General features: G+C 41.3%; 10 protein-coding genes and 1 long non-coding RNA gene across 12 annotated transcripts; 9 read left to right on the top strand and 2 right to left on the bottom strand.

The window, feature by feature from the left end:
• Window positions 1–3658: 3658 nt before the first annotated feature.
• On the top strand, window positions 3659–24658 carry LOC134190804 (kinesin-like protein KIF14). 2 transcript variants are annotated; one of them, XM_062659321.1, is made up of 20 exons: window positions 3659–3679; window positions 13675–13727; window positions 13794–13824; window positions 13887–13994; window positions 14108–14212; window positions 14268–14395; window positions 14450–14552; window positions 15802–15871; window positions 18126–18249; window positions 18311–18365; window positions 18435–18537; window positions 18596–18677; window positions 18732–18775; window positions 18830–18888; window positions 18954–18991; window positions 23727–23846; window positions 23904–24051; window positions 24114–24266; window positions 24321–24422; window positions 24482–24658. In XM_062659321.1, the coding sequence occupies exons 1-20, from the start codon at window positions 3674–3676 to the stop codon at window positions 24593–24595; spliced, it is 1746 nt and encodes a 581-aa protein (XP_062515305.1). In that variant the 5' UTR covers window positions 3659–3673; the 3' UTR covers window positions 24596–24658. The 2 variants fall into 2 exon arrangements, with proteins under 2 accessions (XP_062515305.1, XP_062515304.1); XM_062659320.1 differs by having other exon boundaries at window positions 18732–18888.
• Window positions 24659–32978: 8320 nt separating this feature from the next.
• Window positions 32979–34094, top strand: LOC134191580 (zinc finger MYM-type protein 1-like). Its single transcript, XM_062660202.1, has 2 exons — window positions 32979–33624; window positions 33700–34094. The coding sequence occupies exons 1-2, from the start codon at window positions 32979–32981 to the stop codon at window positions 34092–34094; spliced, it is 1041 nt and encodes a 346-aa protein (XP_062516186.1).
• Window positions 34095–36398: 2304 nt separating this feature from the next.
• On the top strand, window positions 36399–39119 carry LOC134190598 (uncharacterized). Its single transcript, XR_009971658.1, has 3 exons — window positions 36399–36495; window positions 36570–36605; window positions 39092–39119. It is a non-coding gene; the product is annotated as an uncharacterized LOC134190598 (long non-coding RNA).
• A 5157-nt stretch (window positions 39120–44276) lies between these two features.
• Window positions 44277–51689, top strand: LOC134191579 (uncharacterized). The gene is made up of 15 exons (XM_062660201.1): window positions 44277–44507; window positions 45545–45684; window positions 45958–46039; window positions 46961–47031; window positions 49522–49539; window positions 49600–49603; window positions 49667–49771; window positions 49826–49920; window positions 50042–50105; window positions 50168–50252; window positions 50315–50389; window positions 50468–50548; window positions 50620–50736; window positions 50804–51003; window positions 51645–51689. The coding sequence occupies exons 1-15, from the start codon at window positions 44277–44279 to the stop codon at window positions 51687–51689; spliced, it is 1413 nt and encodes a 470-aa protein (XP_062516185.1).
• Window positions 51690–64439: 12750 nt separating this feature from the next.
• LOC134191578 (uncharacterized) lies at window positions 64440–66724 on the top strand. Its single transcript, XM_062660200.1, has 7 exons — window positions 64440–64461; window positions 64516–65105; window positions 65164–65459; window positions 65669–65798; window positions 65912–66030; window positions 66223–66548; window positions 66690–66724. Exons 1-7 carry the CDS (start codon window positions 64440–64442, stop codon window positions 66722–66724), a joined length of 1518 nt encoding a protein of 505 aa, XP_062516184.1.
• A 6525-nt stretch (window positions 66725–73249) lies between these two features.
• LOC134191092 (uncharacterized) lies at window positions 73250–75590 on the top strand. Its single transcript, XM_062659657.1, has 2 exons — window positions 73250–74870; window positions 74927–75590. Exons 1-2 carry the CDS (start codon window positions 74790–74792, stop codon window positions 75416–75418), a joined length of 573 nt encoding a protein of 190 aa, XP_062515641.1. The 5' UTR covers window positions 73250–74789; the 3' UTR covers window positions 75419–75590.
• Window positions 75591–78795: 3205 nt separating this feature from the next.
• Window positions 78796–79554, top strand: LOC134191140 (large ribosomal subunit protein eL28-like). The gene is made up of 4 exons (XM_062659721.1): window positions 78796–78936; window positions 79040–79163; window positions 79225–79343; window positions 79398–79554. The coding sequence occupies exons 1-4, from the start codon at window positions 78856–78858 to the stop codon at window positions 79488–79490; spliced, it is 417 nt and encodes a 138-aa protein (XP_062515705.1). The 5' UTR covers window positions 78796–78855; the 3' UTR covers window positions 79491–79554.
• Window positions 79555–80877: 1323 nt separating this feature from the next.
• On the top strand, window positions 80878–93646 carry LOC134191124 (uncharacterized). The gene is made up of 5 exons (XM_062659698.1): window positions 80878–81113; window positions 87334–87455; window positions 87533–87625; window positions 89711–89812; window positions 91590–93646. The coding sequence occupies exons 1-5, from the start codon at window positions 80916–80918 to the stop codon at window positions 91912–91914; spliced, it is 840 nt and encodes a 279-aa protein (XP_062515682.1). The 5' UTR covers window positions 80878–80915; the 3' UTR covers window positions 91915–93646.
• A 1471-nt stretch (window positions 93647–95117) lies between these two features.
• Window positions 95118–111088, bottom strand: LOC134191163 (coiled-coil domain-containing protein 62-like). Its single transcript, XM_062659745.1, has 20 exons — window positions 110986–111088; window positions 110827–110909; window positions 110654–110752; window positions 103732–103827; window positions 103600–103682; window positions 102121–102187; window positions 100925–100961; window positions 100813–100858; window positions 100688–100745; window positions 99528–99590; window positions 99388–99468; window positions 99241–99318; window positions 97104–97197; window positions 96978–97033; window positions 96872–96917; window positions 96076–96164; window positions 95917–96017; window positions 95600–95853; window positions 95473–95534; window positions 95118–95402 (listed from the first exon to the last, which is right to left on the bottom strand). The coding sequence occupies exons 1-20, from the start codon at window positions 111011–111013 to the stop codon at window positions 95262–95264; spliced, it is 1662 nt and encodes a 553-aa protein (XP_062515729.1). The 5' UTR covers window positions 111014–111088; the 3' UTR covers window positions 95118–95261.
• Window positions 111089–111099: 11 nt separating this feature from the next.
• On the top strand, window positions 111100–112228 carry LOC134191165 (uncharacterized). Its single transcript, XM_062659746.1, has 2 exons — window positions 111100–111309; window positions 111381–112228. Exons 1-2 carry the CDS (start codon window positions 111133–111135, stop codon window positions 112152–112154), a joined length of 951 nt encoding a protein of 316 aa, XP_062515730.1. The 5' UTR covers window positions 111100–111132; the 3' UTR covers window positions 112155–112228.
• A 195-nt stretch (window positions 112229–112423) lies between these two features.
• On the bottom strand, window positions 112424–124288 carry LOC134191577 (aminoacylase-1-like). The gene is made up of 19 exons (XM_062660198.1): window positions 124116–124288; window positions 123849–124004; window positions 123332–123472; window positions 123237–123287; window positions 119929–120019; window positions 119064–119132; window positions 116203–116225; window positions 116055–116131; window positions 114025–114114; window positions 113905–113961; window positions 113572–113645; window positions 113458–113507; window positions 113335–113398; window positions 113230–113272; window positions 113120–113157; window positions 112995–113063; window positions 112851–112930; window positions 112733–112793; window positions 112424–112654 (listed from the first exon to the last, which is right to left on the bottom strand). Exons 1-19 carry the CDS (start codon window positions 124286–124288, stop codon window positions 112502–112504), a joined length of 1560 nt encoding a protein of 519 aa, XP_062516182.1. The 3' UTR covers window positions 112424–112501.
• Window positions 124289–144179: the final 19891 nt, after the last annotated feature.

Raw genomic sequence — 144179 nt, 5'->3', positions numbered from 1 at the left:
CGGAATATATTGAACTACCTCATGGTGACAGGAGTATGGCGAGCATTAGGCTAGAACTTCCGGAACCTTTCAACTTTCAGAAACCAGACGACTAGTGCAGATGGAAGAGGTGATTCGAGCAACTTCGTGTTGCCTCAGGGTTGGCCACAGAAGCTGAACTTTGCCAGGTCAGTACGTTGTTATATTGCATAGGCGAGAGCACGGAGAGTGTTCTGGCATCAGCAAATTTTATGGAAGATGAGAGGAAGGAATACGAGCAGACCATACGTAAGTTGGATGAATTCTTCACAGTGCGTAAAAATGTTATCTTTGAGAGAGCTCGATTCAGCAGGAGAAATCAGGGGGATGGTGAGACTGCACAGCAGTACATTACACCACTGTACTGTCTCATAGAAACCTGCGAATACAATGCCCTAGCAGACAAAATGCTACGCATCCGCATTGTTGTTGGAATACATGACCAGACATTGTTTGAACGCCTACAGACGGATGCCAGTTTGACACTTGAAAAGGCAAAACAAGCAGTGCGACAAAGGAAGCAGTAATGGAGCAGCATTATGAACTGGAGGGTGCAGGAAGCTGCAGCAACCTCGTTGTCATTGATCAGGTCAGGAGCGGTAAAGCAGGCGCCAAACTACACCCGAAGATGGCAAGCAGAAAAGGCCGCTGCCCCAACACCTCCAGTGGGTGAGAAATCTCACTGCAAGTGATGCCGCAGACCATCCCATGGGAAGGATGCAAAGTGTCCCACGCTAAAGGCCACATGCTACAAGTGCAATCAAAAAGGGCATTATGGGATGCAATGCCTCTTTAAGATCGTTATGGCAGTAAACACGAGAGAGTACAGTGAAGAGACAGCATATTTGTTTCCAGTCATGGCCGACAAGGGGCAAGGTTGGTCAACTGTGGTGAAAATGCAAGGCAAGCCAACATCCTTCAAACTCGACACCAGAGGGGAAGTGACTGCTATCAAGGAAGAGGTCTACAAGACTCTTAAAGCTCCACCACTGCAACAGCCAACAAAAAAATTGTATGGGTTGACGTGTTGAGCGTTAGAAGTCCTGGGCCAATTCACAGTCACTATTTCGTAACTTGCCAGGACAAATCAACACCAGAAGCTATCTATGTGGTCCGAGGTCTCAAGATCAACCTGCTAGGTCTACCGGCAATTCAATCTTTGCAAGTAATTGAAGAGTTGATGCTACTAGCACAGGAGGAGAGGAGATCCACAGGAAGTTTCCAGACTTTCTAAGGGTTTAGGGAATTTGGGAGATCCTTATGAGGTAAAACTCTGTGGGGGCTAGACCACATGTGATATCCCATCCCACTGAGAGGGAAGGTTCAGTGTGAGGTGAACAGAATGGCAGATCTGGGTGTTATTGGAAAGGTGGGAGAACCCACATCCTGGTGTGCTGGCATCATAGTGGTTCCAAAACGTCATGTGATATCAGGATATGTGTTGATCTGAAGCCACTGAATGAGAGTGTAATGAGAGAGACTTCTCCTATACCCAAAGTTGATGAGACATTAGTGCAGTTATCGAGAGCAGATGTCTTCAGCAAGATCGATGCAAACAGTGCTTTCTGTCCCGTTAGCTATCCAGTCACAACTACTCACGACATTTCTGACGGACGCCATTTGGGAGAGTTGTTTCAAGAAGCTTCCGTTCGGGATTTCAGGCGGGCCAGAATTGTTCCAGAGAAGGATATCAAAAATCTTACAAGGGTTACAAGGAGTTACATGTCACATGGACGATGTACTAATTTTTGGTAACAACAAAGATGAGTACAACCAGTGCTTGCTTGCTGTTCTGGATCGAGTACAGACTGTCCGGGTGACACTGAATCGCGACAAATGTGAGTTGGGAAAACCAGTGTAAAAACTCTTGGGTCATATCATTGACGCCAACGGGATACGCGCTGACCCAGAGAAAGTCAAGGCCATACAGGACTTGGAACAACCCCAAAACATGATGGAATTACGACGTTTCATGGGGATGGTCAACCAATTGGGGAAAGTTTCCCATAAGTTAGCAGACGTCGGTCAACCACTCTGAGAGTTGTTGAGCACAAAGAGATCATGGTTGTGGGGCCAACCACAAGAACAAGGATTCGGACGAATCAAGGAGGAGTTAACGCAACCAACTGTACTAGCACTATACGACTCTCTAAAGACGACAAAAGATTTAGCAGACATGTCCTCATTCGGCTTGGGGTGGTTCTTCTCCAGGAATCAGGACAAGACTGGCAACCTGTAGCTTATGCATCTCATGCTAAGTCAGAGACTGAGAGACGCTACACACAGGTGGAGAAGGAAGCCCTAGCTGTCACTTGGGTGTGTGGAAAATTTTTCCAATACTTGCTGGGGAAGAAATTCCATATCGAGTCTGACCACAAATCACTCATACCATTACTAAGCTCCAAAAACCTTTACTGCTTGCCTCTTAGAATTATTCACTTTCGATTATGAATGGCGAGATTTGACTATGGCATTGAGCACGTTTCGAGCAAATTTCTCTATACAGCTGATGCCTTGTCCAGAGCTCCAGTGACATCAGAGGATGGATCTGAAGAACTGTAGAGGGAAGTAGAAGCATTCATAAGCACAGTTATGAACACACTACTGTCCATAGAACAACGCCTAAAGAGGTATCGCAAAGCACAGGCAGAAGATGGACAAATCATGAAGTATTGTAGAGCCAGTTGGCCTAGGCAGGCACCCACAAACCCTCAGATAGCACCATTTTGGCAGGCCAGAAGCTTTCTTTCAATAAATAATGATATATTATTGTTTGGGAGCCACATTGTCATCCCTAGCAAACTTTGCTGGGAAGTTCTGCAAAAGATTCATGACAGACATCAAGGTGTTGCAAGGTGTAGGTTGCGGGCTGAATCCTCTGTGTAGTGGCTGGGTGTCTGTCTCTAAAGACGCACATTGTCACACGTGTGCAAAGGTGAACTTTGCAAGGCATGCCATACCAGAGATTTAAGAACTAATAGTGGTCCTCAACATGATAATGAAACGATCAAGCTGCTGGCAGAGAGATATGGATTTTGGCTTATCACGAGCAGTCCTCGCTATCTCCAAGGGAATGGACTTGCAGCAAGAACAGTACAGACAGTGAAAAGATTGATTAAGAGCTCAGAAGACCCACAGCTTGCACTCTTGGCATATAGAACCACACCTTTTCCTTGGAGCAAATCACACTCCATTGGAACTCCTAATGGGGCGGCAACTCAGAACAACAGTCCCTATCATTATTCAGCAGCTGCAGCCTCAGTAGGAATACATATACCTCCACCAATTTGAACTAGATGACAAAGTGTTCAAGGAGAGCCAGAAAAGCAGCTTCAACCTCATGAGGTAAAAGAGCTACCAATTCTTTGTGAGGGGACCAATACATGGATTATTTTGACAGGAATGCAGAAGGGAACTATAGTTTCACAAGCGAGTTCTCCACGGTCTTACATTGTTTCATCCCTGAAAGGGTAGGTGAGGAGGAACAGGAATCATTTGAAACCAGTACCGAAAACAGAAGGGAGTCAGAATAATGAAGAAGGGGTTTCAGGACCACCATCTTGGCGGTTAACGAGACTGCAAACAGGAACACCCATTAGACCCCCGATAGATGAGACTTACGAGAGGAGATGTAGAGTGATGTGTCAGATTATAAATGAAGGTAGGTTGAGCATGCGCGGTGGGTTGCATTGTATTTCACTAGTTGAGTTGTTTTATGTTACACGGGAATGCTAGACGTAGTGTTCAGAATATATTGAACTACCACAGCAAAGTCCAGTCCAATTCCTGTGCGATTCTCAGGGTGTCCTTGATTCTCTCCCTATGTTTGAAAACTTATTGGTTGGTAGTTTTGATTTTCTCTTGTGTGCCACTCTCATTCCACAAGTGTCGTAACGTTTGCATAGTTTCTCGTACTGTCCTTCCATAGAGAAGTTGAAAGGGTGCAAACCTTGTGGATTCCTGAGGTAATTCCCTGTATGCAAATAATAACAGATTCAGAAACCTGTCCCGCTGCCTTGGTTGCTTGACACAAGATCGCCTCAGCATGTTCTTTAACTTTCTGTTAAACTTCTCGACTAAGCCATTGCATGCTGGATGATGAGTGGTTGTTGTCAATTGTTTAATGCTTAGCAGACGAGATACGTCGCCCATACACTGATGTAAACTGCTTTTCCATATCAGTTAAAAACTCCTCAGGTTTCCCCAACTTGCTGCAAATGTCAACCAATGCTTTGGCTAACGCTTCAGTGCCGACACAAGGGTACTGCCTTTGAGTGTCTGGTCGCATAATCCATGAGAGTCAGAACAATCTGTAGCTGCGCTCACTTGGGGGGTGAATTTGACCGATGAGGTCTACAGCGATCCTTTTGAACGGTTGGTCAATCAATTGCATGGCATCTTTTCAAATGTTGCTCTGGCTATGGTCCCTTTCGCTATTGTCTTCTGACAAATCGCATGTGAGCAACAAAAACCTGAAACTTCACTTTGAACACCTAGCCAGTAACATTTGCTTAAAATATGTCCGGTAGTTTTCTTGGGTCCAAGGTGATACCCCATAATTGATTCGGGGCCAGTTGCATGCCTTGATGTCTTAATTGTTTCGGTGAGAGGTTCTCCGTTGGCATGATCAAATTTCAGCACAGTTCTTTGATTCCAATGTATATTTAAACAGCAAGGTGCTGCCGACGTTTCAGCTGTTATACTACAGCCATCTTCAGGGCAAATATTCAAATACTAGTAAATATGATGGAGTAGTTGTGATGTCATAAATACAAGTAACCAATAGTTGACCAGAACTATCTACACTAAGATGTAGATAGTTTTACATTGTACATAATTTTACCAGCTGACAAAGAAAACGCTACCGTGCTATTATCGAAGACAGATTATGAGTCCAAATTAGAAAATCTTATTGCCACACCAACATACAAACAACTACAGAAAGATCCAACGGCAACTCAAGAAGACAAACTTAGTCGACTACTTAAACCGTATGAGAAGTGAGGAGTGTTTTCTAAACAACTTTACTACAGACTACGACCTTCTGGATGTCAACCTCCACGTATCTACGGACTTCCCAAGATCCACAAACCCTCCACACCACTTAGACCCATCGTACCCTGTATCAACTCACCTTCCTATGTACTCTCCAAGTATATCTCTTCCATCATCTCTCCATTGGCTGGCCAGACTACTCATCATATAAAGAACTCAAGGGATTTTGTACTATCAATGAAGGATTTCATTATTGATTGTGATGAAGTCATGGTTAGTTTTGATATTTCTTCTCTTTTCACTAATGTACCTATTGATAAAGCTTCAGATGGTATTAAATCTATCTTACAACAGGACGACAGTCTTCAGGAGAGAACATCTCTATGCCCAGACGACGTCATATTATTACTCAATACATGCCTCACATCTACCTATTTTAGCTACAAGAATCTATTCTACCAACAGGAAGAAGGGACAGCTATGGGATCACCAGTATCACCTATCGTCGCTAACTTATTTATGAAATATTTTGAGCACTTAGCCCTCACCTCAGCCCCTTATGTACCTCGTCTATGGAAACAATATGTGGATAACATTTTTTGTATTATGAAGAAATCACAAGTCAATACTTTTCTACAGCATCTCAATAGTATTCGTCCTTCAATTAAATTCAGTATGGAGTTAGAAACAAATGGTTCCCTCCCTTTCCTTGACACATTATTATCAAGAAAGGATGATGGTTACCTCAACATCACTGTATATAGAAAATCTACTCATACTGACCGGTACCTCAACTTTAACTCCCACCATCCACATCATGTAAAGAAAGGACTTATACGTTGTCTATATGATAGAGCCAAGAATGTCACCATATCCCCCATAGACTTGAAACAAGAACAGCATCATCTTCTACAAGTATTACAGCACAATGCATACCCCGCCAACTTTATTCATTTAACTCTACATCCTTCACTTCAATCTTCATCTCTTTCAACTTCTACTCCAGATACCTTCTGTGCATCTATAGTTCTACCCTACATCTCAGGATTGAGCGAGGATATTCGACGAATATGTGAAGGATATAATATTCGGGTATCATTTTAGTCAGGGTGGAATCTTCGGAATATGTTATGCAAAGTTAAACATCCCATACCTAAAGAACATCAATCACATCTCATTTATCAAATACCATGTGCCTGTGGAAAGACATATTGGTGAGACAAAAAGGAGATTAGCAACAAGACTAAAGGAACATAAGGAACTTTGCAGAAAAATGGAAAATGAGAAATCAGCAGTCGCCGAAACACATGGTCGAATCAAACATGTAATATGGATTGGGATGGTACACGTATTCTAGCGCATGCATCTACTACATTACAACTTAGGATGAAAGAGGCATTACACATTCAACTTAACCAACAACATCTACTTATCAATAGGGACGAGGGAATGGAACTATCAAAATGTTGGGCAAGCCTCATGAAGACTACAACAACATATCACTGGTCCAAGTTTCATCATAATTGTACATCTTAGTGTAGATAGTTCTGGTCAACTATTGGTTACTTGTATTTATGACATCACAACTACACTGTACTCCATTGTATTTACTAGTATTTGAATATTTGCCCTGAAGATGGCTGTAGTATAACAGCCGAAATGTCGGCAGCACCTTGCTGTTTAATATATGTTGGAATCAAAGAACTGTGCTGAAATTTGATGTCTTAATGCTTTGGGAACAATGACCTGCGGTATGCGCTTCTCTCCGTCCACTTTGGGATGCTTGTACATACGGTACATAACATTGTCTTTCTCCTCCAATATCATTTCTTTTATTAGCATGGGACGATCCTTTGATTTGTACTTCTGGATTGAAGTGTCCTCTTGTTGCAGTCTTGCAAGTTTGTCTCGATCGATATCCTTCCAGAGATTTGCTTTAGGGACAGCTAACGGTAGAATCCCATTTCCCCAGCTTGCATGTCCTCTGGTGACCACTCCAACTTTGCTCCACTTAGGCTCAGGGCTTTCTGTCGCTTGTGCACAGTGAATATGTCCAATAATTGCATCGTAAATGGCATCAGGTGGGAATAAAGCTTCTATGGTATCAACATAGTAGGGAGTATCCAAGTTGACCGTCACCATGGGAACTCTTCTGAGTGAATTATCTGCCATCTGCATATAGCCATTAGTTGCTGTTTTACTGTTACACCTCTGCATCCAGTGTCCCTCACTACGCTGCCATATGAATCCTCGATTTCCCACGAACAGCATCGCATTTTGCAATGCTTGTGATATCTGAACACTCACACTGCTAACAAATGGGACTCATCTGCCATCGGACAATTCTAGACAGTCCTTAGTCAACTCAGCTTTCAAGTCAAGTGGTGTTACCAATGGGTGAATGCTGTTAGGCTTCACGACACATATTGCACGGTTTCATTGTGTGTAGGTGAGCTTGCCGCAGCCTCTTTATACTAGTATGTAAAGCGTTGCTGGCTTTGTGGTCAACCTCTTTGAATCTGAAATAGGCAGTGAACCTCAGCACTCTCTCGCCTTGTGTCCCAGCTCTTTGCATCAGAAACAGCGCTTTTTCTTTTTTGGCTGACACTCAAATGCTCTATCTCATATCTTTTGCATATGAAGCACTGTATTTCTGGCTTCTCTTGTGTGGGTTCTCTTGTGGTTCAAACAGACATGTTAGACTGTTAGGTGAGCAGCTACGTTGCTGGCAATGACTGAGATGTCATATGGAAATGTCGGTTGTGTGCGGTTAGAAACCTTTTGCAGTTGCCGCCATCTGCCAAATTTGCTGATTTCTTTACCTGCAAATGAGCCACCAGGTCTTTCTGACAGGAGTTCAAAAGCTGCTCCTTCACGAATAATTCTTGGACATCTTTTTCACTTCTGCTTGTGTGAGCCAAAGTCATCTACTTGTTTAAGTAATTCTGCAATCGATGAATAAAATGTGCTGGGCTCTCTCCTGACTCTGGCTTGCACTGGTAGAATCTCAAGCGGTACCCACCTTTTGTCAAGTCATATCTTCTTAACAGGGCTTCCTTCAAGCTTTTGTAGTAACCGGCATCTACATCTGACAGCCATGAGTAAACTTCTGTTTGCTGGTAAGTAGAGCACTCAAAGCTGGTGCCCATTATGGCTTCTCTCATTCATTTGTCGCAGCTAATCGCTCAAATCTTTGCAGATAGCTGTCGACATTGTCCTTCCATCTTGAAGGGCCTCAACTTCGGCAGCTTTGCTGTTGGCTCCTGGCTTTTCTCTCCGACCAACAACGGAACCACTTTTTCAACTCCATTTCTTCATCTCCAACTCATGCTTCGGTTCCTCTAGTTTAAATTGTATTTTCATTTTGCGGTCTCTTTCATGCGCCCGTTTGTTCCTCTACTTGTAATTGCATTTTAATCAACTCACGTTTTTTCCTTGCTTGTCACACTCAAATTCTTGTTGCTCTTGAACAAATCCTTGCAGCCCTTTCCTTCTAGACCCATCTTCTGACCGCTCAATCATTTAATCCATTGCTTCTTGACTTGATCTCAGACCGCTGGCTTTGCCGATTGACTATATTCTCTCCTGAGCCCTCAGTTGTCGCGTGCAGATGTGGAATATAGGTCAAAGTGGGGTAACAGCAGACACGCCTTTGCTTGAGTGATGGCCGTCACGTGGTTGTCTGATGGTCTGCTGACTCAACTCAAGTCAAATTATCGTAGGATCAAGTACAACCAAACACCAGTCACTCCTAAATGCGAATGACTCAATCTAACAGAACCGTCAATATATAGTTGGTCTTATGGCTTCAACACAAGCCCCACCTTACATCACATTATAGCATAATATTTATGATATAGTTTGTCTGTAGACAGTTGGTCATGACACTCTGACTAACTAGATTCAAGATGAACTCACATTAGAAGAGTTGGTTTGGTTGCATGTGTACAAATACCAGATTGGATGTGACCTGTGTTGTTGGGGCAGTTCTCATTTCTGCCATATAGATACTTAAAGGAGAACTCCCACGATTTTCAAGTTGGGGTCAGATACAAGTCTCTTCCATAAACCGACAATTCGAAGGGACATAGGTTTTGTGCGCGACATCTTCACGGCAGGAGAAACGCCGAAAGAAAGGGGCGTGTTGGGTAAGCGAGGTACATGATGTCATTGGCGCAAAGCCACACGCGCATGCCATCGGGTTAGATGCAGTTGCGGACGGATTCGAACGCATACGCGTTGTTCTTTTCTGTCTGGTGTTCGACCTTACAGTTTCGAGCCAGAGTACGGACCTACTTAACGTGACATCAACGCAGTTGAATACATTGACGGCCATGATGACAGGATCACCGGTGAAGATCTGTCTGATGAGAACGAAAATCGAGTTGGGAACACTGCTTGGTGCAGCTGCAACAGGTGTTCTGTAATGCCTAGCGTAGCTGAGTGCTTGTGCTGCCAGGAAGTGGACGAACTAGGGTATAGGGTGGAAGCTTCAGGATCTGATCTGTAATTATTACGCAGCATGAGAACTTCCTTGCTGTGTGTCTCAATGAAGATGTTCTTCGAACAGCTGTAGTCTTAATGACCGATTGGCGACAGGATCCCATCAGAGAGCCACTAACATCCAGGCGAGTAGCACCTAGACGAACTTGGACAGGCTTGCTTATGTAAAATTTTCACGCAGGGTGCTGCGACTAACTGTGTACAGGTAATTTACTTGCTGGGTGCATGAGAGGCTGGGCAAGGGTATCAGACGTGTCATTCCAGCATGCGTTGTAGGACTCAAAGTGATCCGAACAAACGCGGCTGTTTTTTGAGATAGGCGGATCCACCAGACGTAACTTTGCTAGCCATGATTCTAGCAAATCTGGCGTCTTGAGAGGAAGCCTGAAGAAGCTGACACCTCTGGCGATGTCGCTGCTGTTGTGGCTACAGCCAAAAGCAATGCAGTGGACCATTTCACGTCGAATAAGTCAGGTAGATAGCACGCCTTGTGCACAACACGTGGAGGTCATGCACCAACTGCGTCATCAACCATGCCTACGCTAACACTCCCTCTTTTTGTGGTGCTTTTCCTACGTTACAGAAGCAATGGAGGGAACTCAAAGTTTTCGAGTGCAGTCAAGACAAAAAAAATCTTGTATCTGACCCCAACTTGAAAATCGTGGGAGTTCTCCTTTAACTTGTTTGCATGCTTGTAACCTAAGGTAGCAGCCAAAGGTTTAGAACTTTAGTGCTTCTTCGTCAATTTTAGCTTCAATTGTATCTCATGAATCTTTCAAATTGAAAATAGCAGCTTTAAAGGGCCACTGACATGCAAAAATTGAAATATATTTTAAATTTCTATATAATAGTTCTAAAGGTGTTGATAGTGGAAAAAATAATTTTTGATTTAAATCAAGGTTTTATTAAAATATTGTGCTGTAATATGCTTCCGGTTATCGCATCCGGTTTTGAGCATCAGATTCGGGGCATGTACATATGACGTAGAAGTGAGAACAAATGTCACGTTAGTGCAAAGTGAAATAGGTAACGCACAAAACTCGAGCCATGGTATGGTTAGAATGGTTAGACGATGTGTGACAGCTGGGTGCTATAGTACGGCAAGAGAAGGTGTGACCCTCTTTCCATACTGAAGACCCTGAACAAAGACGAAAGTGGGCGGAACAGGTCAGACGAATGCGAGATTGGTGGAAGGCCCAAGTGATTCTTCCGTCTTGTGTAGCGACCACTTTGAAGATGAGCCAGGATTGTACGATCAATTTAGTTTAGGCTGCTGGGTGCCGAAATTGAGACCAAATGCCGTGCATAGTGATTGAGGCAGTGTGAGGACTGAGCAGTTGGAAACACCAAGAAAAATGAGATTGGCATACTAAAAAATGTGAAAGAATGAGGGTAGGTTGTATTTAGACTTTACGGAAGTGTACATATAGTGATGGATTAAATTAAAAACTATGAACCACTGAAAAATTACTATGATGCAGGGCTCGAAAATAGGTTGTCAAGTTGTCATTTGACGAGTTAAATTTTACAACTGACGACTAACGTTCTAGTCTAGGTTGTCAAATAACGACTAGAGCAGACTAACACGAGTTTGTAATGGCTTTCTCGGTATGCAGGCGGATAACTGTACTGTACTGAAACATGCACCGCTTTAACGCTCACATTTGGACATTTGTCATACAATGACATGTACGCGTAGTATGTAGCAGCACGCCTTACGTTGACAAACTGCTCATATCCTGGATAATGAAACTGGGCTTGCAAGAGCCATCTCAGGATTCTGACAAAGTAAAGGCATGAGTTTGTGACCATTGAGCAGTGAAGACAATGGTAAATCCTGTAGGTCGAAATAGGTAGATGTGATTTTAGTCACAAGAAACGGACAGCTTCTGCAATGTGATATGTGGAAGTCTGGTTGAAACCCTGCCTTGTTTTGACAAAAAGAGGTGGTATGCGTTTAATTGCTAATTCAATTAGCTATCACTATTGTCTTCCTTGCCTCCGTGAAGATGTCTACATAGCTCTAAAATCTAGCACGTCGTATCCATTGGCTCAGCGGTAATGTGTGTGTTGGTTGCATGCCATTGTGGGAATACTGCACTGTATGCTTGCACTGCACTGAATTCTAGAAGGTCATACAAAATGGCGGCATACCACTAAACACCATGATTGATATCAACATGACATCATAGACTAAAAATTTTGATGACCTAAAAAATTTGGAAACTCGTCAAATGACGGCAAGTAGTTAGACCGATTTTTCGAGCCCTGACATTAATGATATACAGAATATTCTAACTGCTGACACGAGGCATGACAGCCAGTTTACACTATCTATAATTGATGGTAAGAAGTATATCTGTATATCTTCTGTGCAGCACAGAAATCCATTGTTGAAGTCAGTATTGTTAGTAGAATTGTTTCTATTGAATTGGAGGAGGATCAGTTTCATGCAATGCTATAGTCCTGCTGTATGCAGTCTGCAGAACCCACACATCTAAGCAGGTGCCAGAGAATCCTGGGTGTTCAGTGATGCAATTTTGTCAATTACTTTCAAGTATGTTCTGGGAACACCCACACTGACGACCAGAGATCAGCAACCACAACTACATGTAGTTGTGTACTCCTAAAAATTCCACTACATGACTTTTTGCTCATTTTGGGTGCTACCAATGATGGCATCTCACTGGTGACAGGCTCAACATTAAGAGCTCCAGTTATTCTCCAGCTTCACTTTCCATTGTCTCCCGAGCCATTCTCCACATCACCAGTATCTACTCCATATGATACTGAAGGTTCTTCGCACTTCGACCATTTCAAGCTATTATGCAATGATGATCCCGGAGGCTGACGTAACCATAAATGATGGTGTTTTACCTGCTAACGATTATACCTTGTGAAGAGTATGATTGCACAAAGCTTTCTTGAGATCGGCCGCATTCTTCATCGCTAGAGTCGCTTGCTCTGCCGCGTTCACTGCCTGAGCCATGCATAGTCATCAGTATGTTTTGCGCTAACATGACGTCTGTTCTTACTTTTATGTCATATGCCTCGAATCTGCTGCTCAAAACCAGATACAATAAACTGGAAGGCATGACGGCGCAATTTCCTTGAAACCTTCACTTATGGTGTACACGTTTAGAACTATGGTATAAAAATTTAAAATAATTTTTGATTTTGTGTGTCAGTGGCCCTTTAATTGGAAGTAGGTAAATGAGTAAAGTAAGTAGAAATGAAAATATGAAGTGCCATTTATTAATTAATAGAGTGAATAATCTTTGAAACCCAGTTTTTAATGGTCAAGTGTATGTATGACTGAGAATATTGATGGCTTTGGCAAAATAGCAGAGAATTGTTAACCCAAGGTGGCGCCTCTTGTTACACTAGTGAGTCTTGTCGACCAACAACTGACTGAACCATTAGACAGATGTAGGGGGGGGGGGGGGTCGATAGATGGATGTGGGCAGTATAATTGTAACGAGAGTGGATGTTGGCAATTGCCCTAGAAATTAAGTTGTATCAAAACAAACGCAACTGCTTCATGGTTTTGCAGACTCAACCCAAAGTTAGTGGCATGGGTATGTCGACTTGTGTTGTGCGTGTCGTAGTCCATTTCTTCTTTGATAGGTGTTGTGCTGATTTGCAAATATGTGACTGGATCTAGGAGGCAGAGTCTCCCATACAGGAAACACAGCGACCGCTAATGAATACCACCAAAGGGTGGTTGAATGGTGTCGGACCAGCGTGAAACTTAGCGAAAGTAATTAGTATAGTTCTTGTACATTGTTTCTGGTCATGGGATGTTGACATGTGATCACGCGCATTAGCCTACCACGTAAGGCGAAGATGACCTAGCGTCACGGCTATATAGTGGTACTGTGCATCAGCTGCCTGTTCCATAACCTAAAAGCTAGGTTTCAAGACTTTAGCGCTTTAGTGCTACTTCATTTAGACATTGAATACTACCACCCAAATTTAAAGGAGTGTCTAATTTAATGAATGGAAAGCCCAATTACCCACCCACACTTGATTTTCTACTATGGTGTAGTATGGTTAGTGGGCAGGTTGGCATTTGCTCTGTGCAAGTCTCTTAAAATATGGTAGTTTGAACTTTCAGGCGTGTTATTGTAATGTTGTTTTTATTTTTATTTTCTGCAGTTGCGAGTTCGGGAACACCCAGTTCTTGGTCCATATGTGGAAGGATTGAGCCAGTACAGTCATATTGTTTGCTGGTAATTCAGCGTGCATACATAGTTTGTATTTGTTTTAAATAACAGGTATGTTGCGACTTCTAATGATGATATCCAGGTACCACATTTGCTGATGGTAATTGCTGCAGTTGCAATCTATGATTTATTCCAATGTTGCAGAAATGGATTGAACTTGGCACAAGGGTGAGAGCAACTGCAGCCACCGGAATGAATGATAAGAGCAGCCGTTCGCATTCTGTATTTACCATAGTACTTACACAGACACAGGTAACTATACAGTTGTTGTTTGACTTTCTTGCTTCTAGTTGTGGCTGTATGCTGTTTTCTTTATGTAGCACATTGCTGTCTTGAAGTTTGACATGTTTTAAATCTGTGTTTAGATGATTGAACATCATGAAACAAGCAAAGTTAGTAAAATAAATTTGATAGATTTAGCTGGAAGTGAACGATCTAGCAAGGCTCAAACTTCTGGAGAACGGCTAAGGGTCTTACCTCTTGCATGACAGCATTTTTACACGCTATCAAAGGTTTCTGTATTAGGAAGGTGCTAATATCAATCGATCTCTTCACACTTTAGGCAAAGTTATCTCATTATTGTCTGAAAGTTCAATGACAATTGGAAGAAGAAAGAGAGTATTTGTACCCTATAGAGATTCTGTCCTTACTTGGTATGGGTTTCTTATGGTCGATTGGACAGGCTGTTGAACTGATTTGTTGTCAAGGCTGTTAAAAGAAAGCCTTGGGGGAAACTCAAAAACAGCAATGATTGCAACGATTAGTCCTTCACTGGAACATTATGAAGAATCTCTCAGCACTTTGAGATATCCTATTCATTGCATGTTGTCTTTATTGTACATACTTGTATGTGTTTACTACTTTGGGGTGTCAGATCTTAATTATGACTAAAGAAAGGCAAAACCAGAAACAAAGATGACATTTTGTGCATGCAAAATGAGTGTAATATGAGTAATACCAAAATGACAAAAATTGCATAGATCTGAGGCTAATTTTGTATACTAACAGTGTTCCAGTTCACAATTGGTGTCCTTAATTTTTGCATTTGTTTGCATTATAAGTAAGATTTGTACACCATTATTGTGATTAGTTTTATCCAATTCAGCAAAAAAGTATGCTGCAAGGAGACTGGTTTTGAACGGGAAAGTTAATCAGAAGGATTGATGATAGACTAAAGTGTACTGTTAAGAAACAGTACTTAGTATAATGATTTATAGATTACAGTGCATCCTTGCATATACCAACCCTTTGTTTCACAGGGGTAAAGTAGATGTTTGGATATGTGAAATGTTTAGCTATGTGAAATGTGTAGTTACGTGAAGCCTTTGATTATTGCGCACCTTTTATAGCGTAAGCCATACAGACAGAGAATTTATAAGTTGAGAAATAGTCAGTCATCTTATTTATCAAAATCTCTTGTCAGCTGGTAAAGCTCATAATTCTTGTAGTAGTTAGATATTATACGCAAAGCTTCTAACTGATATTGGAACCATGTCAGACATCTGGCAAACATGCCGGCAGGTTTAGCAGGTAAATGGGACAGTCTCTTCTCCTCTGAACCAGTTGATTTTTGTTTGTCATTTGGGGTTGAGCTGTCTGTAACCACCCAAGCACCTGATTTTAGCTTGTCATTACTATTCCATTTCTATTGTAGCCTTTTGAAGTTCAAGAATTTCCCTTGTTGTTCTCGCTAATAGTACTTTTTCGTATGTTGAAAGCTTGGGCAACTGCAGTCATTGCTGTGTCTAACATCTCAATTGCATGTACTGTGTACCATCTCTTCAGTGGATGTGACAAGATGCTTATGTTTCCTTTTGGCACACTTCTGTAGCAAGGCAATATCTACGCATGTCAGAGAATGTCATGTTTTTCTGTGGGCTATTTTGTTATGCAAGAGTGAGTTAGTATTATTTGTTTTTGCCTTGCCATGCCTACTTCTACGATTAAAGGTGTTTAACAGTAAAGGATACAAGAATGATCGTGTTAGTCATAATGGCTCTGACATCTCTTTTGATTGTTTTATGATTTACCTGTATTTTTCTTGACTTGGTTTACATATGCCCAACAAGCACGTTCTATTGTCAATGTGGCAAAAATTAATGAAGATGCTAAAGCAAAACTGATTAGAGGTCAGGTAGTCACTGTGTATGAGTGATATGTGCTGCTACTGTAAGCTGACACTTTCGCAAGTCAAGATTCGAAATTTATATGATGTTGTTGCTAGTGTTTCGTTCTAAATTCTATAAATTTGTCATAAGCTGGAGAAGGGGTAGATTTTAATTGCTTTTAATTTAGGACAACTGCACTTGTATGTCAATCATGTTTTCTATTGTTTCTGTATGTCTTGTATGTTAATTAATTCTCATTTGCTTTGTGCGTAAATAATGTTGATATTACTAATTAGCTGACTAAGGTTGGACAAACATACGTATTATAAGTATTCTAGGTACAGTCACGTGTCACTTATTCGACATGGTCGGATATCCGACAGGTCAAGCTTGCCACGTGGGTGATGATATGACAGATGATAGGACAAATGGTGTGACAGATAATATGACAGGTAACGCATCCTGCATATTATATAAATTCACAATCAATCACGAAAAGTAGTTTTATCTCTAGATCTATAAGACATTTGGTTGTTTAAATTCACATTCAGTATACCTAATGTGGAAAAATGCCGTATAATATGAACAATAGTTGAGTGGGTAACAGCTTCAGTTATCCAACATATTCACTTATTCAACAGGATCTGGTCCCAAGGGGTCGGACAAGTGGCACGCGGCTGTTGTCTGTGTACAATTTTTGAATGGTGACCACCTTCCACACAAGCAGCAAGGCTCAGGATGTTAAGGTTTCATTACGTATGCATTTTGAATGAGGTGTTAGCAATTGCTGAACCTCATGTAGTCAATATAACACCAGCTTTGTCTGTGTTTATAGTGTAGGCAAGCAGAGTCCAATGTAGGCGTTAAGGCATATATACTGACTGGGTTTTCTGCTGTTATACTAATTTCCTACACTCAATGTATCATTTTATTAATCCAAGGCATGCATGCTCTAGGATTACAGTAGTGCCTCTGTTGACAGACCAAGAGACAGAAAAAGGAGGACAAAGTAATGTGTTGATGTCTTTGCATGGTTTCAAGAGGTATTGAATAGCTATTGGATGTCGACAATCTCACATGCTTGTCAATGTGTCTAGCCATCTTAATATCTCGTACTTTTAGTTGGCTCTGGCTAATTCGATTTAAGGTGGATGAATGCATATAAGAGTTGCTTCGATCGCACGTGTAGTTTCTTTGTAACCTAAGTTAGAGCCGAGGGTTTAGCACTTTAGTTCTTTTTTCTTTTTGGATTATTTATTTTGAACATGTACTACACTAAACAATTTGCACTTAATGAAAATGTCTACTGCAGGTAGGTTTGGACCATTTGTAGGCAGACTCTAATTGTAGCAATTACCAAAATAGGTTAATCAACTTTGTGGTTGGATAGTGCATGACTTCAAACATTGTTCTAGAGCTAAAGTCTGCGATAAATGGAGAGGACATGGGGAAAAGTCGTATCTCCTGAAGTGGACATCCTAGCGGGTTGATTCCAACATCATTGGAAAGCTCACAAGGAGGAGGTTCCAGATCAGTTAATGAATACTGTGATTGGTTCTTCATTACGACACAATTAGTAACTTCCTGTATGACATGCGCTTGGCCCTGCCCTCCTTGCATTTACACCAGGCGTCAGATAAGTTCAAAGTCACCGCTATAAAAGCCAGTACTGGAAAGCTGACGGGACGTACTTTGATAAGCAAACAGCTGTAGCTAGCAAGCTAGGTAGTTGAAGCATTGGTTGAACCTTTGAACCTAAGTTTATAGCTAAACGTTTCAAACTGGAACCGTTTATTTCACTAGCAACATCCATCTCTGCTCTTCAATTCCAAATCTATTATCTGCAGTTTCCATGTCCTCTTCAATTATCGAACAGACTTTAATACACCTTTAGTTATTTCAGGATTATGATATTTTAACTCGATTTGCAATATTGTATGTTTTCATTTATTAAGGGAAGAGTTTGCTGTTTCTAATACTTGTTTGTAGTTTAATGAAGGATTTAGTCAAAGCTTACTGCTCGGAGTTGATCAAAGTTGTGAGGAATGTTATTTTGTTACAAGTTACATTATTGCCATATCTTGCAGACAGCTTGGTTTCTATGTAATTGTCTTCTGTCGATTGCTTTCAATCATGACAAGAACTTTCCTGTTAGTATGTCATTAATTAAAAGAAGTCTTTCTATAGATTTCACTTCTTATGGCTTATGTTCTTGTTGTCGTCGTGAGACAGTTTTGTGATAAGTTAGTTTAGATCAACAAGTTGCATTCTCTAGAACTGAAAGAAGAAATTGAACGATTGCGCCGTTTGTTGGGTAACAACCCTACCAGCATGGAAGAGGTTTTTGCTCTACGAGAAAAGCTGAGAGACAATGAGAAGCTAATTGATGAACACTCTCGGTAGGCGGTAGTACACTGCAGTATAGGTGATAAAAGCTGTGTAGTTTATTGTTTACTGTAGTACATGGAAGGAAAGACTAGCTGATTCTGAACGGCGTCTCCAAGATGAATTTCAAGTGAAAATATATTTGTTTATATATGTAATGCTATTGATCAAGCTATTTATTTCGTGTATCTACATGTAGAAATCCCATTTATCAGTTAAAATTGACAATCGCTTACCAAACCTTGTGAATCTAAATGAAGATCCTCAGCTGTCAGAGATGCTGCTGTATATACTGAAAGAAGGTTTAGTGTTTGTGTTAATTAATGATCTTTTTGCTTGTAATTTAGTCTTGCTGCTTAGGAGTGACTAGTGTTGGCAGGGCAGAATCTGAATTGGAACATGATATTGAATTAGCAGGAGCACTGATAGAGTACAACCACTGGTAAACTTAGACTACATTAGATGGGAATGTTTTAAGTGTACATTCATTTCGTAGTGTACTTGAGAACAATGGAACCAATGTTGCTGTCACTTCAATTGGTGTGGAATTTGCTAGTGTTTTTATGTTATTGTTGGAACTGTTGTTTAATCCAGGTGAAGCTAAAACATTTGTTAATGGGGAGATGGTGGACGGCTCTGTGACACTACGACATGTACAGCAATTTGTTGATACGCAGCAGCTTTTTGCACTTACTGCATCATCTGTGTGTGCTTGTAGGGTGACCGCATTGTATTTGGAGGTGATCATTATTTTAGGTGTGTTGTTTGTTTTGCTGGGTTGCTTCTTGTCATGGACATGGGGTCGTTATTAAATGTTTGTGCATGCATCTGAATTTAGTGTTAGACAATTTTGTGGATGGTGAGCAATCAACTGTTATGGGAGATGATTTCTAAAAAACCTTTGTCTTGGCAAAGGAAATGTTATAGAGTGGAAGTTGATATGACTGCTTTTTGTATTACTTAACTTCTTTGTAGGTAAAGATGATTGCAGAAGCAGTAAGCAAAATTTAGAGGGTGGACAGTTTTTCCTCCTTTACTTGACCTTTTGTTTACTATGCTGGTGGTATTGGCTGTCTTCTCTTGTGTATCAAACAAAAAAATTGCTTTTTTAAGAATGTATGGTGATTGTATCAAGCTTATGTGTTTAGAAAGAGATATTGCTTAGTATTATGTGTCTCCATACTGTGTTAGGGTACATCGTAGGGCTATCATTATAACTGTAAATCTAAGTTGATTAGTGACATGCCATTGTAAGAATACATTCTTAGTTAGTTGTTAGATATCACTGAGAGAGTTGAGTCAAAGGTTAAATCCAATTACCCGTAGTGATTTCACAAGTTTGAGTAACTGAGGTGTGAATAACAACCATGAATCTAATTATGTCGTGCAATTTTGATGTAGAACACACACACACACACACACACACACACACACACACACACACACACACGCACGCACACACACACACATACACGCACACTTACACACACTCAATTGGTAGATGTAGTGTGATTATAAGCTAGTGTGACTGCTGAATTTGGTCAAGTGCCCAATATTTGGTAGCTACCACTTTCAATACAGAGTGAGTAGACTATTTCAGTTTTCAAAATGGTTTTGCTTTACTTGTGTGTCCTGAAATAGTTTCAGAGGTAAAGTTTTGAAGGATGCTTTCTGATGGCAAGGGTTATAGTAGAAGCTGCGTAATGATCAGTGTTGTGAGGGGATCACTACCATATCAGCTTTTGGGAGAAGCACAGATTGGCGACATTTAGCTTTGTCTTTGTTTGTCACATCAGGTGCTTACCAGCTTATGTATGATCCCGTGTGCCAACCAGTTGTATAGTGGTTTATTTGTCTGTCATGACTCGTAATTGAGGCTGTTTGGTTTATAACGTTTATATCTATACACAAACTTTGTCATTATGTGAGGGTGTTACTGAGTAGACACCTGGTAGAGTTGTAGTAGACACATGATTGTGTAGTGCTTTCGGCTTACATATTAGATGAACTGGTTGAGTAAGCTGGTTGTTTGAACATGTTGCAGTTTAAACAGCAGTGGGTTTGATGATGATGTCTCAAACCTAATATAAAGATACAGTCGTACGGTTGTTGGTCAGACGACTCGACTACTGTACCCTTAGCCAGAATATCTGAGCCTCAGGTAAGTAGTACAGTAGGAGGTTTATAATGTTATACACATGCCATATTGACCAATTGGTATGTGTAAACGTCATGTGACAACTTCAAATAGAAATGGTTGAGAATTGGTGAGTATACCATAGACTGGTGAATTTTGGCAACAATATTTGGTAAAATTGTCCAAAGGCCTTCTTAAATTTTGACAAATTTTCATTTTGGTGATATATTACTGTAGTTTCATCAACGTATGATATCACCAGATTTAAGACATACACATTGTGTTCCTTTCTTCTACTCTGTAGGTCTGGCATGGCTGGTAGGTCTGACAGGTATTCCACGCATGTGGAGACAGATGCAACCCAACTAAGTGGGAGTCCTAGGAAAACCTATGAAGTTTGACACTTCATTTATCCATTGTCATTGTATTTATCGCATCTGGAGTCCAAACTTCCATTGATGAAGAGCTAACCTGTAAGGGAGAGACTGGCATGGCCATCGATATGCTGTGACAGTGATGCATAGATTTGAGTCAAAATTTAATTTGCTGATTCACTTGTCAATTGCCAAATTGCCAAATTAAAGCATTGCCAAAATTTTCCGGTCTACAGAAATTGCTGGGAAGACATTTCTAGATTGGCCATTAATACTGAGTTTAAGTAGGTGTGATGCTCACTATTGCTGTATAATTGCTTTGGGAGCATTCCTTGGTTCTCACTAACCACTGGTTAGTTGTAATTGTGTTTGCAGTATTTGTGACATCGCTTGTTGCATCAAAGGTACAGTAACAACCAAGAAATTTAGGTTTGCATAATTGAGAACCATGCAAACATTTGCATGATTTGCCATATACATGTGTAAGGGTCATGTATATGGCGAATCATGCAAAACAGCAATGATACAAATCGATGAGGCATTTATCTGTCTATTTGTTGATAACGCTACATCACTGGCCCGTATATGACAGTAGTTTATATATTGCAAGTGAGTACTATAAATCGGTGTCAAGGAGCACTCGTAAAGCTGTTTGTGTACCCAAATAGAAGTAGATAAAAACGCAATTACGATAGAATGCCTTGATTTCACAAGACAGAACTGTCTAAAGTAATGCAAATGTTAGGTTGTGATGTGACACTGAATGAGCATCAAGCGGCACAAAGAAAAGTCGATTTACCTAAAAAAGGCAGATGTATGTATAGAAACACGATTGGGATACATACAGGTTGTAAAGAGGCCCTTGGCCCGTATAGCATGTTAGATATTCAGTGAAGCTAACTACATGCTATTGGGATGGTCTCACATGATGGCGTTTACACATACAATCCTTGCCATCATTATCTAGTCACTGCTGGCTTTCAATGTTAGTATTTGAAACACGTAAGTGTAGAGCTTAGGCAAGAATTTGGTGACAAGGTGTCATGTCTATGGCACCAAATAAATGTTATTTTAAATATATATTTTAGAGAGTGAGGTATTGAACAGTTCAATCAGGCTTAAAATATACTACCAATTGCTGTAAATTGAAGCCACATGAATTGGTAGAACTGAGTTAGATTTTGTGTTCTTAATTGAAACATCGAGCTGATGCAGTTTTTCTTCATTAGCTAGGCATTTGCAGAACTGGATCATGGTAGGACATTTCGTAGTGCATTGTTCTTATAAGCAGTGAGTAAATTAAGTCTTAGACATTGGCTCTGAAGTTTACTATGTGATTGCATTGTGGGTATCTATCAGATATTACTATTGGATGACAGTTTGTGTAATGAAGATGCTGGTAGAGGAACTAGTGTTTTGCGGTTAATATGTAGTGCAACCTGCTATTTACTCTACAATACCAGGGTGTGGATAATTTGTTGTCGTGACAGCTGGATGATTATGTTATATCTGCTAGTGCACAGGATGGTGGAAAAAGACTCTCATAACCAGTTTGCTTACTTTGACATGGCCTTAGCTAATATTTGCCTATTTGTTTGCTGATTTTGTGAAATTGTTTTAAGTGGGCATGCTGACATCTTAATGTCATCCATGACATGTGTGAAATTTCTTAATGAAATGTAACAGTGCATTGATGCTTGACATGGACAGGATTTTTAAGCCGTAATGGATTAACCCTTTAGCTTAAACAAATGAGTTTCATTGCAAGATTTTACGCCATGCTGTGTTGTTCATCAAATTAATTACCCTACTTGCAATCCAACTACATTATTCAAGAATCTTAGTCTTATCTATAGCTGAGTGCCATGTCTTGGGAAAGTTAAGAATGCTGTAAATAAGACCATTCTTTTTATATATGTTTAGCTAATTCGGTTGCTCATGTGCTGAGCTTGTGCATGTTTTCAAGTCTTTTACATGTAACTGGCATCATTATAAAGCCTGTGTAGGTATGCTTCCAAAGATTGTTGGTTTTTCGCTAAGCTGACCACAAAGATATAAGTCCAATAATTGGATGCAGAGGAATGAATGCCCATGTTCTTGCGTTTTGCGGATAATGCAATGACCCAGCTGCACTTGCTTGTCAGCAACCTGCACTTTTCTGTACTTTTTGATGTTCACAAACAGCTTTTTTTTATTTACTGTGATACTGGCACGCTTAAAAATGGTGTGCATTTCCTCTGTGTTCTTACAGCATACTGTTTAGATTTTGATGTATGGCGTTTTCTCCTCTCTGGTCGCTCTGGCCATGCATAGCAGAAAAACACATTTCTTTTAAATCAAACCAGCTCACTTTACTTTGCTTAAAAGCCGTAAAGGCTAATAAGTTTGCTTTTGGCGGCAGCAACACAAGAAATTTCTAAATAGAGATTTGAAGAGAATTTGGCATAAACTTTTGACATGAGCCTCGTACTGTATTGTCACAATGATTACGTAGACAAATCAACTTTGAATCATTTTATCTTGGCATTCATGATACATCAGTGAATTCTAAATAGGGCGTAGGTTTCAGACACACAAGACTGAGGTGCGCTGTTAGTTTGTACTTTTACCTCAGCTTGGCAGTTGGTCATTAGGGAGCAGAAAAATGAGTTTTTTAGGTGTGGTCTCATTGGTTAACATTTGTCAATACTCTCAGTCAAATGGCATGATGCTTTATAATGACTTTCTTCTTGTAGTACTGTGATACTGATAGCAAATAGAATGTCTAACAACAGCAATGCTGCCTGATGGCATGCTTATATTTATGCTAGTCAGCTGAAACTTCCTGTATGGGTTTACATGCATGTTCTTTATTGAACATTGGGTGTATGTCAGGCTGAACAGTGTAGCCGGACTATTCTGCTGTATCAGGAATGCATTATGGAGACTCCAAGTCTGGAATAGCAGTTGTAAATGCTAAATCTTGTTCAATTCCATGTAGATTCAATCATCCAATGCCTGTTCGGAATAGCGATCGACAAGAACTTTCCAAGCAGTTATTAGCTGTCAAACAGGGCTTTGAGTTTGCACGAGATGAATTATTTCAAGTGCAGAATGCAAGGTACTAGTTAACATTGATGGCATGTGTAACATGCTTGTCTTACAGATTTATTTCCAGGCTGGAAGCTGAAATTGAAGAGGCACGCATGAAAGCAAATGAAGAGGCGTTGGTAGAGATCCAGGCAGCAAAAGAAGAAGCTCAGAAGCAACTCGATGAACAAAAAACAGACTTTGAGGATCAACTAAAGCATCTTGCTAAGAAAATGGTTGATGATTGAACAGTGAACTGTATATCTTTGTGGTCAAATGGTTGATGCTGTTACAACAGGAAGTCAATACTAGTGCTTTGGAAGAACAGGAGAGAGGTCGACAAGTGGACAGAGACAAGATAGCAGAGTTAGAAGTAACAAAGCAATCATTGGAAGATGAACTGGTTGCTAACAAGCATTTGCTCTATATGCACAAACTGACAACTGAGAAGGTTTTATGAGGTCGAACTTAGAAATTGTTTTAATATTGAACATTTTGGCTATAGGTCGAAGAAGAGAGACGAGCCAAACAGACAAGATTGATTGCAGATTTGGAAGCTGAGAAACGAAAGATTGAAGATGATGTAGCCAAGTTGAAAATGAGCAAGGTGGTGACTTCGATGAGAAACTCTATGATTTTATGTTGCAATTCGTTTACTTTTCTCAGTTGCAGCGAGAGAGGACAAAGACAGTTAGAGGAGGAAAGATATCAAATACAAGTGAGCTAAATAGTTTGCATGCGGCTTATTATCATCTAAGCAATGAGCATTTTTTTCGCTAGTGAGTAGTACCATAATGTCCAAACTAGTTTCTGAAATTGTTAGTGTAAAGTAAGCACTAAATATGTGCAATGTCTGATTGAGCACCTCTTAGCCACTAATTAACAACTTGCATAAGGAGGCTTGGCAATACCATTTCATGTTAGTCTGCTGTTCTGCTAATGACACTTCTTGGCTGCATTGTCAATAGTTTGTTGGTAATCTTGATTTGAAATTAGTAATAAATCCATAGCACACATCAAGCTGAATACCACATTGATGAATTTATTCCCAATGCTGAAACAAGTTAACAGTGCCTGTAAGTCAGGTACACGTTATGGCTTAGATGTGTGTGTGTGTGTGTGTGTGTGTGTGTGTGTGTGTGTGTGTGTGTGTGTGAGTGTGTGTGTGTTTGTGTGTGTGTGTGTGTGTGTGTGTGTGTGTGTGTGTGTGTGTGTGTGTGTGTGTGTGTGTTAATTAATCACAATATATGTGCGGCTAGAGGGACTAGTCACGTAGTGAGGTGTACATGATCATGATTCTTGGAGTCTCCAAACTGTGGTTGTGAGTACAATTGAGAATCACTCGTCAGAAATTGTGACTGCAGTCATTGATTGCAGATGTATAGTGTACATTGTATGTATGAAGTAGGCACCTAGTGTATGTTGTTCTGGGTAACTACACTATTTTGTTGAGAGCCAGTTAATTTGTAACGACTTTAGTGCAATCACCAGATTTGGCGAAGGCGGGTACAAGAGCGGTTGGTGGAAGTATCACTAATACTTGATTTCTCGAAATGTTTTGAGGGATAGCGACAGTTTTGCATCTTAAGGGAACACTGTTAGCATGCACAAGCCAAAGTTGGGATAATTCCATTTGCCTTGTCAAGAAAACCATATGTGACGGTCAACCCCTCAAAAGTGACTCCTGCATGTGCCACTCATCCGATGTTATTCTCTGTCGTTACTTATGTGTATCACAGTATTTTTGATTTGAGGCCTGTCTGTCTGTTGTCTTGCTGTTTACCTCAAACAGACAAGAGCAACAGATTGACAGGCTACTTTTATTTAGTAGAATAGAATAGATGCGTGATAAAACCTCATTTTTATGCCAATTTTAACCATCTAGATCAACTCTTACTATACCTGGCATGGTTCTGAAGTCTCCAGTGTGAATGTGGTATTAGTAGTACATTTGTTGTGGTGGTAAGCATCAGTACAGTTTAGTCCGGTTTGACGTGCATACTCGGGTAAATGAAGGTAGGCATATTTTTCAAGGATTCTGATATACTCAAAACTATCTTCCCTTTTCGATGTTGCTGGTAATAAACGACACCCTTCATGTGTACTGTCCAAGGTCTCGAACGGGCAGTTTCGATTTGGTGGAGATCTGATGCAAGTTTCCAGAGAAATCCCTGCGTAAGTGGAGGCGGGTTCAATTGGCAGGAAATTGCGCTGTCCCGAGAGAACTGTGGAAGATGACAACTGCCTTGCTGTTGAGCTCCATAGATTTGGCATGTGCAGACAAAATTAGGTGGCACTGTGACTCGCTTTTCTTGGAGATACTCTCTTGCACACAGATACACACACAGACACACACACACAGACACACACACACACACACACACAGACACACACACACACACACACACACACACACACACACACTTCTCTCTTATATATAGATTACTGTGAATTTTACTGTTCTGTCGTACTTGATAAGAGGATTTTGAAGTCATTTTTGGATTGCAAAGGTCTATGTTTGATGTGTGATAGCTCCTATGTGGGCTTTTAGAGTTTGCTTACGTCGACAAACAAACTAGACCAGGCAGACCAGCCCTTTCGTTAGAGAAAAAGGTTCTTCTGACAGTGTGGATGCTTTCAAATTAAGAGAACTAACAGATTCAGTGTGAGCAAATCAGCAGCTCACGGGGCTGTTATTTTTTGTTGTTAAAGTAATCAATTGACTTTTAGTTTTAACATTGATTGTTTTTGGCCAACTGGGGAAATTGTTGATGTGGTATTGGATGGCTTCTGAAAAAGGCATGAATTTCAGGGTTTTAGGAGTCGTAGTTGGAAAGCATATTACTGTTGAAGCATCGACTGCACACCAACAAGGTTACATAAACAGAAAAGGATTTCATTCAATGCAGTTGCTGTGATCATGACATGCTATTCACAGATTTGTTTCATGTGTTGGCCTGAGAGCACCCCTGATGCCCATGTACTTTGATTATTGCATGTGTGTCATGATGGGTCATTTCCAAGAGGAAGCTTCCTCATTGGAGCTCTGCTTCCTCCTTGTAGTTTCTTGTCAAGACCCTCAGTTCGATCAAATGCATTGCAACCATTGTGTGACTAATTGCCGTTTGAACAGTGGTTAGACAAGCAGCCAACTACTATAAATCAACTTGGTGCTTTTGCCACTGTCTGATGGATACAGACGATCCCTTATCACATTTTCAGCAAAATGAACACTCTTTTGTAAGTTGCTGCAATGTGCAGGGTTAGACAGCAGATGAAACAGAAGCTGCCTGTCATGATGGCAAGGGTAGTAGCTATTAATATCAATAGTAACATTTTCAGTCGCATGATCATCTTTGCAAAGTCTCGACCGTCGTAGGACTTATGTAAATTATTAAAGTACTCTTTAGGACTGGTAATTTTATTCTCTAGCAATTTAGATCAGTCGTTGATGAAAATGGCAAATCCACCTTTTTGCTGCTTTGGAGAAACTTCAAAGATAAGCAAATGGTTGAATTAATTCTGAACAGTGCAGTCTACGTTGTAGATGGCATGGCACTCTTAGTACAATGCATAAAACAACATCAAGAGAGTTTGCAGATCTCGCCATTAAAGTGCTTAAAATATACTAATTGTAGAAAATCAGAGTCATCTAGTCCGAGTTGACATCGTCAGTGACCAATACAGCAAACGTTCAATCAAAGTTTCGAGCGGTTCTTTGTACGAATCTATGAGCAGTGCGGTGTCTGACTTCCCCAGCAGTGCTTGCCTGCAGCTGTATCTATTTTGACAGCTTGTTTTTTAACTGCCACAAGAAGATTCAGGTCACTGCTGAACACTGGTGGAATCATCAAAGTTTGACCATGGGGTCTGTCGTCTCTCACCAACTGATCAGTTGGAAGCCAACCATCTGGATACTTACCTGAGTGACAAGGAGTGGGATGTGAAGGACTTAGAATATCATTAAGCAGAAGCAAACCAGGAAGAACATCATTCTTCTTTAGAGTGTCTACTGCATATGTGTAGGCACACCTCTCTTCCATTTTTACCAGCACCGGAGCAAATAGAGCTGGAAGCGTCTTCCAGAAGAGGTAGGGCCTAAGTAACTATTTGTGGTCTCCGGGCGGTTGTGTTTTGTGCAGCTTTCTGTAAATTACCAAAGGTCAAACAACAATGGTATTAAGTTAAGCAGTTTGTTTACTGAGAAATGTTTACGGCCGAGGTCAGACTTTTAGAACTTCTTTCCAGGCACGAAGTTGTATAGAGAGTGTTGCATTGAAAACTTGTGAATACTTCATCTTTCTCATGAATATAGTACTTTGACTACACAGGCAGCATTGAAACTTGCCTAGCATGGGACTGCATGTATCACTGATTATCTATTTGGAAATGGAAAGCAGTAAATCTAACATCAGCAAGTGGAATACAGTCAGTGGGTTCCCCCTTTTTTCTAAAGAATGGTGAAAGGGGCACACTCAAGCTAGTGCATTTGCATTTCATCGCTGTGAAAGGGTGCACTTTTTTTAACACTCAGTAACTGCGAAGACTTCAACACTCTAATTTGCACTGAAGGCAAAGCTGACTGAAGTCTCTCTATAGCCTGAATTGGAAGGATCAAGACGTTGCAGTAAGAGATCACATTAACCCGTGTCTAGATGTAGGTAGTCCTTTTTATGTATAGTTCTTGAAATTTTTTCTTGTAAAATCTTAATTGTGTAAACTGAGGTTGCTACACTGCAGGTTTGGTAAAATTCACCAAGCACTTTTGCACTTTGAGTAGATCAAATTCTTTATGCCATGCACGTGACCAGGAAAGCACACGTCTCGTTCCCGTACATAGCGTCTGCCCTAGTCATGTCTTCTTCTGAGTAAGCAAGCGCACTAAGTTTACAGTAAGCACTGAAAAATTGCATTATTTAAAGCTTACACTGCACTAGGAAGGGCTTACTGGCAATTGGAATTGATTTTCTTGCCAGGACATTTGAAGATATGGTATGTGCAATAGCTATGATGCAAAGCTACCTCACTTGAGATCGGCCCAAGTGCTCATGTCTGATCGTGAGTGTGCTTTAAGTTGCAACTATTGCAGGATGAACCTTCTTTGTGTAGTTTAAGCGTTTAAGAACACTTTGCTTTTGGTTTTGCTGAAAATGACACTAGTTTTAAGTGGTCTTGACATTTGCATAGTTACTGAATACAATGCATTTATGTGGTATTGCAATGAATAATTTATTAAATGGCATCTGTGCTATTGTTTTCTGGCAATCCTATATACTTTAGAGGCAGTTACTTAGGCATGTTCTGCTAGTGTCTAAACTTGTTTACAAGTAGTGGTTTTAAGAGCGATTTACATATGAGGTGTTTGCACTTACACTAACTTGATTCAACCCTTCTAATCCTGGTTTGACAGGGGTCAACCCAACTAATTTCTGCTAATCCTGGTTTGAAAGAGGTCAACCCAACTATTATCTTCTGCTAATCTTGGTGTGAAGTATAGGTTATGGACCGCTGGCGAGTGCATAAACGAAATACACCCCGCTCTGCCCACGAGTTGGCACGAGGGCGAAGTCCGAGTACTAACAAGCTGGGCGCAGTGGGGTGTATTCGTTTATACACTTGCCAGAAGGTCTATAACTGGCTTGTAGCACCCAGCTGAGGTGTTGACATCCTTGCACAAACAATTCACATCTTGATAAACCAGTAGCCCCAGGCAGTTATACAGCCCGATTTATTGACCGGTCAATATTTAGCGGAAGTGGGATACGTCACTTATTGTAAGCGAATACTGGACACTGATTGGCGCAGACAAAGCTAGGGTGCTACAAAGAGGTTTAACAGAAGTGCTTTAGGTTGTAGCAGTCTTGTGATAATAAAATGTGCATTTGGCAAAATTGCTCTTTCTATGTTCGGCATTGTTTCTCTGTTATTTGGCATTTGAAGTACTTGTTGGATGTGCATTGAATAAGAAGTGAGACATTTACAACTACAGAGGGTTAGAAGAGGATACCTACTTCAACATAACAAGGGAAGATGACAACTGGCAATACTGCTAGTTTGATCCTGAAACTGGCAATACTGCTAGTTTATACAACTATTTCCTCATCGCTTGAGAGCAAGTCACTTTTCAAGAGTAATTAACCTAATTAACCTAATTAAATTGCCATTAAAGCACCATGTATTCTGAATATTGTGCATTTCTCGTATATAGAGGTCTACGTTTAGTAGTAGGGTAGACTACTGGTTTTGGACTACTTCTGGTCTGGGTGCTGCTTGCTGTGCTTGCAGCCCCTATCCCGTTAAGTGATCCAGAACGCAGTAGTCTACCCTACTACGACTAGATCTCTCCAATAAAAACTACTAATTTTTCCAAAGCTGGACCACTTTGGATCTCTTCAATACAAACAATACGAGGTGATGAGGTCATCCGAAGATGCCAGTCGATGCAAATCCGTTAGAAAAAAGACCTTGGAAAAATATGATACCATATGGATGGAGATCTACGATCGTTTGAGAAAGGGTGATTCTTGGTGTGGATGGTAAAGTTTTATGTTAAACCATAGTATAGAGCTACAGAATTATGTGCTTCCTCTGAGGCAGAGGGAAAGTTGCGCCCTATTAGGCAAATGACATCTTTAGTATAGCCACAGAATTGTGTGCTTTGTCTCTTGGATTGCTAAGAAATTGCGTCCTATTTGACAAACAATCTACTCCATAGTATATCAATGGAAATGGCTGCTGCAGTGCAACAGATGATTCATCTTCTCGAGCAAGGAGTGAGAATCTTAGATTAATTCACTTGTGGGTTAGAAGCTATACAATAAGCACAAACCCCAGCTCAAGCAGTGGTTGTAACCACTTCACGTCTCCACGTGCGAATCCGGTCGAAGAGGCACGTGCGAGACCAGTAGTTCGAACCACTACATAATTCAAATCAGTGGCTCCAGCCACTCCAGAACCCAAACCAGTGGTTTCGACCACTCCGCAACCCAAGAAACCATTGTTTATGACCACTTCATGTGTCCTCCCAATCCCACAGTGGAAACCCATGGAGTATGCAATAGAAAACCACCTCCGAGGATGGGAAATGGAGGCATTCCAAGACCCCCATGACCCCAAGCGTTTCTATTCACTGCCCGCTCCAGATCCACCACAAACTCGTAGAAGAGATCAAGGCACTGAGAGGCGTCAAATTCCATCTATCGATGAACACTCGATTTTGTAAACAATGTCCTCTCCACTAACCAACCGATTTCAAAAAGTGAAGCACCACAGAACCCCTTCTCACGGCCGATGACACCCCAACAGTTCTGGACAAGAGAATCCAATCCATTCTGGGATCGTTAGAGACCCACATCCAAAACTGGTCTGGATGGGTGGTGGACCATCTCAACACACTCCAACTCCACATTGCGCGATACAAACCGTTGAAAGGTGCCTCATACAGCCCCCTACCGAAAGAGGTGCAAGCGAAGAAGGCCATTGTGAACGTCCAGAACGAAGACAACAGTAAGATTTTGCAATGTTCTGTTGCCTTACCATTTAATGCATGCTTATGCGACAACAGCAAGATATATGTACAAATTATTTGTAATGGTCTGTTGATGCCTGCAAGTTGGTCCAGTGGATTTTAATGCCTCGAAGTTAGGTACGTATATCTTTGTTGTTGCATTTATTGTTTATCACCTACTGGAAGCTAAAAGGAAGACTTTAAGAGTCTTCGTTGTTTAGCATCTTAGGAGCCATGTATATGCTCTTCTATCATTAGCAGTGAAGTCTTTGTGAATTTAATTGTGCTTCAAATTATTTTTGGCGTGAAGTGTAATATATTTATGAAGTGATGAATTAGGCAGATTACAAAAGACTTTCAACTTTTGCAAAGGCAGCATTGATATCAATGCAAATTTCAAACTGGTGCTTTTCGTGCTGATATCAGCAGTTCTAAATTACTCACATGTGATTCTAACATTATTATGCAGCACATTTGATCAGGATGGAGGATCACAAGATACCCAACTAAAGGTCATACTCACAGTTTGTGTCTTAAGGAGTAACTGCAAACAAACAGTGATTATCAATCAGAGGTGGAGGAAGCATGGGAGCAATGGGGGCGCTTGGCCTCCATAGATTTTGCCCTGTGGGCGCAAAATCAGAAATGGCTACTATAGGCCTCGAGTCTGATATTGCTGTGCTTGGTCACCTTTACTTACCAATTCGTACGAAGGCATTGCAATACCAAATAACTTATCCGGGATAGTTCCCTTATCCGGGTATGGCACTCAGGTACCGTATTACGTACGTGTTTTTAAAATGAGCATGCGGCAAGTCAAACTTACGGCTACTTGGTCTCGGGTTGCTAGCAAGCGACGGTGTCTAACCAGTCAGGATTTGCCTAACAGCGCAGAGAATGTGCTACAAGCTGCTAGCAGTCGATCTGACCCAGGGACGTGTGCCGGTTTTACTACTAGCCAGCCCACAGCGAGTTCACAAGACAATACACAGGTACTGTCTATTTCACCATTGACTGAAGATCCTTGTGAGGTTGAGTCACCATCACAAACTTCAACTGTACAGCTCGAGTCAAGGTACCTCTAGATCATATACACTAGTGGTGTAGTCTACTATTCAACTTTGTTTGATTGTGCATTGGCATGTCTTCTTCCAGATCTGAAGGTTTCCATGATGCATCTGCTTTATCATGTACCGAGGAATGCTGTCTGAATCCTGTGTCACCCAATCAGCCAGGTGATGCATTCCTGCTAAATCTAAAATTCTAGTATGACTGGGCACCGTGGTATATGTCGACAATGGTACAAGGATTATCCATGGATACATGTATGGGAAAATCGAAAGAGAGTACTGTGCTTCTGCTGTCTGGTGGCTAGTAACATGGGTATTATTACATTACCTGGAAATAGGAAAACGGCCTTTTACAAGGAAGGTTTTAATAATTGGGGGAAAGCTGTGGAGCATTTCAAAGTACATGAGAAATCCGAATTGCACAAGGAGGCTGTGTATAAAATAGCTAGCCTGAAGACGCCAACTGTAAGTAAGCAACTGAGCACTGAGGCTTAGAAGACAAAGGCTGAAAACAGGAGGATCCTTTTGAAAGTCTTATCTAGTCTCCAGTTTTTACTTAGACAAGGCCTAGCAATCAAGAGGGCACATGACGCATGATGGCAATTTGATGAAGTTATTGCAACTTCGTACTGAGGAGGATCCTGGACTTGAAAGGTGGCTAAAGAATCAGCATTACATGTCGCCTGAGATAGTAAACAAATTAATTGCTGTTCTTGGCAAGGAGTTGCTTCAGCGGTTACTGGAGAATATTAGAGACACGTCCTGGTTTGCTATAATAGCAGATAAAACTACGGATATTGCTAAGCTCGAGCAGCTTTCTATTTCTATTCGATGGGTCAGGAAAACTTATGAGGTCAATGAAGACTTCGTTGGTCTTATACATGTTCCTTATATAACTGCTGCTACGTTAACAGATGCTATTAAGGATGTCCTCATACGCTGTCAACTGCGACTTTCACAATGCAGGGGCCAAGCATATGATGGTGCCTCAAATATGATGGGGCGATTGCGTGGTGTTGCAACTCAGATACAAGTCACAGAAGCAGCAGTAATTCCAGTCCACTGCCTTTCACATTGCCTTAATCTGTGCTTGCAAGATGCTGCAAGAAAATGCCAACCTATCAGGAATGCTCTGAATATTGTAATGGACATCTGCCAGCTGATTAAATTTTCTCCAAAGCGATCTTTTGTCTTCCTGACATGCAAAGATGGCTTGCCCATTCCTGGAACAGGTCTTAGACCATTATGCCCTACAAGATGGACAGTCAGGACTGCAGCAATATAAGCTGTATTGAGGAATTATGCAGCACTAGTTGAAATTATGGGAGCGATCAGCAGGGTATCACATGATGACTGTGGTTGCAGAGCTGGAGGAATATTGGCAATTCTTGAACGTTTTGATACATTCTTTGGCTTGAAGTTTGCTCATTTGGTATTTGGTGCAACTGAGCAAACATCTATAGCATTGCAAGGAAAAGACACAACTGTTCAAGAAGCTGTGCTGCTAGCATGGCAAAATCTTTTGTGTGCAGACAAAGAAATGGCCTTGCCTTTGAGCAATTTTTATTCAACAATGGTGGTTCATTCAAATAATTATGCAAGTGAAGCAGTGCTGCCGAGGTACAAGAGGATTCCACATTGTTTAGATGATGGTTCTGAGCCTCATCGGTTCACTAATCCAAAAGAATATTATCGAGTTTAGTACTTTGAGGCTCTTGACCTAATTGGTGAGGAGATTTCCAGAAGGTTTGATTAAACATCATTGGCAGTACCCAAAGCAATTGAAGAACTGCTGATTACTTCAAAGACAGCTACATATGTTACCCGAGTTGGTCTCAGCTTAAAAAGCATAATGCAAAATTGATCGTCTTCATATTACTACCATTAGAACTATCCCCAACATGTTTCTTGCCGTTCCTATGGCCACCACAATGTTTTCAGAGGTTGACGTACTATTGCTACTGTATCTAACAATACCAGCTACAACTGTGACTGCTGAGAGATCTTTTTCTGCACTTTGTCGTGTTAAAACTTATCTTCGATCTACAATGACGGAAAAAAGACTTAATAGCATTTTGTTGCTGCACACACATCACGACTTTTGTGTTGAGCTGGACCTACGCCAAGTAGCTACTGTATTTGTTTTCTCATAGGGGTGAGTATTTTGGAAACTTTTAAGTATGGTGCCTAGAAATGAGTAAGGCGAAGACATGAAATGGTAGTGGGGGTGTCATAGAGGCATTTTTCTGTGCCGCCATAGTCTGCTCACCCTTCGTATGCCTATGTCAATGTGCAACTGTTGCAATGTGATCTTCAATCTTTTGCCTAAGTATTTTCTTGAGTACAATGTTGTAAAGTTTTGCTTGCTGCATTGTTCTTTAGAGAACTGCATAAAGAATTTGAAGACATGCCTGTTTTCTTGAAAAATTTTGTTTTTATATTTTCTTCTTTGGTGTTGACTGTCGGCGCATGTGCTTCACTATAGAGCACATTAGAACAGGAGAATTATGTTGATGTAGAGTTGTGACAGTGATGCTGGAGGTCTTTGTAAATTGCTGGTCTCATACCAGCATCTGAGATTTGTTTTTCGTTCTGTACTCTCTCTTGTTACGTACTGAGAAGGATTCGGTGTAAGTCAATAACAATTTTTCTTACAAATTAACAATCTGAAAACTTAATGGAAGTCACCTTTACGTGATAAACATTTGATGAGTTATGGAGCATGTTCACACCAACATCCGGACTAACTATGATTAGGCAAACTATGATTAGGTCAACAATAGTGCAAGCGCGTTTACACCACTGACTATGATTAGTAAGTCACATGGGCATGAGTGTAATTAGCCTTGACAGTTTTGATCTGTCATATCCGGCAAGAATTTGGTAAATTGTCTTGACGAATCCAGTTTGTACGTTTAAACACACAACACCACATCAGAATCATCAGCGGCATGTTCTTTTTGTAGACTACCTCACGTGTCAAAGTCACGTTCTACCACTAATGCCACCAATACGGTTGTAATGCTACTCTCTACAACATTAGAATGGTGTACACTAACCATGATTAGGACAGTTGTGAACAGTGGCGTTAGTGCACTAACGTTGAACTAATCATGATTAGGCCCGGTGTGAACACACTCATAGGCATGCATTAAGTGCATTAGGTGTTCCCCCATAGTCTACTTTGTGTGTTCATGAACTTGTCAAACATTTTCGGATAGTGATCATTGTGTATCAAATATTGTAGATTTGCAGATGATGTTGGATATGCTGCACTGTAACTATACATCTCAAGCCATAGTAACAGCAACAGCAAACTGCAATAGTTCGCTAAAGTAGACATTGTAGCAGCAGTGGCGTTTCTTTATTGAATGAATGAATGATTTATTTCTGTTATTTTGCTGCTGTGAGTTAATAGCCAGACGCACACCAGGAAAATTTTAATACCGTATTTCCTCGATTAGTAGCCTTTGTTCGATTAATAACCCTGCTTGAATAGTAACCCATGGATCTGATCAGTTTGAAAAAATTGTAACTTGTACTCGATTAGTAACCCATACCTTGGATGTCAGATGGTGCTTGTTCTGAGGGTAGGCAGATTCTTTGCAAAACGTAAAACAAAACTTTGAGGGAACAAGTCTGGAAGAAGAGACACAGTCAAAAGAAGATGAAGACAATGATCATGACGATGATGTTTTATGATGAGGATACCGAGTAAACTACTGATAACTGAATAGTGGTTATTGTAACTTGCCAGTTTGCATGCGTCAAGATTGTGTTCTCTAATACTTGCATAGCCCTGTCCTTCAACTTGAACCATGATAGCAGTCATTGAGAAAATAGAAACCCATGCTCGATTAGTAACCCTGCTTAAATAGTAACTTGTGGTTCTGATCAATTTAAAGATATAATAACCCACGAGTTACTATTTGAGGAAATACGTTACTGTGTGCTATTACGTTACTGTGTGCTATTGCGTTATTGTGTGCTATTACGTTACTTTTGTTGAAGTGGCCAGTGATCCCAAACGGAAAGATTTGATGCATATAGCTCTTCTCCTGCAAGAAGCAAACAGTATTAGCAGCAATCTCAAGAAGTCTACGGTAAGAATAGATGTTTTGCTATAATGTCGTACAGACTGCTGATAGATTTATCTGTTTTATTCATTGCATATTAGACATTTCAACGTGAAGACTTTGTAGCAGATGGACAGGTATGCATTATGATGCTACTAGTAGCATAATTATTTGTTTCTTTGCTTGTTAATGTTGTTTTATATGCTGTCATGTTTATCATTTACTTAACTATGTCCACCATAGCATGTTGTCGTGGTTATGAGGGTATGCTGGTATAAATGAGTTTTACCAAGATTACTTCTCTTTGTATGTCATACATAGTATGTTAATCGACCATGAGCTATTCTGTTTAATGTAAAGGATATTCCACATTGCATTTTGAATCTCAAGCCTACTTTGCATTCTGCATTTTCAATATACTGTGTCTCGTAAGTATGACACTATGAGCAAGATTCTATCGTAGCAACACTATGACAAATGGGTATTGATTATTCAATATGTGTTAAGAGAATCTCATATCTAAAGCAGCTGTGTGGTACTACACATACTGCACTGTATTCTGCTGTTTTCAACAGTGACTTCCTGGGATTCTGAGAATAGAACTAAATATCTGTGATTTTATTTGTACGCTCCATGATTTCTTTGCAGAATTCGCACATATCATGATCACAGAAATAACCGGTTATACAATGTGCTAGTATAGAAGGCATGCCTGTGTGTTCATAGATGAATGTATATTTTAGTAAGTTAACAGCTACTTCACTGTGAGCATTATTATTGAGAGGTAGACAGTACTTTCTGGCCTGAAAGAGTCTAGAGGAAGAGTTTGTTAAGAGGATGGTAGTGAATTCCAGATGTTGTAAGCATAGAAAAAAAGAGTTCTTTAGCAAGTTGTTCTACATATACAGATGAGGTTCCGCGGAAGGTTGTTGGTACAACTTGGGTTCTTCAACGGTCGTGTTTCTTGTTCTTTCTTTGAATGGTGCTCTTTGTTTGTCTTGATATTTCTTGATTGAATATATCAATGCATTCTAGCATGTGATCAGATTGCTTTACAGTCAACATAGTAGTTTAATGTATAAATGTGTGACTATACTGCAAATAATTTAAGGTATGGTGGTTACAGCTGGATGATTTGTGGTATTTTGGCTGTTACTTTGATAATGTGTCTGAGTAGCTTCATGCAGTTAAATAATTTTTAAGCTTTAGGTTTTCTATCACTATTGAGGTGATGCATATTTCCATATGTTTAAGTGATATTAAAGTCAATTTTTGATAAATATGGTATACTGTCTGCGACTTGAATGTCCAAAGCTTTGTTTGTAATTACCATGACATGTACATTCTGGTAAGGAACTGTTTGTCTAATAAAACAGTTTTGCTATAACACATCCAGTGCCTTGAAGCAAAAGACTTTGAGGCTGTTCATGATTGAAGACAATGACACACATTACTTACAACAGTAAGGATTGCAACCTTTTGATCAATAGACTGTGCAACTTTAATTTGTTCCTATTTGTGATTCCATGAAGTTTTGACAGGTAAATGAAACCAGCACCTCTAGTACATACACATTTATGTTCAAAACTGACTTAGCTAAATTAGGAAGAGAATCCTAATGCTCATGCAATATGAGAGATGATAGTGAGACTTCAACTACTGAAACTGGGCAAACAGTTGATGATGATTTTATGTGTGCACATTGTGAATAACAGTTTATGGTCAACATGGCAAAAAGTCAAGCATCAGGATAAGGTTATACAGCATGCACGCGCACACATACACACGTTAAAATGTTAGGAGCTGCCAGATACTAGTTACGCCCCCAGCTAACAGCTGGGCTCCTGTACGCTACTCAGGAAAACTGAGGCCTGTGTTGGCAATCTCCTGGAGCCGGGCCAGGTACTCACAGGAGCACCGGCTTGTGAAGCCAACTGAGGTGTGAGCAGCCAAAGTCTCACCGGACCCCAGTGGCTGATGTCATGTCACAGACGATGGCTGCTTAGTCCCCGGTCAGAGACCAAGTACTCATTTATACTCCCGAGTCGAGAGAGGCAGTTGTGTGTAAGTTTCTTGCCCAAGGAAATTATGCCATAGCTCGCCATCACTGTAACTTGAACTTGCAACCCTGGAAGGTCCTGCACACACACACACACACACACACACACACACACACACACACACACACACACACACACACACACACACCACACACTTTGAAACCTTGAAATTGGCCATCAAAATACATGAGGATACCGTCTCATCATACTAACGAGATTAGAAGCGTGTAGGCTACTGCTAGGGGAAATTCTTCTTCCCCTGGAACTGTCACATTTGTGACGTGTAAAAGTCCCTAGATCTTCTAAAAATTCTTGTACATTTTGAACTATAGCATGTTGTCTAGATATAACATAATAATTTTTCTTTTCTGTTTCCTTTTCTCTTGTTCTGTTAGTAATTTGTTGTTTTATTCTTTGACTCAAATTTGCTTTACAGCTGTCATACCAAGCCTTTCTATCTTGTGCTATCTCATACCAATCTGTTTGTATATTAATTTCTTTTATGTTTTTGTGTATTCTATCTTTTCAGCATAACTTCGCACCTTGAAAGGTCTTTTTTACAGGTAACCAACCAAAGAGAATACGTTTGGGCATCCTAGACTCAGTCGTTCTGGTAACCCTGAGAATTGATCTCAGGTTATGGAAAATCTTTAGTTTCTGAGATAATGGATATACCCATAAATGAATAGGAGCTTTAGGTGGTACTTTCTGTGAAGCCGCAGAAACAATACACTCTCTGGCTACTGTTTCCAACTGCTTGTCCACGCCTGGCCACCATACTATGCTTGTGGCCATCGACTTCATTTTACATGTACCCAAATGTTCTGAGTGCAGCTCTTTGATCACTTTCCCTCGACATCATGGTGGTATTACCACCCTTGACCTCCACACAACAAGCAACCTAGCTCTACTGACAATTTGTGACGTTTGCAGAAGTATGCTTGAAGGTGATAAGGTTGTACCTGTCTTGGCCAGCCATTAAGTGTGAAAGTAATAACTTGACTCAATGTTCTGTCTCGTCTGTTTTCTCTGGCTATGCGCTCAGCGGTCATTGGTAAACTAGAAATCTGGTGCACAGCATACCAGTATTGCACCTGCTCTTGGCCCAAATTAGATGCACCCTGCAATGGCAAAGGGAGTCTAAGACAAATCATCAGTACAAATGTTCTCCTTTGAGCCTCTAAATTGGATGTCATAAATGTAAGCGGTCAAAATGACTGCCCATCGTTGCAGTCTTACAGCAGCCATTTGCGGAACAGCTGAGTGAGGCCAAATATGGTGGTCCGTCACAAGCGTGAATTTGTGCCCATATATATACAAATGAATTTCTGCACACCAAGTATAATGCTGAGCGCCTCTTTTTCCAACTGCGAGTAATTTTGTTGCACTTTTGTCAAATTGTCTTGATGCATATGCAACTGGTCTCTCCTTTCCGTACGGGTATTTGTGCAGTAGTACTTCATATTGAGATGCATCAGTTGCCAGCAACACAGGTATGTGTGCAAGAAAGTGGTCTAAACAAGGTGACATCGCTAGCTTTTGTTTGATAATCTCACATGCTTGCTTCGCCTGTGGTGGCAGTTCAGCCCATTGTGACTTCTGCTGACTAAGCAAGTCATTTAGAGGTTGTCAGATGGTGGCCATGTCGGGAATAAATTGTCGATGATAGGTCACAAGTCCCAAAAATGCGCGAAGTTGTGTCGTGTTTCTTGGCTCTGGAGCTTCTTTCACTCCCTCCACTTTGCTGGCTGTTGGGCGCACTCCTAGTTTTGTCACTTTGAATCCTAAGTATTTGACTTCATCTAAGAGAAACTGGCATTCTGGCATTTCTCTTTCCTCAATTTAAGCCCACTCCTTCCAGTCATTCCAGTACTTCAGCAACTGTTTGTAAATGCTTTTCCTCATTTTGGCCTTTTACCAAGATGTCGTCAAAGTATACTTCCACATGGTCCAAACCCGCTAGTGCTTGTTCCATTGCCCATTGGAGTAATGCTGATGATGATGATATTTCATAAGGCAGCCTAAGGTACTTGAATAACCCTCGATGAGTATGTATTGTGACCATTCTCTCAAACCTTTGTCTAGTGGCGTTTGTTGATACCGTATAAGGTGAAAGATTGGCGGGGAGTTTATTTTGGCGGATTGGCGGATTTTCCAGCGACCGCCAGTATAAAATCCGCCAATAAGTTTGGCCACCAAGATATATGGGTATGACAGTATCTTGACGTCATCACCCACGTTCATCAGGCATTTTGATAATGGCGATAACAATGGCTACAGCATAGGAATCATGCAGGTTCTGTTCTTCACTCTTACACAGCAATTCTTCATCAATAGTTGGAGACCACGAAGCCATGGAAATGTGATGGCCATGAATGTAGCACCCGTGATAGTCACGTGTCAAGTGGGTGGAGACTAGGGTTGATGCCTACATCGAACAGCAACATCCAACCGCCAAAATAAAATCCACCAATAGTTCATCTTATTTGGTATGTGTTTGTTAATCCAGTCTGGTAAATTTCTCTCCAGCACTCATTGCTGAGAATAATTCTTGAGGGTTGGAATGGTTTTGTTCTACTTTCAGCAAGGGTTTGGCAGTTGTTTTATAGTCCCCGCATAATCTCACAGTTCCATTTCATTTGGGAATACACACAATTGGTGTGCCCCAATCAAATGTAGTCAACTTTTGAATGATGCCTTTCTGTTCCATTCTGTTCAGTTCAGTTTCCACTGCTGCCCCAAGGGCATACAGAACTGACCTTTTCTCAAAGATGCAATTTGGTTACAATTCCTTGCAGAGTTCCCAGCCCTTCTTGAAAAAGTTTTGAATGTGTTTCTCCAATAGCTTCTTCATTGTGTCTTGAGATCCACAGCTCAGTCATATGAGGGATACCCAATAAAGTCGAAGGCTTGTTAGCCAATCCCTTCCAAACAGAGTAGGGGCTACGTCATCTTTTACTATAATCAATGGTAATTTTGCTTTTTGTTCTTGATATTCTACTTTGGCCTCTCCAACTGTTTCAATTTCCTGCCCTGTAAATGTTTGTAGTTTTACGTTTGTCTTGTGGATCAGAGTCTCCTTGCAATTTGACTTGAATTCCTTGAGTTATATCAAGGTCGTGGATCCTGTGTCCAATTCCATTTTGGCAGGATTCCCTTGCGTTAGCACTGTGATCCAATAGGGCCCCTTTCCGTGTGTAGTAACCTTTTTTTACGTAAAACAAAGTCTTCATTTGAAGAATTTGTGTCTTCCTTGATGACAGTCTTATCTAACTCTGCAACATCTGGGATTTCCACCACTTGATGCATTCTTTTAGAAATTTGCTGCTTCTTTGGCTGCCGTGATGGGCAGACAGTTGCGATGTGACCCTTTTCTCCACACTCAAAGGAAGCATGCTTGAATTGACACTGCTGTGATCATGTTTTCTTTTACAGTGAAACCTGTACCAGCGACCGCCTTCTCTCAGCGACCACCCGGCTTTAGCGACTGCATCTGCCTGGCACGGAACGGTGTCCCATACAATAGCTACTGTACTAAACGACCACCTGCCCAACGTGACCAACGACCGCTAATCCAAAGGCCCTATAGCAATTAACACCTCTTCTAAGCAACCACAATGTACCTTTTCATCTTGATTACACGGCTGTCACCTCTCGGAGGTGTTGCCGACACACGTGCGATCATGTGAAGAATTCGGTGACGAGTGGTAAAAGACTTCCTACATCAAGCAAAGAGGCGGTGTGAGGATCAAGACAGAGAGGATGTCGTTGACGCTGGACAGCATGGCATTGACACAAGTGACACTGAAGATGATGATGATGATGATCCACCTCAAATTCAAGTTCAAACTTACAAACAAGCCGTAGAGCTTGTGGATGACCTATTCCAGTTTTCTCTCATCAAAAATGATCAGAAAATGCTGGATTTGGTTGCAAAGCTGGAAAGTGTGGTGCAGAAGAAGAGTTTGGAAGCCAGGCAGCAGCAAAGTCTATCCAGTTTCTTTTCCCAGTCACAGTAGCTAGCTTTGATTAGAACAGTCTGTAACCACATGGACGAAATATGTACATTGCACAAAACAAGAAAGGAGACGTTTAGCACTTTGTAAGTTCCGTGTCGTGGGGGTCTGGCATGCAGGGCTATAGGTGTGGGGAAGTGCGAGGCTTCCTCTACTAAGCGACCACCTGTCCTAAGCAACCATTACCCCTGGGTCCCACAGGTGGTTGCTTAGTACAGGTTTCACTGTACCACAAAGTAGGCACCATTTGTTGCTGGTACGCTCCACATTTTGTACCTCAACAGGATGAGGCTTGAAAACTTTGCATACTGCAACCACTTCCTTTGCTGATGATGACGGCACCGAGATTTGTGGTGCTTCCTCTTCTGCTCATTCATAGCTCACGGCTATTTTGAATGCCCTTTTGTATGTCAATGCTTCTTCTGTTAGTAGCTTCTTCTGAATCAATTCCTTGCAAAACCCATAATCAAACCTGTCTCACAACATTTCCGTTAGAGTCTCACCTGTGAAGTTACACATTTTCGACAAGTGCTGTAACGCCGCCGCAAAGGATGTGACGGATTCTTCCACCCCCTGAACAAACTGAAAATGTTCTGTAATAGTGAACAGCTTCGGCTTCAGATGGTGGGCTAATTTTGCCGTCTTTAGGTCCAAATACGACATTTTGGTCGGTTTCTGTGGGCGCTTCTAAATCCTTTAGAAGTGTGTAGGTATCGGGTCCTATCAATGACAAATCTCTGTGGCTTTGCCTTCTGAGTGGCTGTCAGATGGTCACCCGTTATGAGAATGTCGTTGGCTAATAAGAACTGCTCTAGCCATTCCATGTACTCTTCAAAGTCCTTGTCTTGTTGATATGGTTCAATGGCTTCGAAAAGGTCCATCCTTATCGCCACTGTAGTATCCTATACTATAATATGCCAACCCACGCTTCCGTCTGTCTGGATGTCTGGATGGATGGATGTCTGTAACGCACCAATCGACACCACGCCACTCTCGGATTGTCGCAAAACACGGCAGCCTGTCGAGTTCGGTCATCCAAGACAAACAGTCGTGTCGGATTTTGCCTAGACTGCCTCCGACAGCCAGAAACGAGATGAGCAGGAGTTTGTTTGTTCAATTAACCAAGTATGTGGAGTATGCAGATGTGACGTGTGCTCACCAGCCTCTGTACGCCATTCTCACAACTGGTAGAGTGCAAGATGCGATCTCTGCCAGACTTTGTCAGCCTGAAATGAGGTGCGCCGGAGTTTGTTCAATTGGTCGAGTATGCGGATGTGACGGGCTTTGTAGTATAGGTGTAGCGTAAGTAGTGGGATGCTATGAGACAGAACTCTGACTTGAGTGAATACAACGTGTGTGTGTGTGTGTGTGTGTGTGTGTGTGTGTGTGCATGTGTGTGTGTGTCTGTGTCTGTGTGCATGTTTTGTGTGTGTGTGTGTGTGTGTGTGTGTGCATGTGCTTGTGTGTGTATAGATTTTGTTTCTAGAGTAACATGTGGACCCTTGCTACAGTGAGACTCTGAGATGGGGGCTACGTATACTCAAATAATGGACGACTGGCGAAAGTTAATTTTTGCGTTTTCTTTGCCTAGGTAGCTACTATCTAGGTGCTAGCACAATTCTTACCGCCCATAGGGCGGGTGAGGGCTAGTTCTATATATTCTGATACACTCAACTAGGCACTCTACTGTGCATGCTCTACAATATACAACACTGCTGACAACCGATATCGGATGGGGAGACTAGCTATCACTCTTCAATACTTGGTGACTGGTGATTCAATGCAGACAATTTCATTCAATTATCGTGTTGGTCACTGTACCTTATGTGGTATAATTGGCATTTCATGTGATGCTTTATGGGAAGCCTTCTCTCCAGAGTATTTACAAAGTCCTACCATTAAACTAGAATGGAAAATGTTAGTTAAGGATTCGACAAAACCTGGAACCTTCCCAATGTGTTGGGTCAATTGATGGCAAGCACATTATGATCCAAGCTCCAAAATGCTCAGGATCTAGTTTGTATAACTACAAGGGACAATTCAGCATAGTACTGCTTGCTGTTTGTGATTCAAAGGTTTGCTGTAGTCTTGTGGACATTGGTGATACAGGAAGACAGAGTGACTGTGTTGTTCTGTAGAACTCGGCATTTGGCAAAACCATGGAAAGAGGAACATTGTCATTGCCAGATACAGATCCATTTCCTGGGCAGACAGATTTGATTCTATACTTTTTGCTGTTGATGCTGCCTTCCCATTAAGACAGACCTGCTTCTACTGTTTCCTGGAAAGTTTTTGCCTGCAAACAAGCAAGTATTTAATTACTGTTTATCTAGATCACGCTGTGTTATTGAGAATTCTTGGAATCACGACAACAAAGTTTAAATTTTTAGAAGCAAAGAAAGAAAACATAGAAACAAAGAAAGAAAGAATAGCTGAATTCGAGACCTCCTTTCTGTGCTTTATGAAGTCTCTCCAAAACATCATGTGCTCCAGTAGCTCCCACAACTTTACAGTTTTTGTAGCACTGCTAGTAGGATTCTTCCTCTTCTTCATTTCTCTGACATACCTTTCCCGCTTCTTCCACTGCTGCTGAAGAGAGTCAACTGCAAAGAAAAAGTAAACTTTCGATGGTTGACGTCCAGATCAAGAAACTCAGACCTATCCTTTCCAAAGCTGCGGCAATAGCTTTCCAAGCTTTCTTTTTTAGTTAACAAAGTGCTCTTGAAATCCATGCTTTCGACATCATACAACACGGATACTCAGGTTCAAGGTCAATAAGCCGCTCATCAGTATCCATCCTACAGCAGTGAAATGCACATGCTTAGGAGAGACACATACGCAGTGCTCCATGATTGGATAATGCTTACATCAACCTTGAAAAGTTGAATCCATCTTAACATCTTATGTTACGTTACAAAAATCAATGTGGTGCATTACGACAACAACGTTTGCCAGTGTGAATGATCTTGCATAAGGTAACGTCACCCTTTGTTATGTTAGGTTACATTACATGCTCAGTGTGAAATAAGCCTTAATGGTGCTGATATAATGAAGGATGTCACAGATGTCTACTTGTTCTTTGTGGATGTCTCTACCAGTGGCCAAATGATTAATCTGATTTCTATTTTCCAGGTGTCACTGTAATTGTCTCTGGTTGTCTTATAGACTGCTTGTGAATAGTAAAGGGCACCAACCTCTTGTCCTTACTTCCACTTACTTGTACTGATCTGACCATGTTGCGGTCTGTCTAGCAGCTAGTTCCTCTTATTACCTGAACATTGCTACATCATAGCTTTGTGCTGTCCGCATAACCATTACATCAGTCATGTGATATTTAGCAGCTGGGATGCATCCATGTGCCGAAATACACCTGTTATGGAATCTGTTGGAACCTGTTGGATCTTCTTCTTTAGCCCAGCACCTGAGAGTACTGATAGCACAAGTAGTGTGGTCAATGCTGATGCTAACATTGACATTGATCTTGGTGTCGATATTGTAAACCTACTGTTAATTTAAAGCAATGTAGATGCAAACTGCTTTGCTAAACTATTTTTTCACATAGTTGTTTTGGGAGATGCACTGCTTATAAGCTGCCGATGTTCCACTTGACCAATTATCTTGTAGCTGGCAAGTCATTATTACTAACATTTGTACTTTTCAAGGACTCTTTGAGTTACCTTTCATCAATAATGGACTGTTTTGACAAACCTATGTCAAACAAGACTCACTACTGTAACCAGAGGCTTCACCTTGGGTTAATAATGTCCTGGCTTCAATCTAAGCTAGTTTAAATGTAGAACATGTTTAGAACTAAACATGTTTGACAAACCTATATCAAACAAGACTCACTACTGTAACCAGAGGCTTCACCTCGGGTTAATAATGTCCTGGCTTCAATCTAAGCTAGTTTAAATGTAGAACATGTTTAGAACTAAACATGTTTGACAAACCTACATCAAACAAGACTCACTACTGTAACCAGAGGCTTCACCTCGGGTTAATAATGTCCTGGCTTCAATCTAAGCTAGTTTAAATGTAGAACATGTTTAGAACTAAACATGTTAAAAAGAAGCATCTCCACCTATGCTTGGTAGTTCAAGAAGTTTATACTATTGTTCAGGAACTTGTCGACTTTTATGGAGAAATTGTGGATGGCGGTGTCTGAGAGTGTGTTGGAGTTCAGTGCTACAATAGTAGAATAAACAGAGCAAAAAGAAAGTGAAAGGGATCAGGATCGACCTTTACTCTGGCACGTGTTACCATCACATGACAGTTAAACCTGTTTAGTAAAAACTGTTTAGGTTTAGGGTTAAGCAAGTTTAATGCTAGTGAAGACGTGCCCAAATTGTAAACCTGTTTAGGTGTAAGTGACTTCTAAACACATTTAGCTGTTGGTGGAGACACAGTCTAATTTAGGTGGTCATATGTGAAGAAGACATGATAATAGTCAGCAATGTGAACTATTTGCTTGAAGAACGTTTGAAGATGTGAGCCCTATCCTGTCCCAGGGACCTAGCCGCCGGTCCGGTTGAACCGGACCACTTTTAAATATTTGAACTTTCACCAACGGACCGTTCCCGGCAACTTCCGGAATAGGGCATAGCTGATTAAATAAGTTTTTATTTAATCACTCTAGGACGGCATTGTATCAAGTGCCTGTAGACCCGCAGATCAGAACGCATACAGCTAGTAGACCTGTTCATTCTGGTTTTAGAATAGCAGGTAGTAAGTTGAACCAGATGGTGTTGCTTCTAGCTGTCATTTCCCTCTAATGCCTCATCATGCACCCTATGAACTGTTTGTTTCCTATGAGATTCTCCTGGGAGTCTAAGAATTAACTCTGTGCTGCATCGTACTCTGAACAGCCCCAACGCATGTTTTTATACCTGGCCGCCTTTTCACTAGGACGTCGATAATGCTCGAGACGTTGTATTCGGTCACTACATACTATGTAACACGAAAAAATATCTTTTGTGTCGGTCTACGCACTCGTCGACCACTTCCAAACTGCCGGCAACAACTCTGTGTCCTGAATTCAAAGCTTCAGCAACATCACATTTGGAAAATGTCACATTTAGGCTACTTGTTACCTGTCTTCAAAATGTTGACATCTGAGCATCTGTCATGTCCAAAATTATAAAGTTAATGATTATGCTGCTTTAGTTATGACTCTGAAACCAGATAGTATGTACAATGGTGTTCTGACTTGTTAGACGTAATTGTTTGTTAACATGGAAAAGTAATTTCTTGTCTCTACTCGTACATCTATGCATTGAGGGGAAATTTCAAGCATTTTCAAACAATAGCATTGGGATTGTGAGGCCGTGAACCATTGATGCTAATTTGATTTGATTTCATGCAGCAAATAGTGAACTTGTGGGAGAGGGTATTGTCACATATTTAAAATTTGTATACTTTCATTGAAGACTTTGAATAGATTAAGCAAATGTAAAAAAATGTTGTAGGACATGTAGATTCTTTAATCAAAGTCAATTGTACTAGAATTGTAAAAAAATTTTCTCTGATAAAAGAAATAGATGTAGGGATTGTATAAAAAGTAACAGAAACAAGATCTATAGATAATATGAACCAAAGCCAGACATCATTAGTGAATCCTTCCAACCTTCACATTCCCTATAGATCTTGTTCCTGTTACTTTATACAATCCCTACATCTATTTCTTTTTGAGAGAAAATTTTTTAAAATTCTAGTTTGGTAAGTTTTTAGGAGTGCAAAAGCGCAACATATACCTAGGGTGTACATGTCTTCATTAGGGCCTGTAAGCCTTTTATAAGTGTGTCTAAGATTTAGCGCATTTTCATTAGCATTAATTAAACCTGTTTATATGGAACAGCTTTTGTTAGACATGATTCAGAGGTAGTTTTCTCAAGTGCTTTATAGGTCTACGGGGTATACAGTACACCATGGTATCCTAGTGCACGTTGCACAAATATGGATCCTAATTTTTAGTACTTTGCATTGTTCTTTCTTATGTGTGTGTATAATTGAATATGCAATGGCAGTTGGAATAGAACTTGGCTTAGTAGTCAAAGCCAAAGATTATTACATACGGGATATGCGTTGCAAATGTTGGGTTTCCGTATAAATTGCTATGTGTACGTAATTGTTTGTCAATTTTGCTCCTGTGTGCGACACAGATCGCAAACAATTTCAGACTAGACAGGACAATGGCAAACAGGATCGAATTACACAGTTTTGGTGATAAACTCTTTCATAAACGCGTTTGGCCTATCTGATTGGCTCTTCGTCTATTGTCTCTGGTTGCCATGGACAAGCAATCGGAAATACGGCCCCATGATTGGCCCGAACTGTGCAATAGCATTGATGACGGTCGTTGGATCAATCTGCTTGAAAGAAACACATTTTTAAATTAAACATTGATTTCGGTTTCTCCAAAAAATAGAGTTCAGGTAATTCTAATGCGTTTTCTCAAGTTTCACAGCTGTACCTAACGTACAAAAAGAGATCCGTGGAGAAGAAGAAGAACAAAATTGGCGCATGGGCCTCCGAGGCTAGCAACTGTTTTCTAGGTTATTAGATGATTAGTGAACAAAACTAAAATAGGATATAGTACACAACATACAAACATTTCATTTCGTTGATTTTGAGAAATTTAGTTTTCATTTACTATGTTTTCTAAGCGTTCAAAAAGATGACCACGCCCTACAACGCTCCATAACTGGGGCAATCCCTACATACAGGGTACTACCGTACCCTGTAATATTTTGCAAAATGAGTGATTTCAGTAGCTTCTTTTTCTTCTCATTTTAGCTGTGCAGATTTCAGTTGATCCAAGTAGTTATACAGTACTTCATTTTTTGGCTTCTGACCTAGATATACTGTTTTCCTTTTTTCTTGTTTGACAGACACTGTCTGATGGACATTTTTAAATGTGAATGTGATTGTGTTACACAGAAGTCTTTGGTTGACATGGTGAAATGAATCTTTTGTTTTAGGCAGAAGTCTATTGCGGAGTGAGTTGATAAAAATGTCTAGTTGTTTTATTAATTTATTGCAAACTTGTTTTTATGTAGATTAGTTAATTATTGAAGTTGTTAGGGTATTTTAGTTGACAGATAGTTACCATGTTTTGGTCTACAGCGGAAAACAAAGGTACGACTGCATAACACCAAACTGGGTATAACTACAGTGTGGGATATGAATAAGTTTGAGTTACGTCTGGAGCAAATGAGAGAACTCTATGAGGTTAGGCTGTTTTGTCTAGTGTTTATGCTGTATTTCACAGAGTTTGCTTTGCAGGGTGACTGCGAAACAGATTCTGATGATTTGTTTTATGACCCTGAAGATAATTGGGAAAAAGACTTGACTTTTTCTCCAACCCCTCCATCTAGAATGTAAGGCATCATTTTAGCTCATTTTTGGAATTTGTTATGATCTTTTGAGACAGAAATTGCGTGTTCTTACTTACACAAAGAGGCTGGCCGGTGAGGCTACTTATAGGGCTTGTTGTTGTAGTCGCTCTGTAAGCCAACGAACAGTTTCAACACCAAAGTTACAAGAACTTCCGCCAACAGTGCCAGTGAGGATGCCAGTGTGACTCTTATGTTTCTTTTCAGACAAATCATCGTTGTTTATTAATAGAAATCATTACAAGAACTGTTAACATCACAAGTCAGCTCATCACCTCTATCTTCAAGCAGGAGGTGTGTGTCTTCGGAGATTGTCAGTAAGTAACTGGAGGTCTGTCATGACACATGAATGTTATATTATGGTAATATGTAATATCAGGCACTCCTGTAAGTGAAGTGAGTCAGTCTTCAATGTCTTCACGACTAGACAACCTGGATGAAACATTTTTGAAGGGTGTGGTTAATTTAGTTTATATGCCTAAAATAAATTTTGTTAGTTTGTTATATACTTTATCATGTTTTTCCTTGATAGATTTATTGAAAGATATCCCTGCTGTTCCTACCATTTGTAGAACTATTATGTCGGCTGCCCTCTCTCACCTAGATGGAGATGGTGAGGACTTTTTTGGTCTGTATTAATTAAATAGACATATAAAGATGATTAAATTACTAATTTGGTTGTAGTTACGATAACCAGGCAGAGAACATTTGCTGACAGAGTTCTAGAGCAGTGTCAGAGTTTGAAAGTTGCAGCTACAACAGTCTTACAGTCATTTGATAGTCATTTGTGTACTGGAAGGGGTAACTTTGGTGGATGTTACTTTGCTATCAGTGGTCCTAATGTCTTGATTCTTATGTTTGTGCACAGTTCCATTCTGTGAGACAAGTGAAGTTCGGGGTCATTGTATTCAGTCAAGTGTTGCTCTAGAGCTTATGGTTGACCAAGCTGTTCAGTGGACAACAGAACAGGGAGAAAGGGACACAGAGTCTAAATTGACAAGAGAGCTGAAAACTAGGCTAAAAGATACAACAAGAAGAGTTGGTGTAAACATGGCAAGGTTGATGCAGGTATTGTTCTAAGTGTAGATACAAGTAGCAATTGTAACTACAGTCATAGCGTGAGATTTATCCGTATTAAATTCAAGTCATTTAAAATGTATTTTTATATGCTAATTTTCTAATTTCTGTTGATTAAGTTTTAGTTTGAGAAACATCCATAGATTAGCTAGTTCCATAGCTGATAAATTGATGGTGAAATGCTGAGGTATTGTTGAATTAACTTAAGTCATGCATAAGCTTTGGCATTAATAAATAATTTTGGTTCTTGGTTTCAAATTACTTTTTGTGTCAAAAGGAGGCAAAAACAAAGAGATCTATTTAATGGTAGAAGGCTTGCGTACTTGCATGTATTCATGTGGTATCTAGTACCATGAATGATATAGTCTCGTGTAGACAGACCCTTTTCCCGCAGCATACTACCACGAAAATAGGGTCTGGCATGGTTGCTTTGAAGTCGTCGTGTTGCCGCTTGTATGATAAAGGGACAACTAAAGACCAGACGAGCATGGCACTACTCAGTACTTAGTGGTTACTTATCTCTTATCTACACTGGCTGGAATTTCCTTCTCTTATTCTTGCGAATTATATTGTCATGCGAGTGACGCAGTCATGTCGCTGTGAATGTGTAACTTCTATGTGTACTTACACAGCACTCGGGGCATACCTACCTGAATACTGACAACAATCTAAAGTGATGGATGCAGGCGAGTCTTCACGTACGTAACGTTGGCCATGGAACGTCCATAAATTGCTTACACCTCCTACCAAGTGACCACTGTTTATCCGTCAGCAAACTTTGTATGTACATACCTGAATACTGACGTAACAGTGACAGAAAGAATCGAACGTCTTCACACTGGAATGTCCATTGTTTTCATGGTCACCGACTACGTAGTGAGCACACTTTGCATGTCTCTGGGTCGACCTCTAGCTAGTGCGAGACGACAAAACATGAGCATAAGAACACACACAACAGCTTGGGCAGACAGGGCAAACAGGACACGTCTAGGCTGTCATCAATGCCTCAAGTACTGTGTAAGTACACATAGAAGTTACACATTCGCAGAGACTTGACTGCGTCACTCACATGACAACGCAATTCGCAAGAAAACAAAGAGAATGAATTCCAGCCAGTGTAGATAAGAGATAAGTAATTACTAAGTACTGAGTAGTGTCATGCTCATCCGGTCTTTAGTTTTCTGTTTATCGTACAAGTGACAACTTCAAAGCTAATGCGGCAGACCCTATTTTCGTGGAAGTATGACGTGGAAAAAGGGTCTGGCTACGCGAGACTATGAATACATGTAGAAACATATATATATATATATATATATATATATATATATATATATATATATATATATATATATATATATTTCTTCCAGAGATGTAGGAGCTTTGTGGCAACACAAATTCTAATCATATCAGTCGTCATTTGTTTCCAGGCATAACATTTCTTAAGTCTTATAATAAACGTCTTTGTCATCATTGTGGGTTTGCCTATTCAAAGAGATTTGAGTATTGTAGACGGTCTTTGGGCTCAGGAAATTCTCGATGTTGTGGTTTAATGGAGGAACCTCAGTCGTCGTCATGGCTTTGTGGAAGTTCAACAATAAATTGTTCTCCCACTTCTGACAAGAATTTCGACAGTGATGTGCTTAATATCATACATATTTCTTCTTCTAATGGGTCTGATGATTCTTGCTTTTCTTCTTGCAATTCCGACTTGGACTTAACATTAGAAGGTGTTCAAGCTACTTCTACCTTGTCTTGTTCGAAATATGATGAGTCCTCAGTGTTTATTGCAGTGATGAATCAAATTTCTTTACTTTCTGTTCGAACAATTTCTTGTGCCACGGTCAGTTAGACCACTGCTTGCTCAAATTATTTGTGGAGAATCGGTGTACATGCTTGTCAACATGGAGTTTGGGGTTTTGTCCGACTTTTCATGTTTGCAAAAGCTACCTTACCTGTCTTTCCATGAGGAGGTAAGAAGAAAGGTTTTTTTATCAAGAAGCTGTTGCTCTCTCGTCTTCGTCAATGGCAGCAAGGTGACTTGATCACATTGTGAAAGAAGCCAGGCAAGAGGGTCAGTCTCAATTGACACGTCAGTCGGCATCTATCTCAATAGTTAATGCTCGTCGTCCTCTGAATTAGCACATGAGGGCAGGTGTGGCGATGCTATGAAAGCATTAGGCTCTCATGGTCGTGCTTCTCGTGATGATGCAGATGCACTACAGGAGCTTCAGTCACGTCACCCACAGCATGCTCTGCCTTAATGATCAGATGACATACCATCTTTGCTAGTTGTTTATTCCCAAGCAGTCCTATCGGCTTTGGAAGGTTTCCCTAGAGGAACTAGCCCAGGCTACTCTCAGCTTTGTGCCCAACATCAATCTTACTCGTCTGATGTCAAAGTTGTTAGCTGGAAAGATTGATCCCAGGATAGGACCTTGGTTGTCTGGTGCACCACTTACTGCTCTCATAAAAAAGACAGGAGGTGATCACCCAATTGCTGTAGGAGATGGTTTTCGTCGTCTGGCAAGGACGATATGTTGTGCTTTCATCAGAAATCGTCTTCCAGATGTTTTTGTGCCTTACGGCCAAGTAGGTGTTGGCCTTAAAGGGGAAGTCCAACAAAAATGAACTTAACTTGTATGAGTAGATCTTACCAAGACAAATCGATCGGTATAAATTACTCCATTATCTTCACTTTTGAATATGAGAACGATCGATGTTTCTGTGATGTGTAACGCCCACGCACCTGCTCCGTGCTTCCTGGTGGATTAAGCTCCGCCCACTGCAGACGAATCAATGCGTTTACGGATGACTGCTATGGATATAGTGAGAATGACGAATGTGAATGCGAAGATATTATGAAGATCTGCCTTCTTGCCATCAGTGGTTCCTCTCTAAAGTATAATGGTGTCGGTAGAGTTGTTTTCCTGTCAGACTTTGAAGCAAAATTCCTCAATACCACGGCTTACCTAGACAACGCGCTTGTGCTTGAGTATTTGTCTATCCTTGTTCTTTTAATATCCGAAGAGAAACGTTCAACACGTCGTTTGGTGTGTGCTACAGAGGATGATCCTATTTCCACATCCGGGATTGTAACCTTCTACCAATCAGCGGCAAAAGAAAGTGAGCAGACCGGATGTGAAAATAAGAACATCCTCTGTAGCACACGCCAGACGGCACGCTGAACGTTTCTCTTCGGATATTAAAAGAACAAGGATAAACAAATATTCAAGCACAAGCGCGTTCTCTAGGTAAGCCGTGGTATTGAGGAATTCTGCTTCAAAGTCTGACAGGAAAACAACTCTATCGACACCATTATACTTTAGAGAGGAACCACTGACGGCAAGAAGGCAGATCTTCATAATATCTTCGCATTCACATTTGTCATTCTCGATATATCCGTAGCAGTCATCCGTAAACGCATTGATTCGTTTGCAGTGGGCGGAGCTTAATCCACCAGGAAGCACGGAGCAGGTGCGTGGGCACTACACATCACAGAAACATCGCTCGTTCTTGTATACAAAAGCGAAGATAACAGAGTAACTTATACCGATCGATTTGTCTTGGTAAGATCTACTCACACAAGGTAGGTTCATTTTTGTTGGACTTTCCCTTTAAAGGTGGTTTGGAAGCAGCCATCCACTCCACGCGTTCTTTCATTGATGCCACCTCCGCCAGAGAAGACTTCTGCTGTTTGAAAATAGACATTACTAATGCATTTAGTGAGTGCTCCAGATTGGCTTTTCTTGAACGCTTACTTTCCACAGTTGTTTGCTTGGGCTCAGTGGTCATACCACTCACCTGGTGAGTTGCGATTTGGAAACCATCAGATCCTGTCCACAGCTGGTGCTCAACAGGGAGATCCTTTAAGTCCTCTGTTGTTTTCTCTTGTGATTCTGTATTACTAGACTCTTTTGGATTCTTGTTCTGGCTTACACTTTCAACTGTGGTACTTAGATGATGGTTCTTTTGATGGTAATAGAGAATCAATATCGTCTCTATTACAAAATTTACTGGCAAAGGTTCCATTTTTGGCTTGAAAATCAACTTAAACAAATGTAAACTATATTGGCCTTCTGGAAACCAAATTTTCCTGAATTTCCTTTAGAAGTCAGACACTTATCAGAGTGTATCAAGTTACTAGGATCACCAGTCCACGGATCTGTCGAAGTTTTAGAGCCTTTCACAGCTAAACGTGTTGACAAAATCTTGGAGTCCCAGTCAAATCTTGGTAATGTTGATGATCCACGGGTTAAATTGCATTTGCTTTGAAGCTGTCAGAGTGTTTGCAAAATCAATCATGTTTTACAAACTGTTGTTCTGACCATGTTGTTGAAACAATTACATCACTGTGATCAAGGGTTACATTGATCTTTAGAAATTATTTGTCATTCTTCTGGTACAGATATGGCATGGCTGCAAGTGACATTACCTATTAGACTTGGTGGACTTGGTCTGAGAGAATCAGTCCAGTCTTCACCAGCTGCTTACGTAGGGAGTTGCAATTCTACTCGTAAGATGGTACAGGACTTCCTCAACTATCAGGAGACTTCGAAAGTCATCTTCAGATTTGTCACTATCTGAAAAGCAAACACGGTTCTTCGACTTTAGATTTTAACACTGCTACTCAACAACAAATCCAATCAGAATTTGACTCTGATTTAGTCAAGTATTTGTTGAACACTGCTAGGTTACGAGACAGAGCACGTTTAAATTCAATCAGTACATCTCATGCAGGAGCTTGGTTGCGGGCAATACACAACTCTAATCTTGGCCTTTCCATGTCTCCTCATGAGTTTGGTATTGCAGTACGGCTCTGGTTGGAAATCAAGATGTTTCCTTCTTCTCCGGCATCTGTCTTGTGCAATTGTGGTCAGCACATTGACACTTTTGGAGATCACTTTCTTGGTTGTGTTTTTGGTCCAGAGCGCACACGTAGACACATTGCATTGGCAGGAGTTATTTTCCAGGCCTTATTGGTTCAGAACAGAGATGTATTGAGGGAGATGAGGTGCAGTGGTTGTACTGAAAGCCGTCCTGGTGATATTTTTCACCCTGATTTCTTGTAGGGTTGACCTGCCTATTTTGACGTAACAGTTAGAAACTCTTTGCAGCCGTTATATGTGACAAAATCAGCTTTAAGGGCTGGAGCCGCAACAGAGGCAGGTGAAGAACAAAAGGATATTCGCCATGAAGACAGAGTTTGTAGAGCTGGTAGTCTCTTTTACCCCTTAGTGGTTGAGACCTTGGGGCTCTGGTCATTATTCAGCATCAAAACTCTGAAAGCTATTTCTTCCAAACCTCAGCAGTCAGTGGCCTTAGCTTTCACCAGGGTTTTCAAGATAGGATGCAGCAACTTTCTATTCAATTATGGAAACATAACTCGAGAATGATTCATAAGAGAATTCAGTTTGAAGTACAGGACGTTGATAGTTGAGATGTACCTAGTGTAATGTAAGACTTATTGGTTTGGGGATGTTTGGGGAGATTGTTTGAGTTTGGAAAAATACATACATACATATATATATATATATATATATATATATATATATATATATATATATATATATATGTATATATAGTACAGTATATTTCAATACAACAAATCTACGATACAGGCAAATCCCATGAACTAAAATTATATGACAGCTTCTAGCCTTCGAGTGCTCAAGATCATAGCACGTAGAGCTTCATTTAAACATAATGTTTCAATTAGCCAATCTGTTTGTCATTTCCATCAGCAGCTCTCTACTAGACTGTGGTGTAGCAATGCTAAAATGATATTAGCTAGATGTAGTTTAGATGGTACGGCTAGTCCCTTGTGGCACCTATAAATATATATATATATATATATATATATATATATATATATATATATATATATATGTATATATATATATATACATGTATATATATATATATATATATATACATGTATATATATATATATATATATATATATATATATATATATATATATATACATACACACACACACACACACACACACACACACACACACACACACACACACACACACACACACACACACACACACACACACACACACATATATGTATATATATATATATATAGGGCAATCCCAAACCAAAATCTTGGCCTATCCATGCTTCAACATGAGTTAGTTCATGCAAAGGTTCACTTACTTTTGCTCAAGGCTTACTGAAGGATTTTATTAAATTCTCCTTTGCAAAAGAAGTTATCTTATTTTATTCCCTAAAATCAGGCTCCTCAGAAGTTCTTGTTAAAATATACAGCTGCTACAAGTGCGATATTGTTGATGTAAGGTAGATAATAGTGTATTAATTAAGATTGACCTGGGGTTCACAAATTTTCGAGCACAACTGTATGTTGCACACAAAGCAAGGATTTAGACAATTCATGGATTGCCAATACAAACCATGCACACCTAATCCTAACAATAACCGTAACCATAATCCTAACCCTAACCGTAACCCTAACATTACTTGGAAAACTAGACATCCATGGTTTGTCCATATCCATGGTTTGCACATAATATTTTACATAGCAACAACTCAGGGCCTTCGGAAGCGGGGCGGCTGGGACAGCTGGGGCAGCTCAAAGTTGCCCCACTTTTTGGCTAGTGTCGTGTGTATTTTAGTAGCAAATCAATCTACTCTCTCACATGCGGTACACACGTGAATTCACGAGAGATTGAGATGTGTTTTGGTAAATATAGATGTGACAGTGTAGTGTTGTTAGGTGACATTGGTGTCATTGAGATCGGTCACTAAAATGGGGATATTCAGATATCTAGCCTGTATGTTGATCGTAGACATACGTGTACGGTACTTATACATATGGAATATACCAAAACATGTCACAAGACTGTTCCTGTGTTCAACTGAATCTGATTGCATCTGTACAACTGTAATTATCATCTATAAACAGCCAGCTTGAACAAGAAGTGTACACAAACACAAGACCATGTCTTCATGTTGTAGAAGAAGCCAACTGCCACTGCATGCCTATTTTGTGTTGTCAGCCCTAGTGACTCTACACAGCTTACTAAGAAATTGAATTCTTAGTATATTTGCATTTTTCCTGAGACTTAAAGCAGATTTTGATGAGTTACTTGATTTAGTAAGTCCTCCTGTAATCCACTTGCCTGTAGCGTGCATTAAGTTATGCTCCCTTAACTTGCGTTAGGCTGCATGCTCCACTTTCAATTTACTTCCGACAGTCCTTAAACTTATTACAATGACTTATGTTTATCCCCTTCTTGTACACAATGTCATAGTTGTGTCCAGCTAATACATCGCCCATCTCTGCAAGCGAGCCGCCACCAGTGGGGATTCCCATCTTAGGGCCCAAGATCGTGACCAACAGTTTGTGGTCGGGTTCAAGCTTGAACTGTCATCCCCATATGTATTGGTGAAATTTCTTTATTCCAAAGACTATAGCCAAGGCTTCTCTTTCAATTTGCGAATACTTTCCCTCTGTTTCAGTAATTTTTCTTGATGCGAAGGCAATTGGTTTGTCTTTGTCCGGCTCCATACAATGTGACGAGACCACTCCATATCCATATGACGACGTGTCGCATGCTAAAATTAAGGGTTGACTTCGTAGTTTGTTAGGACGTGTACCCTCATGATCATCTGCTTGCTTTTCTTAAATGCTATACCGCATTTCTTGGTCCAGTTTCATTTCAATTTGTCTTTCTTGAGGGTATCTAGTGGCTGCAGAACTGTGGAAAAATCTGGTAGAAATCACATGTAATAACATAACAACCCAAGATAGCTGTTCAGTTCTGTTACATTGCTAGGCTTTGGTGCAGTTTGAAGCACTTTTACTTTATCTTGGGTGGGGTGTAGGCCTTCTGCGTCCACTACGTGTCCCAAGTAGGCCACTTGGTTTTTTAAGAATTCACAGTTCTTCTTCTTTAATCTCACCCATGTTGTCTCTAACCTGTCCGTACTTCCTCCAGCTTCTGCAGATGTTCTAGACATGATTTGGCTTTGATGATGACAACATCCAGGTAACAAGCCACCCCTGTCAGTCCAGCAAGTATTTGATCCATTCTCTGTTGGAATATTGCAGGGCAGAACTGACTCCATAATGTAGGCGATTTGGTCGATAAAGGCCATTGTGTGTATTGATGATCAAGAAATCATTGGAACCATCATCCAATTCAAGCTGATTATAGGCATGAGATAGATCAAGCTTGCTATAATGTTGCCTTCCCGCAAGTTTCGCAAAGATATCTTCCTCTGTCGGTAGAGGAGACTTGTCCACATCCACTAACGGGTTTACGGATATTTTGTAATCTTTGCATATTGTTACTTGTGGATGTTGACTGTCGGAGTGGCCCATTCAGAGCGATTAATTTTCGTTATAATGTTGTATGCTTCGAGCTTATTCAATTCTGCCGCTGTTGCTCCTTTGAGGGTGTACTGGGCTGGTCGGACTTTCTTGAACACTGGTCTACCCTCGGGTTTTAAATGGATTGAGGCTTTGAACTCTTTTATCAAGCCATGTTTGTCTGCAAATACTGCTTTGTGTATCTGGAGAATTTTCTCCACTTCTACATCTGTCCCTGATGTAGATGCTGTTGTCAGCGGAAAAATACTGGGCCCGTTAAGCTTGATCCACTCCAACGAGTTTTGCCTAAGGAAAACTGGACGGTTTCCCTCTATCACCACTGCTGGAAGAGTCTAGTCTCACGTAGCCAGACCCTTCTCGCCTGCATTCTGCTGGCGAGAAAGGATTTGGGGAAGGGTTTGTATAGGTTTGTTCTGCCGCCATCATTATCCCATTATAGCCTTGCAAGCCAGGCTCTTCCGTGTAGTCGCTGAGCTAAACGCACGTGAATCACACGAGGAGGAGGAGCTTTTGCCGGAATTGCTCTAGTGCGGGAAGAGCCTGGTCAGTTTTGAGAACGTTATAGTGACATGGGACCCCAGATCTGGTTTCATAGCTTGGATAAGGCAATTTGATTTCCCAAGAACTCGTTAATGTAATTGTGTTTGGTACATGAAGCTCAGAGGAAGCCCTCTGCGGAGAGCACTTAAACACAAAAGCCAGTGAAGCTGTTGATGGACAAAGTGCTGGTGAATAATGAGCCCAGGAATGGTCTAGGAATGTCCTACATAGGCTGCATGAACCTACACTCTCCAGCAACGTTTCTTTTTACTGAACTCATCTGCAGGTTTGCACAAATTAAAATTGACGTAGCAGTGTTCACCACTTTTGTGGGGGAAATGGTGTGAGAACTGCCGGCCCTGTTTCACTCGACGGTTCATCAAAGCAGTGGTGTACAGCTTGTTGACCTCTCTAGGCATGGGAAAACAGCAGTGCAGTGGACCTACCATGTTCAGGAAGCGTAGTGACTCGTAGTTGCATGTGTTGTATACGTGCAACTTGTTTCAATACACGGACTCTGAGTGCTACATACTCTAACCACGTACAATAAATGAGTTCATTTGTCAAACTACCGTACTGCAGATCTAGATTTGTAGTCCTAGATTCGGCAGTGTACTGTTGGCGAAACTGAATGCTGAAAAGTCGTGACACTGCAGAATATTACATGGCTGAGCTGTATGTATATGAACGATGATGTCAACTACGTACTTTGTGCAAAACAAGCAAGTGTGTGAAGCAATGTCGCTTTTTACTCAACTTTCATGCCTACATGCTTAGTTAATCGAATTAGCCTTATCCAAGCTATGAAATTGGATCCGGGGTCCCACGTCACTATGACGTTCTCGAAAGTGACCAGGCTCTTCTCACCCTGGAGCAATTCTGGCAGAAGCTCTTCCTCTTCGTGTGATTCACGAGCGTTTAGCTCAGCAACTGTGCGGAAGAGCCTGGCTTGCGAGGCTAATCCCACCACATTCTGGTGGGGAAAAGAGGTGTTTAAACAGTCTTTTGTGGGCTATCATAATTCATAATGAACACGACAACACACGTGTACCAGATGTCATTTTGCGAGGTTGTGTAGTTTTAGCGTTCCGATAACAACAACACCTGCAGCAGCAAGTCTCACAATTTGTGCTCTACGTTTGTCTAAGCAGTAGACGAGCGGGCATAGCTGGAAAAGCGCCATTAGTGAGATGTGAGTGCAGTTGGAACAAACAATTAATTGCATGGATGAGTGCGTGTGGTTTTTGTCATTGTTTCGCTTCTAGGCTAGCTGATTCATTTCTCACTACCGGCGGTTTTTCAGCTATGCTTGCTCGTCCATTGCTCAGACAACGTAGAACGCAAACTGCAAGTCTCGGTGTTGCAGGTGTTATTGTTATTGGAGCTCTAAAGCAACTACAACATCACGATATGATATCTACTACACGCTTGTTGTCGTGTTCATTGTGAATTTGATAGCCCACTAAAGACTGTTTTAAACCCCTCTTTACCCCACTGGAATGCGGTGGAATAATGGCGGCGGCAGAACAAACCTATACAAAGTATTTTCTCAAACCCTTTCTTACTGGCAGGAAGTAGGCAGGAAGGCTACGCAAGACTAGGAAAAGTCTGCACCTCTCCCTTGTATTCCACAGGAATCCACACCACTCCCTTATCGGCAGAGTGTGTCCTTGATAATCTCGCAATCTCATGTGTGTGCCTTGCAGTGGATACTCTTCTAGGTTGGTTCAGTACCAATTCTCTGGTATGACAGAAACCACGGCTCCCGTGTTGAGTTCCATTTGAATGAGTTTTCCAGCGATGCTGGCTTCTACCATGTATTTACATGTGAATTTTGTAGTGGTGTGTATTTCTCCCGGTTTTGTCTGCCACTTCCTGTCGCCTTGTAGATATGCTATCCCTGTATAATCGTCGGGATCATCTAGCACTTCTTCATCCACATATTTTGTCTCCATGGTCTGTTTGGTTTTGCACATGCTCCTCACGTTACCAGTCTTGTTGCACTTAAAGCACTTTGTTGTCTTGAATGGGCAAAGTTGGGGATTATGCTTTCTTCACATCTGTAACACTGAGTCTTGTGTTTCCCTGGCTGGTTTCATGGTGCTGCCCTATCCTGTTTACTTGTGATTAGTTTACAGACTGAGTCTCTGCTGCTGGTGTGCTAGTAAACTCTGTTGTGTTTGAGCTGCTAACTCGATCACCTGTGCTGTCTGAAAGGCTTGATGAAGAGTTAATTCCGTTTGTGCCAACAATCGCTTCTGGATTGCTTTATTCTTCAAGGCATTGATCAACTTATCTTGTAAGGCTTCATCCTAGTAGGTACCAAATTTGCATTGAGCTGTCAGCTGTAAGTGCTGTCACACTCTCACCTTCCTATTGGTTCCTCTGATTAATCTAAAACGCTCTGCAATGACTGATGCCTTTGGTTTGAAGTGTGCCTGCAATGCTCCTTTCAATTCAGTGTAATTCTTCTTGCTGGGCTTCGCTGGCCTCAGCACATTGCGCAAGATGTCGTACGCTTTGGCACCTAAAACAAAACGCTAACCTGCCGGTCTGGTTTGACAAGCTCTCCGGCCTCATTTCTGTTCGGTTCTGTGATGTTTATTCGCTGTCATCCAGTACTCCAGTCTTTCTATGTAAGCGTTGAAATCCCCCTGCGTTTCGTCGAATTCGTCGATCTTGCCAATCGCAACTGCTGTGACCGCCATTGTCTATTGCACTCTCTTCCTCTGCTTACGTTTGTTACAAAGGTCATGAGTTCAACTGTTGCATCTTGAGATATTCAGCCAAAGGTTAATATTAAGGAGAAAGCCCCTCATTATCAAGGTGCAATAAACATGGCTATCACCTGCTTACCTTATTTGCTGCATGTTTTACTCGACCACTGTGGGTTGCTGCACGTTGGCAGCACTGCCTTGCCTTGTGGTTCGTTTGGTGAAGTGATAAACTTATGTCACACGTGGTAGGTTTATATAGACTTGAGCAAGTATCTAGGAGATGTCATGTGGTATGGCAACCTAATTTGCATATTAAAGGATTAATACACAAACATAATACAATAATGCTGTTGGCATGCTTACTGAGAGGTCAGTATTTTGAAAGAATTAACAAACATCTTTGCAGTGGGGTGAATACACATGCAAACATGCAGCCATGCAACGAACTTAGGTATAGTCCGTGGAAGTACTGTGAATGTAGACTGAATTGTTTCTTCTTTATGTTTGAGGCATGCAAGTAGACATTTTAGCAATGTTTGCATGCCGTTGTTGCTCATTGCTAGTGTGTTTTTGTATGTTAGGGTATTGTGAATGAGATAGACTCAGTGGTTCATGATTCCGGTGCAAATGTGCTGGAAGGAATTACGGCGTTGGCTATGGAAGCAGGAGCACTGGCTGTTGCAACTTGCAAGAGAGTAGAACCTGGAAAACAAGTTGAAAATAGATTGCACTTGAAAGATGAAAAAGTATGTTGGTTGTGTCTTGTCTTTCTTGCTGCAAGGAATTATTTTCTGTCGATATAGGTGGATGATGAATTAAAGTTAGCATTTCGGCAAGGTGGTGATAGGTTTGTTGAAAGGCGATTCCAGAATGCAAGAGATCTTGTCAATGCAGCGAACACTCAACACAGAAACTTACTGTCACTGTCAATCAAGGTGCTAACAGAATTTGGTATAGTCAGTTAGCAATCATGATGGCATATCTGTTTGATAATTAGAAGTGACTGTTCTTATAGTGAACCTCACCATCAATTAGAGTGCTCAATTCGTGTTGCCAAAATTTTCCACCTGTGGTGGTACAGTATACTGAGTTACATATTTACTTTAGATCTAGGTTGGTGGTAGGTATGTACTTGTATTTAACTTTAGGAAGACTGATTATTGAAGGAAATGTCTGGTTTTATACAAGCCATCTAGATTGAGGATGGGTTTGAGACTGCTATATAGTTATGCAGTAGCGATGGAAGAGCAGATTTTTAAGAGTGTAACGAAACTCTTGTGTTCTCCATGTTGACATATTATAGTACAGCTATTGCCACAGCACTAATTCAATGACTAACTCAAGGAATTTTGTTCATGGTTTATGAAACTGCGTATTTTGTTGTCATCTGCATGATAAACGTGATGTATTTTGTAGTCACATTGAGTAGAAATGTATTGAGTCACAGATGTGCTGTTTGTTACAGAGTTGAATCTGAAATTATTTAAGTGAACTGTTTTTGTGGTTTCAGTTTTGAAGTAGTGTAAAAACTAAATGTGGAGCTGAGAGTCTTGTAGCTAGCTGACAACTTTATCTTTTTGTATGTTTAGTCAATTTAGCTGGCACACAAGTATGAAACTTACTGTAGTGTATTGTGGTAATTGTAAGTGGAGTCAATAATTGTAGTGTTTATTCAGTGAATATAACAGTTGTGTTTTGGGTGTACTTGAGTCCACTTTAGGCTTATTCCTCCTTGTCTAATGGGAACCTTACATTATATTACATTGGCGACGAGGATGGTGGAGCATGCTAGAGCAGCCCTTTACCATGGGGAGTGGGCAGAGTCGAGGTATTTGAGCCTTACCAGCAACATTGCCCAACGTATGAGGAACGCCTTATGCAGTTTTGTTGCAAACGGCGTTACGGGCATTGAAGTGGAAGGTGGCGATCTTCTTGACCGGTCCCAAGATATATGGAATTTGGCAAGATTTAGTCGCCTCGGCGAAGCCAGCCGAGAAGTCATATGCACAACTCACAAAGTTGTTTGCGGACCATTTCTCACCGAAACCAGTGCTTATTGCTGCTCGCTTCAAATTTCAGCAGAGGAATCAGCAACCATCCGAGTCTATCTCTGAGTACGTTGCTCAGCTCCGTACACTGACGGAGCACTTTCGATTTGAATGGCCGCAGTTGGAGGACGCTCTGCGAGACAGGTTTGCTGCAGGTATCCACAGTTTGTCCATTCAGCGTAAGCTGTTATCACAAGTTGAATTGACACTAGAGGACGCGATAACAATTGCTCAAGGCATGGAGGCTGCAGAGAAACAGTCAGAGACGTTATGTCAAGCTGCCGTATTGACCTCAAGCACCACTGCTGCATCGGTACATGTACAAGTTGTTGCCATGAAGAGAAAGTTTACAAAGCCCCAGAATCCATGTTACAGATGTGGAAGGGCAGGACACGCGCCAGACAGATGCTATCATCGTGAGAAGGTATGTAACACGTGTCATAAACGAGGTCATATTGCAACAGCGTGTAAGTTACTAGCAGGCGCAAATTCCCAGGGAGATGGGGTTTTGTACAGCATCACCTAAGGCTCCAGCTGCAAAAGGGAAGGCCAAAGTGCATCATGTGGAAGTGTCTGACCCAGAAGAGTATGATATTTATACCCTCAAGCTGTTGGGAGGGGCCAGATGGGTGGTAACTCTGTTGATAGATGGAACCCAGATGGAGATGGAAATCGATACCGGCTTAGCAGTTTCCATTTACATCCAAGAAAGTTTGACTGTTACTATTGGAAGGCAAGCCATTGAAAGCTACGTCAGCGGTCTTGACGACTGTCACTGGTGAAAAAGTACCAGTTTTTAGAGCTGGGGGCATCTGTTCAACACAGTGGTCAGGATCTTGTCTTACCATTACTTGTCATGGTAATGGCCCCACATTGATGGGCAGAGATTGGTTGTCACGGATCAAATTAGATTGATCGCATGTCTGTCATATGCTTCAACCACAAAGTGTCAGCCAGCTGTTGTCACAGTATGATGATCTGTTTCAGCCAGGAATTGGCCTTGCGTGATTATGAAGCCAAATTAGATGTGGATCCAGACGCTAAGCCAAAGTTTTTCAAGCCTAGAGCTGTGCCCTACTTGTTGAGACCTACAATTGGTCAGGAGCTGGACAAATTGGTGAGCATGGGAATATTGGAACAAGTGATGACTAGCAAATGGGTGTCTTGTATCCCATCGCTCCAGTTTCTAAAGCATACGGATTCATACGCATTTGTAGTAGTGATTACTAGGTCACTATAAACCTACTCCTCAAAGTTGAGCAGTTTCCCTTGCCCAAGCCTGAAGATCTGTTCAGTTCGCTAGCAAGAGGACAACAATTTGCTACACTGGATCTGGCTAATGCATACATGTACTAGCAGCTAAGAGTGGATCTCAGTTCCAAGAAGTACTTGACTATTAGCACTCACAAGGGTCTTTATCAGTACACCCAGTTACCTTTTGGTGTTGCCAGTGCATCAGCAATTTTTCAACATGTCATGGAGTGAATTCTGGATGATATTCCTGGTGTGTGCTGTTATTTGGATGACATTTTGGTCACAAGAGAGTCTGATCAGGATCATTTGCAGAATCTACAGGCAGTTTTACAGAGACTGCACCAGTCTGGTCTTCGGTTAAAGAAATCCAAGTGCAGGTTTATGGAGGACTCTGTGCAATATTTTAGGCTACCAGATCTCAGCAGCTGGTATTGGAACTGCCAGGGAAAAGGTGGAAACTGTGCTAAAGGCTCACACACTTACCAATACAGGAGAATTACAATTGTTTTTGGGTTTAGTGAACTACTACCGAAGATTCATTCCCAATCTTGCATCGATTTGCAACCCTCTAAACTGTCTGGTGCAGAAGTCAGCAGTTTGGAACTGGTCATCGGTATGTGAATCCGCATTCCATTGTTTGAAAGAGGCTAGTTTCAGCAGAAGTGCTTACTCATTAGGATCCTTCCGTGCCACTGCTTGTCATGTGATGCCTCTTTCATGGGAATTTGTGCTGTCATTGCTCATGTTTTTCCAGATTTGTTGGAGAGGCCTGTTGTTTATGTATCATGATCACTGTTAATTTCTATATGGCAGATACTTCACCTTGGTCCCTAACCACAAGCCTGTGGTCACTATTTTTGGAGCTAACCAAAGCAATGTGGCACTTGTGCGACTGCTAATAACAGTACTTTTCAAATTATGAACCCCTTTAGAAATCTTGTGTACGTCTCTGTTGGGACAGTATCATGCTTGTCTACAACTTCACAAGCTGCATGAAGCCATTTCTAGGATCAACGTGCTTCTCATATGGAAGGGTAAAAAGTACCACTACACCTAAATTAGAAACATCAACTGTGCTTCATAATCATACCAAGTATCACTGGTGCCATCACTTCTGCTAGTAGTATGTCCATGACTGTATACATCTGTTGGAGGTATTACAAACTTGAGTGCCAAAGTATTGGTTGAACGGCACGGCAGTGAGTGAAAGTTGACTCACACAAGAGGGAACAATATGCAGTTTTTGTCAGAATTGGCAAAAACAGTTTCATGGCTGTAGGTAATCTATGCCAAATTTGAGGCATTGTCAATTGGGACTGCCAAGTCTGAGAATCCCAGGAAAAGCAACACCCAGAAAATTGAAGCCTGCAGCTACTGCTATGTCATGTTAGATGTAATTGTCATCCAGAACTGACTATTGTTTACTGGAGTCTTTATGTTTCTGAGAGATTGATGGGGGTTTACATGTAGAAGGGCAGAAGATCATAGCAATTTATGAACACTTGCCAAAACACTGTCTGCAGCAAGCCTCTACATTGTGATATTTGGGGTTATTGTTACATCACAAGGAGATGCAGGCAAACTGGCCTATAACACCTGCAACTTGATGCTCAGGTTAAATCTCAAAATGTCTACCGTCTCAGTGATCTTCAGTAATCTGCAGGGATACAATTACCTTTTATGCAGGTGATCAGTATTTAAGGTTGAAGGTTGTATCTTCTGCATCTTAAGACTACACAGATACTCATTCTCTGCAGGCCAGCTGCACATCTTTGACATCGCTCAGTTGTTGCTCATGTCACTGGAAAAGCTGGCTTTGGCCTAAAGACTGGCTGTTTCTTACTTCACAGCCACACACAAGGCAGATGAATGGAAACATCATCAACTGCTGTTTAAAGGTGCACTCTTAATTGTGAATACTGTACGCTCTTCCTCAAATTACTCTACCACTGGCAGCCTTCTATAGCAATCTCTCTGACAAATACATTGTACCAGCTATCAGTAAGCAACAAAGTTTCTGAAGCAATTGGGATGTTGTTGCTTCATAGACTATCATGACTTCAATTTATACATAGAGGCACTTCTTCTGGCCAATGTCTTCAAAACAATTTAAAGGAATGCCACTAGCATTTTAGCCTCAACCCAGCCCACTACTATGCAAGGCCATGCCTTAGCTGGGACACACTGCTGAAAAGGATGGACTTGGTAGAGTTGGAGTTGCTGGCAAACTGTAACATGCACCTCTTTGGCACAAAGAGGTTTTGTTGAGAAATGTATCAAGGGCCACATTGCTGATGCATGTCAGCATGATGTTAATATAAAAGACGCTTGAGGTAGTCCGTGTAACCAACCCTCTATGTATACTTGAAACAAGTAGCTATAGCTATGTTTACGCCCTCTCACTTCCTTGGCTATGAGCCTTTCGAAGGCATATAGACTTGTGAAGTTGTGGTGTATTGAGACTAATTAGTAGGAGGAGTTATTAATATGGATTGGGTTACTACTAAAGACTTGTATTGGTTGTTAGAGATTAGAAGAGCTGTACAAGCCTAGTACAACCCTGTTCCTTCCGTAAATTCCTTGTCCTCTCTCCCTTCTATGCTGTCTTTCTTCGGTGTGTTCGTATGGTCATTTCTCATAACTCGATTCGATGTGTGCTGTTGCTGTTGGAGGTGATCTATTTGCCTTTGTATGATACGACCATCTTCCAGTTTGCATGGTATGATACTGGTCCCGTCTTTTCCGTCACCCGGGCTGGAATCCAGTGAGGTCCCACTCCAAAGTTTTGGACAAAACCCCCTTCCCCTGTTGCATTTCCCAGCTTTGGCATCTAGTATCATGATTTTTTTGAACCTCCTGTTTCCTTCGAACTGTTCTACTGTTATTGGGTCTGATGAGGTTGAGTCTGATGCACGGTCTCCTTCCCAAAAGTAGCTCTGCTGGCGTTGGACCTGTGGTGGTGTGCGGCGTATTGTAGTATGCTAACAAAAATGTTTGCAGCTTTTCATTCAATCTTCTTGTTTCCAGCTTAGTCCATCCTTGAGGGTTTGTACTGCCCTTTCAGCTAGTCCGTTAGATGACGGATGATAAGGTGCTGATTTTGTTATCGATTATTCCTTGACTGTTGCAAAACGTACAAAATTCGCTTCTCGTAAACCACGTGTCATTGTCCGATACCAACCTTTCGGGAATCCCATGAATTGCAAACGACGTCTTCAGTATTTTTCGAGCGTAGCTTCTGTGGTAGCCGACTGGGTTGCATATACATCCAACCACTTCGAAAACGCATCAGCAATGACAAGAACATTCTCCCCATGAACGGTTTCACGTAATCTATGTGAATGCGCGACCATGGTCGTTCCAGCCATAACCATGGGCATAGCAGAGCCCGAGGTGGTGCTTTTACGTATTGTTGACATCTTTCACATGCTCAGACAGTTCCTTCCAGATCATTGTCCATTTCTGGCGACCACAGGTAACTTCTCGCAACAGCCTTCATCTTGGTCATGCCAGGGTGCTCCATATGCAGTTTGGCAATGATTGCTGGATGCTCATATAGGAATGATCACTTGATCGCCTCACAATACACAACCCTCTCTGACGGAAAGTTTATCGCGTCTTTTCCAGCATGGTAGTAATTCATTATCCACTGCTCTCAGTCACCCTTCCAGGGTATAGCGTAGCTTTCTGCTCATCCATGGGTCTCTTCTTGCCTTGAGCCTTATGCCTTTGGCTGTCACCGGGGTTGTAGCCAAGTAATCTATTGCTAGAGTTTCTCTTTCTCTATCTGATCATTGTTTGCAGTGGCTTCCATTGGGAGTCTACTCAAGGCATCTGCACAGACGTTATCTTTCCCGAGTCTATATTTGATTGTATATTGATAAGCCGCCAGTGTCAAGGCCCATCGTTGAATCCTGCTAAATGCCAAAGCAGGTCCCGATCTGTTTTCATCAAAACAAGCTTAGTAATGGTTTATGATTAGTCATTGCTGTGAACGATCGACCAAAAACATAGTTATGAAACTTCTTTACCACGAAGATCAACACCAAACCTTCCGTATCTATCTGTTCGTATTTCTACTCTGCTTCGGTTAGTGTACGAGAGACGAATGCAATCGGTCTTTCCTCTCCACTTGGCATTCTGTGGGCCAATAGTACACCCACTCCATACGGTGATGCGTCACAGATGACTACACTCGGCTTCCTTGGGTCAAAGTGTACTAAGACCCTGATGTTGAAAGCACCTTTTTTGCTTGCTTGATGCTCTGCCCTTTCGCTCCGTCCACCTACAAGGGTTTGTTTTTTAACAGTTCATAAAGAGGTGCTAGCATGCTGGCTAGCCGTGGAACAAACTTGCCATAGTAATTGAGAAGGCCCAAGAAACTCTTCAGCTCCGTCACATTGGTTGGTGTAGGCACTCGTCTCAACGCTTGCAGTTTGTCACTAGTTGTGTAGTCCTTGGGCATTGATTCTGTGACCTAAATAGACAACTGATGGTGCCGCTACCGTGCACTTTTCTCTCTTTAGTTGTAGACCTGCTTCTTTCAGCCTCTTCAGAACTTCCTGAAGATTATCATAATGTTCCTTTTTGTCTCTGTGATTAGAATATCATCTAAGTAGACTGCGACTGCTGGTAGTCCTTGTAATAAGCTTTCCATCATCCTTTGAAATATCGCGGACGCTGACAAGATGCCAGACAACAACCGCTTGAATTCGTACAATCCCTTTGGCGTATTACTCACATATATTTCTTGACTGACGGGTCTAGAGGAATCTGCGTGTACATCTGGCTCAAATCTAATTTTGTAGATGTTTCTCCTCCCGCCAAAGCGGTGAACAGATCTTCAATCCTTGCTCAACTTTGGTGTCTTGGTTGACAGTCCTCTTGTAGTCACCACAGATCCTCACTGACTTTTTGTCGGACTTTAACACAGGTACGATGGGTGCGGCCCATTCAGCATACTTGATGGGACTAATGGTGCCCTCCTTCTCCATTGTATCCAGCTGTTGCACTACAAGGTGCCTCAGTGCATATGGGACAGTCCTTGCTTTGCTAAAATGTGGTCTCACTGATGAGTCAACCTGAAAAGTTGCTGGTTGCCCTCGGTACATCCCGAGATCCTCTGTGAAGACCTCCTTATACTGTTCTAACAGGTCTTCCAGTCACACGATGTATTTCTCTCCAATCCAATCGTAACTTCATCAACACATCTCAGCCCAAAAGGTTTGGCCCGTTTCCTTGCACTACCAGTATAGGTAGTGTCTGTGCTGGCTGTGTAGCTTTCACGCTTACTCTGACCTGGATGGTCCCTAGAACTTGTATAGTGTGTCCCCCATATGATCGCAGCTTAATTGGTGTCGCCCGAAAATTTGTTCTATCCTTCTTGGTCCATAGTTTCTTGAACTTCTGATGAGAAATAATTGTACTGGATGCCCCTGTGTCCAGCTCCATTTGTAATTGCTTGTCATTCAATTAAACAGGTACCATCCACGACTGAATCTTGCATATTGTTTCATAACTGGATCGAATCGACTGTTCATGACCCACTAGCTCACTATCGCTGCCATCCTCTCCATCACTCAGATACTGAGCCTTGGCTGCACTTCCTTTGCATTGACTTGCTGTTTGTCCTTTTTTTGACATTTCCAACACTCATTTGATGAAAATAACCAACTGCTTAATTGTGGTTGGGTTTGCCACACCTCCAACACGGTCTCCTGGATGTGTTATCCCCTGATTGGATACGTGATTTCCGTGTTCCCTGTTCGGCCTGTTTCCCTCCCTGATTCTTCTGTGGCGGTTTCTGTGTCGGTCTCATGGTGTTTGTTTGTTTGTCTATTGATGTCTAAATTCATCGCTTGCTGTGCTGCCAGCTCCATTGAGATATCCATCTTGAATGCTTTGTCTAGAGACAGTTCTTCTTCTGCTAGTAGTTTTCTTTGGATAGCCTAATTTTGTAGTTCGCACACCAGGCAGTCTCTCAATGCTTCGTTCGGCGATGACTATGGGTCGAGGTTGGAAGTTTCTCTTCAGCGCACCTACGAGCTCTGCATCCCTTTGTCTGCAGGTTTGTCTGGGTGTACGAGGTCATGTAATACCATGTATGCGTGTTCTCCAATAACCGTCAGGAAGACTGCCTTCTTCCGCACCTCGTCTTCGCTGTTACCTGTTGCCACTAGAAACTGCTCCAGGCATTCCTCGTACGTTTCCAAAGATGGCGACGACGGGTCATAGCTACCCATTCTTCTAAACAACCCGAATGTGTCGTTTGCTGCCATCTCCTCGCCAGTGTGGTATATTTAGTCATCTACTCAGTACTACCCAGACTACAACACCTTACGCGGATCGTTCCAAAACTTAAGGTTCTAGACACTGTTTAGATGTAGTAAGCCAAGAAAGTGATTGATTTCGTATTAGCAGATGCAGACAGATAGGCTTGTTGGTTATTTCCGAGACTTGGTAATTGCATACAAGAATTAAACTGCATTAAAGGCACGGCACATTCCTGGAGTGTGCAAGATGTGAAGCGACCGTCCACAATTTATATCAATACTCCGTAGACCAGAAATAAGTAAAGCATTTTGAGTATGCTACTTGCTAAGTCACATGACTTTTACAAATTCTGTTTATTATGGCTCACTGCTGATATAAGCTCAGGATGGCATCAATTTAGACTTATTATCCATTTTGGTATTAAGCTCTAGCCACATTTCTGTTAATCATTTTAAGTCTTTCTACTTAGGTTTAAGGTATATGCCATGGCTCATCCTCTTTTATTTCGTGTATGTTCCGGAGCAGATGAGTCATGTGGATTTTTGGGACTAGTCTGCAACATGTTCATCTCTCACTTGAAACATCTTTTAAGGAGGCTTAAGCTACATGACTTATACGATTTTTTCCAGCTGTAACTAGAGTACATACAAGACATGCTTAAGGCCCTTTATCTTAATTAACATCCACAAATATGGGAATTTCTGGCACCACATTTTTGTATATATAGAGGGACATTAGAAGAATGCACAGGCATGGCCACACCGTTTTTTAAAGAATGGGTATTTGCCAGTTGTCTATTAGTGTATACTTCCGGCTCATGAGTAGGTGATTAAATATTACTTAAATTATGGTTGGGAGGTGTTATCAAGATTACCTAGAGTCTAAGGGCTTTCCGAGAATAGTTTACTTAGTTGAGGCAAACTATGGGTGGTGAGTGAGTGTGTGTGTGTGTGTGTGTGTGTGTGTGTGTGTGTGTGTGTGTGTGTGTGTGTGTGTGTGTGTGTGTGTGTGTGTGTGTGTGTGTGTGTGGTGTCTGTGTCTGTGTCTGTGTCTGTGTCTGTGTGCAGTGAAGTACTGTGTGGATATGTACAGTAGTAAACTCAGTACCTTATTTGTTTGCTATAACATGATTAGATTTTGTCCCAACGATCAAATAGATTGGTCACAGTACATACATTATACATAACTTATTACTAATAATCCAATCTAATGTGCGAAGAACAGGTTGGTGAGCTAGTAACTTATAATTGGCATAGCCTGGGATCTGTCACGATTTTACAAAAGACAATAATTATTTATCATCAAGCAACACGTTTAGGTTGTTAGACACTTAGTAGTCTTTCTATAATGTTTCTTTCTCAAGTGAGTTAGAAACAGCCTTGTGAATAAAGTACAGCCTGTTCCGAACTTCTTGATTGAAATCTATCCAGGTTACTCGTGTTTCTATTTATTTAATTAGGAACACCAAATTGGATGAAGAGCTGATGTGCTGTGTGGGTTAATTGTACTTGACAGTTTGTACAGCTTCTATTTGTATTCCACCACAGTGGCTAACAAACAAATGAATGCCAATTGTACCGTAGGTTGAGCAATTCTGTTGGAGATGTGATGCAGTATGAGGTATGAGGTAGAATTATGCCACAATATAGTGCTGAAAAGTTCAGTTCCTAAGCACATCTTTGAAATGATATTGGCACTGTGTGTTTCTTGGTGTACATTTGGTTTTGTTGTCGTTTGACACTGACCAATGGGTCATTCAAATTATTGACAATTTTATGAACATACAAAGTGCACGCTTTCTGAAGCCTTCCTCCCCTTCCCTAAAGTGGACGTAATATTGTTGGTGTAGCTTGACCAGGGTTTCATATACTAGAGTGTTGACGGGTAGTCTTCAATGCTTCTGCATTGATACAGTTTCTTCCTCCATTTCAGTTGACCCACTCAAGTGATGTCAACTCGAGGTTTCCGGTCATTCAAGTGGTCAAAAACGAAAACTTTGAGAAAGTTGTGGTAGAGACAGCTGGGTCCTCTATGGACTGCTGTTGTTTTAGAACAAAAGTGAAATAGGCTGCCGTGGTTGTACATGTTTGCAAATTCCGTACATATGGGTGACTAGCATGGGAACAATGCATGATGCAATTCCAGCCATGGAAAATATAGAAATTAGTACGATCGAGCCATTTACTACTGATCAACATTTTATAAACCGTACAGAGGCTATAGCCCCTCTCCTCCTAGCGTACTCTTTGTACGCTTGTGAAGTTGTTGATAATTTTGAATGACGCTTAAAGTTTAGATGGCAGATGTGGTCATCTTGTTTTCGTTGGTAGTAGCACTTGTCTCTCGTGTAAGGGCAAAAATGGAGACGGTACTTCTGTTTGTGATAGAATGGCACATGGATATGCTAAGAAGTTGAATAGTACAGTAGTCTCCTATTCTTTTGAAGAATATGTCATCATTAGGAGTGTTGACTGTCTTGGTCATTAGGAGTCTTGCAGTATTGTCAAAACCATTGTGCATAGATATACTAGTGCAATTTTGATTCATTTGCAGACGTTGACTGTGGTCTTTTATTAAACAGATGTCTCAAGATCTACTTCAGAGTGTAACAACTCTACTGCAGACTGTAACAGTGTTAACAGATAATGCCAATCATTTTCAGGTCAGTGCCAATCAACAGTTATTCTTTGAATTTGTTCATACTCTGTGTCTGTACAGAAAGAATGTTTGTTTTCTGTTGATGATGAGTATACTGGCCCTTCATATCGAAACTATAGACATATTCGAGGTATTGTTGGAGAGGTCAGTGACATTGCTGATGCCATGCATGGGATAATCAAGTCATGTAATGAGAACAGAATTGATCAAATTTTGCTGTCTACTAAAACAATAGCAGCGGCATCTGTTCAGTTGTTGGACATGTGCAAATCAAGACATCCCACATCATCAACAGCAACTTCCAAAGATGGTGACACTAATGACTTGGAGACATGCATTCGGTCTGTTATCAGAGCAACAAAAGCTGTTGGTCAGAGGTCAAAGACTTTGTCTCATGTCCGTACTTCGCCATTACCTTCAGGAACATCGGCAGGAGGAATAAATAGAATGAGATCTGTTACTCCTGCAACATTAGGTAGTGGCTCTCACGGAGTGACAGACCCTGACAGTGATAGCATTAGCAGTACTAGTGTAGAGGACTCGCCATATTAGTGTCTGCCGTTACAGGTAGGAACAATTCCATTGAGGCATCTGCAACGTTTTGTCTGATTGTCATTGACAAAAAATACTGTGGTGTCTCATATACTACTTTGGTATGTTCACTATTAGAGTGTTTGGGTTAATTCATTTCAGCACAAGACCAAAGCAGTCTAAGCCTTCCCTTATTGATGTAAAGTGTTATGGCCTAGCTCATTTCCAAACCGAACCCAGCAGAGTCCTGACCCATGCATTCACCAGAAAACAGAAGTTACAGTCATTGTCACGTAAAACAGTCTCTTTGTACGATTTAGTTAGGTAGATTTTACAAGTATAGTGTAGCGCACTTAATTAATTAATTAAACAAAATAGCGTAAATTCGTAATTTTTTGCAAAAATTTTATCGTGGTTTCTAGAAGGCTCCTAGCTGTGGAAGCGACGGTGTAACCATCGGCGTAGCGTCCAAACATTTTGGGTGTGGCACTCCGGTTCAAGCAGAACTCTAGAAGTATGCTACTAAACAGTCCGCTTAATTGATCGTAGAGTTTAATACACATCATCATTTCGGTATGATATAAACGGTGTCGAGGAGTCGTTGACACTTGAAGTGATCACTTGCAAGACTTTTGCTACGCTATCCGGCAATGGCAGAGTAAAACAGACCGCGTCAAATAGGCAGAAGCCTATCCATCAACAATTTTTAAGTGAGTTTATTAATTAAGGTCCACAACCCGATTGACTGGAGAAGGGAATCTCCTGCGGCTCCGCTACCTAGCTAACGATATGCTTGCACTCCGTACTTTCTCCACTTTGTGCTCAGGTTATTCTACAGCTCTATCTAGCTAGACCTGTATTGCTCAGCGAATGCTTTAGAATTGGTCAACGCCGGTTTGCACTGAATTGGTACTAGAAATTCTAGTGTCATCGAGGTGTCGTCTACTACTAGTTTGACGATCGCAGCTAGCCATGAAGCCTTTTGGCACGGACTATAACGGTGTTTGCGCACACTGACGGCACTCAGTCCGGCAGTCTATTTGTAAATTGAAATCGATACTCTACCTACAACTGTGAGCACGCCTTTGGAAGAAAAATAGGCGTGGTTTGTAGCCTAATTTTTAGCCTCCCAAAATTGAGGACCACGCTACGCGGGTGGTGTAACCAATGCAATTCCTAGCTGTTTTACTCTGATGTCGCGGCTGTGGAGAGTAGAAAACGGAATTTTTGGGGGCTGTCAACTCATTAGTTGCTCTCATGGACGGAACATGTTTTGACAATGTGTGGAAGAAACTGGTGGACATACAACTTTTCCCAATTTTATCATATGGAAGCCACTTACAGAATACAGAGAAAATGTCTATGTATCAGGAGAGAGGTATTGGACTGAGACAAAAAGATTCGGTAGAGATCGGCTGGGAGCTAGCATCAGTGAAAGTCAAGAGGTAAGGTACCGGTCCCAGGTCTCGTATGAAAAGGGCTTTGGAATCGTCAAATCCTTTTGTTAGAGGGCTCGCACGTAGGACATCTAGAGACGATTTAGGGCAGACTGTGTGATACATCGAGGTATCCTGTTGGAAGTCTGTTTGCTGTATCTAGTTTAACGAATTGAAGTTTCTGTGTTGATTTTTATTTTATTTGTGTTCTGTTCTTGGCTTGTTTGTGTAGTCTTTGTTGGTATGCTTGTATGTTACCTTGTTGTGTTCATGTAGTAGAGCCTAATATCAATTATCGGACACTTCCCAACATCGGACACTGGCATATGGAAACTAGACGAAGATTTCTTGTATCTAAGGCATGAATGTAGAGAGTAGTCACACGGTAACATGATGTGCTAGATCCAGCTTGATCACTTGGCGCATTGCTGTTCACGGTGACAAAATAGAACTTCCGCTGCTTTTCCCGTATATCGGACACGCCCATCAAATATCGGACAGCCGCCGGTTTTTGCTTTTGACGGTACTACAGTTCACTGTCTGCACCTTGAAATAATAGGTACATGTCTCTTCTACTCGCAGTGATAATAACAGATCGGCAGCTTTGCACGTTGCTCCTCAGGAAGCTGAAGAAGAGGGGCGGGTCTTGTTCTCTAATAGCGGACACCCGAGTTTGCTTGATGCGAGTGCAAATAGGCGAGAACCGCGATGAATTGTGTTAATACTGACTGCAGACGTTTTGTAAATGCACAACGAGAATCAAGAGCCTTTGACTCGTCTCTGTATCGAAAGAATTAGCTAGATGTGGCCGTCCACAAACAAATGAATGAATCTACAGGTGATAAACTGAGAACATTATAGCCCTCCCTCATCTAGCACGTCCTGAACATCGCCATCGTTCGCGAACAAATGAATCTAGAGGACGTCGGCGGTAGATAGCCTCGCGCAGCCAGACCCTACCGTACCGTCATACACACGTCGCCTTACCGTACCGTCATACACACGTCGCCTTGACATCTAGAACACACGGCTTTTTGCGATCGTAGTTGTCTATTCCGCGTCTATATTGACCATACATGCATCATAGGAGTCATTTCAAGATCTACTTTTCTCTCTAAATACTTCTTTGTTTGATACGGAGACGAGTCAAAGACTTTCCGTGCTCGGTGGGCATTTAGTAGACGTCTGCAGTCAACACTAACACAATTCTTCACGGTTCTCGCTTATATTGCACTTACATCAAGCAAACTCGGGTGTCCGCTATTAGAGAACAAGACCCGCCCCTCTTCTCCAGCTTCCTGAAGAGCATTGACGTGAAAAGCTGCCGATCTGTTGTTATCACTGCGAGTAGAAGAGACATGTACCTATTATTTCAAGGTGCAGACAGTGAACTGTGGTACGGTCGAAAGCAAAAACCGGCAGCTGTCCGATATTTGATGGGCGTGTCCGATATACAGGGAAAGCAGCGGAAGTTCTATTTTGTCACCGTGAACAGCAATACGCCAAGTGATCAAGCTGAATCTAGCACATCGTGTTACCGTGTGACTAATCTCTACATTCATGCCTTAGATACAAGAAATCTTCGTCTGGTTTTCGTACCAGTGTCCGATATTGTCCGACAAGGTTGTTTAGCTAATATGAGATTTTTTGTCAGCAGACCTCGAACAGAAGCTCTGAAACGATCTCCTAGTCATAGATCCCAACAGCTATGGAATTCTCTCCCAGCATCATTAAGATCAATGACAGGAGACTTTTTTCGTCTGTCTAGACAGAGACTTCGTAGTGTTTTTTATAGTTTAGTTTTCGTAACAAATTTAATGCAGGGTACCTGGAAGATCAGGGCTATACTGAAGGTTTTCCCTGGATAAAGAAAACATCTATCTATCTATCTATCTATATATTGGGGCGTGTCCGATAATTGATATTAGACTCTAGTGGTGCTTCGCGACTGTCATTTAGGAATCCGAGGTCAATCGGGACACGTGCAGTCGCCATCGAACTCTCACGCGTTTGGTAGTCAAAATGTCAAGGGATTTACAGTGGCTGGTTATACGTAAAAGCTCTAGCTATCTCTTGAAGTCCAAAACTGCTACTTTTACAAAGGTGAGGCCCCCTTTGTCGATTGTGTGTTACCTCTTCTGCCTGTTGTTATGTTGGCGTGTAGCTCTACTTAGCCAGACGTTGTTCAAGTGACGTTTTATAATAGGAACCATTTAATTTGATGGGTAAGAACAGCTACAAATACAACGGACTAGTCAACAAGCAAGCTATCGATATTCGTCCAGATCCAGCTGGCAAAGGAGCTATTGTGTCTGTCAAAAATAGACGCCGTAAGTTCAACAGAGTATTTAGTACTGGAAATTTGTTCGAGAGTAGGTCTTTCTGTTGAAGGTCACCACCGCCCAGTCGTCAGTGCTTATTCGTATCCTTTGTTACGAGGGTCTAGACGTGCTATTCGTACGCTCAAGCAGCAGGGAATCGTTCGCTGCTATAGAGCAGACTTGACTGATGTAGAGTTGTTTTTTTGCTAAGTCTACTTTTTTTAACTTTGTTCTTGTGTGTAGGCCGCCGTACGACGAACTTGTGCTATCTACCGAAGTCAGAGACCTACTTCTGGAGTTCAGAAACGCCGATCGAGGAAGAAGCGTGCTCAGTAGACTGTTGCAGCTTGATTCTGTCTGTGTTAGGTTCTAGCCTGAAAATAAAGTATGGAACAAGAGAGTCACTATGTACAGTATCCACTATTTGCATGTGCAATAGCATCATTGAACTCCAAATGCATGGGTTTGGTGCATGTAGACGTGTACGTGTATCTGCTAAACCTCTATAACAGTAATCCGAGGCACGATGGCTCTGCTCTTGGGTACTTTCTTGTTTTTACATTTCTAGTAGGCATGGTTTGTTTTTGATGATGTTTTGTATCTATTTGTGTTAGTAATTAGATATTAGTGTTGTCCCGTTGCGGAATTCTGGCTCCAGAAAAATTCACTGCAATCTAATTTTTTGTTTTTGATCAAAGCACAAGCTTTCGTCAATTTTCTCAGAGAAGTCTTTCTTTTCAATCTTTGCAAGACAAAGTGGACTTTGGAGCATGTTTGTTAGAAAGAGTATGCTGTGTTAGACCTCAGACATGCCTACTATCTAGAAGGCAACGTCTCTATTCTTAGTAGAACCCATTGAGTTAATTGCTCTCTTGAAACGTAGTCTCGCGTAGCCAGATCCTTACCCCGCCCTCGTGCTTTGCTCGCCGTCCCAGACTGCTCTCAAGCTACTCGCGATCGTCAGCGGGTGCACTACTAAATCTCCGTAACAACACGGTACAGTGTACAAGTAGTCTCGCAGCCAGCTCCTCCCCTTTTTCGAGCGGGAAGGGCGGGTGAGAGGATGAAGAGAAAACAAATTGACAGATATCTGAGTTGTTTTTTAAAAAATTTTAACACAAGATGTAACATACAAATTTGAAAAAACAAATTTTCTCTCCGCCCTCTTAGCTCTCACCCGCCCTTCTCGCCCCCTCACGTGCAAAACCGAGCATTCCAAAGATGCGTTAGGAGCTGGCTGCGCCTTCGCTCGCTAATGGGAATCCATATTAACCAGGTTGGGTATCTGGGCGCTATCTCTGAGGAAACCGGGTTACCCGACAGATGTACGTTAATTAAGAACGTTTAAAAACTTAGAAACTGACGGGGCTGTTTCAAGAATTTCGTCCGCCAAGTGAAGCGGTCTATATCCTCGAAGTTACTGACGCAATCGCTTTCCCGAAAATGGTCTCTCGCAGACTCTGTTGTTTCCGTCGCTCCAAGAACAGTGGAACTGTCGTGCTACTTTCAGACTGTCTACAGACTGACCTTTTCGTGCAATTTTTTCCGTCCGGCAACATTCGAGAGAATTGGCGTTTTGTGAGGCCTTAGAAGCTGTGGACGATGTCGTCGATCGTGTTCTAACAGTTTACGAAGCACTCATCCCTACGAATTCCCTCGATCACCGGACCTCGCTATTTCGGCTGCGCACTACGCTGCGTACTAAAGCTGCGCAGTTCTCCGAGTGTTCCAGGAGTCTCCAGAGCCCCTCATTTAATCGTAATGACTGGCGCAGCGACCTACCAAGTTTGCTTGAAGAAGGACGGCACGGAATTCTCTACAGTACGCCAGATTCGACTGAACGCCACTGTGGAAGAAACGCACAAGGATTTGCTGATAGGACAACGTGGACTTCGTCATGTGCTTCAACCATTGAGAGCCAAACCATGTCGTACGGCAGTGAAACTTTTCAAAGATAAAGTGAGCTCTTAGATACTGAGTAATACTAGGAAACGTAAGTAGCAACGCTGACTACGAGTAAAGGGTCTGCACAGACATCTAGGGGTGCATTTCTTTTACCTAATCCAGCTATCCAGATTAGATGGATTAGCTAATCCGTCTAATCCGCGTATCGGCTAGATTAGTTGGATGAGCTGGATTAGGTAATCCGTCTAATCTGGATTAGCTGGATTAGGCAAAAGAAATGCACTAGTTTGCAGGAATAGATGTGGGATCAAATTTAGCCACGCCTACAATATCATTAATATCAATACATTTTTGTGTTGTAGTAAGCGTTACATAATATATTTTTACTAGCCCTCACCTGCTCTATGGATGGTAGGAATTGCGCTAACACCTAGATAGTAGTTACCTATAAGCAAAGAAAATGTAGAAATTAACTTTTGCCAGTCGTCCATTATTTGGCAAGTAGAGTAGCCGCCATCTCACTGTAGGGCGGGTCCACGAGTTACTCTAGAGACAAAATCTACACACACATGCACACACACTTATTTGGCAAGTTTTCATTGTACTCGGCTGCAACGCGCATTAGAACGTACAATACACGTGTGCTATTGCTTTAGTTAAACTCTGACTGCAGCAGGTGCAGCTTGCACTCTAGTATACTATTAGAGGATGGCATGACTGGCGAGCTCACGTCACATCGCCCCACCCTATGGTCAATAGCAATTTATCTTTGTGTATTTACAATACACGCATCCTATTACTTTATGCATCTTACACACTCCAGACAGTGCAGTTTGGACTCTACGCATTCCCCATCTCAGATTCTTCCCACAGATATGTACAGACAGATGCACGCACGAACACTCAGCCCGGTGAGCCGGCTCAAAACCTCTGACGGCAGTGGGCGCATCGTGCACTTTACTTTAGACCAGAGGATGGCATACAGTGGCTGGCGAGCACACGTCACATCCGCATACTCAACTAATTTTGAACAAACAAACTCCGGCGCATCTCATTTCAGGCCGCGAAAGTCTTGTTTTTGGCCGTCGGAGGTAGTCCCAGCAAAATCCGACTTGACCGTTCATCTCTGACGGTCGAACTCGACTGGGCTGTCGCGTTTCATGACGATCTGAGAGCGGCGTTGTGTGGATCGGTGCGTTGCAGACATCCATCCATCCAGACAGACAGACGGAAGCGTGGGTTGGCGCTGTGGGAATTAGAGGGTGGCTGGCAAGCACACGTCACATCCGCATACTCGGTTAATTGAACAAACAAACTCCAGCGCATCTCGTTTCAGGCCGCCAAAGTCTTGTTTCTGGCCGTTAGAGGCAGTCTGGGAGAAATCCGACTTGACCGTTCATCTCCGACGGCCAAACTCGACCAGGCCGCAGCATTTCGCGACGATCCGAGACCGGCGTCGTGTTGATCGGCATGTTACAGACGTCCAGACATCCATCCAGACAGACGGAAGCGTGGGTTGGCGTATTATCGTATAGGATATTATCAAAATTTAGATATTGCATGGTTGCTCGGAGTAGCTATAGAAGCCATTAATTAATTAAAGTACATTTGATTCAAGAGTCAGAGTCAGGTATCTTTCGGTTCAACCGTTTACCAATTCATCTGCCAAGTACACGTATATACGTTTCAGAAAATCTTAGGACTGGCTGGATCACAGGATTACAGAAGTTTATGACCATCTAGCATTGCTTACGAATAGGGCTTTTGTATAATGTATGAACTTAATTAAATTGAATGCATAACGATATGGCCATAATAGAACAACAGTCAGACGTACATAATACCAGGGGCATAAATAACCTCAAAGTTCTAGACCCCGTCACCCATAGATCAACATACGGCCAAACCGAGTTCGGAAGTGATCTAAGTCAGCCTACCAGCAAGTTGCTACCACTAAAATGGCAGCCAATTAGAGTTCTGTAATGACGTACACAGCTTCTAGCAAAGGCTTGTTCAACAGTTATGTGTAAAGACAGCTCGTAATTGATTCATATGTCTTCCATGATGTGTGAAATGGCTTGCAGTAGCCCATCGCCCCTCATAAACAGATTTTTTAATGACAGCAGCTAGAATCTCAGCCAACTGTTCACTTTCTCCAAATAGCCTCCACTTATTCCCACTTTTGATTAAGATATATTTCACACACAACTAACTTTGTCAAGACAATTCGCAGTCATTGCAGAAAAAAATTAAATGGTTGATTACCACCTCGTTTGTACACGTGTATTAGTCGATCTGTTATTGATGTATTGTCACATAGTGTGCATAATGCTATTGTGTAAAGAGCTGTTTTGACTGTTACAACCCATCTATTCACTGACACTGTTTTAACAGGTAACTACGCCTACTTCCAAAGTCGGTTTGATTGTATGTTGATCAGGACCGTTCGTTACCCATTTCTGTTTTCCATCTCAACAACCTTCGTTGCTCAAGAACTGTCGGCATCTGCAATGGTACGGCAGTAGGAGAGAATGCACTGGTAGTAGTTTCTAGTCAGCACACATTGAACTTACAGAATAATATATGGGGAATTAAAAGTCATCCGAAGGTACCCCGAATTAACCTATGTATATATCTATCTACTACAAACCAAAAAGCGATTTATTTTGCATTAGCAGTTGTAAGTTGTGTTGTTTTGTTTCCGACAAGACCTGGCGATCACAAACATGAATTACGCTGACTGTTTTGGTAAACAACTCTTTCATGAATGTTTTGCCCATCTGACTGGCTGTTTGTCCGATCCATTGTGTGTGATTGCCACTTACAACAAAAATGACATAAAGGAAGTAGTGCTCAGGAGGCGTGCCACAAGACCTAGCCAGCCACATTCCCACTAACATAGCCAATAGACCGGAAGTATATGTTGTGCGTAGCTGTTCCCAAGTCTTGTGCCGTTTCTTACGGCTCTTAGCTGAAATTGGTGAAATGGTACTGAAACTTTGGCTGCAGACAGGATTTGTTGGCAGAAATTGTTGACGAGTGGTGCCAATCATATTGACAAAAAGTGGAACATCTCTACTATGTAAACACCTAACTATCACAGGAAGAATGTCAATTCCACATCCAGTAGCTTCCAATGTGAACGGTGGGGGAAAATTTCTGGTTCCAGAATAAGACTCTACAGTCAATCTTGTGCTTGCAAATTATGAATGAACGTATATCAACTGGACTAATGCGCAATACATCCTACTGCTCCTAATGTTTTTCGAGTAATAATCTTTTCAAAAATTTTGCCTTTGAAAAATAATAGGCTAGCAAAAAATAATGTTTGGGTCTCAAAAATTGTCAGTTGTTTGAAACACCATCAAAAATGGTCACTAGAAAGTGTGCAGCTGAAGATGCCAACTCAACGAAAAAGGAGCGACTTCTCAACTACCGCTTTCAGTTTCAAACCGAAATGCCCTTACCACTTCCTGTATGATATACCGATTCTGTGGAGAGTCATTGTTGCGTGTCACTTATCCCACCTTCACTTATCCACAGGTCGGATATCAGACAGTCAAGCTATCTGACAGGTCAATCTTTCCATGTGGTGATGATATGACAGATGATATGACAGGTATATGATATGACAGATGAATGACAGACAACATCTTACATATTGTATAAATTCACAATCAATCATTAAAGTGTAATTTTTATCTCTAGAACAATAAGACATTTGGTTTTTTTTAAATTCACATCTACATTCAGTATACCTAATGTGGAAAAATGCTGTATAATATGAACAATAGTTGAGTACGTAACAGCTTCAGTTATTTAATCCAACATATTCACTTATCCAACAGGGGTCTGGTCCCAAGGGGGTCGGATAAGTGACACATGACTGTAGTAGAATCTTTTGTGACAGTGTTAGTGTTAATCAAATAATTAAATCAAAGAATGCCTAATATTACACATGAACACCTAGAAAAAATTAGGATTCGTAAAAAAATTCTAAATTATTTTTGGAGTCTCAAAGAAGTAGTCTTGAAAAACAGGAGCAGTAGGGTATCGTCTTTCAAGAGAGACGGTTGCTAAGCCATATACTCCAAATGGGAGGGGCAAAACTCGTCTATAAACATAGTCTACCCTATTTCATTCAACTTGGATACTGCTTGTAGTACTTCACCCGTTATGCAATCGAAAGCCAAGGAAAGATATACATAGAACTCTTGTGATATCATACAGAAACATGGAATGTTGCCTTGGTATCCGCATACAAGAAACTAGACTTCTAGATAAACTTTAATTCTCAATTGAGGTTGGGCAAGTATCTTCTCTGTAACCAAAGAAACGATTCAAGGACTTCTTCAGAAGTAACTCAAAGAGTTGTAGAATCAATCCAAGAAACTGGCCAGGTAAAACCACCAGTGACCTACAACTGTATTCTCTGGAAGTCAATATGTAGGAACGCTGTTGAATATTAGAGAGGGAACAACAACAAAGAATTGTAGATAAATGCCTACAACGTAAAACAAGTAACGTTATCCGTGACTTTAAATAAGGCTAACAGGGATGTCTTTGTTTGCGCATTGTGGTCATAGTTTTCAAGTCAAGAATAGAACTGTTAATTCAGTCCGTCGTGAGTGATAGCACAACAAACACTGTTGATGGGTGTCCATCAATTTTTGACTATGAGAGGTACCAACAATTATTTATTTTTCAGGTGCTTTTTAATGGGGAATCATTTGAGAGAGGGAATTATTTCTTATGATTTTGTTTTTTGACAGCTCTAGATGTGGCAACTTTGTTTCCGGTCATGTGAACCCTAGGCGAAGATGGCTTAGCATTGAGGCTAGAACAGTCCTGCGGCTTCATAGATCAGCCACATGGGTTGCGATGATGTAATAAAAATAGCACATCTTTAGTGGAATTTGACTTCTGTGTATGTATCATTAACACAAGACCCATATCAGTATGGCAGAGATCTAATAGAACGGGGAATTATTCAGGAGAGGGAATCATTTTTGGGCACTGCTCTGTAGGTGGGGAATTGTTGGAGAGAGGGAATTAATCAGGTGGGGAATTATTTGGGGAATATTGTATATGCGCATGTCGGAATTGCACCAGTTCAATCTGTTGACAGTTACATGCTACTCCACGGCAGGGAAGAAATCCTTGTGTGTGTGTGTGTGTGTGTGTGTGTGTGTGTGTGTGTGTGTGTGTGTGTGTGTGTGTGTATGTCAGTGTGTGTGTGTGTGTGTGTGTGTGTGTGTGTGTGTGTGTGTGTGTGTGTAATTTTATTTTATACAAGTTCTGTGTGATGTAACACTTGTTGCTTTCTTTGCATAATTGTGGCAATTACAATCCAAGTTGTCTTACCATGATTTATGAAAGTTACGAGTCATAGGTAGGAAATTATTGAAAGCTACGTGTCATACACGTAGGAACAGGAATTCGAAAAAGTCACGTGACTTGCGAGTACAGTGCACTTATAGGGTTCAGTTTCCACTAAATTTTATGGCTGGCTATCTATACCAATATATGGGTGTCACACTTTAGGAATGCATGGTATGCAAGCGAGTGACCAATTATGGTCATGGCAGCAAAGACAAAGGTGGACAGCCAATCACTAAGCAGTGTTTGGCATGAGAGAAATTTAGCCAGAATGACATCAATTTTGATCAGAAACAACAGAAAAGTTGTATTTCAAGTAATGCTACCTAGAAATCTATGAGCATCCAATCGTGCTGCAGTAGTATGCACAAGCATGAAGTGGAATGTGTGTGGTCCGTACAGGACTTTGTTGCTAATATGAGTCACCAACTACGGATACCATAGATATTGTACGTAAATTGATACAATATGTTTAGATACACAATTTAGACTGTAAAAGCAATAGACAAAGACATGCAGAATCTATAGCTATAATGTTTGAGAAATTGGAAGTCTGACCGAATCCTGTACTAGAATAGCAAATGTTAGAAGCTACGAATCTATTTCAACTCAACTCTACTCCAGAAAACTACTCCAATGAGTATTGCTTCATAGCTTTCATTTGAGGTGACACTTGACGGAGGTTCACGTATAGTGCCCAGCTTTTTCCCCCTATGATCTTATTGAATGCAGTATGTTGCTGCCATTGGTGATGCGTTTACTTTTGCTTTTCTATTTGTTTGCTCATTTAGCTTTTTGCTGACTGTATCTTTGGCTTTAGATGTGGTTGTAAATAAGTAATGCAGTCTACTCAGCTAGTCATGTTTATACTTGTTAAATAGTAGCGTTGATATAGAATGGTTATGATTATGGGATGGATGACATAGCAGAGGCAAAGGAATACATATTGAAACTGGAGGTTTGTCGCGATGCAGATGAAGAAGTGCACTTGCGGTTTGAATATCTCTCATGGAGCTGGTAGGTGCCAGGAGATGTATTTTATTGCACTGCATTTGATTATGGTGGTAACATAGAGATGGTACTCTGTCTTGTAGTGACGACTTCAATAACTTGAGTACGGAAGATGATGTACGTCATCAGTTTTTTGATACAATAACTGTAAGAGAGGGACAAGGTCCACAACATCAGTAAGTTATAGTAGAGTATTTAAACTTGACCGCAAGGGAAGCCCAGTGCAAAACATGTGTAGATTTGTAAGTTACAGACTGCTGACCTTGGGAGACCATCCTATGGCTGGAAAGGCTATTCGAATACAGTGTCATACTGAACAGACTTTGTTGATCATTAGAGGGCACCACAGCCATCTCACCAAACAAGTGGTGAGGCACTGGAAAACTAGTTAGAAGTCACAGTGCAGATCCATCTGCAAATGCTACAACAGTTATTGAACCACCAATATTAATAACTATTTGTTGTTAGCTAAGTATCTATCTGTCTGTCTGTTTGTCTATCATCATATATTTTCGAACACAAGACTATATTACATTTCAGCAAAATAGTAAGTACTTAAGTTCTGTCTTGTCTGTCTGTCTGTCTTGTCTGTCTTGTCTGTCTATACTATTGTCATTGAACCTTCAATATCAATAAGTATTAGTTGTATAAGTATCTGACTGTCTGTCTGCCTGTCTGCCTGTCTGTCTGTCTGTCTGTATCATGTTTGAAACTAGGTCATCCTCTCCCTTTTAGCAACTGTGTGGCTCAATGCAATTACGGTGCCTTTCTGAATCCTCTCGGCTATCATTTACTAACTTGCAAGATTGGAGGGGCTCCAGTGTGGCAACATAATTGTTTGGTCTCTACATGGAGCAAATGTCTGAAGGAGGTACAAATTGCAACCCAAATTGAACCTAGGAACAGGTACACAAATTCTGAAAACCGACCAGACATTGTAGCATTTGACAGTTCCAACAACTACACATCCTTTGAGTACTCTGTGCCATGACACAATAAAATGTGCTGCGGTAGAATCAGGATATGCAGTCAAAAACACAAGAAATATAATCAGTTATTACTAAATGTATCAAGATCAATGTGTGCTTCTTGTTTTTGAACACTACAGTAGTTTCTGGGGACCTTTGGCAGAGGAATATTTAGACCAGGTATCAAAAAAGTCTAGATTTGATGGGTAGAAACATTGAAGTTCTGGGACAGGTGGAGACGTTAGATATCAGTGTGTATACAGAGATACAATGCAAGAGTGATCAGCAGAACAGTGTCTAAGTTGACTCATGACCTAGAGGACTTCTTATATATGACAGAAACATTCAGCATTGTTGATCATTGATTTAGAAATTCTAGAACTGTTACCGTCTTGCGACTAGATCATGTAAGTGTGTATCGAAGAATATGATATTCGGTGTCTGTATGTCTGGCTGTGTGTCTGGCTGTCTGTCTTCTGTCTTTCTCTCTCTCTCTCTCTCTGTCTATTATGCAACTCGTGACCTAAATACCGTACAATTAATTTCAACCTAACTTAATTAAACAACTTAAGCAATCTCTAAAGTTTGCTCTCCGGCTTAGGAAACTGAGATACATTCTCATGTTTGGAGCAAAGTTTTTTCATGCATTTGCGTGCATGCATGTGTACGTTGTAACAATGATTCATATGAATACTGTAGTGCTTAGTTACTGCTTACTGTCAGAATGGTTCCAGCTGTAGAGTAAATGAAACATTGGAAAGGACTTTGAGTTACTAATGGCTTGTTTGCCCTACTGTACTAGAACGAACTAAGATTGCTTTGATTAACTTTTGGGTTAGGGACTTTGAAGATATGACACTTTAGATTTCCATGCACGTGAGAGCCTAAGATTACAGGTACAGTACTGTACTGATTTGTTGAGACATAGTTAACAGTGTGGTGTGTAGACTCAGAGGTGTATCACATGAATACTTTATACATCACAGTGACACCTGCAAAATAAGCACACTCTTGCCAGCAACATATTCACACATTCCTGTTAGGTGTCAGATTTCCTTATAGAATAAAATCCTGTATACAAAATTAAAATTATAAATGTATTGGGAAGATGACATAACAACAGTGACGTCTGCTGCTTCACAGAAAAGTTAAGATTAGTAACATTTTAGATTTAATTAATTCCATCATCAAGTGTTTTCAAGAGAAGTAAGTCATTATATCCAATGTCTACCAAACTTCAATATACTATTTTGTAACAAATGAGTATTTTCTCTTTTGTTTTGCAATGTGCAGAAACAATCAAGTAGTGCTGCCACACAGTGGAACAGCTAATGGAACACCATGTAGCAACACTGACTTTCAACAAATGCCGAACCCATCTGGCAGTCAATCAAGGTATATGACTTTAACAACTGTAATCAAGACAATTCAAATTATGAATGAGTAGATCTGTGTGCATACTTCATGGCTTCATGCAGTAAGGTTTTCTTGAGTAAGTACGTATGCAATTTTAGTAAATTTTCAAGTGTCCATGCACTTAAAGGCTAGAACTAGGGGCACGTCTCCACTTTCTCCAATCTTAACATAAAACATGTTAGAACTAACATGCTAACATGTTTAGAAAAGAATCATCTCCACCTATGCTTGGTGAGGCTGGGACTTCCCGTACACTCTTGTCTCGGGGACTTGTGGACCTTGTATTATGGAAAACTCATGGGTGACAGTGTCTGAGAGTGCGTTGGAGTGCAGTGCTACAATTGTCGAATAAAAACAGAGCAAAATGAAGTGAAATGGCCAAGGATCCATCTTTACTCAAACTGGCATGCGTTACCATCACATGATAGTTTGACCTGTTTACTTGAGCTAAACTACCTCTCAACCAGGTTTAGCTTTAGCGAAAGCTGATAAGGTTTAGGTTAAACAAGTTTAACACTTGTGGGGACATGCCCAATTTGTAAATTTGTTTAGGCTTAAACAACTTGTTCAGCCACTAGTGGAGACACAGGCTAAAATCAGTGTTGCTATAACTCAACTCTTTATAGCTATTGTGTTTGTGTACAAACACGGACTTGACAGCTTGTAGTTGCATGTAACCGACTTCCAGAGTGCCTTCCATGTTGTTTATATTTTGTGCATATGTGAGTTGTGATTATGTTGTGTACTTTTGCCATGTTGGTCACAGTTGCATTTGTCTTCAGAAATGTGGGTGATTAGGTAAACTGAGTGTTGAACTTGTTATTGTGACAGATAGGTTGGGACCATGTTTCCGTTAGTGCTTAAACTGGTTTCACAAGTGGTCAAAGATTGACCTGTTTTCACCTGCACTAAACCAGTTATATTCTAAATTCATACCACTTTTCCTAAACCTAGTTTGTAGTAGGTTTAGCAAAGTGGCTTCTGACAACGCCGTTTTGATGATATTGACAATTTTGGTGGTGTAGGATTGCCTTGAAAGATGTAAGGGTTGTTGAGAGAGAGGGGGGACAGAGAGAGGAGAGGGGGCTGAGACAGGAGAGGGGGACAGAGAGAGGAGAGGGGGGACAGAGAGAGGAGAGGTGGAAGGAGAGAGGACAGTGTACTTGGTCATAGCAAATTCATAGTAGTATATGCTGAATCAGTGACAACCAGTAGTTGCTCTGACTCAGCGACAGAGCAGACCGATACTTCAAACAAGCCTCACTCGATGAATACTACGGCGTTCCTAGACGGTTTATCTTGTACATCCCGGATACAAGTTCCTAGTGGAAACTGTCACTTTCTTGAACTGGTTTAGTTTTCTGTATATAAATGCGTTTAAGCTAAACTAGTTTTAGGCGCAGCTAGTGGAAACACGGCCTAGGTTTAAATGTTTGTTTGCCTTGTTACTGCAGTAGTCTCAGTAATTTATGCTTCCCTCATGCATCATTCAGGCAAGTCTTTCTTTCTTCCACAATGATGTTTGCTAATTCAACAATTAATTTAAACACAGCTTTGCCAATATTGCATTATCGGTACAAGGTGATTCTGCTGGAAATGACATGTAATGAACTAGGAGAAAAGATGTACAATTGTTTTTGACATGTTGCAGAGACAAGTAACATTTCACTAGAGATTCCTGCTATAGCTGTATTTCTTTAGAGACTTTAGTTTGATAATTGATAAGACTGTAGTTTGATAATTGCCTGTTCTTCAGATCAAACAACCAAAGTCTTGTGGGATTTCCAAGTGAAAGCTATGAGAAAGAGTTTTTAACACCAACGGACAAACTGATTGATATTGTCACCGATTGTGGAAGACACCAGTATCACAAATTTGCATTTGAACTTAAAGTTCCTCTGAAGGAAGTTGATGATATTAATGTAACGTTAGACCAAAACAGGCAAAGGCTCCACCGCATCATTCAGAAATGGATGGATGGCAAAAGAGTCACTCGTGGACAGCTACTAATGGCTTGTAAACGAGCAAAAGTGTATGGGGCAGTTGAGACAGAAGTGATGACTTTACTGCAGTCAATATAAACAATCGAACTTCGTACTTGTTTGTAACTCTTTAGTAGACTTCTACTTGTTTGTCATAATTGTTTCTTATTAGATACCAGTCATTGGGTAAAAAGCAGTGGGCTAAGTTTGCTCCCAACCTTTTAAATTTTTACCCTGCTATTCGTAAGTCCTAGGAGGATGGAAACATAGAAAAAACTACTGTATTAAATGCTTGCATTTGGACTTTGGCACTGTAGGTACCCATAATGACCCAACTCTTGTTGGTGGATTATAAATGAAATATGTGCAGACAGACAGACAGAGACAGACAGACAGACTGTTATATTTGAACTCTTAAAACTCTACAAATAACAACTGCTAACTTTACGTATCCATAACAATAACAGTCAAGGAACAAAATGTTGAATGTCTTTATCATACAGAAAATCATCAAAATTGTACTTAGACAACTTCGACAACTTTTTGAAAATCACACGAGAGTTGCAAGACTGTACAACTACAGACAGTTGCTTTCTCCATCTATCTCTAATGTCTGTTTTGCTGCTTTCCATTTGCATCTTTTGAAATTTTGGAGATCTTATCGAGATAGTCTTCAGCCATAGGGCCCCAAAAACCAGTGTTCAAAAACCAGTGGAATACACAGACAGACAGGCAGGCAGGCAGACAGAAGGAGCCTCAGCACCGATACTCTGGGAATAAAAACCGACCTGATATAACTAGTTGTTTACGACTCAGGCTCAAGCCTTTAAAGAGCCCACAGTGACTGGAAGGAGGTATGTAGCAGCAAGGAGAGAAATGAAAGCAAGCAGAGATGATGGACAGTATCTTCCTGAAACTTCTACTTCTCTAACGTTTACTAGTTTTGAACATTTTGGATGGTGGGCTGAAGAGTAGAAACACTCTCGCAAGACATTGAGGGGAGAAGGAATGAGGCAGCTTTTATAAGGTTTTGGAGGATACATTTTCAATTTATTCACCAGTGCTGCAATTCGCAAGTCATCATGAACAAATTGCAACTTATACGAGTTACCGGGTTAAGTAGATGAGAACATTTATGACAGAGACATCCAAGGGTTCACTACTAGCAGATTGAACCATGTATTTAAAATTTAGTGATAGAAATGTTATGTAGAGTTTGCATTTCAATAAAGCCAGCCAGCCAAACAAGCAGACAGCTTTCAAACAAGAAGGGAAGAAACAAAATACAAGTAAAAGAACTTCTGAATGGTGTAGCCCCATCCTGTAAGCTATGGCACATTTGGTCACTGGAGATTCAGGCAGAGAAGATAGCAGAGAAGTCACAAGATGATGAGGGGAGACAAATCCAGCTGTGTTTAAAACTGAATGGAGAAATTCATAAGTTATTTCACAGAAATGCAACTGCAAAGTACTCGGGGACAAAACAACATACTTATGATACGTCTAGTAGTGCTAATGTTTTTATTTGTAATTTGTGTTCAAGGACCCTTATGTCCTTGTTATTGTTGTAAAGAGCCATAGATTCAGTAGCTACTTGCTAGTTCTTTTGTTAAAAAGATGTTTCTTATCTTTTTTACATATTGATCGTCTTCACTTTCAGAAGATGTTATGTTATAACGTCATATAATTTTGCATCAATGTCAAACCGTGTTGCTAACGCTTTTATACACTCTAAAGCTAAATCCAATATTTTTTCTGCAGCTTTCATTATTTGATTATAATGTGACGTAAAGACAATTGCAGAAACACGTGCTTATTTCTTGTGCCTCTGTGTGTGTGTGTATGCATCCAGGGCGCGTGCGTGTGTTTGCGTGCGTGCGTGTGCGTGTGTGTGTGTGTGTGTGTGTGTGTGTGTGTGTGTGTGTGTGTGTGTGTGTGTGTGTGTGTGTGTGTGTGTGTGTGTGTGTGTGTGTGTGTGTGTGTGTGTGTGTGTGTGTGTGTGTGTGTGTGTGTGTGTGTGTGTGTGTGTGTGTGTCATCCAAGGCGCGCGCGCGTGCGTGTGCGTATGTGTGCGTGCGCGTGTGTGTGTGTGCGTGTGTGTGTGTGTGTGTGTGTGTGTGTGTGTGTGTGTGTGTGTGTGTGTGTGTGTGTGTGTCATCCAAGGCGCGCGCGCGTGCGTGTGCGTATGTGTGCGTGCGCGTGTGTGTGTGTGCGTGTGTGCGAGCGTGCGTGCGCGCGCGCGCATGTGTGGGGGAGGGGTGAAAGTCCTCTCACTGAACCCTCCAACCTTGTATTTCCGGTAGTTCCCTGGCCAGGGGGAGGAAATACATGCTAACTTCAGCCTTGGCAAGCTGAGGATGCTGTGAGGCTAGGATGCGCTAGCCCAGCAAGCTTGTCATCTGATTGTGTATTTGCTACTACTTGCAGAATAGAGCGCGTTCCTGCGAAAACTTTTGCGATGCCGAAGCCCATAGTGTGTGTGTGTGTGTGTGTGTGTGTGTGTGTGTGTGTGTGTGTGTGTGTGTGTGTGTGTGTGCCACTGTGTGTATTATTGCTCTATACAGTAGATTTTTAACGACAACATATTACTTCTACATGTAAGCTTCGTTCTTGATTTATGGGTGATTTCTCAGTGTGCTACAAGCATTACCGCTATATCTGCTTGCTGCAGTGGATTATAACAACTAAAATTGCCCTTTTCAGGTAAGAATTAAGTCACGTTTTCATTTATGGCCATATTTATACAATAAGCTTTGTTTTTGAGTTATGGGTGACTTCTCACTGTGCATGAGCAATAGAAGTCACCCATAACTGAAAACAAAGCTTTATGTTATAAATCCATGAGTGGAAACTTCTTACCTGAAAAAGGCCATATTTGTAATTATAATCCACTGCAGCAAGCAGATATAGCGGTAATGCATGTAACAAACTGAGAAATCACCCATAAGTTAAAAACGAAGCTTTGTGTTGCAAATCCATGAATCAAAATCCACGACAGTATCACTTCTTACTGGTATTTTAGTTGCCTCGTGTGTTTGCTCTACCAACTATCGAATGCCCAGTTGATTACACACTGAGGCATCAGCACCCCAGTGCTTTTATCTATTGCCAATTTCACTCAATATCCGATTTTAGCTTTCACTGGCCCTACAAGGCCTAGCAACCATTTTGAAAATTTGTTGTATAAAATATATGGAAAGATGCATGGACAGAAGAACACATGGACAAACTCATCACTTCCTCTAGTGCTTGGGTAAAAAAGCAGATGCAAAGCAGCGATAACAAAAAGACAAGTCTATCTCATACTCTGCTTCATATTAAAATTCTAGAGCAATTTCCAGGCACCATAACTTAGAATAATTTCACTATCTAGCATAACACCTCCGTTGTCTTGTATCGATCAGCAGTTAAGGATGTCGCGTACAACACCTGCACTCATGCACTGTTCATGTTGCTGATGCATGAGCTTGAAACCTCTGACTTGCATTCATTTCTCTGGCAAGATTCTCAGACTCCGTTAGCAGTTTCTGTAACTGGCTTGACGAATTGAGATCAGAGTTAAGATCAGACCGACTCACACAAGGCAACTAAAACACCAAGTTCAGTACACAAATTGAGTATCAATGGCTGTCTATTTCCATATGTATGTGTACATACCTCAGCAAAACTAATGACAGATGATGTATCATCAAAGTCATGTTTCCCTTCATTGACATCAACTGTCACATAAAGCATCATAAGTCTTATAATTCCACATCAGCACTGTATTATTAAGCCTGCTAACTTTGCAATGCTGGAGAATCAGTTTGAAATATACTTGCCAGTTTGTCTCTGAGTCCTGTAGCAAGCTGACCTAATTCTTGTTGCATATCTGCTGTTGACACAAGAGGATGTAAACTTCTCTGATCACCAAACACAGGACTTTCTCTTAGTCTGCTAGCAGATCCGGTGGACACCCTTGAATAGTTATTTGGTAATCCTTGTGACTTCTTGTGAAATTCAGGACTCTTTTCAGGTGTTGGTGTAGTAGATGAATGTCTACGTCAACAATTACAAATTCACAATTGCTACAAAATCATACATCATGTTATGTCTGGCTACCTGTGTAAACTTAGCTCCTCCTCCTGTTTAATCATTTGTTCTTGAGTGCTGCTGAGGTTAAGTCGAAGCAGTTCTAACTCTCTCTGCTGTCGGTCATATAACTGTTGAATATATATAGACAGTAATAGAAGCAGCACACCAGTTGTTGACTTCAATTACTTGTCTAATGCTTGACAGCTCAGTGTCAGATCTCTGCTGTTTCGTTCTTTGCAGTGACAGCAGTTGCTCTTTACGTTGGTCTGTTTCACCTGCAAGAAGAATGTGTAACTTCCTAGAAGTGTGTCTTCCAATAAACAGGCACTACAGGGTTCTCGCTAGAGATTTTTGGGAGCGTGGTGGGATGGGCGGGTCCACAAAGCATGCAGTCTGCTTTTTACAGACGAACATGCGCACCAGAGCCAATCTCAAGTGAGGTAGACTTTGCGTTGTAGAAATTGCGTGTAACATACTTCAAGTGCCCTGGCAAGGAATTCAACTTCGATCACCAGTAGCCCTTCTTAGTGATGTTCATAGATTGCACATGTGCAAGACAAAACTGCAGAAGTCTGTCTAGTCAGGCATTGATTAACGTGGACCACTGCTGTTGCTTCTCATGAAGACATGACTAGTCTAGAATAGATTCTAGGTGCTACTTCCCCGACAAGAGGTGTGCTTTCTGGATCACTGGAAGGGCATCCAGGACTAGAATAAGGACAGCACATCCGGGACTGTGATCAATACTTGTGCATACGTTTGGAACAAAGCTGTCATCGCGCATTATTTTGTAAGAGCCTAGATTTGCGGCTATTGTCACCTTTAGTATTGTGTTTCAGTACTATCGAATTCTCAAATGTTCCTTAGCTGTAAGACTTTGGACTCCTATCTCTACCGTTTCTGAGCACTGCGCACTCTTACTGGAGTGTGGCACTGTGCCACGCTGTCATGCTGTAGCGAGAACCCTGTGCATATCATCAACCTGCTAACTGAAGTTCCCTTTCCAAATAAGCACATCTCTCCCTAGTCTAAGATCATAAAGCAACATATAATGCATCACATAGAAAATAAATAAATTACTTTCTTACTTGTGCAAGCTCTTCCTTCAGCGATGTTATTTCTTCAACATGTAAATCTTTCTGAGCTGCACGTGACAGACAGGTAATATAGTGTCGCTATATACAAATTCAACCAATAACATAGAAAGGCCATACTGTGCAGTTTCTCCTGCCCTTGTCTCAAGTCTGAAATTATTTCTCTCTGTGCTTCAAGTTCTTGCTTCAGCAGCTCCTCTGCTTTTGCACTAACCTACAATGAGAGCAACAAGTTAGTAGTAACATAATGCATTGACACCACATGCTGCCATGCAATCAGCAATGATGGGTTCTCTATGCGACATGGAAATAGCTAATTCTACCACAATTGGACAGTGGCTGTTGCTTCCTACGATTTGATTTCAATCATATTTATGACAGCTACAGCTCACTTGATTAAAGAGGAAGTCCAACAAATGAACTTAACTTGTGTGAGTATATATTACAAAGACAAATTGATTAGTATAAGTTACTTCGTTATCTTCACTTTCGTAAACGAGAACAAGTGATGTTTCTGTGATGTGCAACGCCCACTGCGAACGAATCAATGCATTTACGACAACTGCTACGGATATATCTAGAATGCCAAATGTAAATGCGGAGATATTATAAAGATCTGCCATCTTGCCGTCAGTGGTCCCTCTCTAAAGTAAAATGGCATCAGTAGAGCTGTTTTTCTGTCAAACTTTCAAGCAGAATTCCCCATTGCTACAGCCTACCTAGACAACACGGTTTTGCTTGAGTATTTGTTTATCCTTGTTCTTTTAATATCCGACTAGAAACGTCCAGCGCGCCATCCAGCGTGTGCAACAGATGACGATCCTATTTTCACATCCGGATTGCAACCTTCTACCAATCAGTAGCAAAAGAAAGTGAGCTGACCGGATGTAAAAACAGGAATGTCTTCTATAGCACACACTGGACGGCACACTGAACATTTCTATCCGAAGAGAAAAGTGCATTCTCTAGGTAAGCTGTAGTAATGGGAAATTCTGCTTGAAAGTCTGACAGAAAAACAGCTCTACTGACACCATTTGCTTTAGAGAGGAACCACTGAAGGCAAGAAGGCAGATCTTCATAATATCGTCGCATTCACATTCGGCAGTCTCGATATATCCGTAGCAGTCGTCCGTAAATGCATTGATTCGTTTGCACTGGGCGGAGCTTAATCGACACAAGGAAGTGGAGAGTGGGCGAGTAGGCGTTACATGTACATCACAGAAACATCACTCATTCTCGTTTACGAAAGCGAAGATAACAAAGTAACGTATACCGATTGCTTTGTCTTTGTAACATCTACTCATACAAGTTGAGTTCATTTTTGTGGAACTTCCCCTTTAAGTGTCAAAAAGTCACAGCACAGTAATCTTGTGACCTGTTTGCCTTTCTTGTCCTTTGGTACTTGATTACTTTGGGTATACCACATTCTCCATTCTGTATGTAAAACACCGAGAAAGGGTTCTGAAGTTGCTGGTATTCCTAAACTCCTAAACCAAAATTGTCTACACCCAGTACATTAAAGGCACACTCTGGAGAAGTGTGCAGTGTAGTGTGCAACAGAAATAGCAAGGTCCGGTGATCGAGGGCACTAGTGAAAGTGTTCCTGCGTACGAGTGAGTGCCTCGTAAACTGTTAGAAGACAATCGACGACAGTGTCCATTGCCTTCAACGCCAAAGAATCTCTCAAAACACTGATCCTCTCAAATATTCCCACACAGAGATAATTGGACAAAGCTAAATTGCACAAAAATGTCGGTCTCTAGACAGTCTAAAAGCAACGGAACAACAGAGAGACCATTTCGAGAACGTGATTGTGTGAGTAAGACTCACCTGTGATCTGATCAAGCACCAAAAACCACTACAACTTGGCGAACGAAATTCTTGAAATGGCCCCGCCAGTTTTCTTGATTAACATACATCTGTCAGGTTTGCTCTGAGATAGTGCCCAGATACCCAACTTGGTCATAGGATTTCCCATTAGCCAGTGAAGGCAGAGCCAGTAAATAGTCTAGGGGGCATCTCCGGAGTGTAATTACAGAAGACCTAGATTACCCTACGTAAATATGTGTACCAGGCACATGTAGAGAAAAGACCTCTAGATTCCCATAGAGGCTTTGTGTGGAGAAGTTCATATGGCTTAGCTCCACATATATTTAAATGTAAGTTTTCTGTAGTCTGACAGCATAAAAGACTTCCTGTTCCACATCATGCTGACAACAAAATAATACCATATTATGCATTAGAACACACTTTTGACCTGCAGTTTCCCTTCCAATTCAGTACAAGTTCTCTCTAACTTGAAGCTGACATCAGTTTTCTCAGAAATCTCGCTATTCTAAACAGAGTCAACAAACAACAACATGCAGCACTCTCACAATTTGTACAACACTAGAACTGTTTGTGCCTTTTCTTGAAGGTCTTTGTTGAGGCAGTCTTCTCGCTCTTTGAGTATCCTAATACTCTTCTGCAAAGCTTGCTGATGAGACTGAAACATAAACACTTGTCACTGTAAACTAACTACAAAATAATACAAACCAGTTAAACCTTAAGCTTTTGAAATTCTTTGCTGGCATGGTCGGTCTCGATGTGTGCTTGCTGCAGTTCCACCTACAGGACACAACACTATGCTGAATTAAGAATCACTAAGGGTGCTAAACCCTCACTGTTAGCGTAGGCTATGGAACAGATGCTGCACTCAGTGTACTGGCTAGTTAACATGAAGAGGGTGAGAAGGAGCTTGACACATTGACTGGCACGTGGGATTGTTGACATTTGGCATGCTAATTAACATCAGACACACTGAACCATGCACTACTACATGTAGTAGTCTACATACCAATTGCTGGTGGTTGGTCCAGCTGTTCAACCAATAGCAACAACCACTGTGTTACATCGACATGCCAAGTCATGAGTAAATACTGACTTTATATTAGACGTGTTACCAGACAAAACTAGCTTGATCAGAGCAATAGCCATCAGAACTTTACTGACAGCATGTCTACACTGCGAGTACGCATGATATTGTAAAGCCTTCATTCACATTTTCACACAAAATTTAAGCCCTGACATATAGCACTTTGTATCGAGATTAGAAAACACCAACAGATGTTATGTTTTGCAGTAGCAACTGACGCTATGCATTAAAATTGTGAAATTCTTAGGTACGTGAACTAAAATGCTGGATATGAAGTCTACATCCTTGATAGCTGGGGCTCAAGCAGAAGCCTTTTCTGTGTCGTTTGGGCATTAGGAGACATAGATGTCAATAATAGCATTAAAGAGAACAAACTACGTAATAGGGCAAAGGTCCATGCAGTGGCAGGTTATGTGTTGTATATAGACTAAAGATACTTTAGAATGCTAGAGATGTAATAAATGTGATACCCAAGTGGAAAAGTGCAAATGTACTACTTTTGGTATCTTAGAAAGACTTGAAAATGCAGATGAATAAAGTCATAGCTCTGCTCACAGATTCCAATCCTTTTTAATTGGTGGATATATAAACACTTCAAATAGAGATAAACTATACTATTAATATGTAGATCACAGCCCACTGACAAAATTATTCCAACAAACTGACTTAATTTCTAGAATCCTGCCAATGCAAAGCATAAAATCTGTTTGGTGTCGCCTTATAAAATTGATAACTAATATATCCTACACCTAGTCCAGCTAAGCTAGCTAGTGATATCATAGTAACTAACTTGTGTTGTTTCTAGTTCTTGACTGTGCGAGTGCTCACGTTCTTCCAGAGTTCTCACTCTGACAATCACCAAACCAAACAAAGTTAATAACGATAACACCATTGGATTACAGTATCATTTCTGACTTTGCCTCAAGATGGTTAATATAGTTGTCCTTAGAATAAAGATCCTCTTCAATCAGAAAACAAAAACATATTATCCTATGATTGCAATACAATTGAAATCAAATGTACCAACTTTTGCATTTGCTGTATCTCTCTTCCAATGTCAAGATCTAAACAAACACAAAATTTTGTTTTAATAGACACGTGTACTTCACACATTATAACATACTGCTACAACAATCAAACGCCGCAGCTTTAAAATCTGTACTAAATGTGTACTCTGATTGACTGCACAAGATCACAATACATGCAAACTGTGTGCAGAAATGACATCACTAGGCAAGTTTCAGAAACTAACAGTGTTGGAGCCTAGGATCTTATGTAAACTATCCTATTAATATCACACTTAATTAGCAGATATATATCATAATACCCCACATTTAGCCCCAAGGGCTATAAGAGAAAAGTCACTGTTTTATAAATGCTGTATTTGGAGAACTATAAATCCACGACCTACGAATGAAATCTGACACGCATGCACAGCTACACCTAGACTGCATGGTCATAGCTAGTATCTTAAGCTTGTATTGATGTCTTCTCAAATGAGAAGGAGCTATACCTTAAGAGCTACAAACTGATTGTGTGTTGTTTCTTTTTTACAAGAGCTAGATGGAAACATCGCTGCTACTGCCAAAGAGTTCTCTGTTGACAAGTGGCATGTACTGTATACTGGTGTCACACTATGATAGGCATGTGGCATGGCATACTGTAGACTGGCATGGCATGAACACCGCCATCCCATGTGCACAACAAAGATTCAGATTGCTTAAAGACAACAGTAAGGCTTATATTCGACTAAAAGACTAAGACTTAAATGCAGGGTATTATGGTAATAGGTGAAGTGTACACATCAAAATCATGCAGCAGTCCGAAAACTCCCTAAGCAACATCATAGTGGGTCCATTTCGTAACTACAAAAGCACCCAATGCTGCTCAGGAAATGCAGATGCGTGTAAGTGTGTGTGTGTGTGTGTGTGTGTGTGTGTGTGTGTGTGTGTGTGTGTGTGTGTGTGTGTGTGTGTGTGTGTGTGTGTGTGTGTGTGTGTGTGTGTGTGTGTCTGTCTGTCTGTCTGTGTGCAGTGAAGTACTGTGTGGATATGTAGAGGAGGGGGAAGGAGGGAGAGAGGAAGGGAGAGAGGAAGAGAGGAAGGAAGAGAGGAAGGGAGAGAGGAAGAGAGGAAGGAAGAGAGGAAGAGAGGAAGGGAGAGATCCCTCAAAGTAAAAAGATAGCAAGATGCAATGAAGTCTGATAGTGCTAACATTTCTCACCTTCCTTCTGTCAGCATCCCATGCATCAAGTTGTTTCTGATGAGCTGACACAGTCTCGTTCAACTCTCTGTAATCATATGACAATATTTCAATACCAAGCACAACAAATTCAACATACAGTTAACGTCTCCCAGGCCCTCTTAACGCACACAGGCTAGAGGCTACAGTGGGGCACAACCTGCAAGTTAAATTTGGAACAGAAGTGTTGCAGATAAACATGTAGTCATGGCATGCGTTCAGTGTACCACCGACAGGGCGATTATAACCGCCGGCATGTTACTTAATACTTCAAACAAATGGCACAAAAAGTGAGGTGAACAACAAGCATTGTTGTGCCTGCCACATCCCGTACAGCATGATGAGCATAGGTTAGTGTAGGTTAAGATAATTTCACTAATACCTTTAAAAGCTGGGAGCTACGAGACAAGGACTGAGGGAGGCATCCCAGTTCTAGCAGTAGAAGATGTAGAATTACACCATACAGCTGTAGCATACAGCCACATGCACATGTGGTGTTAGTACAAGCCAGGAACAACAATGCTTGTTGCACACCTCACATTCCATGTCAATCGTTTGCAGTGGGTGGCATGCCAGCAGCTATAATCGCCCTGCAGGTGGTACATTGAATGCTTGGTGACCGTGTATCCGCAGCACTTCCATTCCAATGCAATTATCTGCCCAATTTTAACTGGCCCTCTTTGTGAGCAAGCTCTGCCCCACTCTAGCCTCTAGCCTGTGTGAGTGTTAAAGGAACACTCCGTTGTTTAGCCCTATGCCCACGCAAACTTGATTGCATAGCTATGTAATCAAAATAGAAGGTTGGTCTGAAGTACAGGCAAAGCTGGATATGAGAATTCTAGACATTAGCAGCAAATAGCCTGAAAACAGAGTATACGATGGTCACGTGAAAACATTCTGTCAACATGCGCTAATGCTAAGAGCCTCGCTACCATCAAAATGCTAGAAGACACTTGTGAGATGTTGAGAAAATGTGCTCGTGGGTTATGAAACAGGCATGGATGCGCATGCAAGGCTGAAGGGACTAACTGTACTGCATTTGTCCTCTTGCAATTATCACGTGACGTACTTACTGGTTACCACGTGATCATCATCATCGTATGCACTGTTTTCATGCCGATTTGTAGTGCTCGCATGTTCAAACCTGGTTTTGTGTAAAACGTAACCTATTCGGTGCCTTCAACCTGAGAAAAGATGACAAGTTGGTTTGCACGCGACCCGAACTCTGCTTCAACAACGAGATTGCAAAATCACTCCGGTACGTTTTCCTTATTTGTAACGGTGACTACACTCAGATAGCCAGCTTTGCCTGTAGTTCAGCCCAACCTTCCAACTTGATTGAGTATAGTATGCAATCAAGTTTGTGGGAGCGTAGTGCTAAACAACGGAGTGCTAAACAACGGAGTGTACCTTGAAGAGAGAACATGAAACAACTTAACATACAGCAAGCAGACAGCTTACTTGTCTCTGTCCCTTAATTCTGCCATTAGCAATTGCAACTCATGTTGCTGTTTGTAGATTAGACCCATCTCATCCTCACTCTTCTACTCAAAAACTATATATAAACACCCATGCATCATTGTTTTGTTCAACCTTGCTGTTCCTTAGAGCTTGACTTAACATTTCTAACTGAGTTGAGAGCTGCTCGGGAGGATTTAAGTCTTGAATAAAAGGACGTGCTGTGCCATCCTACAAAGGAAACAAAAACACTCCCAGAAACTGCCCTAATTAGTCTGCAATACACTGACTGCATGCCCAAAATACAGATATTAATTAACAATGATTGTCATGTCATCAGTGGTCTTGAATGATGTCCAGGGTGCATGATAGGTATAGATAGGTCTCCAACGAAGCCAGCTAATTGGCTGTACATGACAGCAAACAGAGCAGAAATTTCCTGTACGCTGTATTGTTTTGTACCCAGGACTGACTGGCTGATCCAATACAAGATAGTAGACCAAGCTGCAATTTCTACTTCTGTAAACACTTAACATGCAAAAGCTGCAATCTCCAGCAATGCACAGACTAAAACCAGGCAGCTTAGAAGCTACAACTACTATGATGACAAAACAAGGGCAAGAGAAGACACGGCAAAGTGTGTAAATGAGCGTGGTCAGACATGCAGCAGCTTTGTGCATTTTAGTGTGTACTTATATATATGCCAAGTTTGTTGCCAGAATTTTTCAAAGTGTAGCAGGATGACAACGTCATTTATCTAAATTACTATTAACATTTAATAATTAATATCAACAAACAACAAAGTAAAGCTATGAAACTGAAGTTGCCAAAGTTGTAAGGATCAACGCACAGACAGTGTACTAGTTAAAAATGCAAAGCATTGTTGGGGCAAGCCTCAGTGAGAACAGACAGACCTGACGCATAGTGCTAACGTAAATTTCTCTAATTGTAGTTTGGAGTTCCAGCCTGTTTGCATTCTTGTAGTACAGTCCTGTGGCACCCAGCAATCAGTTGTGAACATCTTCCGCTCTTGATGTGTCAGCTAAGAACAATGTACCTAGAAATTTAAAGTAGACACAAACTGATTCGTGTACACCTCCACAACGCAGAGTGCAAACCATTTTGTGGTGTGTATGCTCACACAGTTTGTAGATACTCCTAGCAAAGAAATCTACCTGGAAATTTGTTCGCTTCAAATCAAGCTACGAGTAGTTCATTCACAGCCAGACGTGAACCCACGTGTTCGGACATCGCGGAAAACATGGATAGAGCGTTAACATAAATTCCTTAGTAAAAGCAACGTGTTCTCACATTTAGTTGCATTTTTGGCAGCAGTCATCAAGCTATCTCTAGAAGCTCGAGCCTGTTTTCACATTCTCTTATTAGTCCCGTGGGACTCGAAGGAGGACGATTACTAACGTGCGCACTTTGAGAGTCGTTTAGTGTCCAACCAATGAGCGATGTTGAAATCCCATACTTGATCATGCGGTTTGGCTCATCGCATGCAGCAGTGTCGTGGGGCAGCATCCGGCAATGGCGGTAGTCATAGCATTAAGAGTCTGCGAATCGTTCTGTTGCAATCTCCCTTGTTTTTCCATAGTGGGTGCAAGACTAGCTTGTATTACTAAAGCCTCACTGAATGAAAAGCAAGGTGTTGCTTTCGCTGGATTCTGCTGCATGTTGCTGCTGCATGACGTTACAATGTGTCTCAATTAACATATACAGGCAAGACTGGTCTACTACACGTAGCTAGTCTGAGAAAACCAGTAGAATAGACGTCTACTAGATCTCACATATCTAGATGCTAGCTAGATCGATCAACTCGACCCAGTCCTCCCTTTTTGTCATCCGAACAGCAGCATGAATTCAAGAGATTTTTAGAAATCACTGTAGGAGTGCTACCTATATGTCTGATCGTGTGTACGTTTTCGCTGAACTCATAATGCAAAGAATCAGACACGAGCAGACACGTGTGCTAGCTTGTAAACGTAGACCAATTTTGGTCACTATATGTGCAAATAACAATAGGCAAGTCATAGGTTGAATGAAGCTCCACGTACAATCAGCAATAGTTATTCTTTTCTCCTGTGGTCTATAAAAGAGCTAGCATTTGCAACCACAAAGAAACGGAACAAATTCCAACAGACAATGTAAGCATTGTCTGAGTCCTTCCGTGGGCCATTTCGTTGGACAAGAGGACACGTTTCATTGTCTAGACTATATCTAGAAGTAGCACCATGCTAGAAAGTTCCTACAAAGAGCAAAGTTCGCTACTTCAAACCATAGTCGTGTCATTAGCGCACGTTAGCAATCGCCCTCCTCTGCGAGGGACTGGTGTGCAGCACCTGGAGAGCCATACAGCTATTACACTTACCCTTGCATTGTGACATCACAAACCATCATGTCTGTGATTGGCTCAAAATCAACATTATTTCCGGCCAGTCGGTCGCACGTGCATAGGTCCGTACCATCACACACACCTCAACACAGTACAGTACAAATAGGAAAGGTCTCGCCAAGGCTCGCCCCAATAAGTACAGTTTTCTGAACCACTACATTCTCATCTTGTTATGGCAACCAGCTGCAGAAAGCAAGACTGCACTTCAATGACGCAGATTTGGTTTTTTAAACGCTTTACTAAAGACCTGATTTGTATGCACCCATCACCTTTTTTACGATGTCAGCTCAAAGCCCTTCCAGATATCTACCACTCTGGACTGTCTGTGGTCGCTTTAGATGTCACACAGCATCGAGTACGTGCGTATCCAGTTTCCCTTGTGAAACGAGAGTACAGCGTATAATGTTACATGTAACACCAGATGCTCCCATGGTTGTGTTGGCTGCCATAGACGCCATGCAAGTTTCATTAATAGTAAAGAATCTGAAGTTTTTAGTAGGTCTCTTCATAGTCAACAATCGACTACCACGAAACAAGAAGATAAGTGAAAGGCATGCACGCTGTAAATCATTTAATTAATAAACCAAATCCGGTATTTTGTTCACCATTAATAGTAACACGGCAACACAGTGACTTCAAAGGAAGTTCGCCATCCCCTCTTTCGCCCAAAAGATATAACACGGTGGGAAAAGGTCTGGCTACGTGAGACTAAATCTGACAATAAAAGTCATGACATAGCAAAAGATTACAAGCTTTCAGTAGTGTTTCATGTTAGTGATTCATGTTATAAGTGCAGTGCCCACGCCCACGTTTCCACCTAAGACGTAGTGCCCAACTACGCCTGAGATAGCTGGCGACAACCCTGTATACCATGTAACATAAATCACAACTCAGCACTTTCAAAAATATTCCATATTTCAACAGCTTAAACAATTCTTGATGAATGCGCTGTAGTTCATTGTCATACACAGACACAAAGGTAATGGCAAGTTATACTTGCCATTTTACAAATTATTAGGTGCATATGGTTTACCATTACTATATTTCTTCGATTAAAGGAGAACTCTCACCAAATACTAAAACTTGTTGAAAGAAAGATACAAAGCCTAGCATCTTCCTGCAGGAAACCTACGGTCCAGACAGCCACAGAAGCAGAGAATGAGCAATGAGTTGTTCAGACGATTCCTCATATGTATGTTTCACAAAGTCTTACTCTCTGGAAGTAACTACTTTAGGTTTAACCACACCAAGCACTCCTAACGCACCCAAAATGCAGCAAGACATGATCTATGAACTAATCTAAGAAGGGTCTCCTTTTGAGGGTCCATGGTTGTATTGACACAGTCGATACTTGCATGATAAGTTTGGGGTCACAGTTTGCTTTAGTCAATAAATCACAGCTTGACACTATATGTCTCACAAGCCTTACCTTGAAAAGTGCACAGGTATTGGTCTTCCTTGCTAACTAGCAACCAGAGTTATGCTCATGCCACATACGCGTACTAAACACACCCATGCAGGTAATTTCAATGCTTTATTTCTTCGTTACCGTAAACTTCTACAGTAAACGGTTGCAAAGGTTGTGTCATGAAGTGACAGCTTTCATCTGAAAGATTGTTGATTTTGGTGAGAGTTCTCCTTTAAATGCAATGGGGTTTGTTTTTTAGCTAAGGTTTCAACTGCGGTATGCAAACGCGATGTAGGTTTGACACCTTAAAAGAGGCCAAGACACCATAATGGTACGCATTTCACACTTTGAGACATCATGCAGTGAAACAGTATCTAAGTACGTAGTTTAAAGAAACAGTTGGCTTTGCATCACGTATGCCTCTGAAGAAGTCATATGATTTTCCTTCAAACTTCAAGCTAGATATATTGGAATTCATTGAAATGCAGCATTTATTGGAGGGCGGCGTTTGTATTTATCTGTACTCTAAGCTGAGGCGTTTACACAAGGGCAGCATTTAATTGAGGGCGGTGTTTAATCAAAGAAATACGGTATTAAGAACTTTAAATTAAGCTACTTCAAACATTTCTAAAAACACAGTACTCTTTCATTTCTAACAAGTGATTGGATTAGATACTGCAAGGAAATTTAGCCTGACCATAAACTTGAAGCCACTGCATGTTCTAAGATAGTCCATTTCTGTCACATTACATGAAACTATTCATATTAACAAGTGAGAAAACTTGTCACAAACTTTTTACAACTTCATAATTTAATTATCTTATACAAACATCAAACACACGGGTATCAAGTCTTTTGCTGTAGAACTGATCTGTGTATCCTCTGTTGACACGAACAGTGCTTCATTGTTGGGACATAGCCAAACTGTTTTGAAGGATCAACTATAGCTAGTTAGTCTAGTGTAGCCAGACCCTTTTGTCATACTTCTGGGCGGGAAAGGACCTGGTGAAGTTAGTTTAAGTCGCTGTGTTGTCGCTTTAGTTTCTTAAAGGCTTTAGCAAAGACGAGATTGGTATGAATGCAGTGCAATCAAATCTCAATTATCTCGTAAAGAACAACTCGAAAACTACAGCTAGAGTCTGCTGTTTGTAAAATCTGCATGTCTACAGCCAACACGACCATGAAAATGTTCACGTCGACAGCCTAGATCTCATGCAGTCATCACGACGTCTGACGTAGTGTAGTGTCCTCATGTCGCAACGAAACTGGATGTGAACATACTCGATGCTGTTCGACATCCAAAGTGATCACAGACAGTCTAGAGTGGGCGATATCTGGAAGGCTTGGAGCTGACATCATCAAACAAGATGAGTCACCCGTCTTTCTTTGTTTGGGTAATGACTGTCTGCGGTTGCTTTGGACGTCAAACAGCAAACGTCACAGCGTCAAGTATGTTCGCATCCACACAGTACATTTGCATCCAGACTCTGCTGTGAGACGAGCACACAACATTATGTTAGATATCATGACCGCATGCAATTGTAGCCTGTCAATATATCCCATGGTTGCGTTGGCTACTGTAAACATTCAGATTTTACAAACAGCTAGCAAAGACTCTAGCTGTAGTTTTCAAGTTGTTCTCTATGAAACAAAAAGATAATTGAGATAGAATTGCACTGTGTATACATACCAATCTGATCTTTACTAAAGCATATAAAAAATTAACAATTAGACCAAATCTGGTATTTAGTTCACCCATTATCGGTAAAGCGGCAACACAGTAATTTCAGAGAAACTAGACTCTTTCTCACCCAAAAGTATGACATGGCAAGAAAGGGTCTAGACTAAATGTTTTAATAAAAGTCCTAAATAATTTTTAGTCCAAACATCCAAAAATCTAGCAAAATCCATTATATTTCCAAAAGTTTAAACCCTACAAATTTGCCTGTTAATTCAAATTTGGACGACCTAGAGCGTGTTCACACCGGGCCTAATCATGATTAGTTTGGAGTTAGTGTAATAATACCACTGTTTACACCCATGATTAGTGTAACACCATTCTAACGCCATAGAGAGTAGCATTACAACCACATTAGTGGCATTAGTGGTTGCACGTGTAACTTTGGCATGTGAGATATACAAGAAGAGCATGCTGCCGATGTTTCTGATGTGGTGTTGTATGTTTAAACATACAAATGCAGCAACATGTTGATGTATACGTAAGCGTATGCAGATGTTTACAACGTGTGTGCCTGGACAACTTCCTGCCATCCCTGACGGAGCTGCCAGAGAAAACAAACTAAATGTTTCCCTCTTCAAAACCTAACGCAATGGATTCATCAAGACAATTCAAGCGAATTCTTGCCGGATATGAAGAATGAAACTGTGGAGGCTAATTACACACGCATGCCCCTGTGACTTACTAATCATAGGTAGCGGTGTGAACGCCCTTGCGCTAATGTTGGCCTAATGATAGTTCCTAGAAGTGCCGACTACTACACTTATTTTGGCTACACTGTACACTACAGTAGGCCCTTGCTTATCCAACTTCTTGATTATCTGACAATGTTCGCAAAGCCGAAATGACCTCACACACCTGTTTTGTGAAAGCGCACTGACAACGTGCAGTAGTGGCAACAAAAGATACGAAGGCTTCTAGGATTAGTTTCAACTGTTTGGTTATTGTAGTTCGCATAGATAGTACACACACACATACTACGTCTTCGTGCAATCATTTTATCACTAGCGCATTGTACATGTTCTAGAGTTCATACCATGTACGTACACTGGGACTAAAAAGCGGACTAGAACTCTGAGGTACATTTGAAACTTGGGTCTTTTCACGACCCCTATTTCCTCTGTGGATTGACCAAAGGGGGTCAGATAATCAAGAGTCTACTGTTCATTCAGGCTCATGCCTATGGTAAACAATTAACATTCCATAGGTATGAGAGCATGAACGTGGTGTGCTGTATAGAAAAAAATAAATTGTAATTAATGGTAACACTTCTAGATCCACTAGATACATTTATATGCTCCTGATCCAAATTAACTTAATTAATATATATGCTGCTGCTCACAGGTTGCATGACTGAGAAAGGTTATGCGCCAAATTGTTTTACAGTTGGTGAGTGATAAAGTATTACAATATCACACATTTACTAACTACAGTAACTAGATTATCACAAAACTGCTGGACTATACTTTGGGGGTAGACTGCTAGCACACACGCTTGTGAAGTAATAACCTACCGTATGAATAGAAGAAAGGCTGGTGTCAAATACTCTACTGGTTGTCGCCTTGTTAACCTGCAAGCCGCTTGCTCTCGACTTGACAACTCTACTATGAACCTGTCAACAAACGAGTACGATACAAATTTAGAGAAACAACAGCGAAAATGTTAGTCTAAAGCCATAGCTCCTACCTTCGAAGGTGTACTGTGATAGACTCTTCCATTCAATACTGCATTGGACGCCTGGTCTCTGCTTTGGTTACCTGTTGTACCACCTAGACACAACAACTAGCCGTAAGAAAGCAAACGTCATCCGAGCTGAAACAACGGTTTCCGTGCACCTTTATTTACCTTGTCTGTCACACGATTTAGACATCATCAAATAGTCACTCAACACCAGAGACAGGCACACGGCGAATGAAAGGATTCTGTCTGAACTGTTCAGTTATACGGGATTGTCGCATGTCACGTGAGTGAGGTGGTCTGTTTGCTCGTCGAATGACGCAAAACCAACAGGAATCGCAGTCCGAACTAGATGAAACGGATGAAACCTCCGAAACCTCAGTTCTCTTGCTGTCACAGGTTTCAGAATTTTTTCCAGGTAACTCTACCTCGGAGAAAGTCCGTGTAACCGCGAAGACATTACGTGCACGTGACAATCCAGAACGTGAAACGGTCAGTCTCACAGCTCGCATAAATTAATAGTCTGAGTAATTCTTACATTTCCTACTTCTTCGAATTGTTAGAGCAGTCAGCGCCGCCTAACTGGACGAAGGAGAAAGACGAGGTACAAGTTTGCTGTATACGTTGTCTACATCATTTTGCTTCTCACTCATCTTGGCAGCTTTGTTCTCAATGCCGTTTTCTATTGGTGGTGCTTATACAAAGACCGAAGTTCTATTGTGAAATGCTCTAACTTTACGTTGTATGAAAACCCTTTGGTTGTAGATTCGGTTTGGGCTGCATCAAAGGTACCAATTGGATTACTGGCAACCATATGGATAACGAAGACAGACACATACAGAGGAATGCGCTATGTGTGGAAAACAATGAAGTCTGTGCCAAGATTTTGGAGTTTGCTGTTATTGCTTGTCTTCAGCTGTGTATACAGCATTAATGAGATCGTCACTGGTCTGCTGACACAGGAAAATCCTTCAGTTCATTTCTTTATTTTTGAGCTTTTAGAAAAGGTGGTATTATTTCCTTTACCATGTCTCCTCAACTGTACAAAGGCCCCCAGAGAGTACCTGTTTAGAATTGAATATTATCTTTACACTGCCACTCTTGTGATACTTGTGACAGACAACATGTTCGAAACAGTTGCCTCCAGTCTTCTCGGTGCATTCAAATTGGCGACAATTCCAAACAGTGAGAGCGACCATGCCACCTTAATCAACTTGGTTCTAATGATTGCTAACGCGGCATACAGAAAAGTTTTGTGGGATTTCTACTGGCTAAAGTTGTGGAAAGGAGACAGAAATCTTTTTGGGACTGTTTACCCTTCACTACCTCTTAGTTGATACATTAAATAGTTTCTGAACTAAATTAAGTTAATATATGATGCATCTTTGGAAAAGAAACTGCTGTTGCTATATGTGTGCAAAGTGGATGACCAAAAATTGTCTCCTACTAGATAAACTTGCTTAACACTTGGAATCCATTTGGTTTTCAAAAGCAAGTTGTGGAGTAGGTTTATGACAATGTTGAGGTGCTATCTTAGTTTGGGCAACTAAAGTGACCAGGACGTGTCTTCACATACTGGTTATGACTTAGTTCAAACAAACATAAATTGATGCATTATTAACCATTACCAGAGCAAAGACTAAAATACAAGGTACAGTAGATACTGTTAGTACATTGATCAACTTCAAAAACTTAGAACGTCAGCCAAGGCATGGATGATTTTGCTGTAGATATCAATTCCTTTAAGGAAGCCATCCTCATATAGATATTCATTGTGTTCGTGAAGCAATATGGGAGTGTTGTTGATGGGTGAAAATCCCAAGGCAGGTATGCCAACCTGAAAAAACAGAAAAGCATTAAGTGTAAATATTGTAGTGCAACTGTGGCAAATGTTTGAACATAACAGCTCACATACCTGACGTAAATATCGACTATCTGTTGCAGCAGGAAAGATGCTAATATCCAATTTCATTTCCCTTCATAAAACATCACACATTGACAATAAAAACAACAATGGCAGCAACAGCTGATACAGTGCGTAACAAGCAGATCTAAATGCTTTCCACCATGGATTGTCATCAGTTGTTGGAGTAACTGTTTGGTCAGGATGTTTCTAATATAGAACTTGTTCTAAGAAACAATTCCTTAATTAATAATGAATTGTGAACAATCATTACTGCAAAGAACTCATAGCGGCATCCTTCACCACCTTCCTTCACCCAACTTTCAATCAAGGCTTCCATTTTCTGCAATGGGACCTTACAATTTCATTTTGTGCGGATATAATGAATGACGGTATTACCTCATGGGGCATGGTTGGAGGAATACGAAGGTCAAACCCTTGTAATTCAAAGACAGTCTTTAAACATCCAAGAGCAAGATCTAGATCAACAGTTGACATGTCTACTCTACCTGCCATCATTTCTGGTGGAATAACGTTAAATTGCACACCAGCCTAAAGTACAAGTAAACAGCAAGTCAAATACACACTTAGCAATATGGCTGATTCCAAGCTACCTCTGCAAGTGTCCAGTTTACACCAACGATATCGCCAATTTTCAGACTAGGGTCTGATTTCAACCTGTTGATGTAAACAGCAGCTTTTAGGCACTATAATGTCCTTAGGTTAACATCAGTAACCGTTCTTCCTGAGAACGCCTAAATTCAAGAAACTTTCCTATGATCTTATGCTAAACAAAGAGTAAATACATGTCAAACATATGGTTTAAGTCATGGAATAGCTGCCAAACTGACAAGCTTCTCTGCAGCAGTATTAGGAATAAGCATTGAACCATGTCCTGTATTACCAGTGCACCTCACATACATACCTGAATGATAACGTTACGTTTAATTACAGTTATGGTTACACACCCACTGACACAATATGTTAGCATATTTACTGATTAATAGTCCAGAAATCCGAAAACATTTCTACCAGTCTAATTAGCCAAATTTCATGTTATATGCTATCTATCTATTGTATGCCAGAGAATCACACAAACTGAGAAGCAATGACAGCAACAAACAACAAAATAACAACCTTTGGTAATTAATAAATTGTTTGAAAACAGTGTTCAATTATCTTACGCCATGGTGCTCTCTCCCCACAGAAAACAGTAAATGAATCAGTTGGATTAGCAAGACCTGAGTTCAAAGCCAATTGTTTATGAATAGTCTGCAAATCACAGTGAAAGAATAAACTCTAACCTTCATCAAGAGAAAAGCCAATATTAAGAGCTTTGAATTCTGGTGACTGGACAAACACCTTCATTCCCTTCTGACTGTCAATTTCTTCATCTGCATAGCAATAAAGCATTTAATAACACATGATCTCGCGTTGACCTGGCCGATTATAAATTCCCTATAGCTTTGCACAGAGACACAGGCACATACACAGATGCAGACACACAGACACGCGTGGCAGACACACAGACACACACACACACACACACACACACACACACACACACACACACACACACACACACACACACACACACACACACACCCACACACGTCCGCTTATTGATATTTCGCGTTCAAATATTTTGTTTCCACATCTCTTGAAAGTGAAGTTTTCTCAATTTTTGTGGGTGTTTGCAGATACTCGTTGAGATCCTTATCAGCACCGCGAGAGTCAACAGTGACAGCCTCACAACATGCCGGTGGACTTCTAACACACAGTTACCCAAGCACCAGTATAATACATATATACTACAGAATTGTTGTCGAAATCGCTGGCGTTTACGTCGCTTTCATTTTAATTTCCCAATGCAAACATTTTCCGAGCAGACATGCACTTTCCCGAATAAAAGTTTTCATCTCACTGGTAATTTCCTAAACAGAGGGGTTCAGTTGACTAGACTGACATTTAATTAAAACAGTTTAGATCTGTGATTTTTCTTCAATACTTCTACTCTTGCGGTAAGGTTCTGGAACAGATTAATTCACGAAGCAAAAAAAGAAGCCATTTTCAAAAAGATGATCACATTTAGTACCACGTGCTATTGAGAGCACCACCTAGAAACCTCGGATTAACCAGCAAAGGAAATTGAGCGTCAATTCCACCGACCATACCCACCCCTGCCAATGCAAATGGCAAGTAATCTAGGGGTGTGTTCGATTTGCAGTTCTATAACCGGAACTGAGGGTGTTCACAGCTGTTGGAACTGAGAACCAGAACTAAATCGAATGAAAAATCTGCCTACCCAACGAGCGCTTGTTGATGGTGCAATATCTGTATTCATCCAAGTGCTCGCATAGTTTATTGCACACATACTGTAGTTTTTGCTTGGTCCCACAATTATAGCATGCTCCACTGCATGGGATTGTCCCTGTTACTGGAACCATGCCTTACGCAAACCGTAACATCACAACAACCTATCAAAACTGTAAGTTATGGAACAGTTCTTAACGATGCAGAGCCAAACGGTGGGAAACAAGAACTGGAACCACACCTTACGCAAACCGCAACATCACAACAACCTATAAAAACTGTCAGTTATGGAACAGTTCTTAACGATGCAGAACAAAACGACGGGAAACAAGATGACACCGGAAGAGTAATACAACTCTGACTACCTACTTGTATTGAAACTGACGTCCAACCAAGAAAGCTGACTACATGACAGTCTACTTGAACACTTATTGGGTAGGGCCACTTGCCGGTAACTAAGTTGGTTATCATCTTTGTTCCAGAGTAATATCATATTTCTTGCCCTCTCACGGTTTATTGCAACCGCCTATAGCTCGTGCAATAACCTATACTTGTAAACCGAAACAATGTCAATGCCTACTATAGCTTCATCAGCTCCGATCCATCGACGACCAGATCGACTTCAGTTAACAGTGCCTCTTGTTTATCTTGTAATGGGTGCCAATCTTCCTCAAACAAAGCGATAGAGTGCACGAAACTATCAGTGCAAATAGTGCGTCATCACTCTCCGAAACTTTTGCAAAAAAAAGAGCCATGTCAGTCCTAGCCTCGCACTTCCAGACCAGAGAAGCGCAAAGTTAGTTCTAGCAAGTTCCAGTAGTCTCGAACTTCCAGGGCAGAGAGAGACTGGGAGTCGCGCGCTCTCTGGTCTGGAAGTTTGAGGCTACAGTTCCAGCCAGCTCCTGGACGGAACGGTCAGAATCAGTTCAAACAGTTCCAGAACTAAATTGAACGCAAGTTCTAGTAGTTCTCTAGAACTGCCAGAACTGCAAATTGAACACGCCTTAGTAAACTGTCTCACCGGGAGTAAAAGTCAGGTGAATTGTTCGAAGAGGCTGAATGCCTTCAGCCTTCAGCTTTCGAATAGCCTCCAGATACCTATATACATATGGAGCAACATTATGCTTCAATCCAGTAGTAATAAGCTCTTCCTTTCACATTGAACTTACTGAATAGAGACACACTTCATATCCTACACAGCAAAAATAAGAATGATTTGCAAAGAACCATTTACTGTACCTAAAACTATTTACATACGTAATTACATACAAACTACTTACGTAAACAGTCAAAATTTGTGTATTGCACAGTACTTTTCATTTTGATCATTAACCAAATAGTAATGTTATTGTTTTAAGTTCATTTACAAGTGAATAAAATAAGCTGGCAACACCAAACCAACTCTTCATTCTTCCACAAACATGACTGAATTAAACTGTACTAGCACTAAAATTGTGAAACGGATTGCATTTGTTCAAGACAGAAACTTTAAGCTGTTGTGTAGACACAACCGTCAGGCAACTGTTCTAAAGATTGAATAGTGTTCCAGGGCATAACTGAAACTTTCCTTGCTGCTAGATCTATTCTCACAACACAATGAATCTGACAAGCATCATATAAATATCTCACTAGGCTCTATAGCCATAAGAAACAATCTGAAACAGGTCAACAGAGAAAGATACTTCTGAAAGCCACCAGCAGAAATACAATCCAATATACACAACAAGACCAGAAAGTATCTCGTAGTTTGAAAAATTAGATGTGTGGCATTGCCAGAACTTCACTGATGTCCACAAGCAAATGTAGTGGTATCACAAATAAGCTTACAAATACAGTCGAACCTTGCTCATTCAAACCTCGCTAATCCAAAGCCTCACTAATCCAAATTACCTTTGGCACCCTGCTTTGCGTACCCAGATCCTATTGAGCAGCCTGATCCGAGTTGCGATAAGCTAGTTTTCAGCAAACGCGCATATCTGACTATTTTAAATCTTGACTGTCACATTATTTAGAATTACATGTACTCGTAGCAGCTGTGTCCTTTACCACAAACATGACATATGTGTAGAGATACGTTAATGTGCCAAAGGTCTGGGTGTCTGAGCCAAGGTCTAAGGCTACGCATTTTGGTGTTCTTGGTAATCCGAACGGGCTTGACACGTGGCTGTTCAGATTAGCGAGGTTTGACTGTAAATCTAAATTATCCCAGAACAGTAAACATGTAATGCAAAGCACTGTGCACATTACTGATTAATGTTAACTTAAGTCATTCAAACCAGTTTTTGAATTTGACAAGACTCACCATGCATGACAGCAGGAGTCAACTAACAAGCGTAGCATATGACTATCGTATATTGTCTTATCGTTTCATGACTGTTTGCAATTAAGCTTGTGTGCTTGTGTGAGCACGGCCGTGTAGAAATGAAACATTACTTCTGTACATAGAGTAGCAACATTAACATAGTAATTTTTACCCTAGGTGTAGCAAAGGATATAGTAGTCATCTTACCGGAGGTGGCAAACAACCGACTTGATGGAAATACTGACTCGACAGAAATACCAACTGAACGGAGACAACCATGTAAACAACTTTGAAATGTACAGCATGCATTCACTGTTATTGGTCGAGTAATCTTGACATATGGTTGTTGGAGCTTGTCTGCTAGTATAGGCGGAGTCATGCAGGACGTTCCAATTTTGACTACTAATCATGACTTTCGAGTGTACCTTCAAGGTCATTGCAAACAAAAAGTAAGAAAACAAAGAGTAATTACAAGTGAACCTGCAACAAAGTGCTGCACAAAAGTCCTTGATGATAAGACTGCCTGTCCTTTCTCAGCCACCTGTATAAACAAGTGTTGGGATGCTTGTGTCGAGTGATGTGCGCGTGGTGTTAATTGTGCATGCTTGCAAGTAGGTGCTTGCCAGTATGTGTGCAGCAACTGTTTGGTGTTGTTAACCCTAGGTGTTATTGCGATTGGAGTACGTACCTGTTCCTCGTTGTTGAGGCTAAAATCAATCGTTGGGTGTTCTAGGAACACACGCATAGGTAAGTTTCCTGATTTTCAGTGCGTTTGGAAGCACATTGCCAATTCTACTGTACAACCAAAGTACCCAGATCTGGAAAAAGGTCAATTTCTCGGCACCTAGGGTTTAGCACTGTAGTGCTCCCTTTTATTAATTAAGCAATTTATAAAAAATACCAACAAGTAATAGCGATTTGCAAAATGTCAAGCTCTTGCTAGCATAGACTACAAGTAATCACAGAACAGTGTTCTTGCCAGAATCGGCAATGCTGGCATTTTCCTGATTGAGAAGGTTTATTGCCAGTTGAGAGGAAAACCATCATTTTGCTGGTTACACCCACACATATTTGGTAGCATAGGCTAAAGTGAGATTTCAAAGCTGTCCACAGTAGCACAAGCTCCTTATCAAAGAACTAGTGTACTCTGTAGATACTATCCAGCTTAGCACCCTGGCACAGTGCTATTCCATTTTGTGGCTAATTACTGGCATCTGCTGTATCACAGTTGGAATGCTGTTACGGAAGACATCAATGCTTTGACACACCCCTAACTTCTACAAATATGAGTCTGCCTATAGTTAGGCCATCTAAAGAGCTGCAGATCATATAGGTGAAATTTCAGTTCTAGTAAATAGTAGTAGGTTACGCATAACAGGTTTCTTGTTTAGGCGACAATTCTATGTGTGTAAAATATGCAAACGGAAGTGACATAATATTAATATGTGATGTTATAACTCGATTAACGTTGCCCATTGCAACAAAATCCTGGCAAGAAGACTGCAGAAATTAGCAGTGCAAAAAGGAGTAGCATATAAGTACCATTTAGAAAAGACAGTAAGTACTCTAAGACGTGTACAATACAATAATCAAAAGCAATCACACACTCAATACAGAAAAACCAGAACTGCCAATAACATTAGTATGTTCTTGACAACACGCACATGAACATTACTACCACAATCACTTTTCAATTAAGCAAATTGCTTTCTTGTAATGAACTCTTACCTGACTGCCCCTGCCAAATATCTTGCCATCTACCTTCACAGCATCAAAGGGACCATGTGTCCAGTGTTTCTAGTAACAGTAATTTTAGGCAAAGGCATATGTGAGTAAAACAACAAATACAGTAGCCGCTCATAACACTAATAGCTGATGTAGTCAACTTCCACCAAATAAACCTAAGTTGTATACAAATTCGGTCATCAAGTCAGCATCCAAATCAAATTAATTAAAAGAAATTGATGGTTTTCTCAGCAAAGATTCCGTTTGTAAGAAGTTCCATTTAAACACCAGAGCAGACAGTACTCTCAAGTTTAATTGCATATTTCATGCAAAAAACTGTTTTCACATTACACGCTAAGCTAAACCATACATTTATACAATGTATTTAGTGCACTGTAGCTTATGTTCAGTTAAATTTAAAGCCAATTTTACTTGCTACAGCCATACCACAACTGTACTCTTGATTTATGACTTGATGCGCAGTCACAACCACATTGAAGACTATTGAAATATGACAACATTCACATTTCAAAATGTTCAATTTCTGCACTGTCACTGTAGTCATTATTATCACAGCAGTTAGACAGTAGCAATGTTGCTTCAGACGCTTCTTTTATTTACTAGCTGATTAGCCCATTTCTTGCTTGAGCAAATTAATTAAGTTAATTAACACACATTCCGCATGAACATCTGGCTATTAAAAGGGAACAACACAAAATTCTGGTCTATTCTTGTGTGGTTGATTTGCCCATTCTGTATGGTAATTAACTGAATTGGGCGGATACACACAAACTCCCGCATAATTTGTTTCCCGTATATGTGGCCAAAGGCAAACCAAGGAACCCGTATTTTCTATGAACCTGGATACAGTAAAAAATATCTTGCTTTTATCCACGTCCCAAGTAAGAAATGACACACTCCATTTGTACCATCCGATGTCATAAACAGGTATTTCAAATCTGGTAGAAATCCGATGAGTTAATCTAAAGAAATTTGAGCACAAGTGGAGATGGGTTTGATCGGCAAGAAATCACGTTGTCCCAAAAGAATTCTGGAAGATGGCGACACCTTCACTGTTGATCTCGATCGATTCGGCGTGCACTCACAGAGTCAGTCATGCAAACTTTAAGCAACAACAGCATTCTTGCCAATACGATCGGGTTCATGGACTTCAAAGGGACCCCTTTGAATCGTCAACTCGTACAACCAAAACGTGTGTTTGCATTGTAATGTGGAATGCAGTCCTCATGCATGGTTTCGTGGCAATGGGCGTGACAGTTTGGTGTGATTGATGTTACAGACAGACAAATATATACAGATCAACCTTGTCAAATTAGTGAATATGGTTACACGACTAACTGGTCAAGTGTTAGCATTTTACTGATCACGTGATCACAGCCAAGCAGAGCAAGCAAGATTAGTTGCGCTTTTCAAAAAGAGGTTCACCATACAATCAGTACAGAGTAGTTGGTTCCACGATCGGAAACAAAAAATGGAAAATCAGTAGACACTAAACTTACATACAAGAGTTGTGTGTTTGATTCAGCAAGCATATCTCATGGTGCAAGGAAAAGTCAGCAACACGAGAAGGTCCGTTCTAACTTGTCAATTTACAACTGGACTACGGCCAGAGCTAAAGACTAAGATAGTGGGATTGGATGATGACTTTGAGACATTGGTAGTAAAAAGCAAGATTTGAGGAAGCCAATCTTATGGAGATACACCGTCCACCAGAGGCAACACCATGTAAGATGGTGCCAACAGGAAGTGTTGGACTAAGCAAGGAGAAGGAAGCTACAGAAACTGCAAGTGGCAAGTCCGTTCTGTTAGACATATAGCTTGGCTTAAGTGTTCTGCTGGTTGTCTCCCTCCCAGGAGGAGAAAGACCTGTTGGAGACATTCACCACTCAAACAAATTGCCGACGTTCTATCTTCCAATCAGTGCCGTTCAATGTTTATGCAGCCTCAATGAGGATGCACATCGTTATTGACTCTTTGCTAATGTAAGTTTGCTCTGATGCAAGTGCCTGTAGTCTCGACACATGCCATCCAAGTCAATGAATAACAAGTCAACTCTTTCCAGCTCTTCTCATTATCTGTCTCTCATTCTAAGATCTCTAGACTCAAAGCTTACCCCAGAGGTCAACCAAAGGTGGACCAAAACGTACATAAATCCTAGCTTGCATGTTGCCCTGCGTTGAACATAAACACCACATTTTATAGATAGTCTACTCATTCAATGCATGCAACATACGACACCCTGAGCAACTAGAAATTGTTTGCATGCAATGCCTATTCCTCAAAGTAAGAAAAAGAAGACAAAAGAAGATGCAGCTCACACGCTAATTAAGTGTGATATCAGATGGTAAAAGAAATTGACTATCAGTTAAAAATTGCATTAGCAGAAAGCCAATAGCAACGTGTATTGCTATCAGCAGTTATCGTGAATACAAGTGCCTGCACAAACACTAAGCAAACATGTCAGATCCTGATTGGAGGATAGAGAGTCGGCGGTATCCTTTGAGTGGACAATGTCTCCAGCTGGTCTTTCTCTTCTGGGGGGACGACAACTGTCTGGACAGTCAAGCCTACATATAGCATGACAACCGTAAGTTGCTGTACTTAAATTAATTGATTAGTTGACTAATTGTAGCACAGTCAGCACCTGAATATACTGACTAGACGTTTAGTAGTCTAATTTGTTGTTGTGATATAGACATGCGTTGTATATTACATCAGACAATTCTTTTCAAGACAGATCAACATCTAATTAGCTAAACAGGAGGATACGCTAGAAAGTGGTTCGACAAGTTGTATAGTGTACAGTAGCCCTACATTTACAGTCACGGTTGATTCTGGCATGACTTTGACGTTAGCATCACCGGCAATGCAAGGTGATTATATCAAGTGGTATTCGTAGATACGAGCACACGACCGTCTCAAAGAATCTAGTTTTCTGACAACACCGTACGATGATAGCATGGTAGACAAGCTTCTAGTGAGAAAGATGTCTAGTAGTGTGTCGACTCAACGGTGTTGTCGTGCGTAGTTGAGTTGCCACTTCTAGCTTAGCATGGCATTCAGCATGCAACTTTCCTCTCCCCAAACAAGGTCTCAAATTGCACTGTTGATTTCGCAGGTGTTCAAACAACAAGCCCGTATGTCACGCTATGTAACACATGTCTTCCAGGAATGCTGAAAAGTCTTCAATCTCTTGCTATGGTTTCCAATCTTGCACTAGCTTAAACCAGTTGCCTACCGGAAACCTTTGCAAATCGTCATTCACAAGATCTTTGCACCGTAAGCAAGGACCATATGCAGGTCCAGTTTGCGGCAGCCAGCCAAACAGAACTTTTTAGGAAGATGATCCAGGGCATGCGTGCAATGTGTCCTATCCGCTGAAGACGACACTTGAAAATAACGTCCGAGAGAAGGCCGATGTCACCCCACCACTGGCAAAGATCTGAGTTTGTGTGTGACAGCTGTTGATCTCAGCAAGAGATATTTAGATAGACCGCAAACAGTGGTGATGGAATGCATCTAAGCGTATCTCATCCTTCTTCAGTATACTATAGGTCAGCACTCTGTGCCACAAAGTAGAACAGTCACAACACAGGCATTGTACAACATCCACTTTGCTTTCATAGACAGGTTGTTATCAGCAAACACGTACTGCAGGGCACCAAAAGCTCGTGATGCACCAGCAAGCTGGAGGTCAACTTCAGAGCCTATCCTTGCATCTGGTGGCAGCAAGCTACCCTGATAAACAAAAGCCTAGACTTTACATGCTCTACAGTCTGTCAAGAAACAATAAGTGGTTGACATTTTGCTTCCAAGAAGTTTACACCACAACCCATGACTTTCGTCATGATAAAACTTGTTTTCAGCAATAAAGATGCAACAGTGTTGAATGTTTCAAGGGACAAATGTGAGAAGCAATGAGAAGGTGTTACAAGTACAGCGTCATCAGCAAACTCAAGGTCTGGTCTGTCACAGAAACTGACTGGTGTTTTGTTCGAAAGCGATTGCATAGGTTGCCATTCACATCGAAATGAAAACTGAACCATCAGGACACGACTTGGCCATCTCATTGCACCACTTTTCCAAGACAAGGAAAAAATACAATCTAAATAGAACTGGCGCCATTGTGCAACCCTGATGGAGACCATTCGTTACAGCAAACTGCTCAGTGTGACCGCCGTCAACGTGTACTCGGGAAAACATGCCCTGGTGAAAACATGAAATGAGTTTTACAATAGAAGTTGGCACACCATGCACTTTCAGGCCCCTCCACAAAATTATAGGCTTTTCTCAAGTCAATAAAAACAAGGACACCAGATGTTCTATGCTCATTTATCTTTTCAATAATTTGCTTCACCGTGAAGATCTGATCAGTGCATGAACGTTCCTGCCTGAAGCCACATTGTGAATCTCCAAGTACACACACTGCTAACTGTTGCAGTCAGTTCTGGATGACTGTTCCAACTACTTTGCCAACAAAGTCAAGCAAGGCAATACCTCGCCAATTATCACACCATGATAGATAACCCTTCTTTGGTACTGGAACCAATTCAGCATTTCGCCAATACAGTGGTACACAGCCTACCTCCCAGACCTTGTGCACCAGTGACAGTAGGACATCAAAGAAAGCTTGACTACCATATTTCATCATTTCAGGCAAAATGTCTGACTTCCCAGGAGCTTTGTTATTTGCAAGACTCTTGATGGCACTTGAAGGTTGTCTGCTGTGGGTAGCTTTTCAATCTCTTCACAGACATGTTGTGTTACCAGAGAGCCGAACACAGAGATGTCAAAGCGGCTTCAATGTTTAGGACATTTCGGAAATCTTGGAACCAATGATCACTCTGTGCCTCTGCAGACTTGCATAGTTCTCCATTCTCATCTGGAATTGCAGAGATCGGAGTTGGATGAAGACCTTGGTAGCTTTGTGAATAGCACGAATAGATGACCACACAGAACTACCATTGCAAGAAGTACGTCCAGCTTCAACTTGAGCGGCTATGTCTGCAAGCCACCGATTTTTGCATTTCAAACCTCTGTGCAAGTCTGGGAGCGAGCAATCTTAAATCAAACATGGTCACGAGATGTTTTAGTGGCAATCCACCAGTTACAACACAGTTTGCGTTCATGAAGCAAGGGTATGACTTGACTCCTGATTTGCAGCGAACTAGTCTGCTTGAGAGCGCAGGGTAAGGCCCAAATGACATTTACCAGCATTAACCAATAAGTCGCAAATTGCATGCCAGTGTTCGTCTGTCGAAACTTGTACCCTGTCTAAAGACTTTAAAGCTGAAGCAACCACTTCTTGATATAGCATAACACGTTCCAATACTTTAGCCCGCTGATGAGCTGACCTTCCTGGTGTTTGCTGCAAGAGACTGACGATGAACTGTGTCGCTTAATAGCTGAAAGACGACGGTCTTGCTGTAGATGATGGAGTTGGAAGGTAAGACATACCATATTATGGTCGGAGCCACAATCAGCAGATCAAACTATGCGGCAGTCATGAAAAAATGTTGATCGCACTGGTGGACAATTGCAAAATCAATCATGCAGGGTTAAAAAAATCCAGTCGCCAAGTTGCCATATGGCAACCACTTATAGATGGTTGGCGACTAAACAAACAGTGTGGTCGCCAATTTGACAACTACAAATATTTCGTAGTTGTTTCTTTCGTGGCAACGGCTCTTGTATTCAAACCACCTGCTCAGCAGTTGTTTTACGTTACAGTTAAGATATGTTGCCACTTTCTACTACCATTTAGTGGCACCCTGCGACGTATGCCATCTACTTAGCACCTTCATACATATCGCATAACAACATATCACCTATCCCTAGCAATCTATTGCGACTTGTTGCTATTCTCTGGCTGACCATCATTTTTGTAGACTCTATTGCCTGTACCGATCTCATTGGTCTCTGCCATCGGCTCCTGCCAAATTAGAGACCAGGTGCAGAGATTTTTCAAACAATCGGTCACTGCTAATCGATCCTTACATGCTACACCAACATATCAAGTCAACAGCTCTATCATCAACAAAACACCATTGCGCAGCAGCTTCTCCCAAACGAAACACAAATCTGCAGCCAATCGTAGCAGAAGGTGACGGCAACTGCCTATTTAGATCCTTTCCAACACTGTTCTAAGGAAAAAAGAATCTGACCATCTTGAATTGAGACTAAGAACAGCGCTTGAGCGCACACAAATGAAAACTATTATGTAGATCTTTGCAAACGGCAGGCATCAAAAGTGGCAAAACAAACAGCTTTTCCACAGCAAGCTGCCTGAGTGTCATTCTATCAGAACAACTACCAAGTACGTCCAAGAGCTCGTACGTCTCCTAGTGCTACTAGGAAAGTTCGTTCAGACAAAAGTTTTTGCATGTCCAGTTCTGAAATCTAGATGTTGAATGATGCCACACGTATTTGAAGTGCTACAATAACAAAAGTTTATCAGGTACGTTCCAGAGATTAGGACAGCTAGCCATAGAAAACTAGGTGGGGTTTAAGGTTTTCCCTTGAGAGTTACCGCAAGAATGCAGTAGCCGGATGCACACTGTTCTCAACTAGAGGAGGTAGAAAGCTAGCGCAGCGCTACCTGGGCAATCCTGCTATTCAGCCAATAAGCACCTTCTAAGCCCTGCATTTGAACCACAAGCCTACTTCAGTCTGCCTTGAGCCACTGTGAGTGCAACATCCGAATACCCTCTGAGTGTTCAAGACTCTTTTTATTCTAAATCTTCTTGCTTTCCCGTGGTGGGATGCAATGCCTACGCACGTTGCCTGGCGCAAATCAGCCGAAGTAGGAAGCTAGAGGCGGCATTCGATGGATTTGTTCAACCATGCCTACTTGATGGATTAGCGTTGCTACATTTTGTAACTGCTACGATTTCGCTCAATATCGGGTCAAGGAGAATATATGAAAGTCATACTATCTTGTCATGTACCGTAGGTGACTGCTTTGCAGGTAGGAAGTGTGAACATTAGTCACTGTCAGAATCCTAATACAACTTAAATAGGGTTAGAGTAAGGCGTACTCAGAGTAAGGTTTATTACCAGTTGAAGACGTCTGACTTTACTTTCCATTACGTTTTGACTGCCTTGCTAGCTAAAAGTCAAATTCACCTGTGGGCATTCCTTTAATGGACACTAGCTTTCTACATCGCACAGAGTTGTGGTCGTTACTCACCGAAAGCGGCGGGATAACTTAGGATAACTTACAATACAGCATTCTATAACGACTCGTCATGCCTCACACAGACAATGAAGAATAAAGGTCGTGGAACCACACAGAGACGAAACATTGTACACCGCTGACCACACAACCATGTGAAGTCCACATGTAAACATAAATTCATAAAAGCAGCTCTTATCAGTCGTTATTTAGAGTACATCCAGACATACAGCAGCACAGAAACAACGTCTAGGGAAGACCAAATTCGCCTTTGGGCGTGCCTTTAACAAACGCTAGCTTTCTACCTCCTCTGGTTCTCAACAAATCAATAGTGGCACTGAGTCAAATAGAGAAGAAACGCTCTACTGAACCAAAGAATGATCGTGTCTTCTTGGATGGATTGCTAGGATGTCAATGTGATGACAAACCACATTGCCATAATCAATTAATTAACAGTACAAACCACACAACCACATTTTGTTTGGTTGTAGCTATACAATTAGTTGAAAGTTAGGATAAAACATGAATACTCATACTATTACATAGAAAGAATCCCAAGCACTCTACTGTAGATTAATGTGTTTACTTGAATTCTCCAAATATGAGGGCCACACACACCATCCCAGTTGTCGCAAGCTGTTAATTAAACTTGTTCCCAACACCACCACCGTAGTGTGGTCCTCAATTTTGGGGGCCTGATAAATTAGGCCACAAACCACGTCCATTTCTCAGACGCAAAGCCATGCCCATTTTCTACTTTTCTTGTTCACAGTTTGTAGACATCTAAGTAAATTAGTATCAATTTCAGGTTACAAATAAGCTGTGGAACTGAGTACCGTCAGTGTGCGTATAAAGGAGTGGAAACACTGTTACCATCATTGCCAAAAAGGTTTCATGGCTCACTGTGATCGTCAAATTAAACGGCATCTCGATGACAATAGACTCTAGAAGACCAATTCAGTGCAAACGACGTTGACCAATTTTCGAGCAATATAGGTCTAGCTATAGTTTTTAATTATACATAGAATAATAAACCAGTGGAGAAAGTACCATGGAGTGCAAGAAAATCATTAGGTAGCAGATCCGCAGAAGACCCCACTCTCCAGTCAATTGGGTGGTCGACCATAATTAACTAGACTTACTGTACTTGGAAAAGAATTGATGGATAGGCTTCTGCATGCCTTTTTGATGCTGTCTTCTTCGACTCTGCCATTGCTGGATAGCAACTTCTCAAATAAGTGATGGTCATGTGCACTTTAAAGTCCACGACTTCTCGACCCTGGTTTTATCATACTGAAATAATGTGTATGGTCACAGAGATATAGTTAACGTCGCCGTCGATCGTCAACGTACTACTCTGAGATTAAGCAGACTGTCACTGTTTAGTAACTCAAAATTATAGTTCTGCTTGAAGCAAAGTGACACGCCCAAAATGTTTGTCAAGCTATAGCCTCCCCCAGCCCCCATGACGCTATGCCGGTGTTCACACCCATGCATTGAAGTCGCCTAGCAGCACGAACTTATTATGGTGAAGGACAGCATGCAGAACGGTTTGAAGATCATTGTAAAACTTGTCCTTAACAGCCCATCTGCTTCAAAAGGTTGGAGGGTAACAAACGATGATATGTACCAACAAAGGTTTATTTTCAGACAATGTGACTCGTAGCTGAGCAGTCACAAGACATCAAGACAATGCTAGCCAATGCGAGCCATTAGTTTTCCAAGCCTCGAGAGTACTTCCACGTAATACAACAGCAACTCCTTCACCACGCTAAAATGTACCCTCGTCAGTAGGAAGAGGTCTTCTGAACAAAAGAACAATTGAGTCCCCTACAAAATAAATCGCCTGACCAAACCGAGTTTCGTGCAAGCCAGCCACGTCAATCTTAAGTCTTCGCAACTCCCCAACAACAACATACACTTGTCGATTGTCGGTGTCTCTCGACACTCCCGCTCCACGCATAAATGCCGTCTCGACTGGACCAGAAACGTTCACCAATGACCTGACGTTCCACGTCATGAGCTGAAAGCAAATCAACTTTGCTCTTCTTTGGGCAATGTTGTTTCTGCCTAGGATGGAAGAATCTACTCAAGGGCTCGCCACACCACGACGAGTGGTGGCCCTTGACCTACAATGAGCGGCAGCATCGTTCTCTGCCCTTGACTCACCGAACGGAGGTACAAGGACTATGAGGTATTATTATAACAGCAATGAAGGTCTAATAAGACAGGATGGCCAAGCAATTGCAGAGCTTAGAACTCCAGTCGCCGTCATCTCCAATCCAGGACACACACACACACACACACACACACACACACACACACACACACACACACACACACACACACACACACACACACACACACACACACACACACACACAGATACAATGGCTACATAATGTATACGGATATTGTTGTTAGATTTTATATAGGTGACATGACACAGATTGAGAAGTGCAAGCATCAACCGTTTTGTTTCGGGGTGGGGTGGCGTCTGGGTAGAGGTGGGGTCTGGGTAAGGGTCTGGGTAAGGGTCTGGTAGCCTCGAACTTCCAGACCAGAGAGCGCGCAAAGCGCGCGAACTCTAGTCTGGACCAAGTCGATACCAAAATGCTTTCGGAAATAGCCCTTCTAAGCCAATCAGCTTCCACAACCCAAATCTCAGTTGTAAATTCTGATTGGCTTAGCAATAATTGGTTATGCTCAGTGCACTAGCACTGATTGCACGCGTGTGAAATCCTCGTGGCTGGCTAAGTGCACGCCAAAACAACGACTAACTCTGCATGCCAGAACAATGATTAGACTCTGCACGCACACATCGTAGTTTCAGCTTCATTTCTTCAATATTTTCAAGTTAGCGGTGACAGGACAAGCACAGCAGCGTCGCCAGACCATCACCTTTGACAACTGGTCGAGCGGTAGTCTCGCTAGTCGAGCGGTTAGACTAGATAGCGGTCTGTAGAAGAATCAAAGAGTCCTCATTTCATGCCGTTTACCAAGAAATCGCTGCAAACACGGCAGACGTCTCTTCTTTGTTCGTGAGATCTCATGGCATTTACAAATGATATGTTGATCTAGGTAAAACGATCCTACGCTGTTAGACACCATTTAGCACGCTATTGATAAATACTTTCGAAATCATTTTAGTATTGACTTGGTCCAGACTAGAGTGCGCGCTCTCTGGTCTGGAAATTCAAGGCTAAGGGTCTGGGTGAAAAGAAAGTTGGGTAAAAAGGAAGTTTTTGTTTTTTTAAAATGTTGATAAATACAGACGACCCCTTTTACCTTTGCCTTATAGCTTGTTGATATTAAATATTAGTTTTAAACGTTAATAGTAATTTACATAATGACATCATGCCGCTACAACTTGAAAAATTATGGCTTGTTATATCTCTTATGGCCATTACCACTCTTGGTTGAGAAGTTGCTAATGGGGAAAACACTGACAAACATTTGTCAAATGAAAGATTTGGATCTCAGGAGCACCTTCCTGCCTACATATCTGCCTGAGTGCATTATATCATAACAGCTCTGCAGAATTGGACTTCAAAGTCATTTGCATCGTCGTAAGTCTCAATGTTCTATTTAAAACTAAATTATGGCACAATTACCGCATCTACAAGATGAAAAGACGCCAAATAATAATGAAGATAAATGATCTAGTACCCCTGTGTAGGGATGTGAAGAATCTAAAATGGCGGCCCATACAAAAGTATCCAAATGCATCCGAACCGGATCTCTCAGAACTCTTTACAGAGATCTCGGACCCACGTAGCGCTCAACTTCAAATGTTCCTAATGGTAGCCAGACTATAACCACTGACACTAAGCGCCTCAGAAGCCAGCTTTCGGCAAGTAAAAAACCCGATTTATTCTTTCACATTTCACATTTCACTTTTGTCAGCCAGGCTAGCGCTTCACTCAAAGCAGCTATAATGATGAGAGTCACACCAAACGATTCGCTCTTGCCTGAAGAATTGCACTGACCCAACAGCTAGAAATGTGCAAAGTCAGCTTGTATCAGCCAACTGCTGCCATGCAATCCCACGTAGTGCTTCCCACAATGCCGTTGTTCCAGTCACGTGTGTACATGTGACTACTGTTTGGAAGCCTAGCTGCCACTTCCACCCGCTGCTACATATGGAGCGCCATCCGTGCCAAAAAGCGTACTTATAATATTAAAGAGTAATAGGATTTGAAAGAAAGAGTGCTAACTCATTCGATTGCAACAGCGATGGCTACATGCTGCTTACAGTTGCGTGTAGTTGAACATGTACGACTATGTTCAATGGCGCGGCGTTCCTGTCTGACTCTCTGTGCATGTAAGTGTGTATCTCTTCCGTGGAACCCTAGGGTAATGGGAGTTGTTTATAGATGCAATCAGTGTTATTACGTACATCCGTCAGCTGCTACGTACTTCCGTGTATGCTGAGTGTAACGTGGGAGTTGTTTAGAGATGCAATCAAAGATTGAAATCCCTCCCTGGTACTGTAGAACAAGTCGAGCCAAAACCAAAGAAGCCACATCTCCCCTCTAAATTGTGTTCTGCAAAGCGGAAGCGAATCCCAATGCAGCAGAAAAGCCTACACGCAAAAACGTGGTCTCCTACAACGTACAACAGCATAATTGGCAAAGAATGAGTCCTGCTACTATAGACCGGTCTATTACTGAAGACACCACTGAAATGTCAATGTACATTAATTATCGTGATATGGTTTACTTCGAAGTTGTGCGAAGCTGCATACCCAATTGTTATACTGTCTAAAAAGGTCACTTGAAAAGAGATACCGTAGCTAAACTGGGATGTGCAGCGTCTAATTACAGCCTGGAATTCGTGGTCTAGGGTGGGAGGGGGGAGGGACAGAGAGTGCAACCTCCACGTGGTCTGTCCTGGGGTTTTGAACATGAAAGTATTCTCACATGTTCAAAATGCTAAGCACTCAGGTTACTAAAACTGTCATTCCATCTTCGGGGCATACATACATACATATATATCTATACACACACACACACACACACACACACACACACACACACACACACACACACACACACACACACACACACACACACACACACACACACACACACACACACACACACACACACACGTGCTCATGTAGTATACTTTTAACATAGCTAAAAATATATGAAACAAGTCTAAAAACATTTTGAGAAAATGATGGGTATGTAGGGATGGGTATGAACTTATGTCCTTTATGCCCATCTCCTACATCACAATCTTTTTATCTATATCGCTTGCAGCAGTTGTGAATGTGATGTACGAGATGGGCATAAAGGACATAAGTACATACCCATCCCTACATACCCATCATTTTCTCAAAATGTTTTTAGACTTGTTAATATCGTATAAGATGAAATATTGATGGGAAATATATTTTGGCAGATTGGCGGATTTTTCAGCAAGTGCCAATAAGACATTAATTTGCCACCAGGATAAGTTGATGTCATCACTCACGTGATCAGGCATCATGGTGATGTGGCAACAAGATATCCTTTGCTCGCCGTTTGTTGTGTCTACTCTATCTAACAAGAAGGTAAAACATGAGAATGAGATCGAGGTCGTGAAGCTATCGATGAAGCAGGTGGAGTCATGCAGCGCGGGATACGTTCTTGCACTGATACAGCAATTCTACATCAATACAGTATTTGATAACCAGTAAGCTAGGGAAATGTGATGGCCATAAATGCAGCTGTAGTGGGTGGTACATATATGGTATCAACTATCCAACAATGATTCCAACCGCCAAAATAAAATCTGCCAATATGCTTTTCCATTAATTTCTTAGCAAACCGTCAAAATAAATTCAAGCCAATGTTTCACCTTATACAATACACTACTACAGTATCATTGTGCATAGAAGCATTCCTATTTTGACTGAAATAGCTGTTCCACACAACAACTAAAGCACAACTAAGCTACATGTAACCACGTTCTTTAGCATCACGTTAACAGCAGCCAGGTCAGTAGCTTATAAATGTCACTGGATATATCAATGTCAGTACAACAGCTGAATTTAGACGACTCTTTACTACTCATTGAATAAACTATTCCAATATTTGCTCCAACTACTAAAAACTAACATTCTACTCATCCTACCTCATATACTGGGACGACATCCATGTGTGATGTTAGTAGCACAGCTGGAAGTGAAGGATCTTTACCCGTCCATGTCACAATTAAAATAGGATTGTCCTTCACCAACTACAAACAATACAAACACATCAGCCAACTGACAACCATTGACTAACAGAATAACAAAGAATAGTTAACACCAACAATGTACCTTACACTGACATATTAAACCCAAGGCTAAAAATGGGTCCAACTATTTGAAGAGTTTCCAAAAATTCTAAGTCACAATTTTAATCCAGGACATCACGTTGATATCAATCATGGGCTTTAGTGTTACTGCCATATTTCTATAATTTTGCTTTGGCATTAAGAGTTTTGAGCATACATATGGTCCACTTCGTCACATCACATGCTCTCTGGACAAACTTCATGACTGTACATGCTCGGAATCCTGAGATCCAGAAATTTTCCCACACAGAACACTGGCTCGCACACTCCCAGTTTCTTTATCCGGTGTATGAGTAGTTTATTACGCTGCTGATGTATACAAATTACGCGTCATATTTCAGTACATTACAGCTGTGCGTCTGCATAACGAGACCGTCATTACAAATTAGCCGTCATAAAATACTGGCTTTGGCCTACCAGTTGTCCTTTCACAACTTAGATTACAACTTTAGTTGTTGGTTGTCAAATTTTACTCGTCAACCTACTTTTCGAGCCCTGTGAATCCCACCATGAGCTGGCTTCGATGCAGAATTTCCTTGTTTGCTGCTAAGGTCGCCAATCATGTGTCTCATTGCTCACACTGTTGATGAGAAACTTGAATTTTGTAACAAAATCAAAATAAGCATGCCATGGTGTGGGGTCCGAGGCTAACTGGGTCTGTGCTCTTTTAAGTAGTTTATGTTACATTAGGACTTGCATAATTGTAATAATTGACATCAGGTCATTAACATCGACTTAGAAATAACATCCACTTAGAAATACAGTAACAACAATGTTTAGTCTCTTGTCCAATTAGTTACGCATTGTAGCAAGCTACATTGAATTAAGATTAGAAATAGGCCCATTTAAGATTCGAAAAAGACCCAGCAGCTCAGTCAGCCACCCCATAAATCTGTACATGGTCCAATAAAAAATATGTCAGCATTTAAGCAATGTAGCAAGCTACACTAAAAGATTGAGAAACAGACCCAGCAGCTATCAGCTACTCCATAAATCTGTACATGCATAAGTGGTTCAATGAAAAACATGTCAGCAAAACATAATACATACACAGCACACAAGTGCTTGAAATCTGTCATTTCAATTGACTAATGCACAATGGAAGATGTGGTCCTTCTTCACAACCCTTGTTTTTGAGACAGTAGCTATCAGTGGCACAAGCAATAGCAGTTTCGCGTGGCCAGGTGTTCATAGGGCAAGTGAGACATACTGTAGATGGGAGAAATCCAACTCTATGAACATCTGGCCGCACGGGACTAAGGCAGTGAATGCTTCCAAAGATTGAGACGAACATGTTGGAACACTTCTATATCTGTTATTGAAACCAAACTGAAACAGACCCTAAATAGTCCCTAAGATAGTAATGCTATCTTCCCTTAATGAAAACAGAGACATTAATGAAAACAGAGACAGAGTGCTGTTGAATGAAGGGAATAGTTTGCTAACAGTTCAATAAATGAACAACTACATACAGTCAACCTCGTAGAACAAGTCACTTGCTTCAAGGAACAAATGTGGTTTGACTCTGTGAAAGAAACTCATTGTTGAGAATATTTACTTGATCCTTTTTACCAACACTCTATAACTAGATGCAGTAAAATGCTACAATGCTTTTCACTCCTCTTTCTGTGTTTGGGTTACCATTCTTATAGAATGGCCAAACATAAATATAGGCAGTTCTATCGTATGTTTGTCCCTTGCATACAGCAAAGAGAAACTACCGTATTTCCTCGAATAGTGGTCGCCCTTGAATAGAAGCTGCAGCTGAAGAAACTTGCTAAAAATAGAAGCCGCCCTTGAATTGAGGCCGCACTAGTCTGCAGAGTTACTGGCCACGTGCATATCACATGCTTTTGATGCGTCTCATCCACTTACGTCCACTTGTCTATCAACTAGTTCAGGGTACTATACTTTCCACGTGGTTCTCAGTGCATGTGCATCTAGAAAGTAGATAACATAATAGCCATGGCATTTACAGCTAAACCTGTCGCATTAGCACCGTCAAAAGTGTCCAATTATGTCAACAGAGAGAAATGTGACATTCAAGTACAAATGTGTCACGATGTGAAGTAGAGACTTAAAAATAGAGACCGCCCTCGAATACAAGCAGCCCACATTTAGAGGCCACAGTTCCGTAACTTTGTTAAAAATAGAAGCCATGGCCATTATTCGAAGAAATATGGTATGCATCTAATGAGAATGCTTTCAAACCTCTGCTAATTAATATCTCAAGATATATGCATATATGTTTTCAAACTTCTAGCTGTCCAACTGGTTTTTCTGGGAAGTCACAACCCCATTATATAGCTATGCAAATTTGCTCATGCTATGTTGCTTCATTAGCTAGTGCACGGTCTGGCAGTTCAGGCTTATACAATAAAATAATTTACAACTACAACACTAGCAGACCTCTCAACTCTCACGATTTTGTTGTGAGACTCATGATTTATGGGCATGTCTCACAATCTCACGATTTGCGTGCAATTCTCACGATTGCCAGTCCTTGCTCCCGACAAGCCTACTGTGAGACACTCTGACAGTCGCTTTGTGTAGCCTCGTCTTTCCGGACATAGCAGATTCTTTGAAGTAGACTCTCATAAACGGCTCTGCTTGCTTGTATCTGGGCTATCCAGACAGGGTATGCAGGAACAGTAATGTTTGGAAGTTCGAGGCAAAGCCTTGGTGTGTGCACAAAAACGTAAAAGCTCAACACGTCGGCTGTTAGCCATGCCTACTTTGGACACGTTTAATGAGTGTGGTCATTTACAAAAGACAGTCTCACGATTTGGTGCAAAAAAAGTTGAGAGACCTGCACTAGCACAATGCAATAGCATATTTCATGCATAATTATTGTGAGCCAAGTCTCCACCATGCTGATGCACAAGAACTATTGGGAGAGCAAAGGCTCCTTTGGCCTCTCTGAGCATCAGTTTCCTTGTCTACAAAGGTGATATAGCCAACCAGAGTAAACTGAACCTCTAATCAGTCCAAAGAGGTACAACATTTGCACACTCCACCTATGTACTAGGTGCATGTGCTATGAAGAATCAGTCAGTGTTAAAAAGACTCTTTCCAACACCGACTGAATTCCTCATAGCATGCTATCAAGAATCCAGTCAGTTTTAAAAAGACTCTTTTTAACATGTACTTTGTTAAAAACACTCTTTGTAACGTGTTAAAGAGTCTTTTTAACAAGATAGGTGTTGTTAACACCGACTGAATTCTTCATGGCTTGTGTTAAATAAAGTATCAGTGTCAATTCAGTCTGGTGTTAAAAGAACAATGCAGAGTAATTTCCTCAATCATTTGATTAGGTGTAAACTTTCTTAACATGCGTGTCATACATTCAGACTGTTTTCTTCAATGTACACTGCTACATTCGGTCAAATATCAAATAGCGCACCTTATAATTAGACGTTAGACAAATGGCAGCTTCTTCAAACTTTGTACACGTTACAAACAGTAATTGAACTAACCATACTCAGTGATAAATAGGTTATTATATTTAGTCCATGCTAGAGAATGGCTTTAATTAAAACGCTATACTATAAATCTTTCTACCGCAGAGTTCAAATTTGTCTATAATTCGTACCTAGTTAGTTCATCTCTAGTGCAAGAAGGGTTGACACGCGCACATCTACACAAGCAATCTGAAATATCATCAGGAGCTTCCCTGATCTTGTCACAGTAACCAGGAGCGTACTAGACGCTGGTGTGCAACTGTCTAGATTGTGTAGTTGACTAGATCAGCTAGCTATAGCTAGTTCACGAATGGGACTCGTAAAGCTAAAACAGGTCATGCATCTTACCCTACAAAGCAGATGTCTGTTGGTTACAGTTCAATGAAGAAGCGGCCATTTTGCCTAACGTATAACGTGCTATCTGACTGAACTTAGCAGTGTACATTGTTAAAAACAGTCGGGCAAATGGAACGCGTGTTAAAATAGTCTAGACCTAACCAAGTGATTGAGGACACTATTACAGTGTTCTCGCCAGTACCGTCTGTACCGTCAAGAAATGACGGTTGAGAGAGGGAGAACAGCATTTATTGATGGTTAAGAACAGAACTGGAAAGCCTTAGCATGGGATCACGGATCTAAAGACATTAGTGGTTTTGATGGTCCCAAAGTTGCTCCAGAACAATACATATTCTCATGTCAGACATCCGGTAATCTTAGGAAGTGCATGGTCTCCTTGTCAGTGTTTGAGGTGAATTCCTGTTGACCTTTCACACAAGAAGTGCTAATGAGACTGTGGTAGCAGGTGTTCTACTAATTACTGTTTATCTTCAATCTCATGTTTTGTACACCCTTACTCATTTAGGTCAGCTTACAATTCCAGTTTTAAGTCAACTTGTCACTGTAATAATCTATTGTATTATCTGTCTGTATGTGTTATGTTTAACAAGGTTATGTTGAACATGAGGTTTATTCAACAAGATCTGAGTGGCAATTATATTGAATAGTCTAACAATCATGCAGCAACTTCAAGACTATACACAGAGTCTTCTAACGTTTTGCAAGTTAGCTAACCGCACTTCTTTTTAAAATTGTAGTGTATCATAATATGTCTATCCTATTTTGTCTCATCTAGAACGCATACACATACAGCAATATTACTACTACTAATATACATGCATCTGACTCAAATATAACTAGGGAACAGATAAAGAAATTTTATGATGCCATTACCAAATATGTCAACATCAAAAATTTGATTACGTCATTAATTGACGTCATTATATTTAATGATGCCATATTGACGGTTGGCAAAATCCTGGCTAGAACTCTGCTATTATGCATTGTTCTTTCAATGCCAGACTAAATTTAACAAAGTCTTTTTAATGGCCGACTGAATTTAACAACTGAATTTAACACGGATACTTAATTTAACACTGAGTGAATTTAACACCACACATGCACACATGCACACACACACACACACATGCACACACACATGCACACACACACACACGCATACACACACGCGCACACACACACACACACACACACACGTACACACCCACCCACACACACACACACACACACACGTACACCCACACCCACACGTACACACACACACACACACACACACACGTACACACACACACACACGTACACACACACACACACACACACACACACACGTACACACGTACACACACACACACACACACACACACACGTACACACACACACACACGTACACACAAACGTACACACACACACACACACACACACCACACACAAACAAAAAACAGAAACGAGGTCATAAGCACACACACACACACACACACACACACACACACACACACACACACACACACACACACACACACCACACCACACACAAACAAAAAACAGAAACGAGGTCATAAGCACACACACACACACACACACACACACACACACACACACACACACACACACACACACACACACGTACACACACACACACGTACACACACACACACACACACACACACACACACACACACACACACACACACACACACATACACACACACACGTACACACACACACACGTACACACGTACACACACACACACGTACACACACACACACGTACACACGTACACACACGTACACACAAACGTACACACACACACACACACACACGTACACACGTACACACACACACACACACGTACACACACACACACACACGTACACACACACACACGTACACACACACACGTACACACGTACACACACACACACACACGTACACACACACACACGTACACACGTACACACACACACACACACGTACACACACACACACACGTACACACAAACGTACACACACACACACACGTACACACGTACACACACACACACACACACACACACGTACACACACACACACACACACACACACACACACGTACACACACACACACGTACACACACACACACGTACACACGTACACACACACACACACACGTACACACACACACGTACACACACACACACGTACACACACACACACACACACACACACACGTACACACACACACACACACGTACACACACACACACACGTACACACACACACACACACACACACACACACACACACACACACACACACACACGTACACACACACACACACGTACACACACACACACGTACACACGTACACACACACACACGTACACACACACACACACGTACACACAAACGTACACACACACACACACACACACACACACACACACACACACACACACACACACACACACACACACACACACACACACACACACATGACTATATACAGTGTACTCACGTAACGTTATAGTTACCTACTACGACGTAGCTGTTCATCATGATCATGCAGCGATGTACGCTAGTCTACAGTACGTATACTGTGTAGTAGTAAAACCAGGCTACGCCAATTCTCAGTGCAGTAGACTTACTTCGACTGTCTTACAGGTGAGGCTGAGCTCCGCAGCTATTGCAGACAAGAACTTAATTGCAGACACTACAGATACAAGGCAATGTTTCTGCTGATGATACTTTCCTACTGATAAATATAACCATAGTCAGGCTTTGGATGAGACGTGTTGATGCGCAAGTAGTCTCTAAAAGTTGACACAGCTGGATCCTCCAATTTTGATCTTTTGTTTACTGACATTGCTTTGTCACACGTGGTGCCCTCGATGTGGTGACCCCTGGCTGCGATCACTATCGCCTCTAAATCACGCCCACGCAGTTGAGACTAAATTCAGGGGTGTCTATCTGGCGCCAAGCCAATTTTTGCAGCGCTAGAGCAGCGCCAAGATTTTAGTAGATTTTAGTAATGCTTTTGTACGCCCGATTAGCATGCGCAGTTTCGGAGATGGAGATCTAGCCAGATGTCACATCGAAGAACCGTAGACTCCTACTGGCCAAGCAAAAGTAGACTCAGTCGTGAAACCGACCGGCATCCAATCTTTAAATTTAATTTAAATCAAATTTAACTGTTTGTTGGTGTTGTGTTGAGTTACATGCATGTTGCCAAGTACTAGTAGCTATAGCATTAGCCTACTATCATGTATTTGTTGTTATATTAATTAATTAATTAATTAATAACTAACAGTTGCTACAGTATCGTAAATTAAGTGATGACATAAATGTCTAATAACATTTTACTAGGAGCACCTAACTAGGCTTGGTTTACAAAAGACTCGTCGCGTCACATCTCGCGTCCACCAGCTCTGGAACAGGAACAAATCCTATCCAACCCGTCGCGTCGCGTCGCGTCGCGTCGGAAACGGCCTCCTTTGACGTGAGGTGTATTGTGAACCAGGCTTTAATTAAAGGGGAAGTTCAATAAAAAGAACTTAACTTGCTAATTAAGTTAAACAGGCTTTACTAGTATGCGTGGGAGTGTCCTATTGAGTCAAAGTATGCGCACCGCCAAGTACGCTTTTGTCGCTGCATTTGCATTTCTAGCTTGGGCAGGGCTGCTGCGTGCTCAGTAATATGAAGGAACTCGACTGTCTCTTTCATTTGTATGACAGTCTCAGCCATGACCGACGTCGTAACGGTGCGGAGCGACAGTGCATTGCACGTTTTGAATCCACCGACTCTAGGGAGCTCACATGCCTCCTACAGCTATTCGACCAGAAGCGTATCAGTAGTACGGCACTCGACTATACATTGCGCCTTCTGGCATCGGAGATGTTGAACTTCTTGAAACTACTACGAGCATGATAGAATCGATGATGAGGCGCTCGACTCGACCTTGTGTGTTATCGAGACCTTCCTACAAAACTATGGGTGTGGAGGAAACGTCACCCAACCAGGAAGAGGAGATCAAAGAGGAGTCGTACGACGAATCTTGGTGTACGCCGGGTTGGAAACCATCGTTCGAGCCGAAATCCGCCGAACCAAAACATGTATGTATCAACTCAATGGAATTATAAACACAACCTTAGAACGCAATGTACAGAACCCAAGATTAAGTAGACTACCCCACTCAGTCAGAATGAGCTGAGTAGTCCCGTATATATACGTCATACTCATAACATCCCCCTTCTTAAAGCTAACAAATACTAGTACCCAGCAACATTTACACCCATCCATCTACGCGTCGTAGTCATTGTCGCAAGTATAGTCTCGCAGTAACTTGGTTTCTTCACCACGCAGCCACTTCTAGTTGATCTCTGTAGTCTCACAGTACTGCCCTCTGTTTCTCTGCTAGATTGAGAACGTGTCTGTTCTGATAGAACATGCTTCTCCTCTTCTTGTTGGTCGCTAGTTGTGTGACTCCTCAAAGTGACCCGAGACTCTGCATGAAGTTGGCAGTCTTGCGATGGCAGGTTGACACTGGATTCCGCCGCTACTTGTTCAAAGCCAAAGTCGATCGTCATTATTCACTAGCGTAGTCGGGTTATTCAGTATTGCCTCATTCGTAATCTTTAATTGTCGTCTATTCCGCCTATATACTCCACCATCCTCTGTTCGAACTTTGTACGATCGTTCTCTAGTTTGCTCTAGTACCACAGCTTTCTTCCAACTCCGTTTCTTTTCTTTCAATGGTTCCATGCAAACGACAGTTCCCGCTACGATAAGAGGAGGTCTTTAGCACCTTGATTGTAATATTTTGCTTGAGTTTCTTTTTGTTTGGCTAATTGTTGGGAGATCCCATCGACCACTCGAGGTCTAAGTAGATCGGGCTTCATAGGCAACAGCCCGGTAGTTCTTCTACTAAAAAGACGTTGAGCTGGACTTGTTGTTGTTCCTTTTGCGATGGTGTATTCGTTGATCCAACAAAGCCATCCACGGGTCTTCCCGTGCCTCTAGGGCTTTCACCATCAGATGCTTACATATTTTCACTGCACTTTCCACTTTGCCGTTGCTTTGGGAATGATACGGACTTGTTGTTATATGATCGAATTCCCACTATTAAGCGAATTGCTGAAATTCACTAGCGACGAACTGTGGACCGTTATCTGTCACCACCGTCTTTGACGTAGTGTCAATTAGCGGATCCACTTCTATGAAGCTGCTAAAGTAACCTACTACAATAAGATAGTTCTTCTCATGGAAGCTCATTAGGTCTATGCCTACCTTAGCCCATGGCAGTTTTGGTATTTCATAACAGAGAAGTGTTTCTTTTGGTTGCCGTCTTTCGTATGTTCTGCAGACTTCACATTTGCCGACATAATCCGCAATCGCTGCATTAATTCCCGGCCAAAAGACTGAATCTCTGATCTTCTGACACATCCTCCAATTCCGATGTTGTGCTTGATGTATTCGTCCTAATGTAAATCATCTAGCTAAGAGAGTGAGGTATCATACAACGATTTTCTCAGTACACCACACCATCTTCAACGACAAGCTCGCCTCTAAAGGGAAAATACGGGTGGACACAAGGTTTCAGGCTTTTCTTATCCTCTGGCCATCCGTTCTGAATAACATTTTGTAACGCTTGCAAGCTTAAGGTATCATCAACTGCTGTTTCTCGCTGAATCTCTTGTAACTTGCTTGTTGTAATGAAGTAACAATCTACAGCTGCACTTTGTTCTAATTTATTTTCAAATGTCGTCTGCGTGTTCAGAATTTCAAGGCCATTCTCTACTGTACTGCTCCTGCCCTCTGTGGTTAACTACGCTCTTGAAAGAGTGTCGACCAAAACCTTTTCTTTTCCATTCTTGTACACTACTTTGAGATCGTATCTTTGCAGCCGCAGTAGCATTCTCTGCAAACTTTTTTTGGCGCTGTTTGAAGTGACTTGCGCTCAATGATTTCTAAAGACTTATGATCAGATTGTTCTTCCATTGGTCGTCCATACGTATATATATATTGGTCGAATCGTTCCATTCCATAGACTATTATCAGTAATTCCGCATCCTCTTTCACACTCGGTCAACGCTCTACTGGCATACGAGATTGGTTGTCCGTCTTGGAGAAGCACGGCCCCAACCCCAAACTGGATGCGTCACACTGCATCAATGTGGGTTTTGTCGTGTCGAAATATCTCAGAACTGGTGCCTTAGTTATAGCTTGTTTGATTTCTCTTAACGCCCGTTCTTGTTTGTCTGACCACTCCCATGCATTATTCGGACGTGTCAATTCTCTCACTGGCTGAAATAGTTAGCCATGCCAAAAAGTCGCCGAAGACTTTCAACATTATCTGGTTTGGGCATTTGCAGAATTGCATTACCTTTTTCTGGATCAGATTTCAGTCCGTTTTCTGTAATAATATGGCCCATATATGTCACTTGCGGTTCTCTCAAACGAAATTTCTCTTTATTTAACTTAATACCTTTATCCTACAACGCTTCAGTAAAGCGAGTCGATTCCGGTCGTGATTTGTTCTCGCCTCTTCAAGAGTGGAACCTCCGCCCCTATAACCAGTATGTCGTCAGCGCTAACGTAGATCTCCAGCGAAGCACCCGAGGTAAGAGTAGCAGCCCTACTAAACATTATCGGACATGATGCTTTAGACATGTACGATACTTTTGTGCAATCTACTGTCATTCAAAGACTATGCTAGAACCACTGGAGACGTGTTCCAAGGTTTAGGATGCCTTGAGTGAGAATACACAATTAAACTGAAGCCAGATCGATGCCAAACCTGTGGTACAACTACCACGCAAAGCACCTGTTGCATTGAGAGAAGCTGTGAAGGAAGAACTGGCAAGGCTCACCACAGAAGAAGTGATAACACCTGTAACTGAACCGACAGCCTGGGTCTCTGCCATGGTAGCTGTGAAAAAGAAAAACGAGAAAGTTGGAATATGTATCGATCCCAGAGACTTGAACGAGTCAATAATGAGGGAACACTACCCACTACCTACATTTGAAGAAGTGGCAACTAGACTCCCAAAAGCCAGAGTATTTTCAGTCTTTGATGCAAAAACTGGTTTTTGGCAAGTAAAGCTGGATGAAGCATCAAGCTATGTTACCACGTTCAACACTCCACATGGTCGCTATGGCTGGAACCGAATGCCTTTTGGTATGACAGTGATGACATGCAACACTGAAGCAGAAAAGAGTAGTAGTAAACTGCCACCTCCCAAAAAGAAAAAAGCCGAGAGAGGCAAATCAACCACTGATTATAGCCATTTGTACCCAACTAATGGCAAGAGCTCACGAAATGGTACAACATTCAAGCGAAATCGTGTTCTGTGATTCCACCTCTACATTAGATCGGTTTGGAAATTCTATGTCTATTATTTCGACAACCCATGCTTGCTGTTCAATTCCACTAGGTGTAATGATTGTGTCTGACGAAAAGCAAAAAACTATCAAAGAGGGGCTTGAAATGTTGAAAAGAGTTTTGCCTACCTCTGCATTCTATGGTCGGGGTGTACATGTGGGTCCTGCATTATTTATGACAGATGACAGCACTGCCGAACGAGAGGCTCTTCAATATAGCTGAAAACCATCCCGACTCCTCTTATGCATATTCCATTTCCTACAAAGAAGATGGAGTGGTTACACGATGGAAAGAACAGAATTCCTCAAAAAGATCGTCTGTACTTGATAAAGATGAGTAAAGGCCTGGTATACTCGAAGTCAGAAAATGAGCTAAATGGCCTGTACTCTAAGCTTCAAAACGATCGCATTTCTATTCGGT

The sequence above is a fragment of the Corticium candelabrum genome, chromosome 15 (genome assembly GCF_963422355.1).
Source record: "Corticium candelabrum chromosome 15, ooCorCand1.1, whole genome shotgun sequence".
NCBI classification, from domain to species: Eukaryota; Metazoa; Porifera; class Homoscleromorpha; order Homosclerophorida; family Plakinidae; genus Corticium; species Corticium candelabrum.
Note: the sequence above shows the minus strand (reverse complement) of the source record. Positions and strands in the feature narration are given on the sequence as shown.

Bases quoted from the DNA above. Each gene is read 5' to 3' on its own strand.
- LOC134190804 (XM_062659320.1), top strand. The intron at 13,995-14,107 runs GTAACTATACAG...ATCTGTGTTTAG, and splicing joins TAGTACTTACACAGACACAG to ATGATTGAACATCATGAAAC. The intron at 18,250-18,310 runs GTAGGCGGTAGT...TGTTTACTGTAG, and splicing joins CTAATTGATGAACACTCTCG to TACATGGAAGGAAAGACTAG.
- LOC134191580 (XM_062660202.1), top strand. From the start codon at position 32,979: ATGACGCATGATGGCAATTTGATGAAGTTATTGCAACTTCGTACTGAG. The intron at 33,625-33,699 runs GTCTTAGACCAT...GGAATTATGCAG, and splicing joins CTTGCCCATTCCTGGAACAG to CACTAGTTGAAATTATGGGA.
- LOC134191579 (XM_062660201.1), top strand. From the start codon at position 44,277: ATGGGGAGACTAGCTATCACTCTTCAATACTTGGTGACTGGTGATTCA. The intron at 45,685-45,957 runs GTAATTGTCTCT...CTTCTTCTTTAG, and splicing joins TCTATTTTCCAGGTGTCACT to CCCAGCACCTGAGAGTACTG. The intron at 50,549-50,619 runs GTGAGGACTTTT...ATTTGGTTGTAG, and splicing joins CTCTCACCTAGATGGAGATG to TTACGATAACCAGGCAGAGA.
- LOC134191578 (XM_062660200.1), top strand. From the start codon at position 64,440: ATGGGGAGTGGGCAGAGTCGAG. The intron at 65,106-65,163 runs GTATGTAACACG...AGTTACTAGCAG, and splicing joins GATGCTATCATCGTGAGAAG to GCGCAAATTCCCAGGGAGAT. The intron at 65,460-65,668 runs GTGAAAAAGTAC...GATCTGTTTCAG, and splicing joins GGTCTTGACGACTGTCACTG to CCAGGAATTGGCCTTGCGTG.
- LOC134191092 (XM_062659657.1), top strand. From the start codon at position 74,790: ATGTCTCAAGATCTACTTCAGAGTGTAACAACTCTACTGCAGACTGTA. The intron at 74,871-74,926 runs GTCAGTGCCAAT...GTGTCTGTACAG, and splicing joins ATAATGCCAATCATTTTCAG to AAAGAATGTTTGTTTTCTGT.
- LOC134191140 (XM_062659721.1), top strand. From the start codon at position 78,856: ATGTCAAGGGATTTACAGTGGCTGGTTATACGTAAAAGCTCTAGCTAT. The intron at 78,937-79,039 runs GTGAGGCCCCCT...GTTTTATAATAG, and splicing joins AAACTGCTACTTTTACAAAG to GAACCATTTAATTTGATGGG. The intron at 79,164-79,224 runs GTAAGTTCAACA...TTTCTGTTGAAG, and splicing joins GTCTGTCAAAAATAGACGCC to GTCACCACCGCCCAGTCGTC.
- LOC134191124 (XM_062659698.1), top strand. From the start codon at position 80,916: ATGACTGGCGCAGCGACCTACCAAGTTTGCTTGAAGAAGGACGGCACG. The intron at 87,456-87,532 runs GTAGGTGCCAGG...TCTGTCTTGTAG, and splicing joins GAATATCTCTCATGGAGCTG to TGACGACTTCAATAACTTGA. The intron at 89,813-91,589 runs GTATATGACTTT...CCTGTTCTTCAG, and splicing joins CCATCTGGCAGTCAATCAAG to ATCAAACAACCAAAGTCTTG.
- LOC134191163 (XM_062659745.1), bottom strand. From the start codon at position 111,013: ATGATGTCTAAATCGTGTGACAGACAAG. The intron at 110,753-110,826 runs GTAGGAGCTATG...GTTTGTTGACAG, and splicing joins ATCACAGTACACCTTCGAAG to GTTCATAGTAGAGTTGTCAA. The intron at 95,854-95,916 runs GTAGCCAGACAT...TTGTTGACGTAG, and splicing joins GAGGAGCTAAGTTTACACAG to ACATTCATCTACTACACCAA.
- LOC134191165 (XM_062659746.1), top strand. From the start codon at position 111,133: ATGACGCAAAACCAACAGGAATCGCAGTCCGAACTAGATGAAACGGAT. The intron at 111,310-111,380 runs GTCAGTCTCACA...TCGAATTGTTAG, and splicing joins ACAATCCAGAACGTGAAACG to AGCAGTCAGCGCCGCCTAAC.
- LOC134191577 (XM_062660198.1), bottom strand. From the start codon at position 124,288: ATGTCATTTGGGCCTTACCCTGCGCTCTCAAGCAGACTAGTTCGCTGC. The intron at 113,962-114,024 runs GTTAGAGTTTAT...CTTTGAACTCAG, and splicing joins TGGCTTTTCTCTTGATGAAG to GTCTTGCTAATCCAACTGAT. The intron at 113,399-113,457 runs GTTACTGATGTT...TTACATCAACAG, and splicing joins AGGCGTTCTCAGGAAGAACG to GTTGAAATCAGACCCTAGTC.